The 132,771-nt window shown below is 42.8% G+C and overlaps 2 protein-coding genes across 2 annotated transcripts; one reads left to right on the forward strand and one right to left on the reverse strand.

The window, feature by feature from the left end:
• Positions 1-51,622: 51,622 nt before the first annotated feature.
• C9H18orf63 (chromosome 9 C18orf63 homolog) lies at positions 51,623-112,279 on the reverse strand. Its single transcript, XM_046672006.1, has 14 exons — positions 110,869-112,279; positions 74,841-75,009; positions 72,975-73,053; positions 71,124-71,180; positions 66,858-66,969; positions 66,226-66,267; positions 64,037-64,113; positions 62,944-63,053; positions 62,003-62,099; positions 61,805-61,890; positions 60,413-60,596; positions 52,888-53,907; positions 52,613-52,702; positions 51,623-51,649 (listed from the first exon to the last, which is right to left on the reverse strand). The coding sequence occupies exons 2-14, from the start codon at positions 74,972-74,974 to the stop codon at positions 51,623-51,625; spliced, it is 2,115 nt and encodes a 704-aa protein (XP_046527962.1). The 5' UTR covers positions 74,975-75,009; positions 110,869-112,279.
• LOC124244644 (cytochrome b5) lies at positions 87,293-120,962 on the forward strand. Its single transcript, XM_046671252.1, has 5 exons — positions 87,293-87,522; positions 112,801-112,929; positions 114,808-114,837; positions 118,930-118,964; positions 120,720-120,962. Exons 1-5 carry the CDS (start codon positions 87,394-87,396, stop codon positions 120,799-120,801), a joined length of 405 nt encoding a protein of 134 aa, XP_046527208.1. The 5' UTR covers positions 87,293-87,393; the 3' UTR covers positions 120,802-120,962.
• The last annotated feature ends 11,809 nt before the right edge of the window (positions 120,963-132,771 follow it).

Below are 132,771 nucleotides of genomic sequence, written 5' to 3' on the forward strand. Positions count from 1 at the left end.
GGTGACTAAGCACATCTGTGTGGGTCCAACATTAGCTGGTGAGCAGGAGTCTGTTGGAAACGAGCTTGAGCACAGCTGCGTCTTGGCCATACCTTTGTTCTTGGATCCATCTTTGCACTCTGTTCTCCAAAGCTTCCCGGGACTGTAGTCTCCCCACAGGGGGGCCATAACGGGAGAGGCGCACGGGAGGACAGGAAGCGCCATGTAGTGTCTTGGAAAGTTCATGGCAGGGTGGGTGAAGAACGCTCTACTTGAGCTCAATGGTGCAACTAATTTTCAGGTCCATCGGCCAGGGCCTCAGAAGACAGCTGTTCCTGCCGCTGCATCTCAGGGTCCACTCAGGCTCATAATAAATTCCAACGTGGGTTTTCTTTGGAACGTGTAGGCCTGAGATCCCTGATGAAGTTGTCAATGCAGCATCTCCTCCCCAGCTTGACTGAACAGCTGAATCTGAAGATTAAAACAGGAGGCTCATTTCCAACTAATAAATAGCCAGAAGGTTTAGGAGCCTGCTCCAGGGAAATAGCTGGAATGTGCCAGGTTTGGAGAGAAAAGCTATTATCTTAGCTATCCATTGATCCATAGATCCATCCACCCATCCATCCATTCATCATCTATATCTATCTATTCTTCTGCCTGTCTATCTATCTGTCTATCTACCAATTTATCTTATGATAGTATTCCCTTAAAAAAAGAAACAGTTTGCACAGAAGTTGAAAAGAAAATATTAAGTGAGATGGTACTATTTGGGGGACATGACATCCACTGAGACTCTGAAAGTATAAATGACATGGATTAGCACAGGAATTGGAAACCTTTCACAGTTTCTGTGCCAAGTCTTCATAAACACACTGGTGGAGCTGATTAGCCAAAAAGCTTGCAGAGCACTCAGTGTTCCTGGGAGGAGAGACAGTGAGGGGTCAGGGGAATAGGGGTGAAGCCCTCCCTGACCCCTCTCCCCATCACGGAAGCTTCCTTTTAAAATGCACACCCTCCTGTATAAGTGAATCACGTTTCCCCCAGTTTCCTGCTTCTCTCCCCACGCGCCCAGCTGAAGAGGATGGTCCAGCCTCCCAGGCCTTTGTAAGTGGGTGTCTGACAGCTGTACCTGGGTCTCTGTGAGGTCAGGGCAGCAGCCCTTAAGAGGGGGATGTCTCAGAAACGGGTTCATTTCTCATTCTCAGCAGGCCAAGGAGGCATAATCTGAGAAGGTCTGAGGTGGTGGGGCGAGCAAATGCACTCAGCCTGAGATGCGGTAGAGCACGCACTCCTTCGTGGGCATCGTGACCTTGCAAACTGTGGAGTTCTTAGGGAAATGTTTGCCTTCCTCCATTTAGATTTGACTCTGTTGGTCCTCATTGAAGTTGAACTCGGGAGCGTGTGTGCATGTGCATTCATGTTCATGCATGCATGCTTCTGCATGTGCATGGTGTGTATTTTGTGTATGTGTGTGTGCATGTCTGCACGTGTGTGTGTCACACAAGTTGGTACCAGCTCGATGTTTGGAAGCAAAGGATGAGGAGACCTTGAGGGGGCTGCTGAGGGGAGCCCATACAGCCTAGCCCCCTATTCTGTCACCCTTAGGACATATTCTGAAGGCAAGCTAGCAGAGGGACAGGTACTGCTGGGGCAAGAATCGGATGCTGCCGGGACAGCTCTGTGCATGAGGAAAGGGCTGAAGCCTGCGAAGATCTCGGCCTTCTTTGGGTGGTCTTCCCCTGGGACCTATGGGGGTGGTGCCATCTTGTACTGTTGAGAAATCCCCCTCTTCTACCTTGTAATTCCCTTTAGTTGTTGTTCTAAACCCTTGGGGAGAATCTTCTTCAACTTCATGTGGCAGTGGTGTAGACAGCAGAGGGCTGGAGTGGGAGGCAGAGGAACAGGCCATTCTTACCCTCTGCTTTGCCTGGGAGAGGACTGTGTGGTGTCGCCAAGGTTAGGATGGGGTTTCTGGGGACAAACCTGAGAAGGGAGGGGTACCAACAGAGGCTCAACTCTAGAAGGACCGAGGGCAACCACTGGTGGAATAGCAAAATTTCACATTTAGAGTGGAATCACCCGAAAACCTTTTTGGCCTACTAAACAGGGATTCCAACAAGTCAATTAGCGACTGTAAATAACTTATAATGCTGAGTAAATTGCTGAAGTGGCCCACAAAGTCATCCATTTGAATCACCGAGAGGAAAATGAGGTGCTCATAAGTAGTTGCAGAACAAGTCATTGAAGGGATTCTTGTCAAATGGGTCTAAATAAGCTTAGTGGATAATGGAGATTCAGTGAACTAGAGTGTGTTTCTGGTTCTTGCGAGCATTTGTGACCTCTCCATAAAACCTGTCTCGCAGAAACCCGGCTACTTTTGTATTCATGTATTATAGTTCTATTGGCTCCTATTTTTTTTCCAGTGAAATCATACACCAAGTAATTATTAATAGTTCAATGTCAAGTCAGGAGGAAGTATTGATCTGAAGAAAGCACTTTTCTCAATTGCTACCAGCTTTGGAAATTGAAATTGACATTAGCCTTCTAATTCCAAGGAAGAAATAAATGAGAATCAATTAAAAGAAGATTCATTGGGGCCTAAACAAAGAAATTGGTTGGGAAGGAAAAACTTAAAAAGTAAATGAAAAATGGTGGAGACAGAGCTTGGAGCGGGCCGGTGTGTGCCACGAGAAAGACCAACAGTGGTACAAGGCCATTTTGGATGCCTAATGAAACGTGATTGGGGTCTGTCACTCCTTCATAAGGGGATGGTAAGTAACCAACAGTCAAGAATGGGTGCTGCTGTCATGCACGTCAGCTCTGACATGAAGACCTCTTGTTGGAGCTCACTAACTCACGGGTGGAACTCATCTATGTTAATAACCCAGCTCTGGGAAGCTGCTTCCTCCAGCTGGAAAGCAGGATGCCTAGGATCTGTTATGGCAAACTTGAGTGATACGAGAAGTAGACTGGAGCTTTCCTTGGGTCTGTGAAGGAGTTCTGCCGGTCCCGCATTTTGCTAAGGTAGGTGATTTGGGAGCAGTGAGGCAGGAGGGGGCTGTCTCCACGCAGCGCTGGTAGGTGCCCCGATTCCATGCTAGCTCAGTTAATCCCCATGCAACCATCTTCCTAAAACCCGCTGATGACCTCACCACTTTTCTGCCTTAAAGTCCCCATTGCCTTGAGAAAAAGTCCAACGCCGGCTGGGCTATCATGAGTTAGTGTGAGCTTTTAAGAGCCAGTCTGTGTTGAATTGAATCATCCAAGCTCTACATCAAGCCGTGCCATTAAAATCAAAATAGACTTTATTTTTTAGAGCAGTTTTAAGTTCACAGCAAAAAGTAAGAGAGAGAGAGAGAGCAGAAAGTACCAACAGTTCCCATGTATTCCCTTCCTCCACGTGTACACAGTCTCCGCCTCTAGCACCTTCCCCACCAGAGTGGCATGGCGGTTGTAATTGATGAACCGGCACTGACACATCCTTATCAAGGTCTGTGGTTTCCATAGGGTTTACTCTATGGGCTTTGACAAATGTATGACTACACGTGTCCGCTATTATAGGATCATATGGAGTAGTTTCACTGCCCTAGTGTAGGAAGTGAGGGGAACATGGGCCAGGTTAAGGATGGGCTGGAAGATGACCAAGGAGGGCAAGGGTGGACTAGGTTTCCTCGTCCTTGAGAGGAGCAGTCTGAGACGCGATGGTCAGCTCCTTTAGGGGGCTGTTCAGATTGGTGGGTGACGGGATGGATGATCACATTTAGATTCCAAAGGGAAGAGTTTTTATCTGTTTGGCTCACTTTTACAGTCCCAGTGCCTGGTGTGTAATTGGTGCTCAGTAAATACCTGTTGAGCAAATGAGCCAGACCTAACCTGGAGAATAGGAATTCAAGTTGAACATGAGGAAGGATCTCCCTGCTTGATTGTCAGCCTCTGGGACTGATCACCAGACCCTGACTCTGGAAGGGATCCGGCCTCTGGAGGTGGGCGCAATTCAGCACACATTTCTTGAGTGCTAGAAATGCAGGGTGTTCAGAAGCGAATAAATGGTTTCTTAAACATTTTCTGATCTAGGAAAGGAGCAGATGTACAGTTAGCTGTGAAAACAGAGTGAGGCGATGCTCTCAGAAGTGGATAGACGCCGAGCAGGCGCAGAAGTGTCTCCTCGGAGTGGGCTGGGCTGAGACTTTCCAAGACAGCAAATGTTCAGGCTCTGTCCAAACTTTCTAAATCAGAACCTCCGGGGGCTCTGGAATCTGCTTTTTTTTTTTTTTCAGAGCCTCCCCATGTGATTTTGATGATCAGCTGGGTTGGTCTGCCAAATGTTGGCAGACAAAAATAATCAGGTAGGACGTCTTTAAAAACTGGCTGATGGGGCCCGCCCAGTGGCACAGTGGTTAGGTTCACACGTTCCACTTTGGCGGCCTGGGGTTCGCTGGTTCAGATCCTGGGTGCAGACCTACACACCACTTGTCAAGCCATGCTGTGGGAGGCGTCCCATGTATAAAGTAGAGGAAGATGGACATAGCTGTCAGCTCTGGGCCAGTCCTTCTTAGCAGAAAGAGGAGGATTGGTGGCAGATGTTAGCTCAGGGCTAATCTTCCTCAAAAAAAAAAAAAAACACAAAAAACCCTGGCTGATGCTAATCTGTTTAAAGTGATTTTGGTGTAGTTCTTTGTGGAGGCCAGGGGGCTACCTTTACACCAGGAAGCTGAGGCTGGGTCTGCTGGGCGTGGGCGAAGGATGCTCGCTTACAAATCTGCCCTTCATTCTGCTCAATACTCTGCAATCTGCAGATTAATTCCCAGTTCCAAGATTCCCCTCCACAGAAGCAAATCCCGCATTTCAGGGAGACTAAGCTCTCATGGAACACACCTGCACTAGTGTGCTGTGGCTGCTCTGCCAGATTACCACAAACCCAGTGGTTTAGAACACAACCGTATCCCCTTAGGGTTCTGGAGGCCAGAAGCCCAAATCAGTTTCACTGGGCTGGGGTCAAGCGTTTGTGGGGTGGGTTCCAACTGAGGCTCTGGGGAGAACCCCCTTCCTGCCTCCTCCAGCTTCTGGTGGCTGCCACCTTCCTGGGCTTGCGGCTGCATCACTCCCACCTGCGTGGTCCCATCACCTCCTCTTCCCTAGTCTAGTCTCCTGCCTCCCTCTTACCAGGTCCCCTGTGGTTCCCTTTAGGGCCACCGGATAATCCAGGATACAGTCTCCGTCTCAGGGCCCTTAATTTGATCACATCTGCAAAGTCCCTTTCTTTTGTGACATAGGGAAGCGTTCCCAGGTTCCAGTGATAAGGACGAGGCTGTGGAGGGGCTCACAAGTCGGCCTACCTCAACCCCAGTCTGAAGGAAATGCAGGCCTGAGGCAAGTGCACTGACCGCCTACATTCAACTGAAACCAGCTGCACGGAGGGATGAGCACCTGTCTGGTGGGAAGAGAACCAGAGCTGAGGACCAGGCTGTGCAGGCTGCGGCTGCCACCTTCTGCTGGACTCCCGGTGGAGCAAACCGAGCCCAGGGGTGGGAGGCAGCGGAGAAAAAGGACAGGAAAGTGCCAGGCCAACATCACCTGCTTCTGCAGGGCTGTATCTGAGGTCACTGCTCTGCTTAGTGCAGCATGTGATCTCAGGGCTCATGGGAGAGGATGGTCACGAATGTTTTGGGAAGAGAGACGTTCAGCGACATGTTAGTTACGAGCATCACGGCTCCAACCTGTCCACAGAGATGAGTTCTATACACAGCTCTCAAGTTCCCAAAGGAAATGATCTCCACTTTGTTTATTCTGTCTTTTTAACCCAAAGCCACATGGCTCTGAGAAGCTTCATTCTCCTGCGAAGCAAGATTTCACCCACGTGAGCGACCCCGGAACGTTTCTAAGCATTACAGCTGCAGACGTTAAAATGGGGGCTGGAGGCTCACAAGTCACCAAGAGCCTTTCCACAAGGTCTTTTGGGTGAGGTTGAAAGGAAGGGAATATTTTTTTAAAACTACCTTAAGATTTTGAATAAAACGTCCCTGAACTTAAATAACTGTATTAAAAAAAAAAGAGACATTCTTTTCCTTAAAGCAATAAGTGAATAATAAGGTTTTTGTCTTTAACACCGAAGTCATTTAAGATAAAAACTCCTTTGAGCTGCTAATACTTGGAACTGACTTAAAAACGAGCATCCGTGCACCCCAGTGGGAGGGTGTGGGAATGTGTCCTTTCTCCTGCGAGCTTTCCAGAGGGAAAATGAGCTGTGGGGCCGGCCTGAAGCCAAGAGGAGAGCCAAGGGAGGCCACCGCCATCAGGGCCCCTGGAGAGCAGGGCGGGGTCTCAAGGAACCCTCTTATGTTTGTGTCGCGAAGGAAAATGCCGGAGTAATGACACTCGTAAACTGTGCCCCTGGAAGGTGGCCTCGTCCCCCCCGCTGGCACAGTCCTGCTCGAATAGAGGAGATTCCATTGTTGTTACCGCTTGACGTGCCACTTGGGGGCTGGGCGGCGGCGAGAAACGCCATGGGTTGGGGCACAGCCCGGGACCCTAAAGACCGCCTCTCAGACCATCGTGGGCTTGAATAAAATGCGGACTCTTCTGCAGCTCTGTTTTTGTTCTGTGAGGCAGAATCTAGTGCCTCCAAAGTTCATAGGGGTCTGAAGGTAGTAAAGCATAGTGCTGAAGTATGCAGGTGGGTTCAAATCATGTCACCACTCATGCATGTGTGCCTCAGTTTCCCTGTTTGGAATCAGATGCTGTCACCCCTGAGAGACACTTGGCACAGAGCCTGTCACACAGCCGGGGCCCCCAGAGCTTGTGGCTGTCTGTACCCCAGCACTACTCGGAGCCTGGCACGGAGGTGGCGCTCAAAGGAATGTTAACGCAGTGACTGTGTGACAGCGTTTTCCAAACCCAAGCACTCTATGCATAGAGAGGCGGTGACGGTGTGAGGACTGGGGCTCAGATAACTGCTGACATTCCCAGGGCTTGATTTTCCTATTTAGGAACGGCAGCTCCAACTGTTTCATGGCTACGCTGACCGTTATTATCTTTACACGACACGATAAAACAAGCACTGTTATTTCAACCCAAACTAAGCAGCCATCATCAGGACACCACCCCCCGCCCCAGCTGATGCCAGCTCTGAAACTGAGGAACTGATGCTGGATCCCCTTCCTCTCCTTGCCCCCCACCTGTTGTTCTGGTTGGGGTCTGGCCTGCCGAGTGGCTTGGAGGGGAACTTGGCGTGGGGAAGGCCTGCTGTGGTGCAAGGCTGGTGGAGCCCAGAGATTCGTGCTCGCGTGTGAAGTGACCTGATCTGGGCCTTCCTTCCACGTCCTGGCTCCATGCTCTGGAGGTTTTATCTAGAGAGTGGCTCCATGGCTGGACACCAACGGCAACATCGGAGAGAGGCTCTGGGGTCACGCCTGGCCCTCCTCCAAGTTAAACGGCAGAAATCAGGGAAAGCCGAGGCCAGGCCTCAGGGCCAAAGAGAAAAAATGCGCCGGGCCATCAGAGCCACTGAGAAAAGAGTGGAGGGCTCAGAGGACGCCCAGTTGCCTCCTTAGCAAGGGGCTTCCATCAATACCAGCTGCTCAGCATTGGCCAGGAGAGCTGGGGTGAGGCCCTCGTAGGATTACAGGAGACCCACTGGGGAAGACGTGGGGCTCTGCCCAGCAAAGCTGTAATGTGAGTAGCTCACGATACATGTCTACCTGGGAGAAGTAAACATGTATTTTGCAAGGGAGAGAGTCCGTGACCCACTTTCATCCACACACCCCGGTCCCCAGAGTGGTGAGCTTGCACCCTTTGAAATGCTCTTGACGGCACACACAGCATGGAAGATGCACACTGACAGGGGCTGTGCCCCAGATGGCCTGCCAAGGCTCAGAGCCTCAGTTTCCAGTAATGTCAACACCAACCCAGCCCTTCTAACGAGGAGGTGGGCCAGACAACACGCGTGTGGCCTCATGGCTCTGGCTGCTCCATGGCCCAGGAGGCCACGGCTCTGTGGGTGCCCGCCACCATCCAGGACCCACGCCAGCCCTGGAGAAGGCCAAGGGGACACTGAGCCTGATCCCCGGGCCCTCCGGGTGTTCCTCCAGCGACCGGTGCCTCTTTCTTCAGGAGAACCCGTGGCCCAGAAATGATTTCTGTCCAGATACAGTTCTGCCCTTCCCCTCCCATCAGATGCGCCGCTTTGGTGTAAGACAGAAGGATGATGAGAATGCCCATCTTCAGAACCCTGTGCGTCCACTTCACGCCCGGTTCCTTCTTTCTAGTCTGTGTGGCACTTGGGTCAGGAGGACGCAGAGAAGCCCGTTCCAGTGCTGAGATCTCAGGCTCCACGAGGAGAGGAACTATTCAGTATTTAAGTCGCTGCAGACTGGCCTCTGGAGGACGCCCCAGACAGGAGAGGGAGTGGTGATCAGATGAGGAAATTCTGTCAGGACTTTGTATCCATCTTCATCCACTCGGGCTGCTGGAACAAAACCACAGCCTGGGGGCCTGTCAACAACAGGTGAGTACTTCTCACAGTTCCAGTGGCTGGAAGCACAAGATCCAGGCAGATTCGGTGTCTGATGAAGACCCACTTCCTGGTTCACAGACGGCCATCTTCTGGCTGTGTCCGTACATGTTGGAAGGGGTGAGGGAGCTCTCTGGGAACTCTTTTATAAGGGCACGAATCCCATTCGCGGGGGCTCCACCCTCACGACTAATTGCCTCCCAGAGGACCTGCCTCCAAACACCACCACCTTGGGGGTTAGGTTTCAACTTAGGGACTTTGGGGAGACACAAACATTCAGATGGTAGCAATATCCTCTTTAAAACGTTAATCCTCAAAGCTTCAGTCCCTGGGCTGGTTTCAGGAAGGAGAGACTTCCTAAGACAGAACCACAGCGTGGCTGCCCGCCTTCCCTTGCGACAGGTGCGCCTTCCTGTTGAAAGCACATCTGTGCCCAAAGGACGGGTGGGGAGCAGGTGTTCATGGACCTCCGGGCGGCCTCCCAAGGGCAGGCTTCCCCGGGGGTTCTGGGGTCAGAGCAGGTACTTTCCAACTGTTCTGGGGGAGGAGGATTACAGTAAAAACAATAGCAGTGTAGGGGAGGAGGGCATTTCCTCTCCCCAAATGGGGGTTCGTCTGGCCGGAGAACGAATTAAATTCACGTGAGACAGAATAGCAAGAGAAAATTAAACAAAGCTTTATGAGGAACCATGGCCCGGGGCCTTTCTTCCCGAAGGAAGAAAGGGCACCGAAGAAGTGGGTGCACAGAGTGGTTATATAGCCCCCAAACAGGGCGTTTCACATGTGATTGAAGTGTCCCTCCCACAATAGTCACAAGATTGCCCTGTCAGCACAGTGCTTGATGGACACAGCAGGTAGTGGTCTGCTATCTCAGTGGGCGTAGCAGGAGGCAAGTCGATTGTCTGGAGCTGGGCAGTCACAGGTGAGCGCACCAATCAGTTCCTAGCCTAAGGAAAGATGCTTAATCCTTAAAGAAATGCCAAAGTTGGTAGGGGGAGGGAAGTCAGCTACAGGAGGTTACCAGAGAAGCACAATAAAATGCAGATTTTAAGTCCTTGCCTTTGGTATTGATTAAGAGTTTCTAGAGAGAAGGTCATCGCCTTTCTTCTTCCTGGTACAGAGAGGGAGGCACCTTTTACAGATAGAGATTTACCTTACAAATGTAAAGGTGTCCTAACAAAGGGCAAGTTCTGTTCCTCCTTCCCTGTCCCAGTTTATCAAAAGCAATCAGCCTCAAATAATCCTGATGCCAAAGAGACATATCTTGCGGTGGCCAATTTCAGGTCCCCACAGCAGCAACAGATATTTATTAATAATTAGGGTTTTTTTTCCTTCAAAGTCCTTTATGGATATCAGCAAAAGAGGCCTGGAAGGGATCAGTGAAGCCTTTTGGTGCTGTCACCTGTTAGTTGTTGTTATTGCTTTTTGCTGTTATTCACTCACCAGCCTCTTGGGGGGTTCGGTGCGCCCACAGCACTGGGGTGGGGGCACTGAGATCGGGGTCCTGAGAGGGGACCAGGAAAGCGTTCCTGGCATCGGGGCCCCCTGGGGTGGAGGGGGAGGCACAGAGGCCAGGGCCCCTGGGAAGGCAGGGCTGTCGGGTGAAGGCACCCATGGAAAGCCAAGATGAGACCAAGCCAGCACAGGACGGGGCGCAGTGGAGGCCCGGTCAACTGCTGCTGAAAGAAACTGCTGGAGCTGGAATGAGCAACCCTACTCATCAAGGAGACGGCTGGACATTCAGGCCCGGGCTTTGCCCCACTTGCCCTGGGTGACTGGCAGGTCTGGCCTTGTGGTCCCCAGAGCAGGGAGCTAATCGCTCTCCTTAGATGGGGGATAATTGGCCATCAATACTGTCCGCCAAGGCCCTGAGTCAGCACATGCATAATGATGGTGGAAGGTAATTAAAATCAATTGCTGGAAACTTTTAAAAGGTTCTCTCTCTCCTTCCTGGCCCCCCTTCTCTCCTTTCTTCCTCTCCTTCTCAGTTCTTCTCCCCTCTCCTGCCTGGCGAGGTCAGGAGACTGTCACGTGGGGACTGTCTGGGGCCCTCCTGCCAAAGGTCTCCTTTATCCTGACTCCCAGGCCAGGCAGTGCCCAACGTGCAGAGAAAACACATCAGTGTATGCAGCTCGGGAACTGGATACCCAGCACAATGGATGGGCCACCCGCTGAGAGCTACTTAAAGCTATTTGGGTCATCAATTAGATCAAACGAGGCATTATAGTCCAGTGAATGGCAGGCTCTGAATAGATGTGAAAACAGCTTTTGCTGGAGTCCCAGAGTCCCAGACTCCCAGAGTCCGGGGGTCAGAAAGGACCTGCAGTAGTCCAGTATAATGGCTCAGCTGGGCTAGTTGCTGGTATTTCCTCTGGCAATACCCCTGCCAGGTTATCCAGTCAATGTCTGAACTCTCCTACCGCCTGGGAACAGATCGCCATTCAAGCAGGCCTGTGTTTTAATTGATAAAAAATTCCTCATGAGTCAAAATCAGTTTCCATTTATCTTCTGTCCATCAATCTCATTTTACCACTGAGGCCAAGCAGAATCTCACCTTCCTCTTCCACACTCATTTGTTCAGCAAACGTTTAGAAGGCTCCAGAGTGCAGCAGTGGTCAAAAACATGGAGTCTGGACAGACCTCAGGTACAATTAGCAGCTTTGTGGTTTTCTAGCTGAGGGAATCTGGGCGAGTGGCTTAAGCTCGCTGGGTCCCAGGCCCTGCCTTTTTACGGAGGGGTTAAAGCACTCCTACTTCAGGAAGTTATGAGAATTGGAGGAGGCGTCTGTGAAGCAGAAGCAAAGAGCAGCTGCCAATTGTTTGAACACTCAGGCTGGCCCAGCCCATGCTGGACACTGGACTCAAAGGAGATGCAGAGACTGCCCCTTCCTTACAGGGCAGGGGACATAGCAGTTCTCAGGCTTGAAGAGGGAACTGCTGGCACTAGGACAGCATCCTTGGGTTTTTGTATCAAGCTGGACTTGATTATTTTATTAATTGAAAATTCCGATTCTGCCCCATGATCTCAGACTTCTGGTCAACATGACATGGTGGATGGAGCTGATATGGGAGACCTCCCCCTCACATGATGGCCCTGCTCCAAACACATAAAAATGCTCGATGAAATAACAACACAGTTAGAAATTCAGACCAGGCTGAAAATTCCCCAGTGCCAAAAAAAGGGAATTCAAAGCCATAGCTGAGAACCCAGAGAGAAACTTAGAGGCCTGTGGGGCTCTCAGAACTCTGCCTCCACCTGCAAGGAGGAAGGAGATAAGGCCACAGGTGACTTCTTTCTTCTGCCCATCCCCACACTCAGTGCACGGCTGGGATTTGACATTTGTTGGGGAGCCAGGGAAGGCTGCCTCATCTGTGAGCAAGGGCAAGAAGACTTTGCCCATCTGACTGGGAGCATGGCTCAGCAGCATGTTCCTCACTCCAGATCATGAATGGAAAAAGAGGCAACAGAGTTCTGGGCCACTTGCAGGTGTAGGGTCTGAATCACACCACCTACGAGGTGCAGAAACTCTGAGCTTAGACATTAACATGTGAATGTGGTCCAGAAATGGTGAAACCCAGAGTGCCCCTAGGGATGTCCCCACATCCCAGGGCAGGTCCAGGACTGCATTTGGAAATGGCTCATACTGAAGTTGATTTCACAGCCAAATAGCACGTGTCATTTGAAGAAACAAACTGCCACATGACAGTAATCAGATGCAGCAACTGGGATAAAGGACCTCCCAGGAAGCACCAATGACAGAGCAATCTGGAAGAGATGTCAACATAAATATGCTCAAAATCTCAAAAGAGAGGAGAGGCAATGAAACAAGGGCAGGAGGATTTAGAAAGGAATGAGTAGAAATTCTAGGAATAAGAAACATAGTTATTATAATAAAAACTTGGTACATGGGCACACAACAAGCTAGATGTCACTGAAGAGAGCATTAATGAAGTGGAAGATAAATCTGAAGAAGTCACCTTAGTGCACAAAGAGCTAAAGAGAAGGAAAACATGAAAGCGATATTAAGCAGAATAGAAGGCAGAATGAAAACTTTCCAGACATGTCGACAAGATACATCTGCTGGCTCAGAAATGATCGCTCCTACCCAGGTTCCTTCAGAAGGAAGGAATGCAGAGAATGGGGAAGGTGAACTATTTGAAGAAATAAAAGCTGAGAACTTTGAGAATGTAAGAAAGACGTAAGTCTTCCAGTTGAAGAAGCACACAATGTCCTGAACAGGAAAAATAAAAACAACTCCACATTTAGACTCATCATCAAGAAACTATGAATATCAAACATAAAGAAAAACAAACTTTAGAGAAAAATAATACATCCCTTACCAGAGATTGACAATTCGACTGAAGACAGATTTCTCATCAGTAATAATAAATACCAGTAAATAAGGTTGAAAGAAAATTAATTGTTAGTGTGGAATTCTATACTCAGTTACCTTATCATTCAAGAATAAGGGTGAGATGACAACATGTTCAGTTTAAGATATTTGCCAGGTCAAGCCCTATCTGAAAGAATTACTAAAGTGTGTATCCCGTGAGAAGAGAATGGAATCCCTGAAGAACAATGGATGATACAAACTCAATTTGTTAAAAATGATGAATTTGGAGAAACCTAGAAACAAGGTCTAACTAAAATAATAGACACAAAATAACGTGGAAAATGGGAAGGAATTGGGAATGAAGGCATTCTAAGGGAGAGGTTTTGTTCCAGAAAATAGTAGTGATTTTAACTAAATTTAATTTTGAGCAGGAAGAATGAATTACAGGAAGATTTGATGGAGAAACCTGTGCAAAGGGAGAGAAAGGCATTTAGCTTAGCTACTAAAATTTAGAGGTGTAAAATTAGGAAATTCAAGTCAACCAAACTTTGTGGGGAGAAGAGCTGAGCTTCATCCTGTTATTAAAATTAGAATTCCAGTATTCCATTTGGGTACTAAATATTCAAATAGGTTCTGGCCACCTGGATGCAACTTAAGGTGAATGTGAGTTGCGATTATTGAGTTTAGTTAAGGAGAATGGCAACATTCGTGCTCACACTCCCCAGGGTTTTAGTGGAAGACTGGGGAGCGTACCATGGACTTTTTGCTGGAGGCCGTTTGAAACTGGAAGTCCAGAGGCAACCCATCAGAGAGTAATCCCTCCCCACCACTTTAATGAAGACTGAGACCATGAAGTAGGAAAGGGAGAGGCAGCTGCCAGATGCTGCTGATCAATGACTTTAGTGGAATCAGAGTTAGACAATAAATCACGTACAATATATCCCTATGTCTTGTTTGTCTTCTCCAGCAGTACTGCTTGGAAAACCCCCAGAAACCAGAATCGTCTGGATTGGAAAAGGCTGAAACTACTCTTATAATTCATCATTGCCTTATTGTTCAGAGCAGTTTGATTCAGAGAAATCCAGGCAGAATATTCTGGAATGTTGAGCCTGCCCAGAGGAGCATACAAATCAGGAGTTAACGTTTAGAGGCTTTGAAAAAAATCTGCTATTTAACACTGCATGTTAGAATAGAAATAGAAACCGTAACTTCCCAACCAGGAGAGGGAAAAAAAAGAGAAACTAAAGAAAATTTGATGAATCCAATAGAAAATAGAAATGAAGAAGAAAGGAGACAAATAAAAAGCAAGACAAGTAAAATACAAATGCTATGGCAGAAAGAAATCCACACTGTACTGGGTGGAGGTCTGAGCCAATGCAGTAATACAAGAAAAAGAAATAAAAGTTATAAGCATTGCAAGAAAGAAATACAACAGTCATTATTTTTCAGATCATATGATTGCATATGCAGAAAACCAAAAGAATTTATTTGGAAAACTCAAAAGAATTAATTAAAGAATAAAAAGTATGAATCAAGAAATAATTATGATTAATAAGAGATTTACCCATTTTGCCAGAAGAAAGAGATGGTTAGAAAATGTAATCGATAGAGATGCTAGTTATAATAGCGACAACAGCAAAAAATAAAGTATCTAGCAATAAATCTAACAGAAGATGTGAACACCCTTTATGAAGAAAATGACATCATTTTTAAGAAAGGACATAAAGGAGGCTTCAGTGCAAAGACCAAAGAAGTTCATAAATTTGGTGACATATTATCAGTATGTCAGTTTTCCCTCATAGTTGCTACTGCTGTGTAACTAACTTACTGGCATAAAAACTAATCACTATTTTATGCTCACAGATTCTGTGGGTTAGAGTTTGAGGTCAGCCCTCCTCTCTGAGGTGGGAAGATTCATGTCCAAGATGGTGCCTTCCCTCATGGCCTGGCCCCTGGTCTGGGTCTTGCCCTGAGCACCTGCAAGTGGTGTTGTCCGGGGCTTGGACTTCACATGATGGCACTAGGTCCTGAGTGGGAGCGTGAGGATGATATTTGATCCCAAGTTAGAAAGCTCTTCATCTCCGGTGCAAGAACGTTCTCGTTACTGATATTGCATCCATACCATTCAAAGGAAAATGAAGCAGTCCTAGATAGCAAAAGAGCATGTTGTGTTTATACCGCCCCATGTACGCAGCGATGAGGAGTGGTCCACCAGTGCTCAGGTACCTGCCTGAATCTCTCCACGGTTTGTTTTCAATTTCTCTCTCCCCCTTGCAGCATGAAAGATGTCTGTGTGTTGTGAAACTAGGTAGTCTATCTTCCCGATTTGCCCAGTTATTGTTTAAGCTACAGTTGTATATTTATTACCTGCCCTGGGAAAAAGACAGCATGCATGGCGTGAAGCAGCTGGAGAGAAAATGACACTGGCATTTCTAGAAAGAGCGTGATGAACACTGTGCTCGCTAATTATAGCTTTGTGGGTCTCCTGATTGCTCCCTCTTTGAGGGGAAGGCGCTCCAGAGAATCAGCCAGGAAGACAAGCAGATGGAAGAAGGCCTTCCCATTCCTTTCCTGGAAATGGAGAAAATGTTTAGGCAGTTGTTTGTGTAATAAGAAGTCCAGAGTTATTGCAAAATTGATTCTTTCTCAGTGGAAGTCATTCGCTCATGTTTCCTTCATGGTTAGGATAAATGTGCATTTGATTTGAGAAAATGTCCTCAGAAAAGAGGACTTAACTTCATATCTTTTAAAACAAAATAGAAAAACAAAAAGGAAACAAGTGGTACAGATTAACTTAATTTTCCTTCAGTTGACCTTTGAATACGATGAAATAGCAACTTTTAGAAATTGCTGATTAGAATACTAATGGCCAATAGGCACATGAAAAGATGCTTAACATCAGTAGTCAACAGGAAATACGAATCGAAATGACAGTGAGATACCACTTTACACGCATTAAGATGGCTGTCATAAAAAGAAAGGAAAATAGCAAGTGTTGGCTAGGATGTAGAAAACTTGGAACCATCATACACTGCTGGTGGGAACGTAAATGCTGCAGCTGCCATGGCAAACGGTTTGAGAGTTCCTCAAAGACCCAAACAGGGAATTGCCATGGGACCCAGCAGTTCCACTCCTTAATATATACTGAAAAGAATTGAAAACAGGTATTCAAACAAATATTTGTTCATAGGTGTTCATGGAAGCATTATTCATAATAGCTATGAGGCAGACACAACCCAAATGTCCATCAATGGATGAATAGATGAACACAAAGTGGCCCATCCATCCAATGGAATAGTATTCAGCCATAAAAAGGAAGGATGTTCTGCACAGGCTACCACATGGAAGAACCTCAGAAACATTATGCTAAGTGAAAGAAGCCAGACACAAAAGGCCCCATGTTGTATGATTCCTCCTGTAGGATATGTCCGAGTCAGCAAATCCATAGAGACAGAAAGCAGGTCAGTGGTTAGGGCGAGAGGAGAACGGGGAGTGACTACTGAATGGGTATGGAGTTTTGTTTTGGGGTGATGAAAAAGTTCTGGAACTCCATAGTGGTGATGGCTACACAACATTGTCAAATGTACTTAATGCCGCTGAATCACACATGTTAAAGTGGTTCAAAGGGTAAATGCATGTAACGTGCATTTCACTACAATAAAAGGGGCTGACTAGAGAGAGAGATGCAGCATTTCTACATCATTTAGCTCAGGGTCAACGCGTGTTCCCTGGACAGGCTTCTCCCGGGGATGGTTGTCTTGGGGCTGGGCTTGTGGCTCTGGGCCGTGCAGCTCTGGTTCAGAGGCACAGAGATACTGTCTTGGGGCCTCGTGCCAAAAAAACCCAAAAATCCCCCCCGCCCAAAGATTTGTTTTCTTGAACTAGAAAATAGTTTCTTGGAAAGAAAAACTCATACACACACAGAGACTGATTTTGGGAAGTGAGTCTTTTGGTAGCAAGGGTCCGTGGGTTCCACAGAGCAGACTGGTTTGAATTGTTAATCATTTGGGGGTGGCCTTTCCAGATGTGGCTGGGAGGAAAAAGTGTGAATTACGCCCTCTTCAGAAGAAGAGAGGAGGTGGGAAGAGAAGGGCAGGGCCGCGAGTGGGCTGGACCCCGCCGGGCAGGAGCAGGGAGGACGAGGGTGATGAGAAGGAGACCCCGAGAACTATGGTGCAGGGCTGGCCCAGAGGCGGCTGCGTGGGCTTCGCCTTTGGAAATCTACCAAGGAGGACGAGGCCAGACGTGGAGTCAGAGCCCGAGGGTGCGAGTCTGGACAGCATCGTCCAGTTTGTGTTCTTTAGTTGTTTCTCTGCAGGAATGCAGCCCCCGTTCACCTGGCAGACTCTCGTTTCTGTCTCAAGACTCAATTCCAGTGTGAGCCCCTGGGAAGCCCCTCAGGGCCCAGCAGCCAGAATCAGCCCCACTTGCCTTTCTGGTATCGCAGAGCTCCCTGTCTCCTCGCTGCAGCTTCGTCACGTTAGTAACTCACGTGGGGATTCTTGGGCTGCCCTTCTTGCTTTCACTCCTCTCCCACCCTCAGGCCAGACCAAGTGTGTCAGAGACCACTCACGTGGGCCTCAACAGCCATTCTCTTCCTTAATAACAGAATCCTAATTTTATTAAAAGATTTGGTGCACCCTTTTTGCCCACCTACAGAAGGTGTTCTTCTGTATGGAAGCCACTGCTTGGATAGGGGAGCAGAACACTTGAAGGAGCCTGGATCCTGTCATTATGGACCTGTCATACCAGCCTTGGACTGCCTATGGACTTCCTCTCCATGAGAGATGAATACATGTCTATGTCATTCAAGACACTCTTACTTTGGATTTTTCTGTTATATGTAGCCCCAATTGAATGTTAATGATACATTTGGAGGTCTTTGCACCCCCAAATTCCCCCCAGACTCCAGAAGCATGGATGAGTAGTGTTGATTTTACTGAATGCTGGAGAAGGATGTTATATCACAAATCACGTCTATTCCTGAAATCGCCTTTCAAACGTTTCTGTTCTTTCTCCAAGATTCTTTTCCCTGTAGGAGCTATTTCATCCCTATTCTTTCTCTCCCATTTCCTTCAAACCTTCTCTTAAGCTTAACCAGCCACTCTCTCCCCCAACCCGCTCTCAAAGTTTTGTCAGCCTGCACACTCCAGCCAGGTCATCTGCCGTGCAGGACCAGACCACCAACTGCTCACCAAGTATGTCCTTGTGGGGCCTCAAGTCATTCTTCCACATTTTAGATTATAATTAATGACTTGCATCTTTCCAGCTACTCCACTCCCTACCTCCCCCCCTCCCCCCCTCGCCGCCTCACGTGGTGGCGTTCTGGGGTGCACAGAACTGCTGCATGCTTCTGGGCATCCCCATTGCCCAATGTAGCATCTGGTACACTTGTGGGATGAATGATGGGCAGAGTTCAACTCAATGACACCTGGTCCTCCTTCCTGTTGCCACACCTCCCACTGCAGCCTCCAAAGGAAATGAAGTCTGAGATCTCTTTGCCACATCGGGAATCTGGCTGAACCGTGGCCGCGCCAAGCCGCTGGGAGCTCTTTATTCCTCTTGACCTGCACTTGGGGACCGTACATTACTCCTTTTTGGTTACCTTCTAAATAGGGTGTGGGACAGGAGGACCAACTTCAATGGGTCTGTAAGCTCCCCATTTTGAAGCAAATGTCTGTCTAGGCTTCACGTACTCGTTGTGGGCTTTGCTCTGTGCTTTCATTGGCTTTATCCCAAACCTCTTGGGCAGTTATTTTTGGCTCATTCAGTGAATGGCTTTAAATCAATGTCTTCTGTTCTGAATGCTTAATATAGGGCTTGTCTGCATGTAGTATTCGTAGTATTATTGGAAAGTGTCCCTTGTTAATAAATCTTTCTGTCCCTAACCCAATTCCTCCTTGCTGGTGCTGTACATGGCCTATTTGCCCAGCCTGATGGAGAATTCTAAGTGGCTTCTTGAAGGAGGAGGTGTTTCTCAGACCCCTTTTCCATAGTGGGAGAAAAGTCTGAAAAACATTGTACTAGAATTCCTACAATATTTAGTCTACCAGGTTAGCATAAGGCCCTACGAGTCACTAAAGATTTGTGATCAAAGATGGAAGTGAAGGGGCCAACTACACATTTTGGGGTGAAGAAAGCCCTTGGGCAGGGCTGCTCACACTGCACGTGGATACCCGGGTCAGTGTCCCTCTGCTGCAGGTGGGGACAGATTACTGTGCCCAGGCCTGGATCAGGGTCAGGGCGTGGAGGACTCGGGCTGTGCCACGTTTCTCTCTAGTTCTCTTTCCCTCTGTATTGCTTTCCTTTTGCTGCTGTAGCCAAGTTAGCACAAACTTAAGGTCTTGAAACAACATAGATTTATTATCTCACAGTTCTGGAGAAATCTGAAATGGGTCCTATAGACCAAAGTCAAGGTGTCAGCAGGATTGTGTTCCTTCTCAAGGCTCCGGGGGGAATCTGTTTCCTTGCTTTTGCCAGCTTCTAGAGGCTACCCGCTTTCCTTGGCTCATGGCTCTTTCCTCCATCTTCAAAGCCAGAAGCACACCGTCTTCACATCTCTCTCTGCTTTCCTCTGCCCTCACATCTCCTTCTCTTTCCCTCTTTCCCTTAGAAGGACCCTTGTGATGACATTGGGCTCACCCCAAAATTCCAAGATAATGTCCCCATCTCAAGATCCTTAACTTAATCATATCTGCAAAGTACTTTATGCCATATAAGGTAACATTTTCACAGCTTCTGGGAATTAGGACAGTAGCATCTTTGTGGGGCCATCCTTCTGTCTACCACCCCTCCCTGTGCACTGTGACTCCCTGTGCACTGTGACTCCCTGTGCACTGTGAGACCCTGAAGGCAAGGCCTGTGTTGATCCTTCTAGTTTCCACCCGTCCCACCCTACATCCAGCACAGGCACTACATCCACTGGCTGGATGGCTGGTCAAACGTTAATTGGCTATGTCTGATAAAAAGCTGTTTTTGACCATCGATTTTCCCCTACAGAATGGTGGTGGCATTGTCTTGAGAGAGCCACGTCCCTGCCTCCACCTTCTTTCGTTTTTATTTTGACTTCTCTATTAGCAGCTTCCATCTCATTGTCACGTTTTGTAATTGCATGAGAAACCTCCAGAACTTTCCAGAGGAAAGGGACAAGGAGGACCACTACTGGAGGGGAAATGTTTCTTTTGGCTCATTCCCCAAAAGCAGCTGTGGGGCGAGGCCAGGAGGTAGTTTTGTGGCAGCGGGGCAGTCTGGAACTGCCTTATCTTCAGCTCAGAAATGTGCTAGAACTTCAAATCATTTCTCGTCTGCCAGCTCTTTCCTCTTTTACACTGGGCTCATTAATATCCCTGTGTTCTTGCCTTAGAAAATAACAGCCCTGACATAATGCTGTGGCTGGAGAGACAAGATAAGCTCAGTGGCCGTTTAGGGAATGTGAATTTTAAGATTAGGAAACCGAAAAAGAACATGTTGCTTGGTGGCTCGAGATTCCCAGCAGGACTGTATGGATGCTATCCCGTCTTAGAGGGGCGGTTTCAAAGTCCAGGAATTTTCTTTAGAAACAAACCCAAAAGCAGTCTCTTTTTCACCTTAAAAGCTTTTTTCCCTTAAATGATTTCGTTTAATTACTTTAAATACAATAAACAGAAAATATGAGGCGGGAGTGGGGATCGCAGCGCACACCACGGGTCCAGTCTGGTGCTTGACGACACAGTGAGACATGAGGGAAGCCAGGTTTAGAAACTTCTACAACTGCTGAGGTCACTGGACAAAGACACGCCCAGCCCAGCGGTTCTCTGTGGCCTGGTCCTTGCAGCATCGCCTGGGAGCTTGTAAGAGATGCGGGTCCCAGCCCAGACTTACAACTTGGAGCACCATCCTCCTGTGCGTAATCGTGGAGTCTAGTCTGTGGGAGCCCCTGTCATCTTCCCAATGTCTGAGTCGAGAGAGTCAAGAACAGGATTCCTCTTCCCGTCCTCCCCCCGCTGCGGATACGTGAAATTCCACCCTCAGCAACGCATTCCTTTCTGTGGAGCATCACCTCCCCTTTTTAAAATACGGGAGACTGAGAAACGCTTTCACTCAGGGGCCGCCTGCCAGGGCATCCCTGAGCCCAGGAGCTGTCATGATGGCACACGGGAAGAGAAAGAGTCACGCTGTTGCACAGGATGCCTTTTATCACTTAACAGAATACGGCCCTCTAAACAAAATTATTTTAATCTTATGGAATGAGATGAAAAAGGATGAGGAAGTTGGGATTTACCACGTCAGAGAAAAAGGATACAGGTGGTTTGTACCTTCCATGTAGGGAAGTCTACCAGGGTGAAGGGTTCCCTTCCTTGGCTGTTCGTGGGGTGGAAAGCTGCAGAGGGTAATACTTGATAACAGCTCTGTACTCAGCTTTGTGCTGAGGAAGTGCCCCCCTAAATTTTACACGAGCAGATGAACCTGGATTGAAAGCTTCAAGAGTTCGGATCTCCCTCCCACCTACAATATGACTCTGTGGAAATTACCTGGCTTAACTTTTGTGGAAGTAGAGCCCCCTTTTCACCAGAGACATGCTGAGAAATAAATATCTTAAAAGCATTTACAAGTGCTTTTTGCAAATGCAGGGCTCTTTAAGGCACAAATGCTTGCTAATCATTATTCTCCCCAGGCTCCTGATTTCTCCACACGCCAGAGAAATGTAAGATTAAATTAAACATTAGCAAATACCTTGAGCGCTGCGTTTTTAATGTTGATACATTAACTGCGGCATTTCAAGTTGGGGAACGTGAGACCAGGAGATGTAAGCTGGAATGCTAAGTACTCGCCGGCACTCTCCCTGAGAGCTCTCGTAATAGATATGAGTTTAGCAGTGTTTCTTGAGAATGTGCCCAGAGATCTGGAACTGGGCAAACATCTTCCACATCTAAGAAATAAGAAAATATTACATTAGAGTCTTAAAGATCTTTTCTTTCGTTCCTTTTCTCCCGGGGTGGGGATCTGTCCCTCCTTCTTCCCCAGCACGCGTCTGGAGCCCAAGTTGGTCCAGAAGCGAGTGCCTGGTGCTCCTGGGGTTAGACTGTGGGCCTGAGCAGGCTCTGGGGTGGGGAGACCCCAGTACGCAGTCAGGAGGCCCAGTTTCCAGTCCTTGCTTTCCCAGGGCCTCTCTGAGCGATCTTGGGCAAATCCCAGCTGCGACGTTGACTTCCAGGCTCCAGTTACCCACTCTGCACATGGAGGAGTGGCCTTGATCTCTCCTGGCCTCAGCTGTACTGTCCATGACTCCCCCCCACCAGTGGTATCCAGGCACAAACTCCCCACCTGCCCCGGCAGTGATGCAACCTGCACAAGGACCAGGGGCTGCCAGACTGTCAGCTCTGAGGGAAGGATCCACGTAAGCCTTGTTGCCACTGTGTCCTGGAGTTTGTCACATAACAAGGTGCCAATCAATATGTCCTGAATGCAGGATCCTGGCCTCCCTGAGCTGGTCTCTCACCTGGGTTAAGTTCAGGAAGGCAAACCCACTTCCGGGTTGGGTGACACTTTGGTGGTCCCCAGCAGTCCCTTTAGAAAGCTGACATCAGTGTGGACTCCTTGCCTTGAGGGCGTTGGTAAATCTGCGAGTGCAAAGAAGCACCGCGCAGGACGGGAGGGGCCTCATGTGCAGAGGCATGGCCAGAGCCAAGAGATGGCGGTGGGTGGGAGGATGCCTGGGGGCACCAAGGAGACAAGTCCTGGGGTCCAAGTTGAAGGGCAAGGCAGGCGTGGGAGAGGAAGGAAGTGCAGGGAGGCCAGGAGTGTGGAAAGGCTCAGAAAGGGGCAGGAAGACCCAAGGAGAGCAAGGGGGTGAGAGCACAGAGCATGGGTTGTGCCCCAGGCAGGGCCAAGGGGCTGCAGGGGAGTCCGCACCCCTGAGCAGCCACTCCAGCCAGTCGGAGGGCATGTGGAACCTGGGTGTGCCGTTTCCTGTCTTCCGGGTTTCAGTAATGCATGAGGAATAATCATCTGAAGCCACACAATGGTAAAGTGTCACAGTTAATTCACTGGAGTGAGCACGGTTCCCTTCCTCCCTGTCCCACCCCTGCCTCGCCCTTCAGCTTGGGCACCAGGACTTGTCTCCTTGGCCACCACCCCCATCCCTCACAACATGTGGGAATTTTGTCAATATGCCCACTTCTATATCCCCCTCCTATTTTAGCTTGGTGTCTTTGGGATGGTCACGCCCAACTTCAAGGGCAAAAACAAAACAAAAGGAAACAAAACAGCTTTGTGGACATTTAGAAACATTAATGATTTGGGAGATCTCTGACACTTCCTTTGTTCTGCCTGCCCCTCTCCCTGCTCTGGGCATTTTCCTGCTCTTTGTGTGATTGTGGGACACAATTAAAAGTGTTTCACAAGCAATGAAGTGCGTTTGAGTTTCTGAAATTATGAGAACTGGCAACCTCAGCTTGTAAGCTCTGTGTAAAGGGGAAAGTGTAAGGCTCTCAACTGGGGTAAGGGCAGGTCCTTACACTGGGCAGGGCAGGGCAGGGGGCTGCTCTGTGCCAGGCTGTGGGGAGAACGGAGAGCCCTGTCAGAGGCAGCAGAAGCATCAACTCTGACGATGAGAGGGCTGTGGCCAGCTACGTCACCCTGGGCTGGAGCTTACCTGTGTGCTGTCTCACCTCCCTGTAAATCGGGATGTGTAGGACATGTTTACAATTCCTCTTATAGGATAGAGTGGAAATAAATGTGAAACTTTCATGAAAGAACTCAAAACTTTTTTTTTTAAACATTGGTACTTGAGCTAACATCTGTTGCCAATCTTCTTTTTTTCTTCTTTTCTTCTCCCCAAAGCCCCCCAGTACATAGTTGCATATTTAGTCGTGAGTGCCTCTGGTTCTGCTATGTGGGACGCTGCCTCAGTGTGGCCTGACAAGTGGTACCATGTCCCCACCCACGATCTGAACCCAGAACTCTGGGCCGCCGAAGCGGAGTGCGCGAACTTAACCACTCCGCCACAGGGCTGGCCCCCTCAGAACTCTTTTGAAGAAAGGTGCTATATTAGTCAGCATTCAAAGAACAGAACCAACAGGATATATACATCCTATTATACACACACACGGAAATTTATTGTGAGGAATATGGTTCACACAACTCTGGAGGCTGAGTAGTCTCATGATCTGCCATATGCAAGTTGTAGACCCAGGGAAGCCGGTGGTGTAGTTCCAGCCTGGGTGCAAAGGCCTGAGAACCAGAAGAACTGATGGTGTCAGTCCCAGCCCAGAGGCAGGAGAAGATGAGACGAGCTGTCCCAGCTCAGCAGGCAGAGGGAGAGAGAATCCTCCCTTCCTCCACCTTTTTGTTCTCTTCGGATCCCCAGTGGAGTGGATGCTGCCCACCTGCTTTGGGGAGGGCAGTCCCTTCTATGGAGTCCACCCCTCAGATGCTAATCTCATCCAGAAACACCCTCACAGACACACCCAGAAATGACGTTTAGCTAAGTATCTGGGCACCCCCTGATCCAGTCAAGTTGACACATAAAATTAACCATCACAGTACCTTCAAGAATTTTCACGACAAAGCAGCAGCATAGGACAGTGGAAGTCAGACAGACGTGGTTCCACACACTGGCTGTGTGCTTGCTGGCAGTGCTATCCTGCCTCCTTGTCTGTAAAAGGAATGATGCTAACAGCTACTTGTCAGCAGTCCTGGCCTGTTGGTTATAGGCCAATCTCAAAGTCTACATTTTGACAAAAACTTGTCTTGCTCAAGAGAAAACCTTCTACCTACCAGATCTTATTTTTTTCTGAGCAAGATTTGCGCTGAGCTAAAATCCGTGCCAGTCTTCCTCTATTTTGTATATGGGTCACCACCACAGCATGGCCACCAACAAGAGGTGTAGGTCTGAGCCCAGGAACTGAGCCCCGGCCACTGAAGTAGAGGGTGCTGAACTTAACCACTAGGCCATGGGGCCAGCCCCCACATGATCTTCTTCTTCTTTTAGCCCTTCCAGCGTGAGCATGTGCCTTCTGTTCTATTCAGGGTGCAAGGGAATAGTAGTGGGAATACCAGGATAAAACTGTTTTCCCAAACTTTGCCCTTTGCCCTGGGAGGTCCCCTCCGGTTTCTGGCTTGTAAGGTCTGGGCATCTCATCTCGGTTGACATCTGCCCACAAGTATTGAGGATTCTGGCTGTAACACACGCTGTGGGGCTTGAGCCACGCCCAGAGACAGCACCAATAAGTCATCGGGTTATGCTGAGAGCCATGTGGACCCTGTAAATCATCAAGGGGAAGGGGAAAGACATTCTGGAACAGGGAGGGAGAGTGCCACTTGGATAAGATGACGCTGGGTTCAGCTCCACAGCGATGAGCACGTTGCCTAGTCCTGGGGCAGTTTTCACTTCCAGTCTTGGAAACTCCTCACATTCTCCAGTTCCACGGATGCCCTAAAGACGGTAAGATTTGAACGAACTGGCGATATCCTGGAACTATTTAATCCACGGTAGTACTATTGTCGTGATGAATTATGAACGCTTTGTTTAGACAACTTCAAGGTCATTTGGATACAGGTTTTCGTTTTGTCTCCTAGTTCTTATTAACATCAAAATTACGTACACACTTAGCGTGAAAGCCAAATAGTTCCAGGAAGACTGTTAATCTGAATTAACGCAGTTTTGCTATATCATAGCATTACTCATATGAGGGTTTTTCTTTGATTTACTGTCATTTGAAATGTCTTTCTCTCTCTTTAATATATTGCCTAAGAGCTTGTTATCATGATGACAAGCATCACGAAACACAAATTTTCTTCAGCCGTATCACCTTGGTGATACAAGTTATTACCCAAGCTATACGCAGCAAGGTGTTCACCACAGCGTTGTGTAAAATGGCAAAACTGCAAGCAACACGAACGCCCGACATTAGGGAGAGATGAGTGAATTATGGAGGGTCCTCACAAGGAAATCTGAGAATGTGGCAGTCATTAAAATTGTCCTCATGTCGATGACACAGGTCACATAGGACACTGGTCACCATATCAAGTTAGGTTGGAAAAAAATCAAACTGCAAGAATAGCAGAACATGATGATGAGAACAATATAAAATGCATATAAGAATAAAAAGAAAACCCACAGACACCATAATAGTTGTGTTGTGGTGGTGGGATTATGAGTCACTTTTTCCTGTTCATTTTCCAAACTGACTGTAATGCATTATATGGCTTACATAGCATTTTACACAAAGCACATATTTACTCAACAAATATTTATAGAAACTGTATTAGATGCTTAACTTGTTCAAAATGGATATTTTTCCCTTAGATAATTCCTGGTGGTTTCATTTAGCAAATCAGAATAGTCCAACCCAAAATGCTAAACCTTCCGCTCTTTGTGGTTTTTATATCTAACTACAAGAACAGTTGGAACACGCGATAACCAAGAAGCACGCTGTCTGTGCTCCAAGAGGACCATCGCCCGGTGTGGAGGAAGCGGGTCCTCTCGAGGCTGGTTCACCACAGCCCTCTGCTCCCCAGTGCCCTGGGCGCCCAGGCTGACAGTTTGGGGCCCTGGGGTGGATTCTGTGTAAGTTTATGCTCTGCTCCCTGCAGTCCTGGGGCCTGGTTATCTCTGACTGTCTAACAGAATCTGGGTGTGCTGCGCTAGGATTCCTTCCTTCTCCTCACTGTCTAGGAACACGGGTGAGAGTCAAAGATGAATTACCGGGGCTGGGGGAGCAGAGCAGGAAGGTCAAAAATAAGGGGGAAGAATTTGTTGGTGGGTGTCAGATGATGAATGGAGGAGGAACTAAGTTTCTTTGCAAGAAGCTGAGCACATGCTTCTTGGAAAAAGCCTATTTTACTACAGGAACAGACTTTGGCACGAATTAAATCCTAAGAAACTGTGGAAATCATAGGCCTGGCCTTTCCTTCCAAGGTTCAGACTCTGTCACGATGAAGGGCAGGAAAGGAACAGTAAGCATCGTTTGTATGGAGGGCAGGCCCACCCTGCGCTGGGGAACAGACTTCCGAAGCCTTGGTCTTGCTGCCAAGCTGGGGATGGCAGCTTGGTGTGCTGTGCGTGCACTTGACAGGCACCCTTGCTGGAGAGCCCAGCTGTGTCACTTCCATTGCTTTTCTGGCAGAAAAATGGTCGGTGCCCCCCTAAACTCTGTGCCCAGAGCTCCAACTCCAAATTGGCACCCTCAGACTGAAAGTCAGATTCAGTAATTATATTCTGTTGGGGATTCCCAAACTAAATTTGACAAAAGAAGAGCAAACACTCTGGTTTTAGGAAACACCATCACGAAGGTGCAGGCTGCTCTGATGACCGTTGCTTACGCAGATACACTAATCAACAGAAACAGGAAGGCACCTTCAGGCCTGTTCTGTTGGGACCCGCAGTGGGTCCACACGGCTTGAATTTTGTGCACCCATTTGAGGTGCCACCCAGCCTCTCTGACCTGTGCTGGAGTTGCACAGCATAGACGGCCCTCAACTCATGCAGTAGACATGTTGTGTTCTGAAACATTGCGTGTGAATCCTACCATTTCCCTCCCCGCTGACCGGATGTTCCAGTTTCTGAATCTGCTCTCGCATTTCCATTTATGAAATCCTGACCCTGCCTCCTAGCGACACTGCAGCCACATGGCTTCAACGGCTCTTTTCCTGCCACCTTGGGCAGCACGTCCATCTGTTTAAACTGGTCCAGGCAGGCCCAGGGGCCAGGGACATTTTCTGGTTCTCTGAGCCAGGAATTTGAAAGGCTTCCCGACCTCTTTGTATCTGGTGCTGATTAACATTCTACTGGCCTTGCCTCGTGGGTACGCCAACATATTTATATCTAACATCTTATTTATAATCTCGGTTAATAAGAAAGATCCGAACACAGGACACAGACAACACAGAAGTGTTTGGAGGACACGCACAACTTCATAGTTTGTTCATCCAATCACACCTCCAGCCCCTGTCACAAACTGCCCCATTATAGTCCCTTGTCATATTTGTTCATTCTGAGAACAGGCCTCATGTGGGCTGCAAACTGTCAATAAAAGGAGAGTGGCTGGCTCATTTACACGGTGATCGATACCATGCTTCTTGTGGCTGGTTGAATTAACACAAATAATAAATGACATATCTAAAAGCAATTCATATCAGGATTTCTGAAGTTCTTTTAATATTTGCTCACTTTGTGCTGGGTGCAAAAAAAGTCAACTAAGACCAGGATCTGCCTTCAAGAAGCTGATGACCAGGGAGGGAGACAACAAGCCTGAGTGAACTTGACATGATGGACAGCGCATCCGGCTCCACGGAAATGAGCGGACACGCGGGAGGAGAGGAAGATTCACAGAGGGACCGGGTGAGAAGGCAGGCAGCTCATCCCTGTAGTCAGAATCAGGGGGCAGGCAGTGGGGGAAGGCAGAGGGAAGAGAGGCTGGCAGGTGAAGCCAAAACCTTTGCGTGATCCCGTGAAAGCTCCGGAGGAGTCGTCCCGGCCGTCAGTCTGGGAAATGGCAGTGTCAGCCTGAAGCATAACAAGGGATTGGGCTTGGGGGACTGGACTAGAGATCTGTGAGCCAGTTTGCTGCAATCCAAGTAGAATGTGGTGAGAGTCAGAACCGAGGCAGTGGGTAAACTGAGAGGAAGGAATCTGTCTGTTGTCTACAGGTTATAAATTGATTTTACATACATTATCTAATATGCTATAATTATATACAGCTATCTGTTGGTATGCTATATTATGTACAATACATAATATGTAATACTATAACCTATGTAATATTATACACTCTCCTGAGGCTCCAGCTCCTGAAGGCAGGGACAGTGGGGCTGGTAGAAGCTGCCGGCTTCCCTGGCCCTCTGCACCAGGCGGTCAGAGGCTGGCCGTGTGGGGCAGCAGCCTCCCTCAGGCCCTGCTGGATGCACACAGCTGCCGGCAGCTGCCAGTGCACGGCCCTCTGACAACCGGCTGCAGTTGCCCTCATGATCAGCCAGGAGGGGAGGGGCTGCTTTTCGGGCCACACAAAGGACACAGGCTTTGTCTCTTCCCCTCTTGTCCACCCTGACCCCCTCTCAGAGAGTAAGCCAGGAGAGGGAGTGCTGGGGGAAGAACAGAATGGCCCCCACTTTCCCCACCACCCCTCCCCAAAACACGCACACGCACACAAACATGCACACACACATGCGTAGACACAACATGCAAATCCTCTTGGGCCACGGTTCTAGCTGCATTGTGGGAGGAGAGGGCTCTGAAGCAAACCTGAGATTCACATCTTAAAATGAATGTGACTGAGTCTAAACCCAAATGAAACTTTCTGAAAACGTAAAGTGACTTCTGGGTTATGGCCCTGGACTGAGACATCAATAAGGAAGGCTGCTGAGCGGTGGGAATGGAGAAGGTTGGGCAGCACAACTGGGAGCAGGTTTGAGGTGGGTTCGTGTATAAAGCGACATGTTGAATCTGGTCGCCAGCGTGAGTCCAGAAGGGAACAGAACCGCTGGTGTTTCTAATAACGGCCCATTCGTCACCCACCACGCCCGCACCTCCCCCTTTCGCCAGCTGCCCCTCCAAACCAGTGGGGGCCCCGGCTGACAAGCCCTTAGGAGCAGGCACCTCGGAAACAAGGAGGGTTTAGAAATGGTTTCCTGTTTACTTTACTCCCCAAAGCCAAAGCCAAAGCTCTCGCGACCCTTGAGCCGCATTTTCTCTTCCTCCCTTCTTCCCAGGGTGAGTGCCCACAGCGTGAGGAGGGCACCATGCCTCCGTTTATATTAAGCCGCTTTTGGAGCTGTTTCTGACGAGCATGGCCTTTTTGACCTCGTGCAAGAAGCTCGTCCTTGTCTGAAAACAGTTCTGCGGAAGGGAGCTCACACGCACTTGTTGCCAAGTTAGTCCATTCTCAGAGGGGACCGTGTGACCCTTGTGATTTTCATGCTCTATGGTCAGACAGCAACCACCACAGACCTGCCAGAATGCAGACGAGCTGGGGCTGAGAGGCAGGCCTGGAATGACTTGTATCCAGCCTTGAACAAACACCAACAGTACCATTGAAGGAAGGAAGACAGTCACACTGGGGCATGGTGACGATAACTCCTTGCACAGGGACAACCTTAAAGCTCCCCTCTGCTGGCCTGTGGTCCTGGCCCTGGTTTGTCCGTGTCTTCCAGCTGCAGGCAGGAACACCAGACTTTATCTTTTCCTCTTGCGGCTCTGGGAGCTCACTCTAGTCATTGGTTCATTTGTCCTCAAGATTACTGAGGGCCTCTATTGAGGCCCTGGATTACATTTCAGGTTAACTCTTGCCTGGAATTACGATTCCATAATGGACCAATGTTCAAAGGACCTTGTACCCAGTAGGCCCTCAATGAATATCTGTTGAATGAGTGACTATAGGATACCGGGGATGTATGGTTCCCTGCTGTTGGCTCCCACTGTTGAAAATATCTGCTTTATGTTTTTCTACACTGTCATCTCTCACTTGTAGCATGACAATATCCACTTTTCTGTGGCTAGAGGGAAGGTGGCAGATGTGTGAAACAAAATCCTTAGAAGCCACACAATTGTGGGGGAAAAGAATTTGAAATGCACATCTTCCTTCTTCCCCTTACCATTTATTTAAAAAATTTCCTGAATGCTCACTAATTATCATATAATCACTATGAATAAAATCCAAAGCCCATTTAAGGCCCCCCCTCATTGGACCTCAACCCACCACTATAAGCTTAACTCCTACAACTTCTCATCACCTACCCCCACTCCAGTCAACCTAGGCCACTCTCTGCCCGAAAAAGTAGCTGTGACTTTCTGCCGTCATGCTTGCAAATGACCTTTTCCCTCTCCTACCCATTTTCCAAGGCACTCCTCAAGCCTCGAGTTCACGGAGAAGTCTTCTCCAACTATCCCAGAGGATCCTAGGAGGCATCTTTGTCCTCTAAACTCCTAGAGCGCTAATTATCTGCACCACCCATGAGTCTATATTAGGCATGCTGTGTGTCAGAGTTATTTTTTCCCCATGTAAATACGTCCTGTAGAATAGGCCCCATTTTTCTGTAACTCTGGGTTAGAAAAATGTAACTCTTGCCATGCTGTAAGCCCTGGGAGATGATGGTGAAGAAATACACCTGTTCCTCTTGCTCAGGTCTCTCAACCTTAGCGCCATGAGCATTTTGGACGGATGCCTCTTTGTCGTCCGGGGCTGAGGCAACAGACTTAACAGCATCATGGCTGAACCCCAGCGTCTAGACAATAACTTCCACCAATGCTTTCTGGAAACATATTCTTTTCTGGCTTTCTTCTACGTCATCATCTTAGAATAAACTATTTGACTCCTACAAAATCTTATCTTGTGCCATAGAAACTAGCAAATCCATCCAGAGAAGACATGAATATTGCTCCACAGAAAGCCAGTAGAAACTTTTAAGGTACAAACACAGACTAAAATTAAGAACTCTGAACTGTGAGTGTGGTTGGCCGTGACATTTATATAACAATCTTATTTTAGAAAACTTGAGTAAAAGTCCTCTGTGATTGTGGCTGGGACCATGGCGACCTCTGGCAGCTGGTGACTGCTGGGTGGTGTTGCGTGAGCTGGGCCAATAGTCTAAGGAGGGCAGCAGACACTCATTTTGGGAGAAGCTGAGCTGTGGTTGCCCTGGTTTGGCAGCCTCATGGGATGTGGAGGTTTCCAATACTCATTAGAGAGACTAGAGAAATGCCAACATCTTCTCTCATTAGGCTGTTGTTAAATCAGGACTTGCGGAATTCAAAATTGGAGCCTGATGAAGAAATAAAATAAAATGTGAGGACGATTGCTAGAACAGAACTTCTCAAGATGTCAACAGACAGATGCATGACATGATCTTCTCAGATGAGGGACAAATGTGGCTAAAATTTGCAGTTAAGAAGTGTGGGTAGACATCATGGTTTCAGTACCCTAAGAAGAAATAAACTTCAAACAAATAAAAAATGCCCCGAAGCTGTTCTATATTAACGTGGTTGCAGGCCACCACACAACTCCTTAACTCATTAGAGCCCTTTCTCGATGTGACTGCCTCTTTGAAAGTGCAAAACTCTGAATGACAGAAAAAATTACTCCTTCTTTTCTTCCCTTTAAATACTGTAAGTTCCCTAGAATTTGAGACCTTAAGGACTTACAGGAATTCAAACTACCAACTCCAGAATTTCTTCACTTATTTTCATCAACTGTTCCTTTGACTGTTAGTTCACAAGGCAGGGAAGTGTACAGTGTTTCCTGAGGATTAAAGAGGATTCCATCTCTGCAGCAAGAGAAATGACCAGTGTCTCAAAACTTACTAGAACCCCAGTGTCGTAAGAACAAAGTTGAACAATCACTTTCCAGACGCTATTACAATTATAAAAGGGCTGAAGATAGAGGCATTAGGAGCTGGCATTAGACATTAGTAGGCACCCACCGGGATTCAGGGGTTATTTTTATGTTCTAACTGCTTATGGAAAGCAAAGCAGAATCTACAATTCCAGTTCATGTTCCCAGTCCAATACATGATTATCTTCCTCACTGAATGATAGTAATAAACATGATGACCCTGGGTGAGACCAGATACCAAGAGATATATCTACGTGTATATATATATACACAAGTATGTATATATGACTTTTTACATATACACTATTTGATAGATAGATAGATGAACGCTTGATGAAGAGAGAATGGAGAAAAGTTATAATTTTAAAGTTTCTGCAATTTTCTGCCTCTTCAGAGCTAAGAGGTTGAAGTTATCTTTGAAGCTGGATGTCTCTTTCTTCTGGCAAGCCACCCCAATGGGGAGAAACCCTCTTCTGGGAAGGAGATATTTGAAACTATGTGGATCTGGCTCCAAGGAGCCAAACTCCTCTGCATGATGATGTAAAGCTTGTAATTATTGTGGTCAGAGTCACATTTCTGCAGATTGTGATTCTTTAATTTTCTTTCCCAAATATAGATTTGCACTACAATGTGCCAATATTTTATTGCTTTTTTTTTGTGGAGTTGGTGCATAGTTCCTCACAGGCAGTGTTGCGAAAAGACCCGCAGACTGCAGGAAATCCACACAGGCCTGACCTCCTCTGCACTGGAGGAGAGACCATTGAGAAAGAAAAAGAGAAATAAGAGGAAATGTCAGGCAGAGCAAGGTAAGTTCAGACAAAAAAGGAAAGGAATCAACGAGGCTTGGGGTGGCTCAGTACAGAGACCACATACTGGGCTGTGAAACAAGTCTCAATAAATTTAAAATGAATGACCACAGTGGAATTAAACCAGAAAGTGATAACAGAAAGAGATTTGAAAAGACCACAGATATTAGGAAATTAAACATCAAGCTTCTAAATAGAAATCTGATATTATTTTAAACCAAATGAAAATGAAAACACATGTCAAAATTGTGGGATACAGCTAAAGCAGTGCTTTGAGGGACATTTATAGCACTAAGCACTTCTATTAGAAAAGAAAAAGATACAACATCAGTGATCTAAGCTTCCACCATAGCAGTTAATCCCTAATCAGTTCTACTTCCTAAATATTTCTTAATCAGTTTCCTTCTCTCCGTCATGCTACCCCAGCCTCCTAACCGATGTCCCTGTCTCCAGTCTTGCCTTCCTCCAACCCCAAATCACCAGTTCCTTCTGTCCAGACGCATCTCTCACTACTCCTTCCTCCTTGCATTCCAGCCTTACTGACCTTCTTTAGTTCCTCAGAGTTATCATGCCTTCCTCTGGGTCTTCTCACACACATTGTCCTCTGCCTAGACCACTCTTTTACTTCCAGTTCACACTACTAACTCCCACCCATAGAAATGTCTTAGCTTAAACTTCTCTTCTTTCTGGAAGCCCTGCTCCTACCGTAGCTTCTATAATAGCTCATTGCACCTCCTTTGTGGTGGCATTTAACATCTCACCACAACTTGTTTAATTGTCTCTCTTCCCCACTGGACTATGGGAGCAGTGATGGGGTCTTCTGTGTCTGTTAGTGTATATCTGGCCCCTAGCAAAGTTCCTGGTGCACAGTAGGTGCTAAATGGATATTTGACAAATGAATGAGAGCCTATTTTAGTGGAAATATGACCACCAAGTTTGTGGTTACAGGTTGATGAGGTCAGGACTTTGGATTACAGCTTGTGGTCAATGTTGGTGATTTCCTGGCATTCACTGGCTCTTCCTGCCTAACAGCAGCCCTGAATTCTATCTGGGGATCCATGTGGGTCCTGGTCAGTGTACACTTACCCTGGCTCCAATAGTTACTTAAACGTGCACCATTGAGAAAGCTGATCTGCTTTTGTGGCTTCAACTGCTTGAAACTGTAATTTCTCAATTAAATGAGTTACTGGGATTCCCTTAAGGCTCCAGGTCCTCTTATTTCATCATCTTCCTATCATGAAAGGTGCCAGGTGAAGCTCTCCAGCAGTGCTCCTGTCATGCTTTTCTGATAAGACTATTTAAAAGGATCTGGGTGATGGTCAGTGCCTTAATAAGCAATAACTTGGCACACATCAGGTGAAACATGGCTAATGTCATGAAGGAGATGAAACAGATAAGAATAAAAAAGGAAAAGCAAAGTGGAATTAATCTAAATGTAAACAGCATCACTCCTGTGATTTTTTTGCCTATTACGAAGCAAAAGGAAATGGCTTTCTGGCCAAAAAACAAAATGCTGTGTTGTGCTTCATCTATTTTTTAAAAATAACATGAATTGCCTTTTTCCTGATAATACAAATAATTTGTGTTCATTATGGACAATTTGGACATTTAAAAAAAGCAGATAAAAGGAAGGGATCACCAAAAACAACATGCAAAGTAACCATTGGTACGATCTGATGCACTTCCTTTCAGGAGTTTGTGTACACGTCACACATATGTATATTTTCCTTTCAAAATTCAATGTGTGTTTTTGTACATTACTTTTATCTACATACAACATGACCCCAAAAAAGTGATTTTTATAAGGTTCCATTTTGTGCATATGCTACGACTTTTAAGAAATGGTTCTCCTATTGTTTAGCACGTAGATTATTTCCAAGTCTTTACTGTGATAAATTACTCCATGATGAGCATATTGAATACAGGTCTTCGTGAGCAGCTCTGCTCCAATCACAATTCGGCCTCTCCTCTCATGGGTGGACCCTCTCCTACTTTCTCAAGGATGTTCCTCCCGCCAGAGCCACCCTGCTACCTCAGTGTTTCCCTCTCTAGAGAATTCTTCCTGTCAGCACCCAAACATCTCCAATATCTTCCATCTTAAACAAACAAGTCTTCCTCTCACCCTGTATTACTCTCCAGCTCCCAACCCTTCCTCTGCTTCCCTTCATGGATCCATTCCCTTGATTTGATCTGGGTTATCATCTCTACTTCCTGACTTCATATTCACTGGCACCCACTCTGGTGAACTAATCTGGTCAGGTAGTGTCCCCACCCCTCAGGCAAATGGGCTTTTTTCAAGGTTACCATCTGCGTCCGCTTGTCTGTCCATGTTTTGGTCCTTATCTCCTCATCTTATCTGATCTTTCGATTGAGCAGAACTTCCTTCCGGAAACAATCTCATCTCCTCGCTTCCATGACATCATCCTTTTTGGTTTTCTCCTGCTTCCACATCTTTTGCTGTCTCTTCTCCCTCAGCTTGTCCAAACAATGTTGGGGTACCTTAGGGTTACATCTTGGCCCTCTTCCCTTCTACACCTTCCAGGGTCATCTGAGTCTCTCCCAGGACTTTAACTACAGTGACATGCTGATGACTCCAAACTTTCTTCTCTAGGTCAGAGCTGTCTCCAGGTTCTCAGATCTAACTGCCTACCAGATACTTCCTCTGGATGTCTACTAGGTATCTCAAACCTAACATTGCTAAAACAAAAAAACATGTATTTTCCCCATTTCTCCAAACCACCTCTGTGCCTCCTCTAGCCTTCTGCGTCTCAGTAACTCCAACAACTAGTCACCTGGTTTTTGAAGGCAAAAATGTAGGACTCAGCTGGATTTCCCTCTTCCTCACCCCTCATATGCAGCCCACTAAGAAGTTCATTTCCCCATCTCCAAAGTATTTCTGAGCTCAGTCATATCTCTCCATCTCCAGTGCCTCTTTTCTTATCTTAGCCTTCACCATGTCTTGCCTGGATGACCTCAGCAGCCTCTTCATTGCTCTCCAGGCTCTATGTCTTGTCCTTGTGTAACTCATTCTCCTCACCTCGTTCAGAGTGGCCTCTTTACTGGCCTCCCACTTAGCCAACCTGACACAACGTCTAAATGATCTGGCATCTGCTGCCTTTTTGATCTCACCTCTTACCACTCTCCCATGGGCTCCGAAAGCTCTACCACTTGGGCCTTCTTGCTCTTCCTCTCGCACTCCAAGATCTCTCACCCCAGAGCCTTTGTGTTTGTTGTTCCTGTCCTTGGAACTCTCTGCTCCAATCTCTACATGATTGGCCCCTTTCTACTGCCCAGGACTCAGCTCAATTATCACTTTTTCCTATTTAAAATTGGTTTTCCCTTCACATATCGACTCCAAAGTCTGAGAAACTTAAACACATGCAAGTCACACAAAAAACAAGTCAAAACAAGCAAACAAAAATGCCAACTGGGAACCACCCAAAGTCCATCAACAGTAGAATGGGAAAATTGTGGTATATTCATACAATAGGCTAGCATCTCGAACAGAAGATGAATAAGCAACAACTGGAGCACCACGGCTCATGAGAATGATTAACAAAACGTTCCAGAGCGCAATCACTTCCACGGGGCAGGAAGGGAGTGAGAGCAGGGAGAGGAGCCTAGGAAGCTTCTGAAGTACTGATCTTGGTGTGTCTCTTAACCTGGATGGTAGTATAACGTCTTTGTTTCATTTTTCTTCTACGAATTGCACATATATGCTTTATAAACTCTTTCGAATCCACACTATTTTTCACAATAAAAAGTTTCTTTTAAAAGAGCAAGATGGGGCTCTGAAGCGACATAATTGTTTTTTCCTCAGAATTATAATAATAACATGAGCTACATTTACTCCATGTATCTCAGGTCCCTCACTGTTAAGTGAAGGAACTGGCCTCGTCGGCCAAGATCGCTTTCTGTTCTTACATTTTGTCGTTCAGCAGAGAGCAGGCAGGTTTGAAGGAACCTTGAGAGGCCGTCTGGTCTATCTCCATGCTTTCCAGAAGAATCACAGTTAATTAAAACCAGTCCAGGCAAAAGTGAACTAATTTGGTTTGGAAATTCCACTCTCCCTTTCCCCAGGAAGAAATTACACGGCCTTGTTACATATAATCAGCTTTAAACGTCTGAGAATTCTTTCTTCTGACTTACACAGATGCTCTACGCTTTGGGGCCTCTTTTCAAACAATGAGGCAATACATTCACAGTTGAAAAGTTTGGGGAGACTAAGTCTAAACGGAGCTGCCTGTTAAAAATGTCATGGTTCCCAACCTCCAGATGGCCTCTGTACCTTTCCTAGAGCACAACAGGGTGGGTGCTACAGGTGGTGTGTGTGGAGAGGGGAGCAACAAGGGGTGGTGGGCTAATGCTCTCCTTGGTCAAATAAAATCTTCATTGAGTTGATAGTACGAATACAATATTCAGTGATCTCTCTGCCTGTTGCGTGTTCCTATTCCTAGATGGCAAGGAAACTCAAAACCCTATGTTTCAATATAAATATTTTCTGATAATGTAGAATACACATTCTGTTTCTCATTGTCTCCAGAATTGAACAGCACTTGAAATCAGGTTAACTAGCGCTAAATTTAATCATCGTGTGACCCGATTGGGTATATGCAACCTAGGGTATTGAATATCCGACTTTATGTTGTTTTTATTCTCAATTTCATCTAGTTATTTCCTTAGGGATCACAGAGCAATAGTAGGCAGCAAAGTAATGAAATGTGGTAAATCTGGTTAAAGAGAAATATGACTAAAAATTCTTTCCTTTGTTTCATCCCAGCAGCCCCATATATAGTGTGGCTTACTTTAGTTTACAAAGTACTAAAACTCATTCTTAGGAGCAAGAAAGGCTGAATTTATCTCTCTAGGAAACACAGAGCTTGATCAATTTTGCAACATATAAAAAGTCCTTTGTTTTATAGATGTGCCATAAAAGTTTTGGTCATAATCGTTAACGGCTGTTTATGCTGGATGTCAAAGCCAGCTCGTGAACTTCGTGCGGATCTCCCGAGGTGGGAGATCGCATGGGCTAGAGCGAGCCACGATGGCGCTGCCAGCCCTGCGGCTTCACCACCCACGTGGCAGTTGCGCGGCCTGCGGAAGGCTGCAGGGACGTGTTAACTTCAGATGGACGGTGGAAGCCTTGCTCGCGATCTCTGAGGGGACAGGCCTTTCTGCTGCCGACTGAGAGTAGTTACGCCGGTTTCTCCAATGGTTCTCGGCGCTGTAAACTGGGAAGACGTCTGGGCGCTGACCCAGACCAATTGAGAGTGGTTCTCAAGGGAAACGGAGCAGACGCGGGGAAGGAATCGCCTCCTCACAACTCCGTTCTCCAAGGGCTTTTTCAAACAGACGAACTCCATGCGCCACCCCCAAATCCTCACTCGCCACCTTGAGATGTACTGAGTGAAAAGACAAATGGTCCTGAAGGAGCAAGTTTCCACGGGCGCGGGGAAGGACAGAACCTGCAGAGACTCCAAAGTGAACAAAGGTTTTGAAGGCGTCGTATGTATGCGGAGCCCACTGATGCCCACGGAAATGATCACGTGAACACGTCTCCTAAATCCTTCTTTTGTATCATACATCCCTGAAAATCGTGAAGCGATGTGGTTGAGCAGAGAGGACACAGCACGAAGTGTCAGAGGATGCAAGTCTCTGCTGTGTTTGTCGTGGGCCAGTGGCCTGGGGCTCGGGCGGTCCGACCTCCCTGCTCCGCGTGTCCCTGGAGGCACAGGTAGGGTGGCTGTGCCTAGAGTGACAGGCATCCCGGAGCCCTGGAGCCCAGCAGCCCAGAGGGAAGGAAAGGGGCAATCACAGCACTGAGAGTCCCGGGAGGGGGAGGCACAGAGTGCCAGGGAGGCACTGGCGGGACTGAGGGGTGGGCAGGCTTCCTGAGGGAGGTGGCGTCTGCTAGAAACACTCACGGGAGCTGACTGGGGAGAAAAGTCCTGGTGTTTTCTCCGCTCCCAGTGGTAGGAACCCGCAGTACAGTTGGATCGTGTTCCCCAAAGTGTGGTAGACTCCTGAGAAGCACAGATGTCCCCAGTCAAACTGGGGAATTTGACTCGGGTACTGAGGCTTCCTAGCTCCATTTCCCTTAACTGTTCTCCTCTCACACAGATGGAGAGTGATAGTGAGCCCGATATAATTTGCACAGATATTTTCTCATGTTTTTCATATCAGTGTTCTCAGGTGCTGGTCTGGCAGTTTTGCTTGTCACTCCTGCCCCTTGACCTCATTTCTACACTGTACCGCTCACTATATTAGTCCTCTACTGCTGGGTAACAAATTAAACCCAAACTCAACTTAAAGCAACTGTGAATATTTCTATCTCGCAGTTTCTGTGGGTCTGGAATTCCAGAGTGCCTTGGCTGTGGGAAGGGACTATAGGGGTCACACATAGCAGAAGGCCACAATCACTGGGAGCCATGCTGGAAGTTCCAAAAATCCTCCTAAGATGTCAAATGAATTCCATTTCCCATCTATTCTCCCATTTGCATTATTCATTCTCCCATTTCATCTGATCTCCAGTTCCTCCTGTTTGCAATACTGACAATAACCGAATTCTGTTTTCCCATTTGTTCGCAAACAATTTAGCTTTTTGGTAGCTACTTCCTGTTTCTCTGGGTCATTTTGGGGGCAGGGGACATTTCCCTCCTCTCTCTTTAAAGTTTATATAATATGTTAGGACCTGGCTATTTCTTAGCAACTCTTCCTACTACACAGTCTAATTATTTACATTTGATTTTCAAGCTAATGAAGAAATAGCTTTCTGATGTGCTATGGTCCTTTATGCTTAACCCTAAAGCAGATCCACAAAATAGTAAAATCATACCTTAGGTTCATATTGGTCACAAGCAGCTTATTGTGGAACTTCCCTCCGTTTGTTCCCCTCAGGCCGAGCTCTCAGCATCCTCATTACGAGGATGAGTATTGAATTGAACCAAGTTGGAAGCAGAGAGTATAAACTATTGTCGTTTTTAGAACTCACATGATTTTAAAAATGAGGTCCCCAAAGGAGCAGTCATACAATGTGACACCTTTCTTTTCACTAACCGTTTCTAATTAAAATTGCTCAGTGGTCTCGTCTGAAGAGACCACTGAATCCCACGCCGCAGCGCATCATATCCCTCTGAGATTTACAGCCCAGTTCTAATAAGCTGTGGGTGTAATGGTTGACAACCACACTTTGTGAGAACTTTGATTACTTCCGGAACTTTTCACCTCACTCGGAAGTTAGAAAATTGCATTCTCTTTCAGAGGACTTCACAGAGTCTTACCGGTGAAAGTGACTCCCTCCTTCTAAAGGAAAAGTTCCTTCTTATTAACAGCTACATTTTACTGCATAGGTAATGTATCTGGAAGACAAACCATTTCTTGTTCCATTTTCTATACTTCCAAAAAAAGGAAACAAAATCAGAAGCATCAAATGAAAAATGGTAGTGAAAATGCCTTTTAATTACAAAATATATTATAATTTAATGCATTATTTTATTGTTATATGTGTTTTTTCAGGATTTACTATAAATAACAACACTCATCAGAAAGCTATTCTCTTATGAACTTGAAAAACAATTGTGAGGGGCTGGCCCCGTGGCTGAGTGGTTAAGTTCACGTGCTCTACTTTGGCAGCCTGGGTTTTTGCGGGTTTGGATCCTGGGTGTGGACCAGCTCCACTCATCAGCCATGCTGTGGAGGCATCCCACATACAAAGTAGAGGAGGACTGGCACAGATATTAGCTCAGGGCTAATATTCCTCAAGCAAAAAAAAAGAGGAGGATTGGGGCCGCCCCAGTGGCGTACTGGTTAAGTTCGTGTGCTCTGCTTCAGTGGCCCACGGTTTGCTGGCTTGGATCTTGGGTGTGGACCTATGCACTGCTTATCAAGCCATGCTGCTGTGGCAGGTGTCTCACATATAAAGTAGAGTAGGATGGGCCTGGATGTTAGCTCAGGGAGAATCTTCCTTACACACACACAAAAATTGGGAAAATAGAAAAAATTTTTCTGTATAGTGAATAGAAATTTAAAAATAACCAAGGTCTAGAAATGCCTGGAAATGGTATAAATTCCATTTTCCAAATGCAAATTATCATTATAAAACTACAAAGTAGTGCATTTCACTTAGTTTATATTTCTTTTTTGTTAGTTTTTCAAAGTAGAAACAATCGTAGCGCATCTCAGTTGCTCCAAGTTCGTTAATTTACCAGCATAAGGAAACACTATTGACTAAAGCAGTAGCAGTATCAATGTATTTTTAAAAAATAAAATAAAGCATTCACTGTTAAGGTTCTGTAATTATTCCTAGTCTTTTCCCAGCAGCAGCAGACATAACAGAAGAGTCAACTAGAGAGAGTGCACATCCCACGTTCCCACAGAACCTGGTGATTGCTCTCATCACAGATGGCCCTCGTCACCTTACACTGATAATGTCTGGCCCCTAATAGAGGATGAGCCTGGCCTCTGGGGACTTCTTCTGCCTCCTCAATGCTCAGTAGGATGGACTCCACTAGACGAAAATGTTGACTTAACATCTAATGGAGGAGTCCTCAAACTCAATAGCTTCTTGAAGAGCAGGATAAGAAGAAAATAGAAATTATATGTCGGCATCTTCATATGGTGAAAATTTATACATTTTCTAAAATAACAGCTTGGAAGTGAATTCAACAACATGGGCGTGGGGTGTATAAAACAATGCTAACTGAGAAAAGTCAGGGTACAAACCAGTGTGCTCTCTATTTAGTAAAAATAAATGCATGTAGGTGCACACACACATGAAAATCTGAAAGGAAGAGAGCAAGTGCGCTAATAATTCTTTCTGGGTGGGGAGGTTTGGGATGATTTTATTTCCTTCTTTACATATTTCTGAATAGTCTAAACTTTTCATTATTAGGATGTGTCTGGGTTATGATTCCTTGAGTCACAAGGGGCAAAAAATATCCAACCCAAATCAGCTTAAAATCAAAGGGAATTTCTTTGTCCGCTGTAGCTGAAGAGCAGTCAGGGCTTCCGCCTGGGGCTGTGGGAGGCCCTACCTGAACTGCCTGGGAGCAGTGGTTTCCCAAAAGATCACAGGGCACAGACTTACAGAAGGCTGCATGGCTGCTGGATGGTAAAATCACCAAATGTCTATGACAGCATGTGTTACTTTTATAATTTAAAAGGAAACGAAAATTCTCAAGTGTTGGATGGGCAGCTTGCCAACAGAGCAGTTGTGAACTTGAGAGGACAAGATTTTGAAGCTGGTGTTTTCACCATGACCGGGGAGCTTCCCCCGAGTGGCAGAAGGCATGGTGGTTAAGAGCACAGACCCCCAAGCCAAATCGACCGACTTTAAAACCCAGCCCCACCCAGACCCTCCTGCTGGGGCAGTGAGCCAGCTGCTCAGCTTTCCCTGCATGCGCCCAAGATGCAAAGAGCAGTGCGCGTCTTCCAGGGCCGCTGTGAAGAGAAGCGCATTATTAACGTAAAGCATTTAGAACATTGCCTGGTCCAGAGTGTTCGGTGTACACTGTGGTCTGTTACCACCTCAAACCCACTGCAAGGAGCAACTCCAAAGGAAGAAGATCCTAAGTGAGCCCCAGCACTTCCTAGCACGTCTACAGAAACGGGCTCCTTGAAGCCCCTTTCACAGGTGGGAGCTTCACTTACAAACTGCACCGAATGACAACAAAACATATTCTTTTGATTCCACAATAGAAAACTTTTCATTATAAAACACCTATTTGAAAATTCAAACAATTCAGACATATATAAAATAGAAAGGGGCAATCATCCGTATTTCATCCTTTTTAATAGTTCAGCATATATTTCTCCAGATGTTTCTATGCCTACATAAACACATATAATAACATAAAAATCGGTACATATTACACACATATGGCACCTCCACATACCTGAGTATCATGGCCATAACTTTCACTGGTGGGGAGGGATCCACTGTCAGGACACAGAAGTGTCTGGATGGATGTTTGTAGTGTTTCCAAATTTTTCACCACTATAGACAGTGTTAAGCAACCATGTATATACATAGTTGATTTCTTGTCCAGTCATTTCGTCAGGATAAACCCCTAGAAATGGAATTGCTGGATGGAAAAGCATGAAGAAATAGCCTACCCCACATCATTCTGGGGAGAAAAAGATCAGCTTCACGGTCCTACACCCCTGGTGAATCCCATAGCTCGGGCGGCGCGTCTGCTACCCTTTGCCTCATACACGTTCCCACAACACCCCACAACGCCTTCTGCTTTCAAGCCACAGTGACATTCCGAGAGCCCTGGCCGTCCACCGTCCTTCAGAGAACATCAGAATGCCATCGCTACAGCCCCATTTCACTACCTTATGGCCCAAAATATAAGTCCAGGCTTCTACACTGTATGAGGGTTGGGTTTTATTTCCATTTTATTTTTCTCTTTAAAAGAAAACCCTTGTGAAATATAAACACACACACTGAAAAGCACATCGATGTGTAGGTAGGGTTTAATGGCCAGTTATAAAGTCAGTGCCTGTATAACTACCACCCAGGACAAGAAATGGAACAGATATTAGCACTGTTCTAGAAGGGCCTCCCTCCCATCTACCGCCCCATCCTAACCCCTTCCCCTTCTCACCAGGCACCACGCCACTGAATTTTTAGTAATAATTTCCTTGCTTTTCTTTGTAGTTTTACACTGTTCTTGTGCCTGACCTGACGAGTTCATTGCTTGAACAGATGATACGTTTATTTACAGCACATTAAAGTTTCATAAGAAAACTATTTTTTTAAAGCTACAATTGAATTATTGTCAAATATTGCTTTTTCTCCCCCAAAAAGAGGCATATGTAGGCTGCAGAAACCTCAATCATCTATATACACATTCATGTAATTTTAAAGGATTATATGGTTGTCTCCAGGGAATTAACTATGTTATCAAAATTTCTTTGTCTAATATGTTGGAGACTTTAAACAATGTTGAAAGGAAGAATTAAATATTAATTAGAGCAAAGAAAAAAGTCCCTAAACAATATGGTTGAATTTTTCCTGTTCTTCAACTTCACATGAATGGAAGCTCACTCATGTCTTGCTGCTTATCATTGTGACTGTAAGATTTATATGGCCATTTAGATTGCATTTGAGCCAATATGAACAAAAATAGTATGAAATTTATTATGTATGGGTCTGTTTCTGGACTCTATCCTGTTCCAGTGGTTTTTCAATCTGAATACCGACACCATATTGTTTTAATTATTGTAGCTTTGTATAAATCTGATATCTGGAGAGCAAGTTCTCCTTCTTGTTTTTCTTTAAAAGTCTTTGTTTAGTCTTGACTTCTGCGTTCGCATATCAATTTAGACTAAGTTTACCAAATTCTAAAAACAAACGTTGAAATTTGGATCAAAATCGCATTCATTCTTTCCGTTATTGAGTTTCCAATCTATGAACACAGCATAGCGATATTTACTTTGATAGTGTTTAATACCATTCAATAAAGTTTAGTTTTGTCCCTAAAGTTTTTGATATTTTTTACTTTTATAGTTCCGGTATTCTTTTACACTGAATTCTCGGTTGAGGTTTCTTGGGTCACCGTGCTGATAGGACTCTGGGCAGAAATGCGCAGGGGGTCCTTTCAGGGATGTTGTTCCTTACTCTTCTCACGCTAAGGCAGTGTCCCCCACGGCCCCTGGCGTGGAGGATGGAGCATTACTGATGGCTCACTTTCATCTTGGGGCTCAGCCTTCAGGGTCTCAGCACAGCGGTGCGCTGCAGGGGGCGCGGGCATCTCCTCAGGGGTGGCCCCGGGCATCTTATTTCTGTCCCCCCACTCCTCGCTGTCATCACAACACAGCTCCCTTTCAAGTCTGGGTTACCACATATCTTAAGAGCAAAAGTGATTGTGAATTCTCCGTTTACCTTTCTGGTTTTCTCTTAGGGTTTATACTGGTAATTCCTTACATCAGTTTGGTTCTTGGATGTTTCTATGAACTTAAAAAAATTTATCCAGCATTATTAGTTGTTTTCCATGAGAAGGTTTGTTTGAATGACCTAGCCTGCCATTATACAAACAAGAACTCCTACAAGGTAGTTTTCAAATTCTGGTTCAGGCTAAAACAAGTGTTTACCAAATTCAGACCCGAAGAGGAAAAGAGGGTAGTGAGGCTGTCTTCCCTTCATAAAAGTCCCATATTTATTTATTTATTTCAGTATGGCAATATCGGTTACGAGCAGAGCTGGGAATGGATTTGAGAAAAACAATTTAAATAAAATCCTTATTCGCAGGAATAAAAGTTTTAATGGTTTAAACAGTATTGTGTAAAATTCCATTATATTATTCATTTTAGCTAAATGATCATATTGATGTACGTTCCAAGTGCAGACCCAGGATTTTATTTTAAGGCAGGTTAATTCATGTTCTTCAGAGACTTAAAGATTTTATTCAGAAATCATTTTAGTGGTGAGATAAGTAGATATATAATAAACCACAGAAGCATTTATGTTTTGCCAGATATCTCCTTGAATATGATTGCAGACTTCTACCTTTTATTTAGGAATACAGGATACCAACTAGAAACAATTCCTATTGATGCTCTGGAAAAAAAGCTAGTGGAACAAAATAAAAAATATATTATGCACATACTATATGTAATTTCTTTCATGTCTGAAGTACATTGAATGTCAATGGCAAAACAGTCTTTGAATATTTAAATTCAGGAATTTAATAATATAATAAATATATAGTAGTAGCCCGGATGATCTTTGTGCAATACAATAAAACATCAATGCATTTTATTTTGTGTGAAAACTAGGAAAATTTTCACTGGCAAAAAACCGAGTGAAAGATATATGTAATAAAATCAGAGGCCAGCCCGGTGTTGTAGTGGTTAAGTTCATGTACTCCACTTTGGCAGCCCGGGGTTTGTGGGTTCGGATCCTGGGTGCAAACCTACACACCACTCATCAAGCCATGCCGAGGTGGCATCCCACATACAAAATAAAGATTGGCACAAATGTTAGCTCAGTGACAATCTTCCTCAAGCAAAAAAAGGAAGACTGGCAACAGATGTTAGCTTGGGGCCAATCTTCCTTACAAAAAAAAATATCTATCACGAGCATTCATTTCAAAAACAAAAGCTGATAAACTAAGATGATTACCGTTTGAGTTTTTCTGCCAATATTTAGTGGTAGCAGTTTCCAGAAATTTAAAGCTTAAAATTCAAAAGCCCTATCCATCTGCTATATTCTCACCAGGTATTTTTTTCCTGGTTATATTGATGTGTTTTATCCTTTTGTTTCAGATCGCAAATGTTCCTTTGATCTTGCTGTCCCTTCAGAGTGTGGTCTCTGTCCTCCCTTCACAGCCATACTTCTCGTGGAGGACTCCAGCACTTTCCTCCTGCACACCTGGCCATCCTCTGTTTCACCTTTGAGCTGTAGCAGCCACAGGGATCTGCGACCCCAGCCCGCGCGGTCTCTCAGGCCTCCTTCTCCTGGGCCCTCACTAGCGTCGCTGCCCCTACAATCTCCTTTTCCTTGGCTCTGGGACTCTGCAAGCTCTGTTTTCTGACCATGTCCTGACTGCTCTCCCTTGCCCCTATTCCTTAAGCATCCATATCATGTACTCACAATTGTCATTTGTGTTCTCCTCTTTGCTCCCACACTCTCATGCACACCTTCAACGACACTTCTACGTGGACGACTCCCCACACTATCCTATGCCCTAAGTCTTAATCTAGTTGTCTGTTGGCCATCTTTACCTGGATCTGCTACCACCACCAACCTGGGTTATGATGGACTGAATCAGGCATCTTCCTGTCACATTTTCCCTACCACTCCTCCATTGCTGTATTTTTAAGAGGGAACACTTTTCTTACAGTGGTTCAAGATTAAAAACCCAGCTTCATCTCTGAGCTCTCCAGCACGCACCATCTACAGCCAACTCCCCTGACCAGCCATTCTTTGTCTGTCAGTACTGTCTTATTTTCCATTCTCTGCTCCCTGGATTAGGTTTTTGGAACAGTCTCCAGGTGATTTCTACCCTGCCTGTAACTCTCCTTTACCACTGAGGCCTCGTCTGCGGTCATTCTGGTGCCCATATGAAGCACATGCTAACCACATCAGAATCACTGTTCACTACTCCCTAAACAATGTACTGCTTCATGCCTCTGCTCATTTTATTTCTTCTCTTTGGAATGCCTTTCTTCCTGTTCCTCTTGTGTCCCAAATGTGTCTGGCATAACAACTGTTCATCCTTCAAGGTCCTTGGAGGTACTCAACGTCAGTCAGTAAGGGAGACAGCAAAATTGTGTCCAGAGATGTAAGATTATAGAGGCCGTGGGAGAATAGTGTTTCAAGAGGGAGATAATCAAAGGAAAAGATTAAGGGGTAAATGAAAGTAAGGTTTAGAAAAGTTCACTAATGACTCTTCTTCAAAGAGCTGTCTACACCTGTGATTTCCAATTCCTCCCCCTCCTTTCTCTCTTAAACCCACGCTGTTGGGCTTTGCCTATACCACTCCATGGAAACTGCTCGTCAGGGTCATCAATGACCTCCACATTGTGAAATCCAGCGGCCAATCCCCAGTCCTCCTCTTACTCCAAAGCCTGCTCCTTTTCATTTCAGTTGATAACTCCATCCTCCCAAGTGATCAAGCTGAAAACCTTGGAGTCATCCTCAACACCTTTCTCTCAGATCCCTAATCCAGGGGACTCTACCCTTCACAATATATCCAGAATCAGCCCCTTCACATCTCCTCCACTTCTCATCTCCTCCTCCTCATCTCGTCTACCACCACAGTGACACCAGCCACTTTCATCTTTGCCTGGACTGCTGCAATGGCCTCTTAGACGGTCTTCTTTCTTTCTCCCACTCTCCTCTACCCCCGGTCTATTCTCAACATGGCAGTCAGAATGATCCTCTTGAAGCCTAAGTCAGATCACATCACCTCTCCGGTCCCCACACCATCTCACTCAGTGTAAATGTCCTTGCCATGGCCAACAGGCCCAATATGATCAGATCTTATGTTCTAGTCTGTCCTCTTTGGATCATTTTACACTCTGGGCTCCCTGATGCCTCTTGAACATACAGGTCATTCCTAATGCCTAGAGAGCTCATCCTTCAGATATCCACGTGGCTAACTTCTTCACTTCCTTTATGTCTTTGTTCCAGGAAGCGTACCTTAACCATCTCCTTTACCTTGCTGTATTTTTTTCCCTATACTTGTCCTGTTCTAATACATTACATAACTTTTTGTTATGTTTATTTTCTGTCTCTCTCTGCAAGAATGTAAGGTTAGTGTTAACTGGTATGTCCCAAGCATCTATAATAGTACTTGGCACATAGCAGATACTAAGTAAGTATCTGCTGAATGAAAGAATGAAGGACTGTTGCGAACAGAAGTTCTATGACATGGTGAGGACCTAAATTAGTTTACACGGGTCCAGCAGCAAATGTCTGTGAAGAAATGGAATCACAAGGGCAAAAGAATTTGTAATTTATCTAAGCCTTTTCATTCAGCCACTCTGACATATGAAAAATACGTCTATTTGAAATACATTTTTTAATTCAAAATAAGACACTATGTAGGATACAACATGGACATTTTAGGCATCAACAAATAATGACCATGACATCTTTAAACATTTATAAATACTGACCATTCTTAAGTATCAATAAATAACCAATATATTGTGAGTTCTAGCATAACACCAGATGATGTGCAATTTGAGAAAGAGAGCAAAAACTGGCTAGTGAACTGGTTACTCAAATAAAAGCTAATCAGTGACAAACCTATATTTTTTACCTATTTGCTACAGTAAGCCACAAATACAAATAATATATAATAATGTATAATAATCATAGTAATACATAAAAAATATAAATAAAAACATATAAGCAACAAATATTGTGGAATTTAGAATATGAATAGTACAGAGAAAGTGTTTTTACATTGCTATAAAGATGATTCTTAGCATTAATTTTGGCATTTGCTATAGGTTTTTAAATGCAATAGCTGATCTTTTGAGATTCTGGATACAGGTGAACATAAAATCATCTATTTATAGTTTTAAAATTGTAATGGTTCTAAAACTAAAATACAATTGGAATGTGAAGAACAGGGGTGGGGGTGGGGATCCACAATGCATATAAACCACCAAAAATTTAAACAAGGAACGACAATTTAGTATTCTTAATTAAATTTGAAATTATACTGGCTTTCAAAATTGTACTCTTTAAAAATGAACCAAAATCTTCATTGATTTCTCCAGTGAATCTGAACACTGCAATTTGGTGTGGAACCTCCTCTCTAAACATGGAGTAGTAAATAAAAAATCAATCTGCCCATGTGTCTCTATAGTAAATCATATATATATTTTTGTAAAGTTCCACTAGGATAAATATTGTAAGATGAAAAATAAACCTACTTTACATCAGAAAATAGACTGATCCTAACATAAGCAGGCTTTGCCATGTAGATTATCATTTATGTAAATGAAATACTATATTATAAATTCTAAGTTTTAGACACTAATGGAGAGGAGGAGGGGCTATCAAGATTATTTATATAAAGAACTGGAAGATATCACACACTACTTAACTGTTTCGCTTAGTCGAATAATAAGTCTTCATTACTTAAGGCATGATGACTGAGCAGTGGCAGGAAGGCAGCCTGGGAATACACGAAACAGGAGGAAGACTGGTTTCAAGAATGAGTCCATGCTGCGGACGACTGAGTGACCAAATAGACATTCTTAACAGCACTTTCATAAGCAAACATTTTCACTGCAGCTTCACAAACAAAATGATATACCATTTTTTACTGAGCCTACTAATTATCTGTCACACTAGTTTTAGAATGAGAAAGGCACACTCAAATTGCGCTTTAAACCAGATGTATTTCCCTATGAAAATGGTAAAATAATTATAAATAGAGATAATTCTGGAAAACAGAAATGCTTGCAGTAAAGGTAAACAGTAAATTAACCAACCAGGCACAACTTCAAGTGCAAGAATTATATTTACAGTTTTGAAGTAGAGTTTGAGTTCATTTTTGCTTTTAATTACAATAGTATAATGAACTGGCAAAAACAGCAAATCACACTAAAAAATCAAAGTTCAACTTATACTTGGCTCTCTGCTAGTTCTTTTTTATTTAATGAAGGATTATTTCAGTGGATATTAATGAGGATTTTTGGTTTCTTTTAAATATCACAATTATATCATATTTTATAAATTAAACATCTAAAATGTTTGAAAGCCAGACTACTACTACTTAGGTGAGAAGCTCTATTTCTATTTCTCTCTTTTCATATGTTAGATAATTTATCTGCAATATGGACCGAAAAGTCATTGTTGACATCTGCTTCAATACATATATACTCCTACGTCTCCACCAGGAACCCAGAATGGGTTTGCTAGGGATTAGACTCCACTGCCAGTGGCAGTCATCATTTCAGTAAGCCAGTGCTCAGCCCACTGCCTGGCACGCGGTATATGCTTAATGAATATGGTTGAACATACAAGTTTCCACTCCAACATTTTCGTTATATGACTGAAGGCTCTATCTAGTTCTTCTGTGAAAAAGGCTTTTATGTTTATTGAGGGCTTCTTGCTAGTTTGCATGTTAAACTAAAGTGAAATTTAGTGAGTCTATAAAGATACAGTAGAGACCCCAAAAACGCAACGTAAATACACACATTTTTTTTTTCTTTAAAAACATGCTATAGCTTATCTGTTAGAGATATATACTAAAGTCTTTATGGGTAAAATTATATGATGTATAGAATTTGCTTTAAAATAGAACAGTAAAAAAGTCTATATGTGAGAACAGATGAAACAGAGTGGCAAAAATATTAATAACTGTTGAAGCAGGGTGATAGTACTTAGAGATTCTTTATACTATTATCTGTACTTTGTGTGGTTTGAAAATTTCAATAACAAAAATAATGAATTCAAATAAACTTTAATAAAACTAGTAAGGTCAAAATAAAACTACTACATAATTAGATATTCTGCAAACATCTACATAAGACTGTTTACATGACATTGTCATCATAGTGAAAAGTTGGGAACAACTTAAATGTGAGTCGGTAGGGATAGTTAAATACAGTACACCCAACATGCAATGGAATTCTATGCAACCATGAACGAGGAAACTGTTGAGTGAAAAAGGAGGTTCCAGAGCAGCGTATGGAGCCTCATTCCATGTTCACAGGCATGAGTGTGAGTGTCCATCTACGGTTCCAAGTGGTTATCCCTGCAAAGAGGAATTACAGTCTTTTTTTCACTTTTTCTTGAAACTGTTTTGTATTACTTAAATTTTCATAGGAGTATATATTAATATTATATTTGCAGGAAATTATTTTCTATAATGATATCTATAATTTTTCTCATTACGTTATTCTTTGTAGCTCATGAAATGATTTTTTATTTTTATTTTTTCTGCTTTTTTTCCTCCCCAAATTCCCCCAGCACATAGTTGTGTATCTTTATTTGTGGGTCCTCCTAGTTGTGGAAATGATTTTTTTTTAAAGATTTTATTTTTCCCTTTTTGTCCCCAAAGCCCCCCAGTACATAGTTGTATATTCTTTGTTGTGGGTCCTTCTAGTTGTGGCATGTGGGATGCTGCCTCAGCATGGTTTGATGAGCAGTGCCATGTCCGCGCCCAGGATTCAAACCAACGAAACACTGGGCCGCCTGCAGCGGAGTGCGCGAACTTAACCACTCGACCACGGCGTCAGCCCCTGGAAATGATTTTTTAACTATAAAAATTGTGCTAGGTCTTAAGTAATTCAATATGGGAAAGTGCTATACTTCTAGAACAATATGAAATCTTGAGTAAATTTCACTGATTTTTAAAAATAAAAAAATTCTACGGCATTCTAGCACATACTTTTTTTTTCCTTGACCACCTACTGAGTGCATATAGTAAGACATCTATATGAAACTACATGAAACCAACATTACAAAATATATGGGAATACAGTTAACTACCTTTTGGTTAATTCAAATCAGGCTGGAAATTCTATTAATTATAGAAAGAAATAGCATTTGGAAGAGAAGAAAATGTTTTCTGGGTTGTTCATAAAGAACTTGAATTGAAACTATTCCAATAGTTCTATGCATAAAGTATTTGTGGATATTTTGGTAAGCTTGTTCTTAGACTAAAACAGATGGCAGAACAGAATAAAATGTAATTTCAAGATGCATGGTTTGTGAATTCAGTGCTGCAGACTCAGCATTAGCAGCTAAATCTCAAGTTTTAACTTTAGCCAGCACTGCAACATTTTTTGGTGTGAATTTTAACTTAATGATTAACCTTTGAAACATCATTGAATTATCTTGGATAACAGTCCCAAGAGGTCTGTGTTCTAGAGGTTGTGGAAACCTGTCTTTAGGCAGTCTGCTGCTGCTGCACCCTCTTCTTAGTCCACAAAGACCCCAGAACAGAGTGTGAGGGAGCCAGCGGTGGGGCCTCTTTCCACCTCACCCCTCTTCGGGGCCTCTACTATGCATAACGGTTGCCGCGTACAGTCCTTGGTCAATGGCTTACTGTTCCTAACATTTCCTTTTTCCTTGCTGATTTTAAGGCTTCAAGGAATTTAAAAGTAGCTCCTTCTCACCAAGAGGCTGGGGATCCCTAAACTCAGCAACTGCAATTCTGATAATGTAATGAAAAATAAATAAAAAGATATCACCTAAGTTACCTGGTAAATATTTCCTTCTTTCACATCCATGTTATAAGCTTTAGGAATGATGCGAGATTTCTTCGGTTTTGATTTGTCCAAGTTATGTATCTGTAACCAGATTGAAGAAGCACACTTTGATATAAATTAGCTGTAAATACTTGCCATTGTGTTAGGGTAGATATTCTGTTTCTTAATATGTTTCTAGATGATCTTGGGAAAATCATGTAAATCTTTGTTTAGGGATTTTAAAGGTCTACCATATGATGAATATCCCCAGATTAAAACTGTTTTACCTGGTTACTAGAAGAACTGGATTGCCTATAATGGATAGTATTGGAATGAGGCTTCTTTGAAGTTTCTGAAGATTCCTGCCATAACTTTCTTTTAGACCTGTGGACTGTTCTGCTCACTACCAGTTGGTGGTCACTTACATCAACTTCTTTAGTTTGATTTCCTGATTGCCGCTGTGGTAGTTGGGGATCTTCCATTTCTGTGCCTGATTCAAAAATGTGTGGTTGTCTTTTCACTTTCAGTGACTTGTGGCCTTTCCCTAAAGTTTGTGTTACATATTTGCTTGTTAAATTTTCTTTTCCATTAACTCGAAAGTCAACAGCACTTTTTATTACACCTAAATTGTTATTTAACATCTGAAATACTGAACTATCAGATAGTTTTTTACCTACACTTAAACTCACAGTCCGTTTTCCATCAGAAGGGGGATATTTTGTCATGTTTTCATAGGACTCAGTGTTTTTTTCTTGCAGAGGTCTAGAAGTCTTCTGATTTAAATTTCTAGCATTCATCTGAATGTTACTACTAGTTCTCTTTTTTATGGTTGCATCTAAAATCAGTTTTTCATCCTGGATCACACTAGTTTTAAGTGAAAACAATTTAGATTCTGTAACAACATGCTGTTTTCTTTTCAGGCTGCCAGGTTCTAAGACATTTTTGTTCATCTGTAACGACTGAGTTTTGAAAACTGGTATGAATTTAGGGGTGCTATTACTGCGGGAGCTAAAATTTGTGTCTTGAACTTGAGTATTTCCTCTGTTGGGCTTTGGTACTTCCAAATGTACGTGTGGTGTCTTATAAGACAGGGCTTTCTTTCTGCTCTGAACAGATTCTGGCTGGAGGTGCAGAGTTGAGTATGTGCAGGGCTTTGGCTGGCTGACTGAAAGCTCCACCTTGTGGTCCGTGGCTACTGAACATGGTAGAAGACTCTGAGCCAGGGCGGGTCTTGTGGAAGGGGCCTGAGTCAGAGAGGACCTGAACATTTGCTTAGTGGTCAGATTGGGTGGCTTGACTTTATTTTCCTGAAAAGGTAGAGATTAGGAAATTTTTAAAATGTAGTAATATCCTTAATGGAAAAGAAATAAGATACAAAATATCATCAAAATAAGAATATAAAGTAACACTACAATACATAGAACATGTAAAGAAAAACAAATGAGTCTTCGTGAGGAAATGTGTACATCTCTTATGGTATGTAACCTTCTTTAGATACCACCTTTTCAAGATGAAGATATGTTCTAAATTCTATATAAATCCACTATGAAAGCTATACACTGAGCTACCCATTGTCCTTCAAACGTGCTCTTGCTGCTGACTCGTTCAGAATGTCTTTCCCTTTTCTCTCCTTTTCTTGCCCCCTTATCTCCCCAAGGATCTGCTATCAGTATTTATTTGTCAGCCCAAAATAGCACAAGGTAGTGCCCTTACTTTCAGTGTGCATGTTCCATCTCCCCAAGTAGATACCAGACTCTTCAAGGGTAGGAACCAAGACATTTATTTTCATATCGTCCACATTCTTAAATCTTTCTCACAGTTACTACAAAATACTTGTTCAAAGAAATTAAATTAATGGAGGAGGTGGTTGCATCTACACTAGGCCTTTAAGAATAATAAGCAGGATCTTGACTACTGGGCAGCGACTGTGTAAATAATTTTGTACTCTCATTTCCTACCAGAGTGCCTGGTACCTGCTAGCAATGCAGCAAGTATTTGTTAAACTGACTTGTTAGGTGCATCAGAGAAACAAGTGTATATAGTCTTTTTTAAAAAGTTGTGGTAATATACACATATAGAACATAAAATTTACCATTTTAGAAATTTTTAAGTATATAATTCAGTGACATTAAGTACATTCCTCATTGTTCTTCTGTTGTGTAACCATCACCACTACGTATTTCCAAAAATTTTTCTTCATCCCAAACAGAAACTTTGTAGTCTTTAAGCAGTTAACTCCATTTCCCTCTCCTTGCAGCCTCCGGTAACCACCATTCTACTTTCTGTGCCTATGAATTTGTCCATTCTTAGTACCTCATATAAGTGGAATCACAATACTATCTGGCCATAGCGCATCCCCAGTGAGTCTTGAGTTGCGATACTGGCCTCGAACAGAACTTCTAAGTGTGCACGTGGCTTTTGATCACCTCCACCTTCCTAATCGCATGCAACCCTAAGCCAGAACTATGTAGAAAAAGGAATTTAGGGAAACAGACTCCCAGTGTTCTGAAGCTGACATAATACAAAGTTATCATAGAGTACAAGAATTCCCCCACCTTGACTATTCTTGGGAGAAGGCAGAAGACCCCACGAAAATCTTCGGTGAGGTTTGGGGTGATACTGAAAATAGAGCTCACTTCTTGTCTGTAGGCTTCTAAAGTTGGAGGCTCACCCATGTCAGCAGGGCAAGAAGACACCCCTCCTTAATTCCCCATAATTTTCAGAGGGCAAAACGAGGATTGAGCCAGGTTTCCTGACCCTGAGTGAAGGGATACAGAAGTTAACTAAGGAATAAGAGCTGACTGATAACGCCTGGAGATTGCCAGCCTGAGTGGAAAAGTGTGCATCAAGAAGGAGTTGATTTAGCTTGACAGGGCTGCTGTAAAAAATACCAGAAACTGGGTGACTTAAACAACAGAAATGTATTCTCTCAATGTTCTGGAGGCTAGAAGTCTGAAATTAAGGTGCTGGTAGGGTTGGGGCCATGAAGAAAGGATCTATTCCAGACCTCTCTCCTTGACTTGCAGATAACCATCTTCATATTCACATGGCATTATCCTGCCATATGTGTGTGTGTCCAAATTTCCCCTTTTTATAAGAACACTAGTCATACTGGATTTGGGGGCACATCCTATTCCAGTATGACTTCATCTTAATTATATCTACAATGGCCCTACTTCAAACAAGGTCACATCCTGAGGTACTATTCAACATATCAATTTTTTTGGGGGGGGGCACACAGTTCAACCTGTAACAGGATTTGACAGGTACCTCTGGAGAGACTGAAGAGGGGATGCAGCTGCTCTTCTGAAGATCATCTGTACAAGGCAGCTAGGAGAAAACCTTGAACAGCATCTTTGTCAAGATACCATATGAGCAGACACTACCACCATCAGACCAATCCAAGTCAAGAAGTGAATGCCCCCCGACCCCAATCCCCAGCTATGACTGTGTGATGGATATAGTGGACTGATGTTCAACATCCATTGCACCCTCCTTCTTAGTGCTCTTCTAGAGCCTGGAAATCTAGAATGGACATTTTCTCCTTCACAGGTAGGGTTCAGGATGTGATTTAGGATCAACCAAGCAGAGGCACCCACACAATACTTGGAAGGAAGAAATGAGGTAGAGCCACACTTCCACAGTTTCTGCTGAAAAGCTTACTTATGAACGTCTTTGGTTTTTCGGTTGCAGAGTTAGCAGGAGTCCAAGTGTCCACTCACCAGCTTTGCAAGTGTCCAGAAACAGAGCTTAGGGCACTGATTCTCCTGATGTGGACCATATTTGGCAAGCACACCAAATGCACTTCATCACACACCACTGCCCTCACCCTACATAGACTTTCCCCTGTACATAGATGCTATCACAAGGAGAAGAATGATTCTGAAATTTGAATGAAATTCTACCTCAAAGAGATGCTTTGTCAGAAGTGACTGAGTCATCTTAAAGTGTCTAGATTGAATTTTTTTTCATTTGATGATACAAAAGCATTCAAGAACTAAGTTGAAATCAATTATAGAAAATCAAAGAATAGCCATTTTTTGGACCCTTGGGTTTCATAAACTGTAGTAACTTTTAAGCAACATACCTACTACTTGAGATACCAAAAGAAAAACTCATTCTAGGCAGAGTCATATAATAATAGATAACTTATATTCTGAGATAAAACTTACCTAGAATATGTGCCTGAAATATGTTTATATTCATACCCCCCTTTCATCTTCATCTGTCTCTCAGAAATATACATGAAATGAAAATAATTTCCATGAGTTTGTTTTGCCCCTAGCCTGTCAATGTATTATTTACCCATTCTTTGAATTTCTAAAATATATTAAATAGCCCAAAGGAAGAAACCTCTAGGTTTATATTCAAAATGTATAAAAACACTACAAAAAGGGCCTGTGTAAACAGCAGATGAGATCATAAATAATTCACAGAACTTAAAATACTTAAATGCCAACAATCCAAAGCTTTGTGAAGTTATAACCCAACAAAAACATGCTTTACTACATTATTACTGTTATTCTGCCAGGTGTCACTGGCAAATGTGGCTTGGTTGACTTCAAATTTCTAGAACTTTACATACAATTTATATAACTTTATACATTAACATAAAATTATAGAGGAAAACTAAAGCTTTAACCTATATTTAAATATGAATGAATATCTAATGGAGATCTAGAATTAAGGTAATGATTAAATGAAACTTGAGGATTGACCAAAATAACTGAGCAAATACATTTTATCTATTAAAATCTGGTTCTGTGCATTGCACCACTTGAGTGTTTCTTGATTAAAGCTGAACCAGAATTCAGTTAAGCTTAGACTTAACCACAGGTTTATAGGAAATACGGAGATTAGAAGAATACGTTAACTTTAAATGAAATGACACAACAAGGAAGCAATCATTCAAATCGAGAATATGGGACATTCTCCAGGGCAAATGATCCAGTGTTTCCAGCAAATAACTGGCAAAAATAAAAGGGAAGGGGGTTTGGATTGTTACAGAATAAAAGAGATCTAGGAGATATAACAACCAAATGAAATTATGTGGGTCTTGCTTGGATTCTGATTTAAACAAAACCTCTAAAACAAATCTTTGAGATAAATAAGGAATCGGAGTATAAACTGGTACTGGATGATATTAAAGAATTACTGTTAAATAATTTTTTAAAAAGCTCTTATCAGATAGAGATGCATATTAAAGTTTTTACAGATGAAACAAGACCATATCTTGGACTTGTTTCAAAATTCTCCAGTTTATCCTCCACCGAAAAATATGTCAAGGAAGAGCTAGATGATAGGCATATGAGTTTATTATATTAATTTCTTCTTTGTGTCTTTGAGAATTTCCATAAGTTAAAAAAAAACCTAGTTTGGCTAAGCACTCCTGCTAATTTAAGTTGGCTGAGTTTTATTAAGTAGCCTGATCAATTTATTTTTCACTTTTTAAACTTATGCTTTTAACACTGCATGAATCTTAGAGCTAACATGTGGTGTAGCAAAAACAGGAACTAACATTTACTGAGAGCTCACTGAGTACAAGGAACTGTTCCAGGTATTACCTAGTCCTAAAACAAAATCCAAAAAACCCTGTCAAGTACTGCAAAGGACATGGCGATGTGCTGCCCAGACCCCTTCAAGGAAGGGCTGTTGGTCCCGCCGCCCCAGGACATGCCTGTCTCTCTGTGGCCCAAATCCATGGCAGATGGAGGAAGGGGTATAAGGCCTGCCTATTCTGGCCAATGTAGAACCACCATGATGGGTCATTTTAGCCTCAGAGCTCCACAGGGGCTTGACCATGACTATCTGGCACCTGCTTTGCTTTTGACTTCTCCCTTCACCCAAACTTCTTTCCTATCCTTCACTAGCGTTGCTTTCAAGGGCAGACCCCAACAAACATCATGTGCACTGGACTCCAGAGTTGGCCTCCTAGAGAGCCCAATTTGTGACAAGTGCTGTTATTAACACCACTCCCATGCCCCATTGTATAACTGAGGATGCAGAGGCACAGGGAGATCAAATAACCTGCCTAAATAACTTCTGCTAGAAAGAAATCCTTACTAGGAATGTGCAGTAAGGGTTTCTAAAACCAGAACTCCTAACCACAGATCTACACTTTTTCTAATTTCAGAACTCAGAATCTGACTCCTGGGTTTCAGTTTTAATTCTGCAATGTATTTAACTGTGCGGCTTTGGTTAAATTACTTGGATGTTTTGAGCCTCAGTTTCCTCTTATGTAAAATTGGGAAAACAATTCTTCATCTCAAGAGTCTGTTTTGATGATTGAAGGAGATAACACACAAAAAAGCAGCTGGCACACAGAAGGCGCTCAATAAAACTGAGCAGGATAAATTCTTATTGTCACGGTTCCAATCATCAGCAGCAATATAAAGACCAGAATTTCCAATTAAGTGTTATTTTACATTTAAGAAGCAAATTTTCACATGTATATTGTCCAGATTCACTATTTCATAAACAGACATGGGCTGGAAATATTAAGTATTCAATAAATATACTCAATAAAAATGCATGACATAATCACATTTCTTCTTCTAAATTCCTCAGATTTGAACTTGGCCAGAAACTAAACTTTTAAAAATGTTATGTCTGGGCAAAATTTTAAGATTCATTATCACACTGATGTCAACTGCTATTTGTCCACCTACACTGCCTTCTAAGGAAATAACCTTGCCTATAGCCCCTAATGTCTAGGCTCTCATGTTTTTATGTCATTTATATGAGGTGTTGGCCCCTGTGACCCAAGGATATCAAATCCACATGCTGCTAGTGACAGATGATGCGACCTGGCCTACAAAGATGAATGGGCCTATCAGATATTGGCTCTGGTGAATTTTAGTTGAGGATTATATAGAGAATGAATCAAGCAGCATGGCAGCAAAAGTTGAAAAAATGCCATTAGGCACAGTGCTTGAGCCACAGCAAGTCAACATCATGTGAAAGTCTAAATCATTGGAGCAGTGGAAACTACAATAAACTGAGGAGACTAGTAAGTCAAGAAAAGAGAGTGAGCAGACACAGAAGTATTCATATAACTCATATTATATTCAAGCTATTCAAACTTTTGACTGTCCTTTTGACGAAAACACAATTGTCATTTAAAAGAAAGATCATTGTTGAAAAATTTAAATTAAATTTCCTTAGATTTATTCTTTAAAACTTTCCTTTTAATTTTGTTTTCTTTTGACAAAGAAATCTTATTCTAGTGAATGTGAAGATAGGCCACCATATTTTCTTCATTAATATTGCTTAACTGCTACTTCTTTTTCATAAATAAGATTTCACTTAGCATATCATCTTACAAGGAAAATGGTATTGAATTAACTCAATTTCTATAAATGGAATTATTCAAAGGCTTTTTCAATCAATCAGACTCAAATGAAGTGACAGAAGTTCAAAGTAAACTTAGATTTCTATGAGGCAATGTTTCCAAACTATCCTATAAGATCATTAATTCATTGAAGAAACATTTAATGATACACCTATTATGTACCAGGCACTCAGGATAAGAAGATGAGTATGATTTCTGCCCTTTAGGAGCTCATGCTAAATTAGAAAAACAGCCCAGCAAACAACTACTACTATAATGCCACACTGAATACAATAACAACAACAAATGGCAGTGCCAAAGAGATAAGTATAAGAATAACAAACAGTATTAGGAGGATACTGAACTGACAGAAAAGAATTATAGCACAATGGAGTAGGTAGTCCATCAGAGAAGGCAAGAGGTCCAAGTAAGGTAGGTGCACAGCACGTTTGCAGAACTCATTAAGACATGAAAACTCTTACCTGTACATGAGGTTTAGTTAGTTCTTGTGTGTAGTAGCATGGTTTAGTTGTCATCTTTATGGGAAATCCACATATATGGGGCAGTTTAGATTTTAAATCTGAAAGAAAACTTTTCAACACACCTTCCAAATCTACCCTAGGAAAGAACTGTATGGGCTGACTTCTGATGCAACTGAGAGGGTATTTGAACAACGTTAAAGAACAATGGAACAGTTTTCATACATAAGAGATAGAAATTTTTATGGAACTAAAAAAGTATTAAAATAGAAACTGTTAAAAAGGCACATTTAACTAAATCCTATCTTACATATTGCTTATTCCCTATTACCCAAAGCTAAAAAGCATGTTTTTTCACAGGGATCTTAATTTCTTCTATTTTAACACTCACAATCAAGACAACTCATTGTACCCTCATTATATGGCTCTTCATATAGACTGGCAAACTAAGATACTCCGAAAGTCATTTATAAGAAAGACGCTATGACCTTTAGAAATTACAGAAATAAACGTTCACAGTCAACAACAAACAGGTTGCATCTCCAAAAACAGGAAAAATTCAGTGCAGAGAAACAACACACATAGACTGTATTCACATTCCAAAGGCAGTTCTTTGAGAAAAGCAGTTGCTTTTCTGATGAAAAATACTCTGCAGACGTGGAACAATGTCTTTGCATCTAATGAAAGGCAGTTATTGAGGTCTGACAACTTCAACTTTACATTAAGATTTGGGTTAGGAAACGTAGAATTCAGAAATAGTACATTATGGCTCTTCCTTCCTCCATTTTGAAACTCTAGCTCGTCAGAACAAAAAGAGACAGGAAAGGTGCAATCAGTACTAATTAAGACTCAAGAGTTTCACCCGAGCACTTGTGTGCTTTTTCGTGTATAGATTTTTTAAAATAATGTTAACAAAGATATTTTATTAAATCAATAGGGTGCATTAAGTATAAATCAAATCCTCTAAACTTGGCCTGTAAAATTAAATAAGTTTTCAAAAAGAAAAATCTCTGTTAAACAACTAATTCTTTTAATTCCACTCTTTCAATAATATCCAAAATGCCACCAGAGGGAGCCCTTGGCTAAGCACCATTTTAGGATTATTTTCTTACTACTAGGAATCATGTAAACTTTTTTCCTACCTAAAGTTCCTTTTGCTGTCTAAATTGTTGCAATAGTGTTTAAGGAAAAAAAAATATCATTAAGCTCATCCTCAAATAAAAATAGGAAAATACCAAGAAAGACAAAAAACACTCATGCAGATAAAAAGAAGTAGGGGGAAAGTGGATTCACGTGGACATAGAGAAGGCTGAAAATGATGACATCAGGGCAGGAGCAAGACTGGATCATAAGGTGGGCAGAGAGCATCTGTTACAGGTGGTGTGTAAAGGATATGTGAAGATCCTTCTTCCTATCATTTTGAAGTAGATGCTGCAGTATATTTTAATATTTCCACAATCTTCTGGAAGTTTATAGCCATACTAAAAATTAAGAACAAAGCTGAAATTCTCTTGGGACAAAGCTAAACTTAGGTTAAATTACAAGAAGCAAAATCAATTAACTTCTAACCGAATACATATTTCTATTCCTTACCAGATCCTCCCAGTGCATCTGGAAATCTTCATATGATTGAAAAGGACAGTCAGGAGGTATGGTGTGAAGAATACTTATTATTTGTCCCATTTTCATACTATGGAAAATAACAGTTGGTAAAATACTATGAGCCAATGCTTAGATAGTTTAAGTTAATTATACAATTTAGAAAGTGTTCAAAAACATTTAGAAACTATCTACACATAAGCAATAAACTAATCATTTGTTCCCAGTTCCAAATACACATTGTATTAAATCTTAACAACTAGAATTGTTAGGAAAAACTAAACTGGATTGATGCAATGTGTTAGTTATAAACAGAAAATAATGACTAATAAAATGTTGCCACACAGAGGTATGCGTGGTAATTGTTAGACTTTAGAGAAAAGGCTATTAAGAGTTGAACGAATCAGAGTCAAATCTATATTCCCTACCTACCTCTTCCCTGCTTCAATGATTAAATTAGTATGCATATGCTGCTAGTTAATTAAAGTTCTTTTTCCTAAGCAGGTTAAAATTTCATCTCAGTAGTACTATTTATATTAAAAAGGAGCCATTATTTTTTCCTGAAGATAGTACAAACTTAAAACTCAGCTCATATCAAACGATAATGCATCATTAATTATATGTACAAGTTTATAAAGTTTTATTGATACTATTATAATAGTTGTAATTTCATAGTGAAATAGCTAGAAATTTTTTTAAAGCTAGATCTAATAAAAATGAAAATGTATAATAAAATTATTTTAGCAATTTGATAAAGGAAATTGAAGGCTTTTGTGAGTATAACAATATTGTTTTAATACTTTTTATAAGTTAAAATTCAGCTTCAAAAATTCACGAAAATAATTTATACTTTTGCACATACCAACGTTGAGGCAAAATCAGAGAAAACTACTATTTCTTGAATCTACCCTAGATTCTACAAATTGCAGTCTCACCTTGGCAAAACATAGCACCAGTTGTTTAAAATTGAATGTCCCTCAATGACGGCGTTCTTCTTAGTATCAAAATCCTTTATAATGCTCTGAGAAATGTCAAATTCTCTTAGCTTTTAATAGAAATAAGATTTTTATGCATAAGTCCTCAAAAGAATTTGGCAAACAAAAAGAAACAGTAAAAAACACATATTTCTTACACACACCCCCACAGAGACGGTTATAAAGTAGTTTAAAGGCTTAAATTATATTAGATCACGCATAACCACTTTAAACAATATAATCAATGTTTCAGTTCACCCTATTTCTCCTCTATACAGTATATCAAGTATTTCATGCTTCCCCTCTTATCTTCTAAACCAAAAGTCCTATTTTATACTTATTTTAATTGGTTTTCAGTTTCTTTGTTTATGTTGATTTATAGGAAGTTGAACCCCTTCCAAAGGAAGGTATTTACATTTTGTAAGAATAACATCTTAACCAAATTTTTTTAATTTTTTTTTTTTTTTCCCGGGAGGACGCATTAGGGAGTTATAACTCTATTTGGTCTTTTGGAGGGAAGAGAACCAAGCTGATAGCCCCACTCTCCTTTTGTAAGCCTCTTCGATCTCCTGGAATGCTTTTTCCTCTGGTCCCCAGGTGCCCTATGTGTAGGGTATTTAAGCTCGTAGATAGCCAACAACAATTTACCACTTACAGTTCTCTCACCCTGCGAAATACTCCTGTGGGACATTTTCTTATAGTGAGTCAAAGATATAGAGGGACCTCAGTGAGGTGAAAAACAAAGTACTAACGGGTGAGAAAACACTGTATTAAGATTAGAGAGAATGGCTCATAATCCCTTGCCCTCTTTTTACATCTTTTGGGAAAGGATTAATATGATTAGATCTGTATTAAACTGACAGAATGATGTTTTCTTTGGGTAAACAGATTTAGAACAGTATCAATATATCAAGCATTTAATAATATGGATTTTGATTAAAAAAACTTTATCACTCTTGGTTAAAAATTAAACCCTACTAGCATGTTAGTAATAATAATAAATATATTAAGTGAACATAATAAAGCTAATTATAGAGATCAAAATATGTGGTACCTTAGGTGGTGGCAGTCTGATTGTGTAAGCTTCTATACTTAGACAAACTTGAGTTTCTGTTACATTGATGTCTAGTACTGAAAATAAAATATTTCACTGAACTTTCTGGAATTATTAATCCATCCTATCAAATTAAGTACTTTAGTAACAAAAGAAATTACTTTAATTTATTCAAGTTAGAAACTGTTAAGAATGGATTTTTTTTCCACACATGGTAAAATTCAAATCATCACCATACAATATTTGACAATCTGCAGATGAGACATCAAAAAGAAGACAAAGGTAAGAAACAACACAGATATGTGGGTGTGTATGTGTGGAGGTGGGGCGTCACAAGGAACGCTTACAGTAAGAAAAACAAGTCATCCCACAGTTGAGAGGAAAACTCAACAAATACCTTTTACAAGTCTGACATCTATTATATGTAAAAAATGGAGACCATCTTCTTCTTAAATCAGGAGAGGTACCATCCCATACTTCTGACTTCAGTAGTCTTTTACTAACAAATGCCCTCAAATACACTGGCACATATATTACAGATCACAGAGCTGCAAGTCTTCTCCCTTGCTTTCTCATAATTAAAATTATTTATACAAGTAATATAGTGGTTATCTTGGGAAGGCGTAGTACCTGGAAGAAAGTATGAGGGGGCTCCTGGGCTACTGGTAATGTTCTGTTTCTTAATCTCTGGACTGGTTGTAAGGATATGTTTAGCTTGTGAATATTCAATGAGCTATATACTTACGGTTTGTCAGTTTGGCTATAGAATATCACATTCAGTAAAGCTAAAAGAAAAAATTCTAACAGAGGAGTGAAGAATTTTGCTCTTCCAAACTTTTATCTTTAATATCCTACAGCTGTGTCTCCTCATAGTATTTGGGGATGGAACTAAATTTAGGTAATGAACCCATTCTTCCAGAGCTAGAGCACACAGTGACTGCCACTGTCCAACTTAAACATAAAACTAGCCCAAACAGGGCAAAGAGGCTTCAGGCTGAAAGTGGACTCAGACCGAATAGCTGTGGATTACGGATGCTAGCCTAGGATTTAAGGCTATGCCCAAATGGTGGTGAAAGCACCATGTCTGATTAATAATGTTTACTCAGGCTCAGAAATTTCACCTAGCAGCTATCTCTGGACTACTGTTTAGGAACATGTCTACCTGCAATAAAGTCATGCATGCCAGTGAATGAATTATATTAGACTATATTGTAAACTGTGTATTGTAGGTCATCTGTCTCTCTTTAGAAAATCTTTTTTTTTTTTTTAAGGAGAAAAAGAATCATGTTCTTATAAGAAATAAAGCTTTTATTTACAACAGTACTAAAGAATTTTTTTCTTTTTAAAATTTTTTTATTGAGGTTATACTGGCTTATAACATTGTGTAAATGTCAAGTGTGCGTTACTATATTTCAGTTTCTGTGTAGACTGCCTTGTGTTCACTACCAATAGTCTAGTTTTTATGTGCCACCATACATATGTGCCTCTTTACCTCTTTCACCCTCCCCCACCCCCTTCCCCTCTGGGAACCCTCAATCTGTTCAATTTCCAACATACATAAAGAACTCACACAACTCAAGAACAAAAAAATGAACAACCTGATCAAAAAACAGGCAAAGGATATGAATAGATATTTTCCCAAAGAAGATATACAGATGGCCAACAAGCACATGAAAAGATGTTCAACATCATCAATCATTTGGGAAATGCAAATCAAAACTACAATAAGTTATCACCTCACACCCATCAGAATGACTATAATTAATAAGACAAGAAATAACAAGTGTTGGAGAGGATGTGGAGAAAAGAATTTTTGATGATATGATTCTGGAAACTATACACTATAAGTTTCCAATGTATAAACTTATACATCATAACGTATAAACTTATAATGTATAAACATTATAGCCTATGTTTAAATTAAACTCCTTCATAGTTATATTTTTAAGTAGAGAAATTACAAATATAGCTTTCATTCCAATTAGAAGAAGTGAATTTTTTCTCATATAGGTAGAATATATATTTTAAACCAGAGGTGATTTCCCAGGTGAAACTGTGATTATAATAATATCTGATTAAATTCTGATATAACCCAGTCATCAAAATTATAAGCCCACAATCTGTAACATTGTTTTTTTAACAACTGTTAATGATATTGTTTTATTTACTGACAATGCATTTTTACTTACCAACAGCACTTTGCTTTCCCATCTGAGAAAGAAATTCTCTTCCTTAAAAAAATTCATAGAATATGCCATATTATTGTAACTAATAAATCATGCTTGATATATAACTTTTTATGTGAAATTACCAAAGCTAAGGAAAATGCTTTAAAATGCAATTTTACACAAAGGAATATCTGATGCCAGCTCAGAGAAAAAAACACAATCACTCAAAAAGTATGCCTTCAAATAAAAGTACAGAAATACTCAATGCTTCCCTCAAATATTTATTTCCTGGTATGAAACACTTAGAAAATGGTCAGACCTCAACACAAAATGCAAAATAGCCTTTTGGTTCCAACAATATTAGTAATTTGTGTTCATTTTATTATAATGCTCTATGCTTACATTTATTCCTTTCTAGCCATCAAGTATTGTATAATAAAAATCTTTCTTTAAAGAAACCTCAGCAGGCCTCTGGACATAATCCCAAAATAAGGAGACGGCATTTATGTTGTGGGCTTGCTTGAGAATGCTTGGTTGGGCTATGCTTTAAAAACTATTTCCTAAAAATAACATATCTTGCAATTAAAAACAGATGCACATAATAGAAGTAATCTAGCTCAGAAAGCCCCAAAGACTAAAAGAGATAAAGTCACCTTGCACCAAGAGATGGCCAGTTTTATTCCAGGCTGGAGCAAGCCTAGCTGTGAGTGAATATGAAAGGCAGTTTTGAAGAATTACAGGAATTACTCTTTGTGGAGCTTCCACCTAAAAACATTAAAGGGCAAAATGTGGGCAAATTTACAACAATTGGTATGTCCCTATAAATTCAGAGAAAATGTCTGTGTGTTTGGATTACCAGCCAACAGACTGGGCTGTTATGGATCTAAGTTATAGTCACCACTACAGCCAATCCTATCTGGTTCTAAAGTTAGAGAGGCGTTAAACTAGATTCACTTTGAAACCATGACTACTATCATGCTATAAGGGCCAAATTCTACCTACTTATCCTGGCCCAATAAGCCTAAGCTTTTAGAGTTTCCATGCTAAAATCTTAAACTTTACTTTGTATTCTGCTCTACAAAGAGGAAACCAGACCAGAACTATATTGTAATCTTTCTCATTATTGTTCACTCTAGCTCAACATCAGAAAACAATTAAATACTTACATGGCACACAAGCGACCAGCAGAGTATCTTGTAAAAAATTCTTAAAAATCAGGACTTTCACTTCTGATATGATAAGAAGTAACAGAATCTAGATTTATCCTCCTACTTGAAATAACTAAAAAACTGGGCAAGTTATATGAAATGATGGTTCACAAGATGTTGGGCATCAAGCAACAAAGAAGAGCAATTCCTAAGGAAACCTATAATTACCCAATCATATTGATTAAGGACGGTTTCCAGGCTGTGGTACAGGGAGGCGGAATCCTGGAAGAGCCAGTGGGATCCTTGGGTTGAGGAGACAGAGCTGAGAGTCCAGGGAGGCCACAGAAGCTAGATATTTTGGGGCAAAGTATTGGAGAGGAGAGAGCTGTACAGAGACCAAACTCAGATCAGCAAACTCAGATCTTGAGTATTCAGCTGAGTATGGATTAGCACTTGCATATGAGGAAACTACCCAGGACTGGGGAAAGAACCAAGGCTGTTTGCTATACAGACATCCTTGAAAATATAGTCCAGAAGAAAACACTGCCAATTGCCTCTGCCAGCGAGACACACAGAAAAGTGAGAGAGCGAAGAACTGCCTCCCAATATTATCTACCCCCTGTATTTGAACCATTTTGACTTCTGGTGAATTTTCCCAGGATGCAAGTAATTAATCTGTTGGCAGAGGATGGGACTAGATCTGTTCAATTTGTCTCATAGAGAATTTAATTAAGGTTACTATCAATAGGACTCTAAGCAGGAGGATGAGGCCAACCTGAAATGTTGACCTCAAACATACCTCCAGGGTCCCAGACCCAACCAGCTGAACAAATCTCAAAAACTATCAGGATCTGCCTTAGAAAGCCAAATTGCTTTCTCTTTTATTCTGTATTGATTTTTCCCATAGCTTGAGGTATTAACCCAGATACAGCAGGAAGTATCAGCACACACTCAGCCTTGGCATACAAGGAAGAAGTCTGGGGCAATTCTATCATCCATAACCATCCTGATTGGTGACTTGGATGCCTTCCAGGACAAAGATGGTGTCATTGATCACTTCAGCTAATGTCAGGGACAAATTCTGTACCATATTTTCTCAATAACTGATACAACAGGTAGACAGAAAATAAGCGAGAATATAGTAGCTTAACGATACTATCAACCAATGTGACTTGATTAATATTTCGAGACTATTAACACAACAGCAGCAGAATACACACACTCCTCAACTGGACAAGGGACATTTACTAAGATACACCATATTCTGGGCCATAAAACAAGTCTCAGTAAATTTTAAAAGATTCAAGTTATACAAAACATGTTCTCTAACAATTAAATTAGAAAGCAAAGACAGAAAGATTCCTGGAAAATCCTCAAATATGTGGTAACCACATAACACACTTCTAACTAACTCATAGATCAAAGAAGAAATCAAAGGGGAATTAGAAATTATTCTGAACTGAGGAAAATCAAAACAAAACATATACTTTGGAGGAAATTTATAGTACTAAATGTCTCTATATTAGACAAGAAGAAAGTTCTCAAATCAGTGGCCTCAATTTCCACCTTAGGAAACTACATAAAGAAAAGCAAACAAAACCCAAAATAAGCCTAAGAAGGGAAATAATAAAGACCCAAATGAAACTCAATAAAATACAAAACAGTAAAACAACAGAGAAAATCAATGAAACCATAAGCTTGTTCTCTGAGACAAGTAAGATTGCTAAGCCTGTAACACGACTGATCTGGGAGGAAAACAAAAGATACGATACACATTACCAATATCAGGAATGAGAGAGGTGACATAACTACAGATTCTACAGCAAAAGAAAACAAGGGAATATGGTAAGTAACTTTATGCCAATAAATTTTATAACTCAGATAAAGTGGACATATTCCTTGAAATAGATAACGTGAATAGCTCTACTACATATTAAAGAAATTAAAATTGTAGTTAAAAACCTTCCCACAAGAAAAATTCCATCCCAGATAATTTGATGGGTGAATTTTACCAAATATTTATGGAAGAAGTAATAAAAATTCTACACAAACGTCAAAAACTTGAAAAGGAGAGAATTTTTTCCGACTAGAAGATTTCTGACGGCAAGGAGTTTACGTGGTTCATAGCTTTATATTCAGAAACAAATAGTGTGCTCAGTGTATTACAGATATTCAATAAACATCTGCTATGATTACTATTACACAGAAAGTATCCATATAAAAAAAGCTCAGCATAATCATGAAGGCTCAACAAGGCAGAAAAGCAAGTCAGATTGGAAGAAAGTTCACAAATAACAAAGAATTCAGGATCTGGAAGTCTGGTGAAGGGGTCAAAACAAGTTTATTTAGTAGGAATGAGGAACTGGGATAAGAGGAAAAAGGGTAATATTATAAATAAAAAGATTTTAAACATTTTTGACATGGGACACCCTGCAGTAATAAAGTCAAAGGTGTGAATTATAAGACTAGAAGAAAGACCACAAAGTAAGCGTTTTCATTAGAATATGAGGATAAGGGGTGATATGTTTCTTTTCATTTTTTCTTATAATCTGAAGATATATATACATAAAATTATGGTACTTGGTATAAATATTCTTTTATTAAATCAATGCTGAAATGCTACCTATTCTTACAGACAGAAAATAACTGTTTTGATCTTTAGAATTCATCTCTAAAATCATATTGTCTCTATCCTTTCGCTAACAGATTTGTCAAAAAATAATACAATTTTGACCTTGAAGTCAACATATTAATAAGAAGATTAAATTCTCCAAAAGCAGGCCAGTAAGGCAGCAAAGGGCTCTCCACTAAACTACGAGATACTTTCCACAATAAAGGACAGAATTTTGTAGGGATCTCTGGAAGACCCCAGATTCTAGTTCTAGGTGAATGACAAACTGTAAATTAGGTTCTCACAGTACATACATGGCCTTTTCAGGACAAGTAGAATCCTCAGATGACCAAAAGCTTGTCTCAGCAAAAAGATTTAACTAAAATCCTCCCTCGTTGTTCCCAAAGAATACTGCTTTGTGACTGGTTGTGACTGATGGCCAAAACCATCTTTTGGGGTTATTCAAAGATTTCTCAAGGAACTGCAAAGCACCTCTGGTTATTGTTGAGACCTTAACATCCTCCTAGAACCTAAACAAAGTATCTCATCTTGGAGATGTCCAGAAACCTCATTATCCTGAATGTCATGAGATCCAGAAACAGAGGCCAGCACTGATGCCTAGACAGGGTGCTAGAATGACCAAGGATACAGTGTCTCAGCGATATATGCAGAGAAATGAAGGGAGCTCCAGGCAAGTATCCACGACCTGAGTAACTGAGACACGAGAGGTGCTCAACCCTATGTATTCATATTTTCCTGGCTAAGATCCAGAAACTCATCACCATGTAGAATACAATCTATAGTGTTTAGTTCCTCCACTTACTAGCTATATGATTATGAAAGATATTTTTATCTCCTCGGTTTTCATTTTGCTCATCTGTAAAAATGGGGATATTTACTTCCTGGAAGATATGTATGGTAAATGAGAGTATGCCACATAAAATGCCTGCAAGAAAGTACCCAACAAAAATTAAGCCTTTGCCCTTCTTTCTAAACTAAATGTGCACAAAATAATTGTTTGGGAAAAAATTGTTGGGTTTTTTCACTGCATAGCAATGACTTATGAGAAAGATACTCCAATTTTTGTTTGCTGACAAAAGAAGCTGAATACAAAATCACTATACACAGTATCTGGAACTATTAGTCTCTTTAAAACTTACCTTAGCTCCATGTTTTTCAATATAGGTATTAAGTTTTCCAGCTTTATAAAATGGTATCTATAACAAAAATGCACATTTACAAAAGTGACATAAATATATTATTAAATAACGCAATACACAAAGAATTTAAACATTATACATCAGAGGGCACAGAATCAGGCTGTTATTCTAACAGCTTCTACACCTTGGAGAAGCAAGTGATGATCATTCTCTCCCTGAAATAGAATCTGTGGGTACAATCTCGAAGTGAGGAAAGAACTTCTGGGAGTGACATGAACCCAGAAACCATATAAAGGAAGAGGCCAATAAATTTCATATAACAAATATTTAACTCCTTTATTAATATACAAGTTCTTAGAAATGAATAAGGAAAATGGACAAAAGTGGAAGATCAAGAGAAAGTTCAAAAGACCAAGGTGCTGCAACTCAAAGAAAGAAACACAAATTAAAAGATGTTATTTTTTACCTAACAGAGTGGCAGATATGTAAAGGCTACTAATATCCAGTGTTTGTGAGATGTGGAAATATAGGCACTCTCATACACTATTTGTTGAAATGCGATCTAGTACAACTTTTTCAGAGAGCAATTTAGCAGTCTCTGGATTATAGTTAAAATGTGCTGCAATCCCACTTCTAAGAGTCTAACCCATAGAGACCACCAAATAAAAATGACATAATTTCAATGATGCTTTCTGAAGCATTGTTTATAATAGCACAAAACTAGAAACTCAGATGTGCATTAGAAATAGTCAAATTATTATACACCTATACAATGAAATACTTCACATTTCAAATACTTTCTCTTAAAATGAGAAAGATACATATACTGACACAGAAGAATATCCAAAGGAGGTCAGTAAAGGGGAAATGAAAGGCAAGCTTCAATAGTACGTATAATAATCCCATTTTCTACTTTAAATATTTTTGTAAATTTTTCTTACAGCTTGTAATATCTTTTTAAGAAAGCAAAATATGTTTTTAGATGGTTACTTTCCTCTTCTCATTCTTGCTCAGATTAGGATACTTGAATTTATGAGAACTCTAAAACAATGTCCTCCTTGTTCCATAAATGTTTCAGGTAGAAAAGAACACAAATAAGAAGCATTAGTATCTACTTATTCACCAACATCTTGTCTTTCTTAAAAACCATATTAAAGATGAGAAGATAAAAGATGTACCTGTAACCACATAACCTAGAAGAAAAACAAGACCTGAAGATTTTGGATGGCTTACCAGCATTGTCAATAAATGCTGATTTCACTGGATTTGGGGGAATTAAAATCCCAGAATAAGAGGATTTTCAGAAAGATTTTGACAAAAATCTCAGAATATGGTTTTTATAAATATTTTTGGCATGTCATTATCATTTCTGCTTATATACAGCACTAGGAAATATGTTTCTTGATCTAATTTTACTAAGTGTAGAAAATTTTTTTTAATAAAATTTCCAAATTAAAAAAAATGTTGATCTAAGTTGTTTAAAAATAATTGCAGATTTGTTGGAATGAGAAACTGCTTCCTTTATATTAATTCTAAAGGACAAAATATGAGAAAAGGATTAAGCCCATTCTATTATAAAAAATTATGCTATAACATTTTATTCATTAATAGTTTTTATATTAACATTTATGACAGAGAAACCTAATTATGAAATTATAACCACAAAAATAGATTTTAAACATCAGGTATATCAAAGTTAGTCTGTTAATGGTTCAAACTACAACACAGTGTAATTTGTCTTGATAAACCATCTTCAATTTGAACTATACTTAATACCTAGATTATCAATATTTCATCAATATTGCTCCCAATAATTAGTAATAATACTTTATAAAATGTTAAAATACTAACCGCCATCACTACCCAAATTTGGCTAAATATTCCAGGCACAGGTGATGCAAGAATATCTTGGTGCAAAAACAGCAATTGCCTGTGGAGATGAAACGTATTAATTTTAAAGTGGACTTGCCTACTTTCTTCTTACATTATCAGAGCATTCAAAAATGGCTTAGCCCCAATCAAAAGTTCAAGGTTCTTCTAGGCAAGGACTGTGTTATAGATTTCTGTATCTCTTAGCATGGTATCTTGAACACTGAGGCACTCAGTCAAGATTTGAATTAAAAAAATTATAAAGTTTTAGATACTGACATTAATATGAAAACTTGTCCCTGCATCTGAGTTTCCCAACCTCTTTCATCTGTGAACCTAAATTCCTCATTTAAAACTCCACTTCTGTCCTAAGAAATGGAGAAATCTAAACACTGTGAAAAATCCAGCTCTTTTAAGTTCTATTTGTTCCATTTTCCTTTATTTTTAAGTGATGATCCGGGGGCAGTGGAGGCAAGAGTCCAAGGATGCACCTATCAGTGAAGTTATCAAATACTTTAATGTTAGAACCATTGACTAGATTCTTTTCCTTCAAAAAGAGATTTTTTTCCAAGCCACAATGAAGTGGGTAGTGGTTTTAGTTTAATATTCATCAGTCAAATGAATTTACAACAAAAGTCCTCACAATTCAAATTACCATCAATTTTGTTTCAAAGGCCAAGGAAAAGGTGGGAAAAACACAAAAGAGAATAGAACTGGAAATATGAAAATTTTCAAAATTACTAATCATCAAGGAAACAAATTTTAAAAACCACAAGTGTTTGTGCGTGGGAGGTGTGGGGGGTGGTTACCTCAAAAAGTAAGATGGGCCAACCTGTTTCTGGTGGCCTCATCTTTGTCAAAACCCTGGTGCAGCAGGTACTTGGTTTTGCAAGCCCTGCCTTTGTCTGACAGCCAGGTCTCTGCTCAATCTGTTCCAGCCTCTCTGTCAGTTATTGGGATGATGAGTCAAACACCTCACTCTGTGGGCGTAGCCACCATCCATTTGAAGGCAAATAGCAGAAAATCTCATTTAAGGTTTTCTACTTGTTTCCCAAAGGGGTCAGAGATAAATTCTCAATAGGTATCAAATTACACCTTAGCAGGAAAGGTACAGGCTGCTGGATCACTTGGGTGGGAAAATACACAATGGGGACAAGAAAAGTTTTATAAATAAGAGCAAAATGGAGGACATTCTAAGAGTGTCTTTCTTACTTCTGGCCCTTATGCAATCTTGTAAGTGTCTGTTCCTCTCCATGAAATTCAGGTACAGATATAATCTTGTCCATGTATTCTAAGTCCTTCTTTGAGTGCCTCAAACAATTTAAGGAACTAATACATGATGAGTGCTCAGTAATCATGGAGTCATACTTTAGGCTTCACCTAAGCTGTTTTTCAAAGAATATCTTGGGTCAGATATTTTAAGATAGTTCTTGGAGAAACTCTTATGTTGATCTGAAAATTAAACAACTATATTAATCTAAAATGTTTGCAATATCTCCTAAAGACCCTCATAAACAGTAGGTACTTGGTAAATATTTATTAATTACTAGCTCTAAGATTTTGGGAGCCTGATTTAATTCATCAATGTGTGTAAAAATTTTAAATTAAAAAGATCACACAAGAAGTCACAATATAAAAACTCAACAGTGAGATATTATATTTCAAGTATTTTCAGTCCTACACTAAATGTAATCTAATACAGTCTGAACAAAATTGAATTCCTTTATTTTAAAATTATGTATATAGATTGAGTAAATGAGTATTTTGCTTTAAAGGAGATGCTTCTAAAACAGCTCTTATAAGTCTCAAAAAGTTTAGAAAGCCTTAGTTATAAAATGCATTTTTTACCTGCACATCTTCATTTGTGTACTCCTAATCTCGGTGTCTGCCTCCCCACGACTCAATATTATCCTGACGGCACAGAGTTTGTGTAAGTCTGGAAGTGTGAGGAAGAACAGTGACTGCTGCCTAGAATCATTCATATTTTCCTGTTGACTCAATGTCTCAGCAATCAGGCCTTCAAAAACAAACAAACAAGCAAACAGCAATAAAAAGGTAAACTATCTGATCAACAGGGTTTCAATACCAACCCATCACAGAACATTTGATATTGTGGTGGAATAAGAATAAAATCAAATTAGTTTGCACACATCAGCAGTTAAATATCACTGACATTTCACCTTTGTTTTCTAATGATAATCTAGAATTTTTTTGGTACAAGTTTTACTAAGATGTAATTCATATGATTCACCCATTCAAAGTGTGCGATTCAATGGTTTTTACTGTAGTCGCAGTTATGCAACCATCAGAATACATTTTATTTCACTTTCATCATCCCAAAAAGATAATCTAGCATTTTAAACCTGCAGTTCTATACTACAAATAGAAAACTGAATACAAATAATACAAAAATCCAGCACTGTTTATTAAATGCCTACTCTGCTCTAGGTACTAACTACACTTCTACTATACTGTCTTTATTTAATAAAATTCTTCCAAAGTTTCTGGCTACTCTTAAGTTTCGTTCTTTTTTCTTTCAGGCAAACAAAATGTTTCCTAAGACTAATAATTTTTTAAAAATCAAAATGTAATAATTTTTTAAAAATCAAACAGAAGAAGAAACAGTCTTCTGCTGTTTCAGGTTCCCTCTGTAAAGCACTCCAAGGTTGAGAATATCTTTTTCGTCATTTTACATGGAAGAAAATGTTTACTGAAATCTCTAAATTGTTATTTAGTTTCCTTTTACACTAGTTACCTGGCTTTACAACTTCTATTTGGGACACATTCTACAGCTAATAATTCACAGGGCATACCTTTGAAATCCATCTTATGTATTACAGACAAAAAAAAAGCCTGGAATGTAACTTAAGCTCAACTTCCCTAATGTGCACAAATACATCAGGGGACGTTAACTGAGATTCCAACAAACTTCTTCACATCGACATATTTTCTCTTTAAGTAGAAAAGTAACCACCTATTAGCCCAGGAATCTGGAGTGTGGCCTGCCTTAAGTCTCATCTCAGTAACCAAATGCCTTTGTGGCACCGTCTGAGGAATGCTGGCAACGCCCTCCGACCCCACACTCTTCCTCACTCAAGAACCAGCGTGGAAATTTTCATCCCTAGAGAACACTGGTTCTTTTACAAATGCAAGTACTCTTAGAACAGCGAACACAAACAAACCCACACGAGGTGTTGACGACCTAATCAAATGCTTCCTACCATTACAAACAAAAACATCCCTTTCTTCTGCTTTTCTGCTCCCTCCTACGTAAAAACTTACTGTTGTGAAAAGTTAAAAGGAGGTACAAGTGAACGTTTCTAAGGCAAACACAACCTACTTCACAATTTTGCCTAAAATTCACTCCTTCTGAAGCATATTAGCAAAGGGCATGGATAATGAATGAGGTAAAACATGAAGCAAAGAATGACCACGGCTTGGGCCCAGAGGTACAACTGTGCATATTTTAAAGAAAATGCATCAAAGACATGGGCAAAAGTTTGCAATTTGTTACCTTCATTTCTAAAACACATTTCCCACTAAAATTCCTTTCTACCTCATTTTTCCTTTAACAATCTTACAGCAGAGTCACCATGAAACTGCTGTGGGCAGTCCTCTCCTGGTTTTGTTAATCTTCAGACTGCTCAGGACATCGTGTTACAACATTGATCTGTTCAGGAAAAGGCAAGAATTTATCTGTTTTACTTAGAATTACCTTAAAACTTTTTTGAGTTCATAATTAGCTGAATTTACAGATCAAAAGTTTGTTTTCCTTTCCGAGATTGTATAACAACTACACTGTAAAGTGGGAACCCTGGCAGATAGAGCCTCACGGCTGACAGACAAACGGCCATCAACAGGATATACTGGAGCACGGAGGAAGCCATCTGGGGTAAACCCAATTCAGCCTGACCCTGCTCTTCCGAAAGGGCCTGCCATGGCCCTTGAGCCTGCATTGCACGTCTGCTTTAAGCATCTGCTACGTCCCAAAGGACAAGAACAAATGGCCTGAAGACAAAGATGCAACTTCCCCCGCACTGGCATTTCCTTAAGGATAAGCATGTCTCCCCAGGTAGGAATTGACTGCCACACCCACTCTGTGACCACCGCTGGAGACAGCAGACAGGCTACCTGCTGCGTCCTGAGACAGCAGACCTGCTACCTGCTGTCATCAGTCACTGTGCTGACAGGGCAGCCCGTGACTACTGTAAACGGGACATTTCAACCAAATGCGAAACATGCCCTTTGAGGGTACATAACCACTCTGCACACCCCACCTCTTTGGTGCCCTTCCTTCCTTGGGGAAGGATGCCCAGGGCTACGCTAGTCCTCAGATCGGGCTCAGAATAAGCTCACCCCAATTTCCATTTATAGACTGGTTATGGATTATTTTCGTGGGCATCACACACACACACACACGAGAGTTCTGACCACGAGGCTCAGAGCCCACTTGGGCAGATTCCGTCCTGCTGGTGTGCCACCAACAAGCAAGGGGTGCCGACAACACTCCAGATCCGCGGCCTCAGAGAACCCAGCCCCCAGGGGCCCCAGGCCGTCTAGTCGTCACCAGAAGTGGAGCCCAGAGCCGTGCTCGTCTCTAGAGGGGACGCCCCAGCCGGAAGGCCTCGTCCATGCTGGCTCCGGGGACCAGGCGAGTGTGCGCCCCTCGCGGGCCTGTTTCCGACTTACAGCCAGGGTATTGGGTGGACACGTCTCCGAGGCCTTTATTTCGCCTAAATAGGCGATTCCATAAATTACTGATAAAAGATGCCCTAAAACGCAGCGCCAGTGGACCTTCAGAAACGAATACACACGTTTCCGCTGCAGACGCCAGGAGCACCGCGCGCTGGCCGCCCGCACAACCCCCACAGACGGCCGAGCGCCCGGGGCGCCGGCTTGCCGGCTCCGACTGCTTCCCGGCAGCAAACAGGACTCGCAAAACGTTCTTAAAAGCGGTAAAAGCAATGCCCCCCAAGCTGCCGCTTCTCGAGGCCGACGCACCAGGCTTCTCCTCGCGTTGAGAGGCGGCGGGGTGGGGGGAGCAGCGGCCTCCCGCGCTCCCTCAGGCAAATGTCTGAGTTCCCAGCCGCCGCGCCCCGCTCGCCTCAGCGGCCCCTCACCTCCCTGAGGCGCCAATCCCAGAATGCCCCAGGCACGACATGCTCCCGGCATGCCCCGCGATCCCGGCATTCCCTGAGCGCCCCCAGCATGCACCGCGCTTGTTCCCTCCAACACCGCGGACGCCGACTCCTGCCAGAAGGCCCCGGTGGTTCCCCAAGAGAAAAGCCGGCTCGGCGCCGGGGGCGGAGGACTCGGGCACCAGGCCCATGCTGCCCTCGAGGGAGATGAAAGCTGCGTCTGCGCAGACGGCCGCCGGGAGCCGCAGGCGCCAAGGCCCTGCGCTGAGCGCGCGCTGGGGCGGCCGGCTGACCTCAGATCCACGAGCGCGCCCTCTGCGTCCCCGTAGCACCGCGGTGGCCCAATCGTCGCGGAGCCCGGCGTCGTGCGGCGTGGCGCGAGCAGAGGCTCGGTGCACGCGCCTCACAGGCGCCTCCGGTTCGTTTGACAAGTATTTATTAAGCGCCTGCTGTGCGCTCTGAGCTTTTCTACGAATTAGTGATGGAGCATCAAGCGAACCACGTCCGCGGCCCTCGTGGAGCTTACGTGTTACTTGGAGGTCGGAGGATAAGATAAACGAGCAAAATATTAGTGTGGTGGGTGGTCATAGGCGCGCTGGAGGAAAATAAAGGGGGACAGGGAGACAGGGAGTGTTGGGAGAGGCCGATTCAGGGTCAGGAGGCATCCTGGAGGAGGTGACCTTTGAGTAGGACAGGAAGGATACGGGATGGGCTACCACGTGGTATCGGGGGAAGACGAAGCGAGAGGGAGTGGCGAGGACAAAGGTCCGAGCCCGGAGGGTGGCCAGTTGGCTCCAAACCTACATATTTGGTTACTTATAACCACAGCTGTGCGATCATAGTAAATGATTAATTATCACAAGGTTGCTGAGCAAAATCAGCCTCCTCCGACAAACATAGTTGACAACATGAACAAAATACAATCTTCTGAAACATTGTAACAAATAGAATGTCCTGAATTTAGCATGTACGGTCTGAGGGTTTTATGTTAGCAGTCAGTGGAAGTATTAAAACAAACCTTTGAAGATTACAGGAAAGCTCTTTATCCTACTTGGTATATACACATAGCGGGGAAAAACTGAAGACAAGGTAAAAAATAAAGGTTCAATTTAAATTTTAGGATATTGTAGATATTCACTAGCCTGCCTTATCTGTTTAAATAAAGGTAAAGCCAAGTGGTGTTGGTTCTGAAAAGCACACGAGTCAACGCTTCCTGTTCTCAGCGTCTCTGCTGTTGAGGTTATGGCCTCTGGCTTCCACAATTCTAACAAGGCAGAATTAAAGATATTTGAAGTTTTTAATTATGCCGAAGTCACCAAACACCCAAATACTAAATAGTCCAGTTCTATTCAGATAAAAGGTGAAACGTATGGACCTTATTTGGATTTTGATTTGAATAAACAAACTATAAAAACTATGTATGAAACAGAAATTTGCAAACTGTCTATTTAATTGTACTAGGAATTATTTGTTTTCTAGATGGGAACACTACTTTAATATTTATACGATCCTTTTCTTGTAGACATATATATTGAAATATTTATGGATAAAATTATGTATCTGAGATTTGCTTTAGAATGATCCTGTGGGAGATGAGGGTGGTGATAAAGAGGAAACAAAATTGGCCATGTTTTGATAATTGTTGAAAATGAGTGAAGGTTCACAGTATTATTTGCACTTTTATGCATTATACTATCTTCTCTACTTTTGTATATGTTTGAACTTTTCTATAATAAAAAAAAATTTTTTAGGTAAAGAAAGTGAAAATACAGGCCACAAATTGGGAGAAGAAATTTTCACAAAAATAGTCCACAAATGATTAGTATCCAGATTATATAAAGAGCTGTTACAAATCAATTAGAGTAAAACAGTTATAGAAAAAAGCACCAAAGTCCTGAACAGGCCTTTTGCAAAAAAAAAAAAAAAAGAAAAAAAGGAAAAGGATGACCTATAAGCATATGAAAAGGTGCGCTTCCTAATTAATTATAAAATCTAAATTAAGAGCACAGTGAGATACCATAGTATTGGCAAAATACTGAGGTTTAGTAACAATGCAGAATAGCATATCTCATACACTGCTGGAATGTAGGAATGTAAATTGGAAAATGTGATATAATCTTCTGAAGTTGAATATTCACATAGACTTAGCAATTCCTTATTCCTCATACACACTTCCCTTAAAGAAATTCTTGTGTATGTGCACCAAGAAATATATAGCAGCATCGTTTGTCAAATAAATATCTGCCAGAAACAAAAACTCAAATGTTCAGTGACAGGGGAATAGATAAATAAACTGAATTATATTTACATAGTTGGATATTATACAGCAAAGAAAAAAATAATAAACTACAGCTATATACAACAACACGGGTGAATCTTTTAAAATTAAAACGAACAAATCATAAGTACCATCGACAGTTTGATCATTTTTCAAAAATGACCATCCTTGTATATCCACCAGCCAGATCTAAAAACTGAACATTACCTGCATCTTCAAAGTCCACCTGTGCCCTCTCCCAGGCGTTTACTCTCTTCCTCCAAGGTAACCACTGTCCCAACTGCTAACACATAAGTTGATTTTATTTATTTTGAAAGTTTATAGTAATGGAATCACATAACACGAACTTTTTTGTGTCTGGCTTCTTTTGTAAACATTATGAGATTCATCCGTGTTGTTGAGGGTAGCAGTATTTTATTTTCATTACTGGATAGTATTACATTATGTGTATGTACTTCAATTTGTTTATTCTTTCTAAAGTCGATGGACAATTAGCTTCCAGTTTGGGATTATTATGAGGAATGCTGCTAAGAGCATTCTTCTTCATTTATTTTGTTTTTCTTTCTAGGCAACATGGATGAATTTTAAAAAACATAATTTTGAATGGAGAAAAAGTCCCAGGAGACTATACAGTATAATCTCATTTTTATAAAGTTCAATAGTTCTCCAAGAAAAGCTGAACAGTAAATTGTTTGCTGATATATCCATATGTGCAAAACTATTTTTTTATAGGCAAGGAAATGATAAACACAATTAAGGATAATGATGACTTTGAGGAGGCAGAAGGATGGGGTATGGGAGGAGCCCACAGTCCCTAAGTCAAGTGAAGGGTTCATTGGTGTTCATTTATATTACTATGCTTCAAAACATATATGCACATCCATTTATATGTATAAGACATTACATTATATATATATATATTTTAAAGATTGGTCGTGAGCTAACATCTATTGCCAATCTTTTTGTTTTTTTCTTCTTCTCCCCAAAGCCCCCCCCATACATAGTTGTATGTTCTAGATGTAGGTCCTTCTGGCTTGCTATGTGGGACGCTGTCTCAGCATGGGCTAGAGTGATGCCATGTCCATGTCCAGGATCTGAATAGGCAAAACCCTGGGCCACAGAAGCAGAGCATGCGAACTTAACCACTCTGCCTCAGGGGCCGGCCCCTACATTATAGTTTTTAATTAACCAAAAACACAATGTCATCGGGCCACCCAGAATTTTCAGCCCAGGAAAAGCTTTCCTCACAAGATACATTTTGAAGCTTGTGGGCAGGCTGATTCAATTTACCAGGGGTATGAGTTACTTATGTTTCTCTTTACTTCACTTGCAGACATTCAAGACGGGAGAGAATCCTCTTAAGGATTCCACCCATCAGTCTGACTGTATTTATCTCTTTTATGAAGATTAAGATTGTTACCTTGTGTTAAATCATGTTTAAACTGTCCAGACATGCAAAGATTAGGCAAGTGCGACATAAAAATGAAGGTCATTTCTGAGAAAGATTACCTGGGGAAAAGATCTTTAGACAGGAAACTGGGACTATGATGACAAGCCGGAGGTGGGGTGGGGGTGGGTTCAGCATGCCCCCTGGCTTGGATTTTGAAGAGTCTGGATGCCTAAGATTGTATCTATGGGTAGAGTGTAATCAGCTGTCTGCAGACATACACAGGGAGACTGGACTCAGAAGGACAGGTCCCTAAAAAGGGTCCTCACTGGGTAGGCACCTCACATCACTTAAGGAGATTTGGGAATTAGACAGACTTGTTGAGTTGGCATCGCTGCTTCATTTATTAAAGGTGAATAAACTTTGTCAGCCTCTAGGATCATTGTACATGTGGAAAATTCATTTTTGCTATCATTTAGCAAGTGAGTATTAAGTAAGAAAGCAAAGAAAGGGCTATTCGTCCACACTTTTCCCGAGCGCTGAAGAGAGTGGGGTAGTGTTGGGAGGCAGGGGGTGATATCAGTAATCAGGGAGGGAATCAGGGAAAGAAGGATGTGGGGGATGCAGCCACACACCTGGAGACTAACTTCCTTCTAGTGTCAACCATAGAAGTCCTAGATGCTATGTTTTGTTTTGGGGTTTTTTTTTTGATGAGGAAGATTGGCCCTGAGCTAACATCTGTTCTCAATCCTCCTCTTTTTGCTTGAGGAATATTGTCACTGAGCTAACATCTATGCCAGTCTTCCTCTATTTTGTATGTGGGATGCTGCCACAGCATGGCTTGATGAGTGGTGTGTAAGCCTGTGCCTGGGATCCAAACCCATGAACCCCAGGCCTCAGAAGCTGAGCACGCAAACTTAACCACTATGCCACAGCTGTTGCCCCTAAATGCTAGTTTTCTTCAGGTAGGTAGCTGTGTTTCTGACATGGGGTTCCCAGCTCCCCAGCTTGCGGGAACTCCACTGCCCTCTCCATTGTTCATGTTACTTATACACTTATGTGGCTGCGTCAGGCACCTTGGACTGGTCATAGATCTGCACACTTGTTCATTTAAAACTATTGTCATGCTGCTGCTACATTTAGCCTCTCTTTTCCCCTGTTTCCTAGACTGGGATAGAAATAAAACAGTTTTACTTTAGTGGATGTCCTGGGAAAAGTTCAAAAAGTTGGCTAGTACTCTTGCTAGAGACAGATAAGTAAACTAATCCACATTTCTCAGTCTGGCTGTAGTATAATCATGATTTTTCCAAGTACTTACACGCCATCCTCTATATCACATTTATATCCTTATTCATTAAAAAACATTTATTGAGCGTGAGCTGAGTGCCAGGCACTGTGCTAGGTGCTGCAGACACAGATGTGACTGACTGTCCCTGCCCTTGAGGAACTCTTGGTCCAGTGAGACAGACAGGCATGTAGACTGATGGCTTAGTGAGTGTGTGATAGACACAATCTGGGAATCAAGGGGCACTGAGAGGGCACTAGTGAGAGGGGCGGGTGAGCACCTGCCTCCTCCAGAGCTGACTCCTAAGCTGAGCCAAAAAGGGTCCTGAGCCCTTGGCCAGGATAAAGAAGTGGGAGAAGGGAGGTAGGGAGAGTACTCCGGCAGAGGAGAGGCCTTGAGCAAGGGTGTGGAAATGAGGAAAGGATGCTGAGTCTCTGGAGATCTAAAACTAGCTCACTGTTGCTAGGCTATAAGGTTTGAGGTCGAAAACACGAAGGATGACGCTAGAGAGAGAGGCAGATTTTGAATGATCGTGGATGCTCTGGTAAGAAATTTGAACTTTAGTTATTGGGAGACATGGGAAGGTCTTCGGCAAGTAGGGATGTCATCAGGTTTTAATTTTGGATCCATCCCTCTATGGAAAATGGGTCCAAGGAGTTCAAGACTAGAGGCAAGAAGAGCCTGTTAGGAAGTTACTATAAGCAGGTAGGTAGGCAATGATGAAAGGAAGATCTGGGGCAATGGTACAGGGGTAAAGAGTAGAGCACTGATTACTGAGACGTTTAGGAGGAAAAATTTGTAGGACTTCATGATGGTTTCAATTTTGAGGATAACCTGGATGCTTCCCAAGCTTCTGACTTGGGTGACTTGATGATAACACCACCAACTGTATTTCATGGAACTATCTAGAACCCCGAACCCTTTACAAAGTTAAATAGGATATCTGGAATTTTCCTTGTCTATACCATTTTACTCTTGCTCTATTTATTTTTCCTGGGGACAAAAGGAGATCTTTAAAAAATAAATTTAATATTGCAACCATGTCCTACAATCAAATATTTACTTCCCTTATTTGTCTGCTCCTACTTAGAGATGGATATATAAGGAAAATGTGCCTAAGAATGTATTTACAATAAGATATCCTACATATAATTAACTTGTCATTGTTTGAAGTTCTGAGGAAAATTGCCCCACCTCAGCAATGAGCTTTATGATCAGATAATATCCATTGCTCTCTGCTCCTCATGTGTGCCTCTGCAATCCAGTTGATCAGAGATTCTCAACTTGCATTCTGGTGTGTTATAAATACACATGGGTAAAAAAAACTTCAAGTCATAAATGCTTTATTTTTAAATGAATAAAAAATTTGAAAATTATTGCTAACAGGGAAACTTTTGGAAGGGAAAAGTTAACCTATGCTAACACGATATTTAAAAGACATGGATATAGTGCAAATTATCCATGTAGATATTTGAATTGGAGTCCATCTTTGTAGAAGTGCCATTTGTTGAGGGAATCAGCTCTCTCTGGTTATAACTATAGAATGGCAAATATAACTGTTCACCAGTGGGCAGGAAAGAGCTGTTCAAGTGCGTCTTATGCACAAGTGGCAAAAGGAATTAGAAAAGGAATAAAAAATGTAATAATGTTTGCTTATTTTGGCCCTATTGTGGAAGAGAAGACCGAGCGCTTTTTACAGTATATTTTTACCCAAGGAACTTTAGGAGTAGAGTTGGTTTTCTAAATGTTTATAAAAATTTCTTTGCTGGAGGGGAAGTCAGGAGGAGTTTGTAAATACTTGTGTTCCTTTAATTTCTCTGGTTTGTTTCTAAATTTGCCTAGATTTGTCTCACCTTGGAGCACCTGGCAGATAGGATAGGTTCCTCATACCTGTGTTTCGGAACAAGGAAGTCTCGTTGAATAATAATAATAATAGCTCCAGCTAAAATCTATTACTGCTTTCTATGTGCCAGACCCTGTGCTAAGCATCTCAGAAGCAGTGGCTTAGAACAGCTAACTGACTAGTTCATAGTTGTGCATCTGGCAAGTCACTAAGCCAGGGATAGGATCCAGGTTGCTGGCCTCAAAGTTTAGTTTTTAACCACTTCTGGAGTTATTTGGAACTGGGACTGAAATCTGAAACAGTCTTGACATTGGATTATAGAGGTGGCCACGCACTCCAGAGACTCAGTGCACTGCCAGGAGTCATGGGAGATTCAGCAGTCCTGGGAACTGTTAGGGAAATAATATAATCTGGTTTACTATTTTTAAAATGTATAGGAAAGATTTAACACTAAATGCGTACATTTGAAAAGAGGAAATATCTCAAATCAATACAGTAAACTCCCACCTCAAGAAATGAGAAGAAAAGAGAAAATAAACCCAAAGCAAGTAGAAGGAACTAATAAAGAGCAGAAATCAATGACATTCCAAAAAAGAAAAATAGAGAAAATCAGAGACAAAAAGCTGGCTCTTGGAAAAGATCAATAAAACAGGCACACCTCTAGCAAGGCTGAAAAAAAAAGTGAGAGAAGTGACAAATTCCTAATATCAGGAAGTGAACAGAGGGTATCACCACAGACCCTGCAGACAGCAAAGGATAATAAGGGGCTCCTAGGAACAACTCTACACACACAGATTTGACAATTTAGATGAAAAGAACCAATTCCTTGAAGAGTACAAACTGTCACAACTCACTCAGCATGAAACAGATAATTCGAAAAGTCGTATAACTGTTAAAGGATATTGAATTCATAGTTTAAAACTTCTGGAAAAAGAATTTTTTCTATGGCTTCCCTGGAGAATTCTACCAAACTTTTAAAGAACAACAGCAATTCTACACAATCTCTTCCAGAAAATTAAAATAAAAAGGAACACTTCCCAATTCAGTCTATGAAGCCAGTATTACTCTGATACCCAAACCAGGCAACTACAGGCATAAAAAAAAAAAAAAAAAACTACACGCCAATATCTCTAGCATAGATACAAAAAATCCTAAAATATAATTCAGCAATACGTAAAAAGAATTACACACCATAAACAAGTAGGGTTTATTTCAGAAATGCAAGGCTGGTTCAATATTTGAAAATCAATCAGTGTATTCCATCATATGAAAAGGCTAGAATATTTGGAATGCCTGGAAAAACGTTTTCTTCTCGATGGCCATGCATCCCTATGGAGGAGGTGAGCAGGGCGGCGGGGAGGACTAACATCCATGAGCACCTGATGTGGAAGAACCGCGCTGAGTCCCTGGGAGGACGATCTACACGTGTGCCTGCTGCGTAGTCCATTTTGGAATTAACTACCATTGCTGAAAAGGGCCTTAATTAACATCAGATGACTTTTTAATAGGAATTCCCCATTGTTTTTTTTCCTGAAACATCTGTAAACCTGAGTGCCTACCCGGGTAGGTACTCTTCCAGACTCTATGCCAAGTGCTGTCAATCATTTAGGATTTACCTTAAACAATACCGTGTCGAGAAAAGACAGAGAAGACACTAAGACAAGGACTCGCCTAGTCGGTGGTCAGTCGCGGAGGAGCACTTCAGGATACGGGAATAATTAGAGTTTGCTTTTCAAAGAACAAGTAATTTCCCTGGGTTTGCGTCTTCTGTGAGAACTGGGCAATCCTGGGGGGCCAAGGAGGGAGCGTTATCAAGCAAAATGAGACACTAGGCTCCGGGCGGCGCCCTGGTATCACCGAAGCTAAGGGATGGCGCTGCGTGCTGGGCGTCCACGAGGCTCGCTGATGTCTCTGGTCACGCTAACAGTTTACCCGACACTCGCAGCGGAACGACTTTGTTACAAACTAAAGTCCAGGTCTGGCTGACCCGACCTGTTGGGTAATCGCGGCGGTTTTGATGTTGCGGTCGCTGCCCAGCACACACAGACTCTGCACTGGCCCCGGCGGCCCCACCTTCAACCACCTCCCCAGCACGCCCGGCCTTCTCACGCACACCGAACTCGGGCGCCCCCGCGCCCCGCCGGTTCTGCGCAGACGCAAGCCCCGCCCCGCCCCAACAGCTTGGACTGTGAAGGGCATCCTCTACAGCCAATTAACACCCGCGCGCTGGGCGGGGCGCGCTGGGGCTGGCGGAGGGTGTCGGCCGAGGGCGGGCCCCTAGAGTGACACGAATTCTGGCCAATCATCGGAGGCCCTGCGCCGGCCACCCGCCTCCGCTGCGCCCGCCGCCCTGCCCCCGGCGCCGGGCCTCAAGTCGGGGAATGTCCCGGGCCGGGTTAGCTGAGACGACCTGTGTGCTTTGTCCCGCTCGGCTGCTGTCTGTAGGGCCTGAGGCTCGCCGCGTTGCGAAATGGCCGAGCAGTCGGACAAGGCGGTGAAGTACTACACTCTGGAAGAGATCAAGAAGCACAACCACAGCAAGAGCACCTGGCTGATCCTGCATCACAAGGTGTACGATTTGACCAAATTTTTGGATGAGGTGAGTTGGTGAGGCGCGACGCCGGCCGGGCTTTGGGGCTCCCTTGCCCTGACCTGTCGTTCGCAGCGCGGCGGGGTTGACGTGCGCGCCTCTGTGTGCGCACCTGAGTGTGCTCACACGTGCGTGTGCGCCCCGCCCTGCACACCTGGGAGCGCTCCCTGCGTCTGCACAACTGTATGTACGCTCCTGAGTCTGCACACCTCTGTGTGCGCACCCGTCTTTGCACAACTGGGAGAAGTCTGCTTCTGCACGCCTGTGTCGGCACACCGGCGTGTGCGCCCCGAGTCTGCACACCTGTGCACGCACACCTGGGAGCGCCCCCCTGAGTCTGAACACCTGAGTTTTCGCACCCGTGTGTGTGTGTGTGTGTATGTATGTGTATATGTGTATGTATTGCCTGAAAGCGCTCCCACGCGTGCGCCCCCGGAGTCTGCACACCAGTGTGTACACACCTGGGAGCGACCGGAGGCGCGTCGGCCAGCCTAGCGGCCGGGTGAGCCACTTTTGCAGCCCGCAGCGTGCCGGTACGCCAGGAGCGGCCTCAGGAGACCCTGCGGGGACGTGTGGCAGAGCTTTCCCTAGCGGTTAGTGGGAAGCAAAATCGCGTCTGGAGCTGCTCTCCTGGGAGAAGGCGCAGCTACGGAAGGATTTTGAAAGATCTCCTTTATCCCTGAGTTTGCAAAGACCGGGTCTCCCTCTAGGACAGGGGTTGTCCCTCTTCTGTTATTCCGGGAGTGGATTCCTAATAGGAGCCGGTTGGAGATCACCCACCTGAGCTATGGGATCACTCTCAGAAGGGACTGAGTTCGGAGGTTGAGGTGTGATGCAAACGCGCTGTCCCTGGCACCGGGCGCCCACCCGCTGTTCGCCTGGAAGGAAGGAGCACGGTGATGGTTAACTCCATCCAATAACGACGGTGCCACCAGGGCAGGTGCCGCCTTCTTGGGACTGAAAATCAACCCCGAGGGGCGTGAGGCGTAGATGAAGTAGGAGAGAAGACGGATAGATGGAGTAGTAAAAACTGCCAGTGGGTCTGGATCCTTAAACAGCTTTGGAAGTTGCAAAATAACTTTGCTTTGCTTAAAGGAAAACATTCCTTTGATGAGATTCTTTGCATTAGGTTATAACTTTTGCAGTTCTAGGGGCTTTTCTTTGCTGTCTCGGGATGTGTTTGATCCCTCTGGGGGAGTTTGAATCATAAATCTTAATACAACACTTAACCCTCCTTCATCCCCTGGACAATAAATGAGAATGTTTGGTGATGGGAATTCTTTACATAGTTTGAGGGGAAAATGAAAATAGAGGCCTGGTCTTAGCTGGGTCACAATTTACATTCAAGGACTTTTGTTTTGCAGAGAATTTTTTTTTTTTAACTTTTTTTAAAAGTTGAAGTTGATGCTTATTAGTAAGCTACTTTACTGTGAAATTGTCATTTGGTGGAGTGCCAGAAGATAGTGTTCTGATTTAGTTAGGAGTGGTTTATGGTAGGGAGTCAGCTCTGATCCGTCTCTTCTGCTGAACTTATTTGCTGTTACAGTTTCTTGAACCAACAACCCTGCATCATAACATCAGGTCTAATTGACACCAAATATCTGAGTGCAGCTGTTCCTTCCCCCCTCCTATACTGTGTGTGATTCTGGAGTTTTAAGCTCCAGTGTGTGCTTTATTTGTGTCTATAAAAAAGAATAGCATTTATAAAAGAACAATAGGGACAACTGGAGGCACTCACAACTAGAATATACAGCTATGTACTGGAGGGCTTTGGGGAGAAGAAAAAGAAGAAGAAAAAAAGATTGGCAGCAGTTGTTAGCTCAGGTGCCAATCTTAAAAAAAAAAAAAAAGGAACAACAGGACACATTCTCTTAGGAAGCATTTTTCCTTTTCTGTGGGTTCTGCCCTATGCATTGTGTTCTACAGGAGGCCTCTCTGGCCTCCCCCCACCAGATGTCAGCAGCACCCTTCCGCCCGGTTGTGACAACCCAAAATGTCTCCAGATATTGCAAATGTCCCCTTTGGGAAAAAAATCACTCCTAGTCGAGAATCACTGTCCTAAAATGTATTTTGCATAACTTTTAAGGGTAAATTTTTCAGAAAGAGATAATAAGGAAGAGAAGATGATTAAACTTTACCGTAAACTATGTACTTCTACATTTCATTCTTATGAGGCAGAAAAGGGGGAATTGCAGTGTTCTGAGTAAAACTGGAAGAGATGGGAACAAGCTGTTCAGTGGGTAAATTCGCTGACGACAGTTTCCTTCATTCTCAGTTTTCAATACTTTCTTTGAAAGTAGCTTGGGGAGAATGCCTCTCACATAAGATGAGATGAAATGAGTTCATCATTAATATTTGATAACATAGCGAGATAACTAAAAACTACTATTTATAATGAGAAATAAAAAGTTTACAGCGGCTCCTGTATACTTTACTTTTCTCACTTGGCACTTGGTTAAGTGCTCCTAGAACAGCCTACCTGAGACTTGAGTTTGGGGCCTCTCTGCTCCCTGGTGTTCACGCCCTTCCTTTTGATCAGTCCATCCAGTATCTTGTAGTGAAGACTGGAACTCGAGAGGAAGAGGCATCATTTCTATTTGCAGAAGCTTCCGTTAGAGGAAGCAGGAATAAGACAGAAAGCTGTGAGTCCAACTGGAGTCTAGTTCAGCAGTCGGGAGTGGACCCAGAGAGCAGTGTGAGGCATTGGTTGTCGACTTGGGTCAGTAGATCCTGAAGTCAGCTGTGGCAGGAGTTTGAAGGACGAGACCTGCTCGGTTAAGGTAGAAGTGGAAAGTGGCTGCCGCTTTGAAACTGACCGACTGGAAGGATGACAGCATGTAGTGAGGAGGAGGCTTGCCAAGGTCTTGTTCTAGCCGGTCAGCAACGGGACCAGCCTTCTCTTTTGGGACGTGTTTTCTATTTGCCGTTTTACTTTCCGTGAGCATCTCTGCTTAACGTGGTATCCTGGTCTTTGGCTTCCCGCCCCGAGCAGGGCCATCCAGGATTCCCTGCAGGCGGCTGCCTGCAACTTAAACAAACACAGACTTTCTCGTTCAGAGAGCTGCTGCAGGACGCTCCGCCAGGGCGTCAGGGCTTTTCCTTCTTCCTGGGTCCCTCCTGTTTCCGTGACTGTCTTAGACGTCGCTGTTTGTCTCATCCCTACTTTTGAAACAGAAGGGAGCCCTGAAGATCTCTCTCCCTCCCTTGCCAAAGCTCCGGAAATTCATGCAGCCTTTGCATGTCAGCTAAACAATAGTCTACTTTCCCTAATTTACCTAAGTATGTACTTTTTTGGGGGAAGGGGGCTTCCTGTCTCCAAAGTGAACCTTCAGTTACTGTGGGCTAGGTCTCCTTATACTAGGAATTCACCCATCCATATGGACAGCATGATTTTTTATGGCTTCTTCCAGAATATCATAGATTTACATGCACTTCGGTATTCATGTGCAGAGAATGTATACTGTGATGCGTGGAAGGGGGTCCTGGTCTGCCACTGACACTCGCTAGGCCTCAGATGCCCTATTTAAGGTAAAATGGGAGGATGATAATAGTGCCTACTTCACGGGGTTATTATAATAAAATAATGCTAGTTAAACACGTAACACGATAGCAGCCGTATCGTCTGTACGCAGTAAAAGCAAACTCCTACACTAGTGCAGGGTCAGGTAGGGTGGTGGCTTTCTTTCTATAGCATCCTGTGTAGCTGAGTGCTAATATGAGATTTTAGGTAAAGGTGTAAATCTGGCAGGTGATGTTGAAATAGAAGAGTGTTGTAAAAATTATAGCCTTCCACTCAACACAGGTGAAGGTTCTGAGTTGTGCAATGAGCTCTGTCTCCTGAAATAATAGCCTTATTAAGCTGTTTTGTTGTTCAAGAGGAGGTTTGACACCTGAGAGGGAAGGCTGGCTTTTTATTAATGGCAAGCTAAATAGAACCAGGTGTTTAGTTACTATCTGATACTGACCTACAAGATTATGAGCCTTGTTGCCTATATATTTTGAGCTAGATTTTTTTTTTGTTTTTCAATCCTGAGTCCTAGTTTTTTAATTTATGTTTTGGCAGTTGAGTCTTATCATATCTGATTATATTTTTAGTAGGGTTAATGATTATAGAACTTTGAGGTGCAGTCATTTGAAATGAAAATGTAGATGTTTGGGGTCAGGAAGAAACCTGGTTTGCTTTTCCCTTTCTGTGATTCAGGCAGCAGCATTGATTCAGTTTTTAGAAGAGCTGTAAAATGGGAAAATGTAGAAGGCAAGAAGGAAGTATCACATAATTGATGACCGTTACCTTAACTTGCTTTCAGTTCAAGTCAGTAGATGTTTAAGTCTTGAAATAGATAATCTTCCTGAAAAATGCTATGAATCAGAATGCCTTTGTGTCGAGTTGCCCCGCTGCTTTACATGATCAGAATGGAAACCTGTTTCTGTAGAACATTTCCTGTGATCCCGGGGTTCCGACGCTCTGGATCTGTCTTGGATGCTCTTTAACAGCATTCTGCCTCCCAAAGCTGTTAACTCCTGACTCACTTTCACTTTTAGAGTCTTAGGCAGGGTTCTTTATAGGAAGTTTTGTTGTAGGGACATACTTCTTGTTATTTTCCTTGAACATGGCTGCCTACTTTGCAGAGACCTGTGGTTCTGAGCCTGGGAGACCTGACTGCCCTGGGGATCTGGGAAGAGAGTGTGGGTACTTGAGACTCAGTGTCCTTAATTCTGAAAAACACAGAGGACCGTGTATCTTTACTCTTGACGGGTTGCCATATTTAGGGCTAAAATCCTAAATGCATTTGCTTTTTTCAAGGATGTTTGATAATGTTCCAAATCTCATACTATTAAAAAGCTGCAGTTGGAAATATGTCTTGGATGAATGTAAACTGGGAACATTATTAATTATTATTTAACATACGTAGTTTGGTAAATAAAACTGAGAAAATGTGAAATCCGTAGGAGAATATAGAGGGATCCTTGATGGTAGAGGTGGCTCAGGCATCTTGGGTAAACAGGTGGCACAGCCACATCTCACAAGGCCACCCTGGGAATGTGAGCCTGTGGGCAGGACCTCTTTTATATATTTCTACAAATTTTTTTTTTTTTTTGGGAAATTTTTGCTACTTTTGAGAAGAGGTTCCAAGAGTACTTGTGAGGCTACTTTGTTTCGAAACAGACAAAAAAGAAACCACTTAAGATTAATTTTTGCTTATTGTTTATCTTTAAGGTGGATGGAAATTCTAAATAAGGAAGGGGGAACAGATTATACAGGCCAGCATGGGTAAATCAAGGAATAAATAACCCTCCTTTCTACTTAATGCGGGTGTCTATTATTCTAAAAGTCCTCCAAAACCACAGAAGTTAACCAATAAGTACTTTTAATATAATGAAGGCTGAATAACCCTGGTCCCACTAGACATCCGTGGGAAGGCATTGGATGGTGATAAGGAAAGGTAGATCCAGTCCTAGACCTGTTGTTGAGGTGACCTCGGCAGGTCAAGTAAATTCTCTAAATCATTTTTTTTTTGTTCTTAAATGGGGAATATTCCATCATCTGCATCTACTTCAGGTTTTTGAACAATCCTGAAGAATAATGTGTGTGAAAACACTTGGAAAAGTATGTCAATATTTTGATTAGGTTAAAGTTTTCTTATAAATTGTTATAATTATTTTTTGTTATTGGGTAGGTCCAATATTTATTTAATGTTGGCCAGTGAACAAAAACAGTTCAAAATACAAATATTCACTTGAAGTATAGTTTTTCAGGAAATATGTGCTATGCATAATGGGTTATCATCTCTGGAGCTTTTAAAAATACAACTTTATTTTTTTGGGGGAAAAGAATACACGATTATTATAAGGAATTGGACATTGTGGAAAAGTACAAAGAGGAAAATCAAAGCTGCCCAGAATTCCACTGCCCAGAGCTGACCACCATGGACGTTTTGATGAACGTTCTCCACACAGCTCTCTGTGCATCCACCCTCATGCATGGATTTGTTTTACATAAATGGTAAAATACTACACGTGCTATTTTACAATCTGCCCCCGACCCCCTCATATGTGGAAGGCGTCATTCCATTTCAGTAAATAGTAATTTTCCTGGCTGCCTCCTTGTTATATAGATATATCATAATATATGTAACCATTCCTCTCTTCTTGCACATTTTGTGGTTTAATGTCTTACCTGTGATTATGTCCTAGGTAAATCCTTACAGGTGGGATTGTTGGATGAAAGGCTATATATATATACACTTTTTACGTTTTGGTGTGGATCCCGAAGTGCCCATGGTAGTCATTCTGGTGCTGTGACCCCTCACAAGGGCTCACACACTAGGGAGTGTTTCCCCAGGTCTCGGCTCTCTTTAGTAGCTGAGAAACTGGGGTGACTACCCACTTCATCTCCTGAGTTATTTGGTGTGTATTTTTGTCAGAAGGGGAAACACAGGGCGACGTTTCTCAGCCCCTTTAGTATATAAATTCTCTTAAAAGTGCAGCTGCAGCAAGTAATACCTCATTTATCCTAAAATTAGCCCTAGTTGTCAGTGCTAGTCCATTTCAAAGCACTTAGAAAAGGGGCCTGAGGTAGCCGCAGACTAAACAGCGATTCAAAATAGCCGGGCTCAAAGCCATTCTCTACGTCTTAATAAATTTCCTTTTTTCCCTATTACCATTGAACTGGGTTGTCTTGGGAACATCCACTTACATGTATTTATTAACTGGCTGCTTGTCTCTTTTCCTAAGTCCTGCGTGGGGACCAAAGAGTGAGTTGAAGATGTGGAACTCAGTTCACACTGGGTGAGCAGCCTTTGGCCTGTGTAGCCTGTTGCTAAGTGACCTTTGGTTACTGAGAGCTGACATCTCCTGGATGATGGCAGGAGGTAATTTTCTTACAGCTGTAGGATTGTGTCTCTAATCCGACCCGTGGGTTCATCGTGTCCAGAACTGGCACTGAACTGGTACTGATGCTTGGGGGCACCTGGAAGCAGAGTGGACGTGAGGAGGAGGGCGAGGGCGTCATTAACTGCTTCTGGGCTCCGTCAGGGTCTTCTGTGCCTGGCTCGCTGGGGTGGCAGCCTGTTGCTCTTCTGTCATGAAGGCTTTGCATGTGTCAGTTTCTACCTGTTTCTCTCAGGGCCTGCTGTTGCTTGTCGTTGACCGGCTGTTCACTGAGCCTTGCACAGCCGTGTCAAAAATTGGCCAGGACACAGAATATGTCCGGCCTGCTTTCCCCTCTCTCCGTCTTCAGCAAGTGTTAAATAAATATCATTCGTACTCCCTCTGCGTGTGGAAATCTCCAGTGGGCCAATGGTAAAAGTGACAGCAGTCACTTCTGAACATTGACTGACATTCAGTCTGTGCGGCGAGATAGTGTGCTAACTGCTTTTTGAGCATAAAACCCTCCCTGCATTTGTGCTTTTAATCCTCAAAACAGACCGCTCAGGTTGGTGGTCATGGTATTCTCCTTTGGAAAGGTAAGAAAAATGTGGCTTAGGAGGTTCGGTAACTAACTTGAGTCATTTTATTGTGTTGTGTTCTAGAAGGTGAAGGAAAAGCCCATTCCAGTTTCTCAGAGGGAAATTTTTAAGTAAAGTGAGTCCTGGAAAGTCTTCAGGGCCTTAGTTTGTTCCTGATACATCTGGCATCTGCATTGCCTTAAGAATCAGTGTGGATTAGTTTAAGAAAGAGAGTGTTTACAGACGAGTATAGGCTTGTGTGAGGAGGTTAAGTGGCCTTTGGAAAGGCCTCCCTGGGAGAGACTGCTCTGAATGAAATCCAGCGAGGTCAGTGCTCTGATAAAGTCCCTTCTGGGTTTGCCTAATTCCTTCCTGGCCCTTCCCACACCCTCTCTCATCGCCCGCAGGTCCTGTCCTCTCAGCTGCAAGAGGTGCACAGGACACCCTGCTTTTCCTTGTCTGCCAGCATCGCCATTTCGTGTAAATAGCCCCTCCTGGGGAGCCCCTGGGGGAGAGTCCTTCCCTCCTTTCTTGTTGCATCTGTCACACGATTGCAGGAGTTGTTACACCGTCCGTCTCTTCAGAGCACGTCCTGACGCGGTCTTCGGGATTTCAGTGATTCCATCTGATTGGTAGTGCTTCGAGTTTTCAGTTTGAGCCATGTATGTTATTACACGAAAGAATGCTAATTTCTAGAAGAAACACAAAAAACATCGTCTTGTGGGAACAGATTGTTGTTTCTCCGCTTAGTTCCTTTCAATGGCTTCCCAGTGTGGGTGTGTTTACAATAAATCCCATCTCTGTCCTGGTTTAAAAAGCTCTGCTGATCCGGTCCCCTCCCTCTCCCACCTGGGCTGGTCACACCATCCCCCGCCCTCCACGCCCAGTCGCCTCGCCTCTGTTTCTCAAACAAGTCAGACTTGTTTCTGCCTGAAAACCTTGCACTGGTACCCCCTGTGCTTGGTGTACATGTCCTTGATTACCACCCTCTTCAGGTCACGGCTCGTTGTCTTTCTCCCAGAAAGGGGAATTTTCCGTCACGTCATCCTGTGTTACTTCTCTCCCAGCACTTTCTTCAGTCCGAATCTGCTGTTTTTCTTGTGTTAGCTCCCTTCCTCCATGACACAGTGGGCTCGCGTCCATCAGCTGTGCCCCCTGCCACATGCCCTGGCACACAGTCAGCGCTCAGTAGGTATTCCTTACGTGGGTAGCAGAAGAGAGTCCGATGGAGGAACGCACACACAAACCCGTCCTCTGTTACTATCTTAGTTACCTTTTCCTTTTTTCACACAAATGGCACATAGTGGTATTATTAAAATGCGATGTCTTCTTGGTCCATAGACGTTTGCCAGGGATTCTGGTCCAAAGGATTGAACACTGAGGAAATAGTGGGACTTCTCATGACAACTCAGATTATAACAGAGCCTCAGAGTGTGGAACCGAGAAGCCATTGAGCAAGGCTCCTATGAAGTAATGGAAAGAAAGGGCGAGTCAAAGGTGAGGGAAAGACTCTTGTGTTTGCCAGTGTGGCCCTGCACAAAGCTGTGCCTCCACTTCTGCCTGCTCCTGGGTCCTCTTTCTCACGCAGACATTGCTTCAGCCACTCCCCGTTGGTTCTTCTGCCTCAGCAGGCCCCCTCCTCACTCTCACCCCGCTGGATTATTCTCATCAGTGTTAAAGCATGCTGTTGTTTCTCTTAGTTTGTAGCACATGTGCATGCTCTCGGGCGTGTGCACTCTCTTGACTCCTCTTCCCCTCCACTCACTCCTCGTTTTCTGCTCCCCTGTGGCGTAAACCCGCTGGAAGGGTGTTGAGCCTGCTGTCTCCGGTTCGTATCCTCCATCCTCTCTTGAACCCCACTGATTTCCCAAAACTGCTCGGTAAGGTCTGCAGCGATGCCGCTTGTCAGTTCTCAGCTTTCACGCCTGATTGGTCAGCACAGCGCCACACAGATGGTCGCCTCTCTGGGAAATACTTTTTGTGCTAGTTTCCAGGAGGCCTTTCTCTCCTTGTTTTCCTCCTACCTCACTGGTCATCCTTCTGTCCCCTTCTCTCTGACCTCAATGTTGGTGTGCCCTCAGCCCTGGTGTTCTACTTTCCCTTGGCCATCGCGTCTAGTGTCGTGACTTTAAATGTACTGACAACTCCTGAATTTTTATCTCCAGGTGAAAAAGACCTGTCTCCTATCTCCTAAACTTTGTATTCTTGTGTCTGCAGTCCACTTCACATCTCCACTTAGATGTCTAATAGCCTTCTCAAACCTAACATATTAAAAACTGAACTGATTTTCCCTCGCAAAACTTGCTCCATCGTCGTCCTTCCCCATCTCAGTTGATGACAATTCTATCCATCCAGTCACTCAGGTTAAAAACCCTTGGGTCATGCTTGACCATTCTCTTTCTTTCACTCCCCACATTGAATCTACTAGGACATTCTTTTGACTCAACGTTTATAATGTAGTCAGAGTCTGACTAACTTCTCCCACCTCTTCTGCTGTCTCCCTGGTCTGAACACTGTCACCTCTTGTCTGATGTCCCTTGCCCCTGACAGTGTACTCTTAGCACAGTAGAGAGACATTTTAGAATGTAAGTCAGATCATGTCACTTTCCTGTTCATACCCTTCAGTGGCTAATTACACCCCAATTTTAATGCTTAGGATATAGCTGTGGTGATCAAGAAAGTGTGGTCCTGGCAGACAGACATATACGTAGATCAGTGGAACAGAGTAGAGAACCTAGAAATAGACCCAGGCAAACATTTCCAACTGGTTTTTGACAAAGATGCAAAAGCAATTTGGTGGAGGAAGGATAGCCTTTTTAACAAATGGTTCAGGAACAGTTGGACATCGATAGTCAGAAGTAAATAAATCTTGACCTAAACTCTACCCTGTATACAAAAATTAACCCAAAATAGATCATAGATCTAAATATAAAATGTACAATCTTTTGAGGAGACGAGATTAGGCAGAGTTCTTAGACATGACATGAAAGCATGATGTGAATAAGAAAAAATGGATAAATTAGACTTTATAAAAATTAAAAACTTTTGAGCCAGCTCTGATGGTCTAGTGGTTAAAGATCAGTGCACTCCAGGCACGGAACCACACCACTCGTCTGTCAGCAGCCATGCTGTGGTGGCATCCCACATAGAAGAACTAGGAGGACCTACAACTAGAATATACAACTGTGTACTGGAGTTTTGGGGAGGGGAAAAAAAATTGAAAACTTTTGTTCTTTAAGAGACCCTGTTAAGAGAATGAAATGTCAAGCCACAACTGGGAGAAACTGTTTTCTAATCTCATGTATGACGAAGGACTTATATCCAGGATATATAAAGAATTCCCTAAACTCAATAATAAGGAAACAAGCAGTTCAGGTAGAAAATGGGCAAAAGACTTGAATAGACATTTCTTCCAGAAAGATACATGGATGGCAAATAAACACATGAAAAGATGTCCAACATCATTAGCCACTAGGGAAATGCAAATTAAAACCACAAAGAGATAGCACTGCACACCTGTTAGAACAGCTATTAGAAAAAGTACAAGTAACACCAAATGCTGGTGAGGATGTGGCAATATTGAATCTGTCGTGCATTGCCAGTGAGAATGCAAAATGGTGCACTCTGGAAATCAACCTGTTCATTTTATGGAGTTAATCAGACACTTACCGTATGACTCAGCAGTTGCATGCCTGGATGTTTGTCCCGGGGAAGTGAAAACTGTGTCCACGTAAAAGCCTATTCACATATCCCAGTGACTAGAACAATGCTGGCACATGGAGAGGACTCAAGTTGGTTGATTGAATGAATAATTAAAAGTTGATAATTGTAAGATATTAGAAAATTGATACAGAATGGCTATTGGATGAGGTTAATTTCCTAAAAGCTTGTTTCGTTTCTCTCTTGCCCCCAGCTGCATGTTTCAACCGAATTTATTATTCTTAACACAAGACGTAAAAGGAAAAATAGGCCTAGCTATTTGGCATTGAGGGGGAAAAAAAGAAAAGACAGAACTGGTGCCACCATCAACCGCCCCACCCCACCGCCCGGCCACGGTCTCAATGCATCTGTTCCCATCATCTCTTCATTTGGCCATTCTGACTCGGGATGGGTCATAGATAGACAGAGTACAGCCCCTCGTAGATCATAACACATCTGTCAGTGGGCCTTCAATTTTGGTGGCTTGGTTTATTCTTCTGAGGAAATTGGGTTGAGTTTGGTTGCAAGGCAAGCAGTGCGCTGTTCCAGCGCGTTGCCTGGCCTCACTTCCACAGCGTCCCCTGCTCTGGTGCCTCAGAAGTGGGCCTGACCCTGCCTCTTCCCTCTACCCCAAGGTCATTACCTCACAGTCAGGGCTTACATTCCCTTCAGACATCAGAGGAGTAGTTGTGTCTCCAGTTGACTCACTTGCTTTATTTTTCCTAGTGAGACGAGTTTAGGAATGGAAGAATTAAAAGTATTGGTCAGAGCATCCTGACCAAATGTGGAATTACCTTTGATTCATGGTACATTTTAGGCCAAACATTTACTATTTCAACTCTAGAAATAACCAAGAAGGATTTTGTTTCTCTTTTTTCGAGGAGAGAGTATCATAACAGCATTCTGCAGGAACTCTACAGCCCACGACTGCGTCACCTATCTGTCTTCATCCCAGTGACCTCGAAGAGTTATCTCGTGTAGAAAATACTTGTCCTTACGGTATCTTGTTTCTGTTAACTCTTGTGTTTTGCTTCTGTGGCTTAGAATCAGGCTAGTTGATAAAATCCATAGAAATCACTTGAAGGTAAAGGGTGGGTGGAAAGAAGAGGGTCCCTTGAGATTTGGTGCTGGACTTGGCCTGCAGCAATTTAAAGGGCCAGGAGCTGTGCCATGTCTGTACAAGCTTCTTTGTGGCAATATCACATGGGGGTGGGGAGGAGCGGGAACTAAGTTCCTATTGCTTGAACGACTATCATATGCCAGGCCTTCCACTAATTATACCATGTCCTCTTCTCTGCAGTGTAAGATGGGGGAGGTATTTAATGATGGGGAGATGGAAGCTCAGAGAGATCCAGCACCTGCCTGGGTCACCCACTAAGACGTGGCAGAGCTGGACCCTGAATTCATGTTCCTCCACCTCCAAGCCTGTGCTGTTTCCATAACACCGTGCTGCCTGGACGGAGAAGCTTTGCCAACTGGAGGACAAACTGTAGCTTCTAGAGTACTTCTAGAGGATAATGCAGTAACCCGAGGAGTGCAAGGAGGTAGAAGTTAGAGCCCCTGAAGGGATCAGGGAGGCATCACAAAGGCGAAGGGGCTGGCAGTGGCCTTGGGCCAAATATGTGATTACTGAGGGGTCTAATTTCACATTTTGATAAATGACATGGGAGAGGGTCGTTTATAAAAGTAGATGGGAGGTGCTATATACTTCGTTCTCCTTTCTAATTGCTCCCCCCAACCCAATAACAAAAACAAGTGAAAAAACTGCCCAACAATGCATTTTTATACGCCTGAAATCCGGTTATTTTCAGAACCTCCAGTTCCTCCGAGGAGCCATTGTGTTTCTGCCACTTGGCTTCGTCATGTCCGTTTCCTTTGCTTAGAATGTCCCCGCTTGCTCACTGGGTGAACAGCTGCTGAACCTCTCACAGTGGAGTTGGAGCCTTCCCTCCTTGGTGACCCCTTCTTGGCCCCCGGCTCTTGGAGAGTTGATCCCTTCAAATGTTGTGCCGTGGCTCCTGTATCTGGTGCTGACCATGTTTAGCTATTATTTGTCTACATGTCCGTTTGTTCATGAGACTGTAAGTCCCTGGGCGTGGGGGCCATGGTTCACCCACCCTGGTAACAGCCCAGCTTGGCGTGGCACTTGGCGTATGTCTGAGTGAGCGGATGGGTCTCAGAAGCCAGCTGGCTGAATGCACAGACAGGCCTGGTTCAAGTTTCATCTGTGATCTTCAGAGTGAAAGGGAGAAGTAATTCAGGTGATGCCCGTGAGCCCCTGGTCCCTGAGCTTTGAGGATTCCATGAGGGTGCACATACTGCCCCTTGGCAGTGCAGATGTGGGTGCCAGCTCCTTCACGGAGTGGATGATGGAGGCGGAGCAGAACGAAGTCTGCTGAACCCTGCCAGTCTCCAGGCCATCACCCTCTGCCTTCTCGGAAAAACGGTGTGTAGAAATGTTAGAAAACATTTGGTCAGACTATCTTTTTTTTTTTTTCCCTAAGTCTTATATAAATTGTTCACTCTCCAAACTCATTTGAATTGTTTTCATTTTGGGTTAACCATTGAAGATACTCCCCCCTTTTTTTTGGTGAGAAAGATCGGCCCAGGGCTAACATCTGTGTCAGTTTTCCTCTATTTTGTATATGAGATGCCACCACAGCATGGCTTGCTGAGTGGTGTGAGGGTCTGTGCCTGGGATCTGAACCCATGAATCCTGGGCCGCTGAAGTGGAGGGCATGAACTTAACCACTCTGCCACTGGGCCAGCCCCAAAGATACCCTCTTTAAATAAATTTTTTTTTTTTTTTGCCTAGTCATTGTTTACAGACAATCTGTTTACTCCACCTTTTTTTTTTGGCAGTGTTAAGTGTTTGGATTGAAAGATACTATTTAAGACTCCAGACCTGGTGGACTTTGGGTCCACATAACATTACATTTAAGTGCAAAGGCATTTTTCTGATGTTTGTTTTGGCCTGGTTAAGCAAGCCCTTGGAGGGAATGACTTTGACCTGACATGTATTATGATGCTGTAGTCTAGTTCTTCATACCCTTCTGGGTTTTTTATAGGGACAACCTTGTAGCCAGCTAGAGCCCTGAGATAGAAGAGTGTGTGTGTGTGTGTGTGTCCTCTGAATCTTTCTTAGTTGGTAAGGCCCAGGAAGGCAGGGCAAATGACAAAATTTCTCAGAGTCTAGATGAAGTGAGAGAGATTTGCCCCCAAATTCCCAAAAGGAAAATTTACGAAGAAACCTTATTTCTAAGGCGTCTTATCTAAAGTCACTTTGTTCAGAAACATAAAAATGGTCATTTAATTTACATGTTTAAAAAAAAAGTGGGGAGGCTGAACTATAAGTCAGACACCAGGGTGCTGGTCCTGCTCCTCCATGAACTGCCAGTGTCACCTTGGGCTTAATTTCTCTGGGTCCCAGTTTCTTTATCTGTGAATTTAAGGATTTGGGGCTCTGAAGGTTCTTTTAACCTCTGAACTTCTACGATTTTAACCTTCAGCCTACCCTTTTGAGCCGAGATCTCCACTTCAGTTTTATGCTTTTGATGTTGGGCTCATAGATGAGGATGAGGCCAGTAGCACTTTCAGGAAGCCTCTAGAGAGTGGTTGATGAGGAAGGCTGGAGCCTGTGACGGGTAGAGGGGAGGCGAGGGTCTGGAGAGGCCCAGCCTTTCATCCCATCACTCTGCTTGTTGGGAGCTCACAGTGCTCCTTCCTGTCTTCCACTGCACACTGGCTCTCAAGGCCTGATGTAATTTGGTCCATTCTAACCATCTAGCCTGTGTTCGTCAGGGTTCTCCAGGAGAGAGAACCAACAGGAGGTACACACACACAGACACACATACATATGTACATCCATCCATATATACATATATATATATGGATGGATGGATGTATAGGAAGAGATTTATCATGAGGAAGACCCAGAAGTCCCAAGATCTGCCATCTGTGAGCTGGAGACCAGGCGGGCTGGTGACGCAGTTCAGCCCACGTCTGCAGGCCTCAGAACCAGGGGAGCCAAGGGTGTAGACCCCAGGCTTGGAGCAGGAGGAGATGAGATGCCCCAGCCCAATCAGTGAGGCAAGAAAAAGGGGCAAATTCCTCCTGCCTCTGCCTTTTGTTCTGTTCAAGCCCTCGATGGATTGGATGATGCCCACCCACATTAGAGAAGGCAGTCTCCTTTACTGAGTCCACCGATTCCAATGCTCATCTCATCTGGAAACACCCTCCCAGACACATCCAGAAATAATATTTATTCTGGGCATTCCTGGGCACAGTCAAGTTGATGCATAAAATGAGCCACCACGCAGCGTTATGTATTTTGCTTCATTCAAACTTATCTCTTCACTGACCCCAAGCATGCCATGCACATTTCAGCCAGTAAGCCTAAACATCTACTCTCTGTCCAAATTCTGACTCTCCTGAAGAAGCCTCAGTGATTTTTTAAAGTCTCCCTCCCATCCTTCTAGACTTCTACTTTGTTCAGTCGACAATTAAGATGGACCCTTGGTATTTCTCTAATTGTTTAATGTCTGTGAAGAACATTGTCCTAATTTGATGTTAAGTCTCTTGACCCTGGGAACTATGTTTGTTTGCATCTTTTATGTGCTTCTGGACTTTAGTGTTGTACCTGGCACGTGGTACTTCTTGACAAAATGATTGATGTCGTAATTAGAATTAAGCGTAGAAGAGCCCCAAATAACTGTGCTTAAACAAGATAGAAGTTTATTCATCTGTCATAAAGAAATGAGTTTCCAGTCCAGGGCTAGTGTGCCAGCTGTGTTCCCTTAAGCCCTCTGGGGCCGTGCTTCCAGCTCACTTCTCAGCCATCCCGAGTGTCCGGCCCCTACCTTCATGTTCGAAGGCAGCATTCCCTTTCCAGACAGGAGGATGAAGGAGGGGATGTAGAGAAAGGGCAATGAGGGTGCACCACTCTAAGGGAAGATTTCTGGAAGGTACTCCTGACGCTTCTGCCTACATTTTATTAGCCAGAATTTAATCATGTGGCATACCCAGCTGCAAGGGAGGCTGGGAAAATCTCTAAGTAGCTGTTTTCCAGCTGAAAGTTTAAGTGTTCAGGGGAAGGAAGAAACACACACTGGAGCAATGATCCCTCTTCGCCCCGGCTGATTTGGTTGTTCAGCTGAGGGCATCTCCTGTGCTTTGTAGATGTTGAAGCTCTTTGTTGAGAAATTCAGGAGGCATTTATTTGAATGCAGAAATTCACCGTTGTAGGTTTTTGAGTAGGTACATGGAATGGTCAAAATGATATTTGAGGATGACTATTCTAAGCAGTCATGTAAGATGGATAAGAATGGGTGAGGGGCTGGAGAGGGGAAGACCAGCTCGGTGCCTGGAGCCGTGAACTCTGTGAGAAGCCCTCCTGGGTTTTATTTATAAGAATGGAAGTCTTTCCTGTTACATGAACACGACCTTCTAACCTTTGACTTTGAAATTTTATAAGTTGTTTTTCCAAAGCCACTAAAATGTGAGAATTCTAGAAGTTAAGGTCAAAGGCTAAGCAAAAATATTATCCTATATCAAGCCTAAGGCTATCTCATTTATGAAATTATTTGTATTAAAGGGGAACATAACTAGCAAAGATAATTCCAAAAATATAATTTATACCCATCTTTATTTTCTGGGTAGAGAATCTAAGGCATTGTAAAACAGCCATAGAAACAAACAGTAAGAACAAAGAATAGACCTGGAGAGCTTTTTCCCTCGGTAATCAGTTTCTGAATTAATAGTAATTGCACATTGCCTATTTGAATCTAGACTGACTTTGATTTTATTCACATTTTCTTTCTCCTTAAGATAATTGCATACATATTAAGAATTTATTTATTGAATCATCTGTATCAGGAGTGGCATCTCAGTTTGTCTTTTTCATCTTGCCGGTTTTTATAGGTCCATTTTTAGTATCTGCTGTTAAATATGAAATAGCACTTTCTTGCAATTTAAAAAATCCTAGATACTGTGGAATCTCTAATAATGCATTTATTCCTTTATTTAGCATTTCTCTTTGGCCTCATTCTAAAAAGGATTTGAGATGTCCTGCTCACTGTGTTGATTTTGTAAGCCTTGGCCTCTTAACATACAAAAGTAAGCAAAGGTCGCGCCTTCATTGATTATACTTATTCCGTACCTGACCCTTGATACATATGAACTGTTCTGCTCTGGTAAAGCATCTTCTGCTGGTTTAGTCTGATGTTTGTTTTCTCTGTATGGGACTTTGGACTCTTATTTTCATTTGGGAAACATTACCTGCTGTGTGTGGTATCTCTCACTACTCGTTTTTACTGAAGTAGAGACTGTCCAGGGGATAGAGGTTAAGGTGTGAGAAGGCAGCCTCCTAGGGACTGGCATTTGCCACTTGAACAGTCCTGGGGTGACGTCAGCGGGGCGTGGGAGGATTGCCCATCAAGTTTGGGTCCTGTTCTTTTTTATAAGGACCGAGGGTGTAAACCATTGAGCGTTGTGGCATTAAACAGGCCATGTGTCTTTTCTGGGAGGTTCTTGGAACTTTGGTTATGAATGAAGCTTATCATATGGTCTCCGAGGGGAGGCTGTGAGTGTGGGTTAACCCTGATAACCCTGGTATCTCTCCTGAAGGAAGCAATCCCAAAAGGACCAGAACTCCATCTGCACTGAGTGTTTTCAGATTAAAGCAGATTCTTACCCAGAGGGCATGTTTGCAAAGACGTAGGGTATGTGGGGTTGTGGTGAGGCCAGCTCTGTAAGTGAAGAGTGGCAGCTGGTCCTTGGTTTTAAGTGTGTGGATTTTTCCCAGCAGGTAACTCAACAGTGTTTACCTGAAAATACCAGCACGGCGCTATTCATTAAAGATGAAATGAGAATCTGAGCTTGTTTCTGTTTGTTACCATTGTCCAAAGGACTGTAAATATTGCTTATTTCTTTATGGCTATTTGGTGCCCAGTGCAGAAAAATTTGTCAAGTTTGTAGTATTTTCTTCTTTTTTGAGCTCTTACGTTTTTTAGAAAACAGGGGGTATATCTTTCAGACCACTGAGTACCATACAGGCTCAGTGAGGGCCGTTAATTGGAGTGACCCATTAGTGGGGGAGGGGTGGCCTCACCCTTCCTGTCAATTGTTCAGGGTATTGAGGGTTCCTTTGTTGTCGTCCTCCAACCAAATGACCTATCCTTTCCTTGAACCTACTGATACTCAATTTAATACTTTTCGTTTTCTGCCTTAGTATTTGTATTCCTCTCATTCGTGTGTGTATTTGTCAGACCCTTGACTTTGATAAATCCTCAAATACACAAGTGCAATTATAACTATTTCTTGCATTAAAGTGTAACTGAAAAGCCTATGAGGCCGCTTCAGACCTGAAGTGATTGTAAAACAAGGACTAAATCCATAAAACTGTTAATTTATGTTAAATTGATAAAAATAAGAAACCGAAATAAGCTATGTCATGCCAGCCTTTATTGCTCTGTCGTCATACAGGCAAGAACTTCTTAGCCCTAGCCTTCAATGCCCTCAGGTTGGCAAACTGGTGAACTAAGTCACACTGGATCCTAAAACCTGCCACACAGCCGCAGAGAAGAATCTTTCGTCCTTGGCCATCTTCGCCTTCTGAGTTGGCCTCTTCTTCTTAGATGAGTCAGGTGAGAAAAACTTTTTCTTTCAGAGCAGTTTGGTTTGTGCTGAACTCTTGTTCTACCAATGACCTCACTCAGAGCCTCCTCACCTTGACAGGAAGGGCACCACCAAAGGGGTCGCCTGATGCCCCTGCCGCTTTTAGCATCATACCACATAAGGGAGCACCCTTCTCAACGTGCTGAGCTCACCTTGACTTACATACACACAGTATGTGTGTGTGTGTGTGTTTGTGTACATGCACACATAATAAATGCACATTTCTTTCACTGCAAATGAAACGCCTTTTCACTTTTCACCTAGGTTGTCTCTCTCTCTTGAGAAAGGTTTGCATTGTTTGTGGCTACGCTCAAGAGCTAAGTGACTCACCTGCTCCTGCCTCGCAGGGAAAGTGATGCAAGTTCATGCTTCAGTAGTACTATGCATTGCGACATGTTTAGGACCTGTTGGGTAGTTCATGAATAGTCAAAACCGTGGGGCTGTATGAGTGAAGGCCAAAGGTCTCTTCTGTGTTATTTCTGTAAGCTCAAATTAATTGCACACTTCTTCAGGATCAAATCACATTGATTTTTCATGTACTTTTGTGTGTCCCACACAATGCCTTGCACATAGTAGGCACTCAGTAAATCTTTTGGTTAAATAAATTAGACAGCAATTAAATACGAAATTATATCATCCCTGAATGGTTAAAACTATTCCAGTTCAGGAAAAGGAGGGCAGTATGAACTGGAATAATTAGAATGAGAAAATTGTCCTTAACCACTTAACTGGTTATATATAATAGTTTCAAACCAACGTGTAATGATCTGTGCTTTTCTCATTTATTTATCCAACCGTTACTTACAGATACTTCTTTGTATCTGCCATGTGCTAGCAATGGTGATGAGCAAGACAGACAAAAGTCTCTGTCCTCCTGAATGTTACAAACAAGTTATATAAATATAAGTTCAGGTAGTAATAAGTGCTGTGAAGGAAAATCAAACAGGAAGGGGCGGGAGACCTGTGTGGGCATATGGGGCGGGCGCTTTTAGATGGGAAATCAGGGAAGAGCTCTGAAAAGCTGGCATTCTTCAGAGTTTAAACGAGGTGATGGACGAAACCATGTAAAGGTCTGGGAAGAGCATTCTGAGCAGAAGGCAGATGTGAAGGTTCGGAGAAGGGGCGAGTCTGGCGAGTTTGAGGGCTGCCAGAGACTGTGCACAGAGCCGAGGGAGAGAGGACTCCTCTTCGGCGCTTTGGATCATTGCAGATGTGGGGGACCGTCATCTTCCGTCTGTCACTGAAGCAGACCTGTTTTGCTGTTCTGCTTTGCCGTCACCTCCTTTCACTTCCGCTACAGCCAGCACCCTGGACTGAGCTAGCACCGGCCCTTTCCTAGATCACCGTCGTCATCAACTAAAACTCTTCGGAGCGTGATGCCGTAAGGGGAGTTGATTGTGAGAATGAATGGGAGGAAGCAGGAGACCGGTTAGGAGATGGTTGGAGTTGTCCAAGAGATGTTGGTGGCTTGGTCCAAGGTGGTGGCGGTGCAAGTGGGGAGAGGTGGTTAGATTCTGAGTATCTTTGAAGGTATCCAGCTGGATTTGCTGATGGATTGGAGTAAGAAGGAAAGAGGAATGAAGTTTGACTTCTGGTTTTTGACTTCTAGCAACTGGGTGCATGGTGGCAACATTTACTGAAAGTGGGAAGATTGGGAAGGAGTGCATTATGGGGGCAAGTCAAACCTTAAGTTTTGGCTATGTTATGTCGGGATGTGTGTTAGACCTTGAGTGAACGTGTTAAGTAGGCTGTTGCCTCAAGGGGGAGTCTGGAGGGATCGTTATTTGACTGTGTTCATTAGGGAACAGGTGGCACATATTCTGGGTCAGAGACTAGATAATAGGTAAGATCACCAGGAGAGCTAGCACAGAGATGGGAGGTGCTCCCCTGTTCAGACTTCGAGAAGATCAAGAGATTGAATAGTAGGAGCCAGTCAGGTTGAAGGGAAAATAGCAGAGGCTTTTGTCCTGCAAGCCACGTGAAGACAGCACTTCAAAGAGGAGAGATCCACTGTGCCAAAGCTGCTGCCAGGGTTTGTGCCATAGCACTGGACAGCCAGCTGTGATTTCAGGACCTGGTAGCCAGCGCTACTGTTTATGTCCCAGGAATTTACTGTGTCTTCCTGAAAGTGTCCTTAGGATTGGGTAGCGGTTGTGGCAGTTAATGTCTTTTGAATTATGGACTGTGCCCGTGTTTCATCTTTTCAAATGTATTTCCTATTATTTACCTGAAATTATAGATGCAAAAAGTGAAAGCTATTTCCAGTTATTTTATTGGTGTTCTCTGGTTTGTACCTGGGGGTTCTCATATGCTGTCAGAGCAGCGTATATTTGGGTAACTTATAAAGTGGAGATTTTGCAGAAGCAGACAGAGGGAATTATTGGCTCACTGACTCCTCTGAGATCTCAGTCCCTGCAATTGGCACCATCATCCATTCTACTGCACAAACCAAAACCAGAGTCATCCTGATGCGTGTTGTCTCTCATTCACCATCTTCACTCTGACAAGTCCTGTGTACATTCTGTCTCATCTCCATGCCTGCCACCAGCCCACCCTAGGCTGCTGTCGTCTTTTGCCCTGATTACTATACTGGCTTTAGACTGTGGTCTTCTCGGATCCTCTCCTGCCTTTGTATCTGTTGTCCACTCTGAAGACCAGGATATATTTTTGAAACTAAATCTGATTTTGTCACCTTCCCTCCTTAGATCCTTTCAATGGCTTCTCATTTGTTCCCAGGATGATGATACTAGGGCCTGCGAGCCTGTGTGGCCTGCCCTGCCCTCTCCAGCTTGCCCTTTCTCCTTCCCACTGTGGCAGCCTCTTTCTGCTCCTGAACTTGCCACGCTCCTTCCTCTACTGGACGTTCCTTCACTCAGTCTCTGCCCCTCCTTTACTCTGACTCCGTCTCTGCGTCTCAGATCTGAGAAGCCGTTCCTGAGTCCTCAGGATTATACGCGTTCTTCGTGGCGCTGTGCTGTTTTATTTCAGAGCATCGATTCTCACTTGCAGACGTAGAGTCGTGGATTATTCGTGTTGGATCCCTGTTAGATTGTGAGTTCCCCAGGGCAGGAGCTGTGACCTTCTGTGCTCACTGTTTTGTCTGGCACACCTTGGTGTCTGGCACATGAGGAAGCTGGGTATGTGTGTGTTGAGTGAATTAACTTTCTCACATAATAATACAAATGGAAAATGAAATCTTCATCTGGAAAAATGGGAGGCTTTATGTTAGAAGGATGGCTCTGGTGCAAATGGCTTGTTTTCCCATCGTTGCTCCGGTTCTGTCCTTGCTGGGTCCTCCTTAATGTCACCCCTGACTTCCCCTCCCATCTTTCTCTCTTTGGGTTCTGCAGCCGCTGTTGGCCACCACAGGGTGGGATGGGTGGCAGTCCTAGGGAATGGTGCTTGGCGAGGACAGATTTCTGATACGGACTTCACCACAGTTTGGCTCAGACTCTTAAGGAAAATTTCACCCCATTTGTTACCTCCAATCTTGCCTACAAGTGACAGCATTTTGGTCTTTTCCTTAAATCTTTCAGAAAATCCTCAGATAATTTCGCTCGCCTGTTACATTGCTGCTTTCCTTTTTCAAAGCCTTGCCTTTTCTTTGAGTCATCCCCAAATTCTATAATCTGCTCCAAAGGTAGCAGTAAGTTTTTTGAGAGTTTCTGGACAAAAATCGCTGACATACACCATCTCTGGGAATAACCAAGATGGCACCAACATCTGGCATTCCCAGTTCTTTGTCACTTACGAGTGCTGACAAGTAAGGCAGATCACCTCCTTTAATATTCAAATGTGATGTGTGCTTACTAAAGCTGCAGCATGAATTTGCTAACGAGAGTGAGGAGAGAGCAACAAGATGAATTGCTTTTTAAACCATCGCAATTCAGATTTGATTTACTTGGCAAGGTGTCTGTCTGTCTCTCTCCCTCCCCTGATCATAAATATATTTCAAGGAAAATATTAGGTACTGTGATAAGGCAATCTCATATCTTTTACTGTCTTATCAAGATTTGCATTATTTTGTTCCAAAAATCAATTTTTAGTCTTTGTTTTTCTTAACTAATTGTTTAAAAAATCCTTAGGGCAGGACAAAGGTCTTTTAGCATCAATTTGTTTATTCTATACTACATTTTTTCTTAAATAGTGGTCAGTGAAATTAATATAACCCTGGATATTTCTTTCTCACTCTCTCTTTCCCTTTTTTACTTATAAAACTGCCTTACAAATGGTTTAGGCAGAGTTTAAATCATAAAAACAGACAGACACACACACACACATATCCTTTTTTTTTCCTGTGCTTCGTCAGAAATTAAGTTGAGACGTAGCCCTTTTGTTTCAGGTTTAAGACTGCTGTTTACCCTATAAAGTAGAATGTTTACTTTCTCCATTTTGGCACTTTAAAGATCAGAATTCTTATTTCTAAAACTTATCTAATTTTATGACTCTTTGTAAAAGGCAGTCTATGTATTTAACCTCATTTGAAATTTTCCTTTGAAGCTAGGCTATAACCGAAAAATGATAGTTTACTCACGGAGGTTTGTCTGTCTTCACGGGTCCTTACCAGGCACGAAAAGCTAAGGAACGCCTGAGGTGAGCTGCCCACATGGAGGGAACAGCAGTCTGAATTGACATGCGTTGTGGGTGCTAGGTTAGTCATTTTATATCTCCCACGTTGTTGCTTCTGACTCAGTCTGAGCCCAGCAATAAGCAGACTGTTCCAGAAGCAACACATCCTGTTTTTCATTGCCACAGACGGGGAGATGCATCAGGAAGCTGCAGGCTGGTTTCAGAGTGAGACAGGCAACTAACTGCCTATGCCTGCTATACCTCGAGTGTGGCTCCGCTGTTTGTTTAAAGTGGGCTTCTAAATGCCCCCAATAGAAGAAATTTAATGAAGTTTGGAAATGTCTACACAATGTAACATTTTGTAGCCAATTTATAAAGCTATATTGAGAAAAGATAATGACAGTAGAAAATATTTAATAAAAATGCTGGATAATATTTATTGGTCATATTTTATGTGTCAGACACCTATATTAACACATTTAATCCTCAAAAGCAATAGGAGACAAGTACCATTATTTTCCCAGTTCACATAGTAGTAGTGACCACTAGGCAGTACTGTCTCTGTACTGTGTGTTGTAATCTGCTTTTTGTCTAATGAAACAGTATACTAAGGTAATGATCATGGTTTTCTTTTTAAAATTTTCACACATGTACATATATGTGTGTTCAGCCCTGTCTGGATGGCAAGATAGTGATTTAGATGATTTTTATTTTCTTTTTGTGCTTTCCTATTTTTCAGTAATGTGGATGGAGAACTTTTACAAATAGTAGAGAAAAAAGTTGATTTCTTTAGCACTAGATTGGTTTAAACAAAAGAGGAGGAGAAACAGGTTTCAAAACAGAATCACTGTCCACCTTTCTGAAATGTTAGGTGCTTTTGTGTCTTCCATTACTGGAGGAAATTAAGAAGACACCGCAGTCCGTCACGCAGGGGAGAACTGATCAATTATTGGACTCTTCCAGGTGATTTGCTCAGGGTGCGGTGAATTTGATCTAAGGAAATACTAAAGCTCAATTTGAGAAGGTTTTTTTCCCTACAAAAGTATTTAGGGTGGTATGACCAAGCACTTACTTTCTTTTTACGTGACAGAGAACTCCTTCCCTTGCCTGAGATCCTCTGGACTTCTTCAGATATCCTGTGACTGGGCCCCACTTGTCAGTCTCCCCTCCTGCATCGTGGCCATCCTTGTTTTACCAGTTAAAGCAGCTGGCACTCTAAAATGCTTCTGTTATGCAAAGGGCTCTTTCCACCCCTCCACCCGATAGAATGAACTCTTCCCTCTGCCTCTGTTGTTCCCTGTCGACGATGGATCCCTATGGCAGCTTCTTGAGCAAGTCGCTCCTGCACCTGCCTGCTTTTCTTTTCCTTCCTACTAGGAGGTAAGTTCTGCAAGAGGCAGGGGACTGGCTTGCCTGTCCAACAGGCTATACGCTGTCTGTACTTTGCTGGCACGCAGGGTGCTTTTCAGAGGTGAATTATCACCCGAGGTGTAATGGTGTACATCCACACTGAGACCAAAGAAGTCGGAGGTCAAGGTATAGGACTCAAGAAAAAGTAGACTGGGTAAAGATTAAGAAGAGTAATTTTAAGAGCTCTATGGAAAAGCAAAGAGGACATTCCCAAAGAATTAAAAATATGTGCCTGATGCTTTTATTGCCATATGAATAACCTGGGGAAATGACCTCTTTCTGTTAGCAAAAGGTTCTGCTGCTCTTTCAAGAAGGAAATTGCCTACAAAGGACTATGATCTCTTTATCCACATTATGGATGACTTATCTTCATGCATTGCCGTCTGTGACTTCTGGAGTAGCCTATTTGGTTAAAAAAACTGGCCACTTCATTTTAATTCATTTGCCTGGGAAAAATATTTATTTTTTATGTCTATCTTTTGAACAGCATCCTGGTGGGGAAGAAGTCTTAAGAGAACAAGCTGGAGGTGATGCTACTGAGAACTTCGAGGATATCGGGCACTCTACAGATGCTAGAGAGTTGTCCAAAACGTTTATCATTGGAGAACTTCATCCAGTAAGTACCTTTTTGGGGGCCTTTACTTATTTCTCTTTAAAGTTGTTGGTTGACCGTATTCAAATCTGTAGACTTTCATGCTACAGAATTTAAAAAGGGGTAAAGCAAAGACAATTTCTCCTGATCTTAAAACAGCGTTTTCATCATAAACAAATTGACCGGAAATTTCTTTGCATCTCTCTGGTTGCATTTTTCGCTGGCACTTGGAGTCAGAATCCTTGAATCCCAAGGCCGTGTGCTGAGGGCAGTGTGTGTCAGACCCTCAAGTGCCGGGAGCAGCAAATGGTGGAAGGTGGGGGATATCAACCGGGCATAGTTTTATTTTTTTTATTTTTTGACCAAAGTATTTTTCTTAAGAAGCTCCCTTTTTCTTTCATTAGTTTGAAGATATTTTAATTCTAAAATATAATTTAAAATTTTTTTAGAAATCAGCTATGTTAAATGAATGAACTCTGCCTTCTGTAAAACCCACACATTGTCCTCATTCCTCTCACTTCTCCAGACCTTTGAGAACATCACCCTTGGTGCCGATTCATGGACTGACTTAAAAAGAACACAGGCCTCATTTAGCTTTTATACAAATCTAGGGCCGTCATATGAATTTAGGCTCTTCTGTGGCGATTTGAAATGAGCATGTAAAACTTTGCTAGTCTGTCAACTGAAGTTATCAGGAATGTATTTGAAAACTTGGAAAGAAGTAGCTGAGCTCTCCCAGCATCCCCAGCAGACAGGCGGATCCCACACTGCACGTTAAGCTCCCCTCCTTCCCTCTAGAGAGCACCTGGACTCCTCAGAGCGATGCCCACCCTCCTGCTTTCCCAGCTCGGGGTGCATTCCCAGTAGCCAACTGGAAGCAGGTTGAGGTGCTGCTGGAAGGGGGCTCTCTAGCCAGAAAAAAACATTGGCAAACAGCCTCAACCCAAGTGAGCACATGGAGAACAAAATATAGGAAAAGTCCTGTGTATATATGATTGATGCTTCTTGTACTGACCATGAATGAGGGGAAGCTTAAGCCAGATTTTTTGTGGGAGGCCTGAAGATAGGAAATCCATTGTAGGACAATTTCCTTTGAGTGGGGAGGTCTTTTTTTTTTTCGTGGTAGGAGATGATACTTTCAGAGAGTAAGCTTCATTTATCTGGAAAGTTTATTTGCCCACATATTTCCTTCTTCATACTTCAAAAGTGAAGTGGTTTTATGGTCATCAGAGAGGCCTGCCCTTCAAATGTTTGATCCTTTCCTTATTCTTTCCATTTCAAAGCTCGTGGGGTAGAGCAAGTGGGCTTGCAGGCCAGCACTGCAGCATTTCTGCCTCACCTGCCCACTGGGCTTACCTATGGTCAGCCTTTAGATGTGCTTTATTTTGGACCACTTTGGCCGGAGGTTTAAGTACATTATGACCTTGTAAGTGGGAGGTTGTGGGAATTCACTGAGGTTATCACACAAATAAGATACACATCACACACGTATACATGCACATACGCACACGCACATACATGCAGACACATCGCACCAAGGGAATTTGAGAGGATGGAAGGGAAGAATCTAAGTAGGTCTCAGCTGCTTCCTGAATTAAAGATCACAATCCAAGTCTAATCGATGTAAATATACATCAGCATATAAAATATGACTACCATGGCGCTGTTCTCAGCTTTGGAACTCTAGATTGAAAATCTCTGTCAACACTTAATCTGCTACTAATTTTTGCAGTCAAGTCACATGGATCAAACTTTGCTTTTAACAACCTAGATAGATGAACCCAAAATGCTAATTACTAAGTAGTAAGGTTTTTAAAAATCTCAGTAAAAGCAAGCACTTTGAAAATGGTACTTTTTGTAGATGTCTTTCATTCCATAATGTGCCTTATTTTTTTATTATAGGATGACAGATCAAAGATCGCCAAGCCTGTGGTAAGTGTGACCAACTCAAATGCCCCAGTTGCTATAGTTGTCTTCACTGTATTTCACTTCTGTCAAACTGGAAGGCAAAGGCCAGCATGACCTTTCTAGGTTAGATGAATTTGTAACCTATTGGCTCAGCCAAGTTTATTTGTATAGAGTAGTCGTTACGTTCTGTTATGATAGCTTGTGTGTTATTTTCATAAGGCTCTCAAAACAATTTTTCATCATAGATACCTTCTGAAGAGCTACTTTTTATAAGGAGCATTGTGCTTCTGATCTGAAAGATTTGACACAAGTCGTATTTTCAGAGAACTTAAAATATGATTGAACTGAGGCCTTATTGCTTAAACCTTTGAGGACACTACCTACGTCTTCTTCATCTCCATGTCTCTGAGACATACTAGGTATTCCAAAAATATTTGTTGGATGAATTTAATGTTAATTAAATAATGACATTTTGATGCATTTTCCTTAGGAAAGGAAAATAATTTTAGCAACACTTGGTTTTACCCTCCGGTTCCCTAGCTCTTCTCTCTGAGCTGATCATGTCACTTATATTTGAAGATAAATCTTAGCAAGAATTGGTGACAGCAGCCAAAGTTCCTGAGAAATACAAATAGGCAGAATAGTTGCTGGCCTGTAATTAAAAGACTGTGGAGGAAAGTTTTCTTAAAACAAACAACAGAAAGAGCGTAATTTTTCCGTTTTGGTTGATGCGCTCGGTTTTATTAGAGAAAGTACAGCAACAGGCTCGACAGAGCGTGTGTTAAGAACTGGGGAACTCAGTTTACTGCTGTTGCTGGCAGGACATTGTCTTAAATCTACAACAAAATCAAAGCAGTTAACTCAACAGAGTATAAAGGCCGTGTTTACCTTAACACCCTAGACAGTACGGTAAAAGTCGTGTGTAAGGCTGCTTCGTGCAGAGCAATTTCTTTTATATTCTCTCCTGTTTAAAAAAGGCTTAAGCTCAACGTTGGTGATCTGAGTCCTTCAGGAAGATGAAAAATGGACTTCAGAATTCTAATTGCCTCTGTAACGATTGCTTAGAATCCTTGCTGTTAGTTCATATGACTTGAGCACTTTCTTTGAGGCTACTTTTTGGCCCCCTGAAATTCTGTGATGTGTGACGTTTTTGCTTTTTCTCCAAAGTCTGTCAGGGAAAAAGTATATTTTTTCCTGTTAGGTGTTCGGTATGTTTATAAGGTTGGTGCAGGTCACTCAGCTGTGGTAAAGCAAGGACAGGATGAGGCTCATGGCATGGACTCAGATCTATCGTAGGTCCAACCGCATCCCGAACCACCATGCCCACAAGCAGAAAGCACGAGTTAGGGCTGAGGCCTCTTACCATAACTGCTTTATTTTTGAAAGACAGACTCTTTCCTCCGTTATTTGCTTGTAGGACATATGTGACTCTGCTTACCTTAGAGCAGAACTGGGGGAATGCGGGACAAGAACTTGGTGTTTTACCTCAAGGCCGTAAGCAAATACCATGAAAGAAAACACATGACCACTCTTCCAGATTTATCTGTCTTGTGCTTTTAGTTTACCAGAAGAAGAGTGTTCTTAGATGTTTCTTTTCTTGTGTGTGTCTGTGTAACCATCCATCTCTCTCCAGGCTGATAAAACTATGCAGTGGTCTGGATTTTTGACACGTTGCCTACTTACAATATCTAGTTGAATTGTGAAATAAGGTGCAGCAAAGATGATTAGCTTGAATCTGCCCAAAGGAAAACATGATGTGAGGTTGCCAAATTAAGGTATTTGTAAACATGGAAGTGATGCATTTGTAATTAAACAAATCCATGTCTGTCAGATCTGCTTACATGGAGGATATCAGTAGCAGCAGCACCTTTTCTTGGTCGTAGTTTTCAAAGCATTGCTGTGTAAATGACTTTATTTGATTCTCATGATATTTCCGTGGGATCTGTGGACGTTCCAGGGAAGGTGAAGACAGTGAAGCTCAGACCTTATTCCAAGCTTTGCCCTTGTTCAGGGTCACACACTGCAGAACCACAGCCACCACCCATTTCAGGCTTGGCAGTTGCAGTCTCTTAAACTTATATAGGCTCTGACTTCGCATGAAAGGCTTCATTCTGTCAGTAGTATTTTTAGGAGGGCCTTCCAATTAAGGAATGGACTAAGTTAGATGAGCTTACAAATGCCATGACTTTGATTTGCAAAAGCTTGATGGCGTTACATGCTTTTGTATAGAGTTCACCCTGTACTGTTTTAATTATTAACCTTTTCCTTCTTGAAACTGAACCCCTCAAGGTCACGGAGTGAACAGGTGGCCGAGCCCATAATAAAAACCATAGTCTCTGCCCCCTGTTTGTTGTTAACATATTTGTTAGTTAGATATTGGAAACCCAACTCAGGTGCCTCAGGGCGTTGGGCAGGAAAGACAGTTTCCTTATTCATCGGAGTGCTAAGTGGTAATTCAAACTCGCTTTAACTCTCAAGCATGCCGAGGTTAAGAGCCTAACAGATAATAAGCAATCAATAATGTGTATGATCTTCTGAAGTTCAGCTCTTTAGAATATCATTGTTGTTGCTGGTGGCCGTGATGCAGTGGCAGTGTTTAGTGTTAGCACTCATGGCAGTGATGAAGGTGGAGGAAGGACAGGCCAGCCGAGTTTCCATAAAGGGCTGTCAGCATGTTTGGTAAAATGCATGTGCTCGATGTAACAAAATAACAGATCCATGTTTGCCTCCTGTTTACCGTTTCAGCCTTAACTGGCTAGTGTGGCAATAATGTTTGGCCCTAGTGAGATGTTGTGTTTCACTTTCGGAACTGATTATGTCTTTCTTCTAATAGCTAAATAATATTTTTGCATTGTCCAATTATTTCTAGTAAACCGTGTTAATTTTATTCATATGTGCAAAATTTGAAAAATCTTGCAGTAGTTATGAATACTTTTCGTAGTTGCTAAGATTTAACATTGCTTAAAAAGATAATAAATGTGCGGTTTTCTTTTTAAATGACTTATTTTTTTCCCCCTACCGTGTCAGGAATCTTAAAGGCCGTGTTTCCAGGTTGGTGGGTCCCCTAACTGCTTTGCTTGCTCCTCCCTGAAAGGTCCCTGCCCTTTCATGGGAGTTTTGTAACACACCTTGCTGAGTGTCGCTTTGCCTTGCTGCAAACCACTGACGGCTTTGCTGGCGATCAGCCTTGGGGAGCTGCAGAGACAATACTCTGATGAAGCTTCCTGACTGATTCGTGGCTGCCTTCCTCTGAGGCACTAATACTTTGCTGCGTGGAATGTCAAAAGAATGCTTCTTAACATGTCTTCAAGCCCGAAAAGTTTATATTTCGCTAGGCCTTAGTTGTTCAGCTCTTTGGGGAAGTATGCATTTTTCCAGAGCTGTCCTTAGTTCACTTTTGTGATACTGACAAGCAGAGCTTCTCTCGGAAAGTTCTGGAAGGTAAGACAAGCCATAACTGTGAAAGACCGCGCACACAGAGTGTCCTCATTTGGAGGTTTCTTGGCTGCTGACAGCGTGAGGTCCATCCCTGAGGCCTCTACAGTCTTTCTAGAACTGTCCTGTCAGAGGTAAAGAAGGCCAGGAAAGGTGGTTCAGAGTGTTATAATTTAAATGACAGTTCTTGATTTTTTTTTTCGTTGATATGTCTTTTAATATAATTTGAAGACACTTCATATAAGATTTGAATGAAATAACTGGTGTTTTTACTGAATGTTTCATTCATGCTTTTGAAGAATTAAACTGCTCTTCCTAAAGATAACGATGGGGTTGTGTGTATAGGTAAATGATATGTTTTCAGTTTCTACATTAAAGTATTTGGGTGTCTGTTGTGTGCAGGATATTTTATGTAGCCTAGTAATTTTTGATATTTTTTCAAATTATCTACATTATGTTCACAAGGAATTTAAATATAGATAATTCTTTAAATTTTTTCATCCAGAAAAATGGTGAAATTAGGCATTTTAGTGAAAAGAAATTTGATGTGATTTTCCCTTTCAACATTTTTTGAAGAATGCATTGAATAAAATATTGTGTTCTTATTTTAAAACAGGTTTTCAGTCAATTGGCTAGATGTCCAGATGTTCCCTTTAAGTTACTTTTTCTCTTGTGTTTCAGGAAACTCTTATTACTACTGTCGATTCCAACTCCAGGTATGTGGTAGTTTTCTTTCCAAGTATCATTGCATTGGAAGGCTCCTAGAGTCAGAGTTGGACCGGGGGCCTCACCCCGCATCTGAGGTGCCTCTCTGACGCTTGAGCTTCCACCGTGCCCCTCTCTGTGGACAGCCCAGTGGTCTTCTCGGCTCGGCGCCTCAGACCGCTTGGGGCATTCCTTCCTAAACTGTCAGACAGCTCAGGCTGTGGACGCTCTAAGAGTGACCCCAGATCTCACCCTCCAGCTACGTCCGCCCTAAGGAACATACCGAACAAGTTGAAGCTTCTTTTTTCCGCAAGGCAGTTCTATGGCCTGCGCAATCTTTTAATCCCCAGGGAAACATTCCATTTCCTTCCTCATTTGATAATTGATCAGTTTCTTAATTGTAGTGGTTATATCTTCCTAGGCACGGCTCAGCTCTCCTCTGTCCCTTTTATACGTTGGCCCCCAAATTGAACCCAGTAATCTAAGAGTGGTGTGAATCACTTGCTCTAAGGACCAGATTTCTTCATTATAATCCAAGATCATATTAACATTTTTGGCAGCTCTACCGTATTGACTTGTGTCATTGCCATCATATATTTATCTTTTTGGACCCAAGTTCAAAATCACACATTTATGCCTATTTTATTTCACCCTGTCAAATTGAACTGCCCCAGTCTGTTGGTGTTCTGGTACATTCCCTGCCTGCAGGCAGTTCTTCACCTTACTTTTCCCTGACATGTCAATTTCCTTCTAAATGGAAACTGAGAACCCCACCAAGATGAAAATTACACTTGTAATCCTTTTGCGATTTAAATCTTTATTTGAACTTGATCTTTGAATGGGTTGATATGTACAGAGTATTAAAGGATAGGAAGTTTATGATAGAAAATAAATGTATTCATAGGCATTATCTGGCTTTATTCTGAGTCTAAAACCTATACATTATTTCTGTTTTCTATGAAATTACAGGTTCAGATCTAAATGGAGGATCCTCCTAGCTCTGTCCCTGATTTAATCCATAATCTGTCATTTATACTTCATCAAAAATTCTATGCATCAGGACTGAACAGTGTGTAAGTTAGGGATTTTCGTGAATTTACACTGATGGACCGCAGATTGAGTAGTTTGGGTGTGTTGCTTCATAACATGTTAAATCCACGCACGTGTGAAGACTAGACTTTCAAAACAGAATCCCAGAATTCAGAGCTGTGGTGCTGATAGCACCCTTAGTTATCATGTGGTTCAAAACCCTTAACCTTACAGCTCAGGGGACATGATTTGCCCTTGGCTGTACAGCTTGCTGATGGCTCTCCCAAAATGAGAACCTTGGTCTTCTGCTTCTTAAGTTACTGCCATTTTAAATTCTTAGTTAATGTATGTAACTAGAGTAAACCCTGTCAGGCATATTCACTTTCGTGAACTTGACGTAACCCAGCGTTGATGCCCTTTAGAAAAGTCACTCATCCTAGTAGCGCCTGTTGGGGGAGTGATTCATAGCTGTGTGTATGAGTTATAGGGATAGATTTAATTGGAACCGGAGGCTCATTAGCCTTCTCATAAGCCAGGAGGATAGAGAATGGCCGGTACACCAGGGCACGTGCTGCGCTTGCATCGCTTTTGGCAACTCAAGAGTTGTCTTTTCATCCAAATAGGTTAGAAGGGTAGTAAAAACATGCCATACTGGTTTTCACGGTAATCAGAAGGAGCAAACATTTTGAGTCCCCTGCATCAAACACCATACAAGCATCATTGCTGTTTCTTTCCAGCTGGTGGACCAATTGGGTGATCCCAGCCATCTCAGCAGTGGTCGTAGCCCTCATGTATCGCATCTACACGGCGGAAGACTAAATACGTTCTCAGAAGCCAATGAAAGAAAAGACTGCTTTGGACCAGGGAGAAAGAAGCCAGTGTTAACTGCTTTGACTGACAGAAACCTTCACCCGAAAAATTATTTTAATACACCTGTTTGCCTTTCCTCCTACATTAGAAATAAAACAAACCAAAAAGAACTGTCGTATTCCTTCTACTCCTGAGCTTTTAGAATGTGCCTTTTTATTCGTCAACTTAATTTTGATGTTCTATCACTACATGGTTTACTTTATGTGAGCATGATCTTTTAAAGATATGTCTGGCTTTTAGCATTTACCACCACGTTTGCCTGTCTCTTTGGTGTATGATTGTTTGTAACATTTAGAATCTTTCATTTTTAGCAGAGCCATGTAATGTGCTGGTTATTCAGGCCCGAGTCGTCTGCGCCTGGAGGACGGGAGCATTTTTGGATCTCTCCTTGTGCTTCCTGACATCTAACTGAGTAACCAGCATTGCGTGTTTCCAACGTAGTTCCTTTTTCAAAGAAATTAAGAAAGGCTCAGAAATTATAGCTTAAAGATTTCTAATAATTGTTGCACTTGAAATAGATGATAAAAGGAGAAAGTGGCCTATAGGACCTAGAAAAGAGACTCCATCTCTTTTTTGCTGAATAAACACCAGCAACATAAATAGAAACCCGTGAACCACAAGAGGACATTACAACTGTCCTTTCTCTCACCTTAAAAATATTATTCTGAAGAAGGTCTCAGTTATATAGGTTCTGAAGTTTTCAAGATTCCTCATTCAGAGGTGAAACTCTTTATGTACTCTTGTGAGGAAATGTTGATTCTCTAATTTGTAAAAAGACCAATTTGAAAGAGATTGGGACATTTAGAGTCTGATTTTTGAAGAAATTCCGCTGCCGGCGATGAGCCCTGAGGGATTGGTACGGCTCTGTTCGCTTTCTTGTTGGAGCTCCAGGGGACTGACTCAGTCACCCTGTCTTCATTTGTTATTCTCTGCCCTGTGCCTTTTTCCTTTTAAATGTGGAAACTTGAGGTATGAATTTTTAGCCTGTAGGAACTTTGTAGTTAGCTAGGACTGCACAATTCTGATGGCATGCTAGCCGACTGGCGAGCAGTGGAGTTCTTCAGAAATAACTGAAACACATTGGAAAGGAATGTTTTTATTATTTCAGAGTATAGATTTTTATAATCAATGGCATATATCATCGTTTGCCTCTTTTGTCACTGAAACTTAGAGTATCGTGAGGCTGAGGTGGGGAAGGGAGGCTGTGTCACATGGGAAAATATCTTGCAGAGGAATCTTGTGTTCAAATTTTAATAAACGTGTGCCTGGAACAAAATCATGCCTCTTGTAATGGACTTAAAGTGTTCTGAAATGTATACCTCTGAGGTTTGACACATCCACAGACAATACAGGTCAGTAGGCACGCTGATATATGCACGCTCTCATGACTGTTTAATCATGGATAGGTCAGTAGATCACTAAAAATGACTTTTGAGACCATCATTCTGCTTTTTGATGCTTACATATCAAGGATTTCCATGTAAAGTTCCTCAATTTTTTCTCTAGGATGGGAGAGCAGTTGGTTAACTGCTCAAGATGTGGCGTCATTATGAAGGCTGTGTCTGGGCAACAAGCAGTTCAGTAGTCTTTCTTCTCGTGGGGGATACATTCCAAGACCCCCACTGGATGCCTGAAACCACGGACAGTACCGAACCCTGTTATAGTATGTTTTTTTCTGTGCATACGTATTTGAGGTGTGACAGCAAAGTTAGCATCAATTTCTTTTTTCATCAGTTTCATGGATGGAAGACTTGTTCTTACCATTCATCTTAGCAGCCTCAGAATATGATCTTTTTAAGTCAAGAACTTTCACCTTTTACTACAGGAAGCACTTCACTTTACAGCTTCTCTTTGGCACATCTGAATTGCCAGCGTCACTACGCTTGCACTTTAGGGCCGTTATTAAGTAAAGTAGTGGTGACTTGAACACAAGCACTGCGATACCGTGACAGTCGATCTGATAACCGAGATGGCTGCCAAGGGACTAAGGGTGGGTAGCTTATACAGTGTGGATCTGCTGGACAAAGGGATGCTTCCCATCCAGGCTGGAGGGAGCAGGATGGTGCGAGATTTCATCGTGCTACACAGGAGGGCAGCATAATTTAACACTTATGAATTGTTTATTTTTGGAGTTTTCCATCTAATATTTTTGGGTTGCAGTTGACTGTAGGTAACTGAAACCACTGAAAGCGAAACTGCCCTTAACGGGGGAACTACTGTATCACTGAAGAGGTTAAGGCAAGAAATTAGTGCTTGCTAGGGCCGGCCCCAGTGGCCTAGTGGTTAGGTTTGGCATGCTCCACTTTGGTGGCCTGGACTCAGTTCCCAAGCATGGACCTACACCACTCGTCTGTCAGTGATCATGCTGTGGTGGTGTCCCACATAGAAAAAGAAGAAGATTGGCAGCAGATGTTAGGGCCAATCTTCAGCAAAAAAATAAAAATAATTAGTGCTTGCTAAATTAGTAATCTAAAAATATTTTAGTGGCCACTCCTACCAACCACTGCTATTGGAAGGCATATGACACATCACTATGGTAGGGAGGTGAAACCTGTGAGGTGCTTGAAAAGTTTTTTTGAGTATATTCAAGTTTTAAAATTATGCCAAGGAAGGGGCCAGCCCCATGACCGAGTGGTCGTGTGCTCCACTTCGGCAGCCCAGGGTTTCACTGGTTCATATCCTGGACATGGACATAGCACAGCTCATCAAGCCATGCTGAGGTGGCATCCCACATAGCACAACCAGAGGGACCTACAATTAGAATGTACAACTATGTACTGGGGGGCTTTGGGGAGGAGAAGAAGAAGAAGAAAAAAGATTGGCAACAGATGTTAGCTCAGGTGCCAATCTTTAAGAAAAAAAAAACTTATGCCAGGTGAGATGTTTCTTCTTCTGGTGACTTTACCATTTATATCTAGAAAAAGTTTCGTTGTGAAATTGGTTCACTAAAGTGTATACTCAAGAACTTCATTAATACTAGAGATTATAAGGGTAACTTTATTAATCTCTTATATTACTTTTTTGTATTAATGGAAATTTAGATGAATATGATTTAATGTAGTATAATTAGAATTTATATGATTTTTGTGCCTTTATGTAATGTTACTATCTTTTTTTTAGGTTATGCTTTTTGGTGAGGAAGATTGGCCTTGAGCTAGCATCTGTTGCCAATCTTCCTCTCTTTTTCTCTCCCCAAAACCCCAGGATATAGTTGTACATCCTAGTTGTGAGTCATTCTAGTTCTTCTATGTGGGATGCCACCACAGCGTGGCTTAATGAGTGCTGCATAGGTCCACACCCAGGATCCAAACCAGTGAAGTGGAGTGCACGAACTTAATCACTCGGCCGGCCTCAAAGGTAGTTGTTTTAAGGAGGGTATGGGCAGCAGAGCATCTGATCCCACAAGTGGTCTCCCTTTGTGCCCAGCCAGCTCTGCATCTGGTGGTATTTGGAGTCCCCAGGACCAGGCTGAAGATGACTCAAGGTTTTGGGGTTGGCTTAGAGACAGTTACGCATCCAGAGGTGGAGCTGTTTTGAACCCCATCATCACCGTTCCCTTTAAAGAAGAAAGAAGCAATGAAACAAATTTGCCTGTGTCTACAGTGTAGGTCCTCCAGAAAAACAAGGCAAAATGTACAATTGCAAAAATTTTTCCTCCCTCCACATAAGAAACCATTAAAATGGCATGTTGTCGTTTTTAGATTGGAAAATTTAATCTGTTTTAATACTCTTGGAGCCATGGGGGAATTCTGGAAACAAGTGAACAGTTAGAAGTTCTAGTAGAAAATATTTGAAATTCATATGATAATTTTAAATGATGTCTATTCTGTGGTGAACATTCACTAACTTGGAAAACTCGTTTCATTTTTCTAATATTTTAGTGCTCACTGAATTTATTTCACCTTTATGATTATGCCTGTCATATCAGTAACTGTTTAGAGAGAAATCGTTAGAGAATTGCCAGATAGAAAAATGTAATTTTCTTATAAGTAACAGTGGCATTACCTTCACATTTGTTTTCTTACTTTGCCACTTCAGGAACAAAATAAAAGATCTGTAATTATCTTGGGAGAAAATGTAGGCATAGATCTTCATGATTTTGGATTAGGCAATGGTTTCTTAGATAATGACACCAAACTTCATCAAAATAAAAAACTTACGAGGCTGGCCCCGTGGTCGAGTGGTTAAGTTCGTGCACTCTGCTTCGGCGGCCCAGGGTTTCACCACTTCAGATCCTGGGGGTGGACATGGCACTGCTCATTTGGCCACGTTGAGGCGGCATCCCACATACCACAACTAGAAGAACCCACAACTAAAATATACAACTATGCACTTGGGGAAAGCAGGGAAAAAAAAAAGATTGGCAACAGTTGTTAGCTCAGGTGCCAATCTTTGGGAAAAAAAATAAACTTGTGTTTCAAACGACATCATCAAGTCAGTGAAAAGGCAGTACACAGAATGGGAGAAAATATTTGCAAATCATATATCTAATAAGGGACTTGTAAAGAACTCTTACAACTCAAAAGATAAATAACGAAAAATGGGCAAAATATACACTTATGCAAAGAAGATATGCAAATGGATAATGAATATGAACATGAATAGATGTTCAGCATCATTAGCCATTAGAGAAATGAAAATCAAAACCATGATGAGATATCACTTCACATCCACTAGGAAGGCTGTAATCAAAAAGTCAGACAATAACAAGTGTGAACAAGGATGTGGAGAAATTGGAACCCTTGTGCATTGCTGGTGGGAATGTACAATGTTACAGCCAGTGTGGAAAACAGTATGGAAAACAGTATGGAAGTTCCTTAAAAAGTTGAACATGGAGTTACCATGTCATCCAACAATTCCACTGCTAGGTATATGCTCAAGAAAATTGAAAACAGGTGTTCAGACAAAAGTTTGTACATGAATGTTCATAGCAGCATTATTCGTAATAGCCAAAAAGTGGAAACAACCCAAATGTTCGTCCATGGATAAATGGACAAGCAAGGTGCGTTATATCCATACAATGGAATATTATTTGACAATAAAAGGCACTATCCATGCTACAAGGAGGCGGAACCTTGAGAACATGCTAAGTGAAAGAAGCCAGTCACAAAAGGCCGTGTGTTGTATGATTTCATTTATGTGAAATGTTCAGGTAAATCTATAGAGACAGAAAGTGGTTGCCTAGGGCTGGGGAGGAGAGTAAAGGGGAAATGGGTAGTGACTGCTAATGGTTATGGGTTTCTTTTGGGGTGATGGAAAAGTTCTCAAATTGATTATGGTGATGTTTGCACATATCTATGAACATACTAAAAACCATTGAATTGTAGTAAGTTTTAAATGGGTGAACTGTATGGTCTGGGAACTATATTTCAATAAAGCTATTATAAAAAAAATTCAACACAATCTAAGTAAACTCATCCTCTACCCCCAAGAAATAGTTCTTTTCTGGTGTTTATCTCAGAAGCATCCACCCAGTTCATGCCAGAAATGAGAGTTCTTCACGTCCCACTCACCCTCAACGTCACTTCCTAAAATCAGCAATCTCTTAAAAATGGCCTTCTTTATGGTGTGGGATGTGAAGATAGAGGAAGGACTCTTACTTTTTACTTTATTTTTTGTCCACTTATATATTGTTTGAATTAAATTGTATGACTTTTGCAATTAAAAATGAGCAATAGATAGCCCTAATGGTCTGTCTACTTCCTAATACCCATCTCCCCTCTCCACCTGCATCACCTTAGTTCAGGCCTTCAGCTCTTCTCTGAATTATGGCCACAAGTGATCCCTGGCTCGTCCCACCTGGATCTGTCCATGCTATTATTTCTGTTGCATGCTGTATTCTTAGAGCCTCATCCAATTCTTGGCACATGGGAGATGTTTGTTGACTAAATAACTAAGCTAATAAATGACCAAAGTCACTTAGCTGGTCTCCCACCTCCGATCTCTATTTCTAATCTCTTAACCCCATCATCATCAGATTATTCTTACTGAGGCTCCACTCCCATATGACTCTTGCCCAAAAGCCTTGGCGGTGGCACCAAGTCCAGGGCAGTCCTGAAGGCACTTGGCAAACTGTTCCTCAGCCTTTAAGGATAGTGAGTTTTGAGAACTGCAGTGAGAAGGCTGACTCCAAGTTTTGTATACCGGAGCACAGGTGCGTTTAGTCTCAGCACAGCAAGAGGTGGAGAAAGGTGTCCTTCTGACAAAGCTCTGATATTCTTAGCACACCAGATCCTGCGGGCTGGTGAGACCCGATGGAAGGCTACGTTAATGCCTAGGTCTTGGATCCCGTCCCAGAGACGGAGGGCAACGGAGGGTGCAAGCTTATCAGCAGCAAACACGGAGGAGGGCAGGGCCAGCTACGTGCCCAGAGGTGCTTTTGGACCTGAGTTTGATTAACTTCTGCTCAGTTACTCCTTATCTCTGCAGAGCTGCAGTTATCTCTTGACTTCAGCAAACCTGCCCCCAGGGAGTCTCTTCCAAGCTGGTAAAGTTTGCCTGGCAGGAAGCCCAGTACCTAAAAGCCTTCTTTTTAACTAGAAGCTGTTGGTTCAGGGGCCCCAAGTGACACTCTCCTCCTGGGAAAAGAGTGATTATTTCAGCATTCAAGGCTCCCCACGGAGGCCGAGCCAGAACCAGAGAGAGCACTTTTCTCCTCCTCTTGGTGCAAGCATGCTCATGGGGCACCGAGTAACTCGTAGAAGAATTCCCAGCAAACACGATTTAGAATGATTCAATGTTTTTGGTGGAAGTTTTCATGTGTTAGAGAAAACAAAATCCTTTCAGGGAAATCATGGTGTGGATCTTTGTCCTTATTTCCAATGCTCTTCACTGTTTAGTATTTTTCAGCATCATCTCTACTGAGTGTGATGCCCACTCTTGGTTGGTTCCCTGTGTCTTTCAAGGTCAAACAGGATTCCATGCCCTTTTAGGTCTGTCCTCGTGAAGCTGTCCTCACCAGAAAACGCCTAGCTGTGGCTCTCTCTTCACCCGCCCCTGCCCGGTTCTAGAGCCCTCTCTCCTTAAGGACGACAGAACGCTGGTTCTCCGTCTGCTTGCTGAGTCATGCCAGGAGGAAAACCAAACGGGTCTGATGGCATTACGTCTTTATAAATATTAATTCCATAATGCTTATAGGGTTTTCTTTGTGACTTCAGGTTGGCTGTCCCCTCTCCCTGTTTTTAGAATGTAGTAGGAGCCCCCTTAACTGTGTGATTGGATGGTTGATTACTCAAACAAGTTGGGTAAAGCGGAAAATCATCATCATCTTATTTTAAGTTCATTTAAATGTTCATTCATTTGTCTAGAGCTTTCCTTTGAGTGTGGGTCCATGGGTGGCATCCATAATGCATCATTTAAAATTTCCCTCCTCTTACTGTAGGGTGGAATGAGAACCTACAGAAGCTTCCCGTGCTCTCAGTAAGAACTGCAGCATCCCCAGAGGGTTAGGATGTTCTCCCTGGTCTTTTATAGTGGTTGTGTCCACACCTAACCAGTCCTTTCAACACCTTCTCTATCAAAGCTCTCCAAAGGCTTCAACTGAGTCTTGGCAGTCTTTATAGGAACCTCTCTCCTTTTGCACTGTATTTTTTTTCAGGTTACACAATATTCAATTAAATAGTGAAATTTCAATGACAGATATGGCTAATGGAAGCAGACTGGGAGCAAGGAGAACTGATAAACATCTGCTCAGCCAGGCAGAGGAGGGAGGGATGTGCAGACACTCAAGGAGGCTGGCACGGAGTTGAGGGCATCCGTGTGTCCTGGATGTCGGCTGGTGTGTATTTCCGAGGACACGGAGAGAGACAGTGAATCTGCTGACTAGATTAAGTAGCGATGGGCTGCTAGAGCTCCTACTGAAATTTATACTGCAGAATCTGGGCTATTGATTTGTTCCTGCCCATCTCAAGCTCAAATTCTAAATTTCCGTTTGTAGTTCGTGTTGGTGTTCTGTGCATTCTCTCATGAACAACTGCCATTCTATGACGGCGTAGTTATCTGTCTCTCCGTGGGAGAAACCCAAAGGAATGATCTTTCTAGTAACTTCTGGCCTAGACAAATAGCAATTAGGCTTAAATAAGCGGCTCCTGAGGTTTGGGGCAGCAGATTTCAACATGTAGAAGCAGCTCCTGGGAGTCATTGGATCCCCAAAATCACATGACATGTTTTGTTTGTATGCGTGTTTTCCGAAGGGTATTAGTACCTTTTCTTAAATTCTTAAGGGGCCTGTGATTCCCGAAAGATCAAGGACCACTAGTTCTAACTGTAAGACTGAAGAAAACACCATCCCTCTTCAGGTCACAACTCTTCCTAAAATCCGTCCCCCAGTGATGTCTCAAGTGCCTGCTGTGAGCCAGGAGCCGTCTCGGCCTGGACTCAGCCCTGAACAGGACACCACAGTCCCTGCCTTCAGGAAGCTGCATGCTGGTGGGGAGACATTCATGCAATGTCAGTGAAAAGTATGCATTATGAGAGGAGTAAAGTGAGGTAGGCAATATAAAGGGAGAGGGGTGTCATTTATTTAGGGTGATTAGGTAGTCATCTGAGAATTGGAGACATCTGGGTGGAGACTCGTATGAAGTGAGAGAGCGAGCCATGCAAATATCCGTGGAAAGCATTCCTGAGAGTGGGACAGTAAGTACAAAGGCCCTGGGGAAGCTATGTGCCTTGCATATTTGAAGAAGAACAAAGGAGGTCAGCCTGGCGTCAACAGATATGATCTGATTTACATTTCGAGAGTTCCTTTTGGAGATTACAGATGATGGGTGGCCAAGAGCAGATGCCTAAGCCTAGGAATAAACACATGTATTTATAACTATATTTTTATGTATTTAGAGTTTTCAAAGTGGGAATTTTAAAATAAAGTTATTAGTTTTATACATACTTATAGAAAATGAAACCAAAGACATATAAATCAGAAATATAAAAAATATTTAAATTGGTGGCCACCTAAAAGTAACTATGATTAGCATTTCAACATATATTCTTCCAGAATTCCTTCTCATATTCCCTTAGAAAGTGGCATCACATCAGAAAGACAGTTTTTCACTTAACAATAAATTGCAGAAATCTGTCCATATCAAAAAAGCAAAAGGATATATCTTTATTGAGTGTAACCCATTATGTACTATTATTATTTTTTATTGTGGTAAAATATACATGTATTCATTTTTAAAGGAAATTGGTGAGGCCAGCACCCTGGCTACTCAACATGTGTCCTGCAGAGCAGCAGCATCAGTGAGTCTGTTAAAGGAAGAATCTCGGGCCCCACCCTAAAGATGGAGAAGTACTGGCCTCAGCTGTGTTCACCAGGAGGCCTACTGAGGAATAGCCCTCCCACCTCCTGAATGGGGTTCTTCCCTGAGGCTCTGTCGTGTGCCATCTGTGCTTCTCTCTTCACACTACTTCCAGGAAATCAACTATTGTTATGATTTCAAGTAATCTTGAGACTCTATACTCTCATTCTGAATCTCTTAACCAGAGACCATCCATCCATTCGTTCATCCATCCATCTGTTCGGCATATTGAGAAGTTACCATATGCCAGTTTTTGTGGAAAGTACCGGGGGTACACAATGGTCAAGACATTTGAGCAAGTGGGAGAAGTCCCAGAGGCTGGCTTGGGTATCTGGGAGGTGGCGATGCTCTGCAGTCTGGGCTGGAGACACGGGCTGACCCATCAGCTGTGGATGGTTGCTGAAGCCACGTGAGTGCCTGAGGTCGTCTGGGAAGAAGACAGCAGGCTGAGAAGATTAGGGAGACATGGATGGAACCCACATTAGGGGAAGGGGAGCCTGGGAGGAGGCTGAGTACCCAGGGAGAAGGAAGGCCAGGAGAGCGCAGGGCAGAGAGCCAGAGGAAGATGCTGCCACAGAAGTGCAGAGTGCTCGGCATCGCCAAAGTGCCCAGGAGGTCACGGATATAGCAGGGGCTGCCGTCATAGCAGCACATCGTGTCTGCCCTGGGCCAGGCACTCTTTGACGGGTGTTATGTTTATGACCTCAACTATTCCTCCTAACACATGGAGGTAGGAACCTGTCATCATCTGCGTGTTAGAGATGAAGCAAGGGACATGGAGAGTGGCGCAAAGAACTCTCACCAGGTCACCAACAAGTGACAGAGCCCGGACCCAACTCCTGTTGGGCTGGCTCTGAAGTCTGTGCTCTGAAACAGTGTGCTAAGACTGCGACTGAAAATTTTCCCCAGAACAGCGACAAGAGAGTCATGGTGGGCCTTATGGGGAGCAGCTCCCGCAGAGAGGAAGGGGCAGGGACGGTCACAGTGGACGCAAGGGAGAGACTTGGAACCTTGGCTCTGATGGGAGGAAGGAGGTGGGGTAGCAGCTGGAGGGGATGGGCAGGGGGCAGAGGGTTTCTGCCTTATTTGAATTTTAAAGGTGCGAGAGATGGAATCATCTTTAAATGCTGAAGCGCTGTGTCGAGGCAGAGGTGGAGGACGTGGAGGGAAGGGGCTGACTGGAGGCCACAGGTCCCGGGGTGGAGAGGCCTGCAGGAGAGCTCTCCATCCTAAAAGGGCCAAGGAGGTGGGAACCAGAGTGAGGGAAGAGGAGGGAAACGGGAAATGGGAATTCCCGCCTCTTGTTTTCTGTTTTCCTGAAGCCACAGCTGAGAATGAGAGTGAGATGGTGGAGAGAACAGAGATTTGGAACAACTGCTGTGGAGAAGGGCACAGAGAGCTGCCTGGAGGCACAAGCAGGGGTGTGGGGAGTGCCAAGAGGCCAGCTGGATCCGAGACCGCTGCACGTGGCCTGTGTTTGGTGTCCCCAGCTGGGTACAAATGCCACTATCCAGTGTGGAAGCAAAGACCAGCTTGAAGCCCACAAGCCCCTATGAGCAGGAAGTAAGGTTCTTGGCCCCAAAACCTTCCTGCCCTGAGGTGGCTGCTAACCCCCAGGGGGCTTACTCCGTCTAAAGGCTTGTTCTGGTCACACTCACCTCAGTGCCAGCAGCCTGCAGGGAACATCTCTCTTTTGCCATTAAATATTTATTTTCCTCTGGTAACAGTCCCCAGATTTGACTTTGAGGAGACTAGCCTTCCTTATTCTCAACTATGTGATATGGGTGGGATTGACCTCACTCCTAGCTCCAGGTTGAGTCCTGATTAGCTTGAGCTAAAAAAAAAAAATTCCCATCTCCTGGCAATAGTAGGAAAATATTCCACTTTTTCAGAACCAAGGAGGCAGGAGAGCTGTTTGCCAGTGTTCCTGGGAAAGGGGAACTCCTTCCTTCCCCTGCGTGTGCTGTCAGAAGAGACCATTTCTCTTCCCCTGGATGATATGGTGTCAAGATGTATGTCTGGAACTGCTGCAGCCATTTTGACATCATGAGGTATCTTAGGTCATGCTAGGGTAGGGACTCCTGAGATCTGGTGATGAGCCTGTCCCCATGAAAAGCATATTGGAAGGGCTGGGAAAATCTGAGTCCTTGGAGAAACTGGCCACGCTCCTGGATCATGCCTCTCTTGAAGCCAGACTACTGAGCAGTTTTTATGAGGTTTGAAGCATATGAAACTGTTGATACCTTGACGAGTGTTGACCTACAAGAATGGCAGTTTCTTTCAATTCAACCTGAAAGTTGAAATTCATAAATCATCCTGATTGTCTAAGTCAGTGATAGGCAAGTTTTTCATCATTTGCAGCTCAAAGACTCATAGCTAACATGAGCTGGAACTAGCACCACACCCCAGGAAGGAGACACTCACCAGGGAATCGGAGCTGACTGCTCCAGAACCCGTCTCTGGGGGCTGCTGCCGCCACTGGCTTCTCCTGCTGCTGAAACCTGAGAAATACAAGAGGTACAACAGTTGGCTGTCGTGGCGACTGCCACCAGCTCCTATGGCGATGCCCAAGGGGGACAGAGATGTGGGCGAGCTTGGATTAATTGACGTCTGGTTTCCATCA

Source organism: Equus quagga, chromosome 9 (assembly GCF_021613505.1).
Source record: "Equus quagga isolate Etosha38 chromosome 9, UCLA_HA_Equagga_1.0, whole genome shotgun sequence".
Classification (NCBI taxonomy): domain Eukaryota; kingdom Metazoa; phylum Chordata; class Mammalia; order Perissodactyla; family Equidae; genus Equus; species Equus quagga.

Coding starts and splice junctions, on each gene's coding strand:
- C9H18orf63 (XM_046672006.1), bottom strand. CDS start 74,974: ATGAATGATTCTAGGCAGCAGTCACTGTTCTTCCTCACACTTCCAGAC. Junction 66,970..71,123: donor TTGAAAAACATGGAGCTAAG/GTAAGTTTTAAA, acceptor TAATGTTTTTAG/GTGGAAGCTCCACAAAGAGT. Junction 52,703..52,887: donor CCAGTTCTTCTAGTAACCAG/GTAAAACAGTTT, acceptor ATCTGGTTACAG/ATACATAACTTGGACAAATC.
- LOC124244644 (XM_046671252.1), top strand. CDS start 87,394: ATGGCCGAGCAGTCGGACAAGGCGGTGAAGTACTACACTCTGGAAGAG. Junction 87,523..112,800: donor TGACCAAATTTTTGGATGAG/GTGAGTTGGTGA, acceptor TCTTTTGAACAG/CATCCTGGTGGGGAAGAAGT. Junction 118,965..120,719: donor ACTGTCGATTCCAACTCCAG/GTATGTGGTAGT, acceptor GTTTCTTTCCAG/CTGGTGGACCAATTGGGTGA.